The sequence below is a fragment of the Poromitra crassiceps genome, assembly GCF_964638095.1.
Source record: "Poromitra crassiceps genome assembly, chromosome: 3".
Classification (NCBI taxonomy): Eukaryota; Metazoa; Chordata; class Actinopteri; order Beryciformes; family Melamphaidae; genus Poromitra; species Poromitra crassiceps.
In genome coordinates, this window is record NC_139625.1 from 28,075,500 (window position 1) to 28,207,363 (window position 131,864).

General features: G+C 43.6%; 8 protein-coding genes and 1 pseudogene across 12 annotated transcripts in view; 4 read left to right on the forward strand and 5 right to left on the reverse strand.

The window, feature by feature from the left end:
• hspa4l (heat shock protein 4 like) overlaps positions 1-15,532 on the reverse strand; it is a gene marked incomplete at both ends in the record, with an annotated part of 16,316 nt that extends 784 nt beyond the window's left edge. The window contains 18 exons of the mRNA XM_083632407.1: positions 1,160-1,321; positions 1,494-1,613; positions 3,175-3,282; positions 4,623-4,748; positions 5,037-5,180; positions 7,786-7,860; positions 8,913-9,109; positions 11,010-11,143; positions 11,270-11,376; positions 11,942-12,093; positions 12,175-12,251; positions 12,365-12,609; positions 12,686-12,819; positions 13,311-13,410; positions 13,504-13,626; positions 13,881-14,021; positions 14,222-14,279; positions 15,426-15,532. Coding sequence (XP_083488533.1) covers positions 1,160-1,321; positions 1,494-1,613; positions 3,175-3,282; positions 4,623-4,748; positions 5,037-5,180; positions 7,786-7,860; positions 8,913-9,109; positions 11,010-11,143; positions 11,270-11,376; positions 11,942-12,093; positions 12,175-12,251; positions 12,365-12,609; positions 12,686-12,819; positions 13,311-13,410; positions 13,504-13,626; positions 13,881-14,021; positions 14,222-14,279; positions 15,426-15,532 — 2,310 coding nt within the window. The remainder of the gene's footprint in view (positions 1-1,159; positions 1,322-1,493; positions 1,614-3,174; positions 3,283-4,622; positions 4,749-5,036; positions 5,181-7,785; positions 7,861-8,912; positions 9,110-11,009; positions 11,144-11,269; positions 11,377-11,941; positions 12,094-12,174; positions 12,252-12,364; positions 12,610-12,685; positions 12,820-13,310; positions 13,411-13,503; positions 13,627-13,880; positions 14,022-14,221; positions 14,280-15,425) is intronic.
• A 428-nt stretch (positions 15,533-15,960) lies between these two features.
• chmp3 (charged multivesicular body protein 3) lies at positions 15,961-29,050 on the forward strand. 2 transcript variants are annotated; one of them, XM_083632848.1, is made up of 7 exons: positions 15,961-16,025; positions 25,763-25,905; positions 26,567-26,627; positions 26,979-27,158; positions 27,396-27,517; positions 27,775-27,889; positions 28,073-29,050. In XM_083632848.1, the coding sequence occupies exons 3-7, from the start codon at positions 26,600-26,602 to the stop codon at positions 28,210-28,212; spliced, it is 585 nt and encodes a 194-aa protein (XP_083488974.1). In that variant the 5' UTR covers positions 15,961-16,025; positions 25,763-25,905; positions 26,567-26,599; the 3' UTR covers positions 28,213-29,050. The 2 variants fall into 2 exon arrangements, with proteins under 2 accessions (XP_083488974.1, XP_083488973.1); XM_083632847.1 differs by lacking the exon at positions 15,961-16,025 and having other exon boundaries at positions 25,891-26,018.
• A 1,654-nt stretch (positions 29,051-30,704) lies between these two features.
• Positions 30,705-38,382, forward strand: reep1 (receptor accessory protein 1; the record flags this gene model as incomplete). 2 transcript variants are annotated; one of them, XM_083633560.1, is made up of 8 exons in its annotated part: positions 30,705-30,744; positions 32,743-32,815; positions 32,922-32,998; positions 33,136-33,256; positions 33,947-34,060; positions 34,338-34,500; positions 37,246-37,484; positions 38,301-38,372. In XM_083633560.1, the coding sequence occupies exons 1-8, from the start codon at positions 30,713-30,715 to the stop codon at positions 38,370-38,372; spliced, it is 891 nt and encodes a 296-aa protein (XP_083489686.1). In that variant the 5' UTR covers positions 30,705-30,712. The 2 variants fall into 2 exon arrangements, with proteins under 2 accessions (XP_083489686.1, XP_083489687.1); XM_083633561.1 differs by lacking the exon at positions 37,246-37,484 and having other exon boundaries at positions 38,301-38,382.
• Positions 38,383-40,776: 2,394 nt separating this feature from the next.
• On the reverse strand, positions 40,777-43,860 carry mrpl35 (mitochondrial ribosomal protein L35). Its single transcript, XM_083634113.1, has 4 exons — positions 43,823-43,860; positions 43,334-43,490; positions 41,459-41,603; positions 40,777-41,020 (listed from the first exon to the last, which is right to left on the reverse strand). The coding sequence occupies exons 1-4, from the start codon at positions 43,851-43,853 to the stop codon at positions 40,832-40,834; spliced, it is 522 nt and encodes a 173-aa protein (XP_083490239.1). The 5' UTR covers positions 43,854-43,860; the 3' UTR covers positions 40,777-40,831.
• Positions 43,861-44,434: 574 nt separating this feature from the next.
• On the reverse strand, positions 44,435-54,074 carry LOC310773928 (uncharacterized protein). The gene is made up of 9 exons (XM_083633935.1): positions 53,928-54,074; positions 52,915-53,088; positions 52,007-52,145; positions 51,785-51,873; positions 51,098-51,161; positions 48,315-48,403; positions 48,031-48,143; positions 47,198-47,354; positions 44,435-45,161 (listed from the first exon to the last, which is right to left on the reverse strand). The coding sequence occupies exons 1-9, from the start codon at positions 53,974-53,976 to the stop codon at positions 45,004-45,006; spliced, it is 1,032 nt and encodes a 343-aa protein (XP_083490061.1). The 5' UTR covers positions 53,977-54,074; the 3' UTR covers positions 44,435-45,003.
• A 496-nt stretch (positions 54,075-54,570) lies between these two features.
• LOC310773056 (cilia- and flagella-associated protein 99 pseudogene) lies at positions 54,571-56,571 on the reverse strand (annotated as a pseudogene). Its single transcript has one exon. The product of its transcript is annotated as a cilia- and flagella-associated protein 99 pseudogene (transcript).
• Positions 56,572-61,122: 4,551 nt separating this feature from the next.
• cfap99 (cilia and flagella associated protein 99) lies at positions 61,123-66,585 on the reverse strand (the record flags this gene model as incomplete). Its single annotated transcript, XM_083632978.1, has 14 exons — positions 61,123-61,167; positions 61,792-61,981; positions 62,095-62,300; positions 62,381-62,532; positions 62,620-62,761; positions 62,972-63,176; positions 63,495-63,598; positions 64,288-64,377; positions 64,609-64,677; positions 65,206-65,286; positions 65,480-65,657; positions 65,756-65,868; positions 65,992-66,231; positions 66,472-66,585. The coding sequence occupies 14 exons, from the start codon at positions 66,583-66,585 to the stop codon at positions 61,123-61,125; spliced, it is 1,929 nt and encodes a 642-aa protein (XP_083489104.1).
• A 1,019-nt stretch (positions 66,586-67,604) lies between these two features.
• zfyve28 (zinc finger, FYVE domain containing 28) lies at positions 67,605-121,444 on the forward strand. 2 transcript variants are annotated; one of them, XM_083633279.1, is made up of 14 exons: positions 67,605-67,872; positions 102,079-102,219; positions 112,658-112,795; positions 113,061-113,263; positions 113,437-113,526; positions 113,706-113,795; positions 113,912-114,013; positions 114,140-115,681; positions 116,013-116,108; positions 117,017-117,180; positions 117,275-117,391; positions 118,733-118,837; positions 119,053-119,156; positions 119,274-121,444. In XM_083633279.1, exons 1-14 carry the CDS (start codon positions 67,837-67,839, stop codon positions 119,403-119,405), a joined length of 3,060 nt encoding a protein of 1,019 aa, XP_083489405.1. In that variant the 5' UTR covers positions 67,605-67,836; the 3' UTR covers positions 119,406-121,444. The 2 variants fall into 2 exon arrangements, with proteins under 2 accessions (XP_083489405.1, XP_083489406.1); XM_083633280.1 differs by having other exon boundaries at positions 118,736-118,837.
• Positions 121,445-123,117: 1,673 nt separating this feature from the next.
• LOC310772654 (fibroblast growth factor receptor-like 1) overlaps positions 123,118-131,864 on the forward strand; it is a 46,183-nt gene continuing 37,436 nt past the window's right edge. The window contains exons 1-2 of the mRNA XM_083632511.1: positions 123,118-123,345; positions 124,343-124,438. Of these exons, the coding sequence (XP_083488637.1) occupies positions 123,291-123,345; positions 124,343-124,438 (151 nt within the window). The 5' untranslated portion in view covers positions 123,118-123,290. The remainder of the gene's footprint in view (positions 123,346-124,342; positions 124,439-131,864) is intronic.

The following is a 131,864-nucleotide window of genomic DNA, read 5'->3' on the forward strand; positions in this document are numbered from 1 at the left end:
TAGAGTGAGTATTGAGTCTAGTGAGTATGAAGTGTAGAGTGAGTATTGAGTCTAGTGAGTATGAAGTGTGTAGAGTGAGTATTGAGTCTAGTGAGTATGAAGTGTAGAGTGAGTATTGAGTCTAGTGAGTATGAAGTGTGTAGAGTGAGTATTGAGTCTAGTGAGTATGAAGTGTGTAGTGAGTATTGAGTCTAGTGAGTATGAAGTGTGTAGAGTGAGTATTGAATCTAGTGAGTATGAAGTGTAGAGTGAGTATTGAGTCCAGAGAGTATGAAGTGTGTAGAGTGAGTATTGAGTCTAGTGAGTATGAAGTGTAGAGTGAGTATTGAGTCTAGTGAGTATGAAGTGTGTAGAGTGAGAATTGAGTCTAGTGAGTATGAAGTGTAGAGTGAGTATTGAGTCTAGTGAATATGAAGTGTGTAGAGTGAGTATTGAGTCTATTGAGTATGAAGTGTGTAGAGTGAGTATTGAGTCTAGTGAGTATGAAGTGTAGAGTGAGTATTGAGTCTAGTGAGTATGAAGTGTGTAGAGTGAGTATTGAGTCTAGTGAGTATGAAGTGTAGAGTGAGTATTGAGTCTAGTGAGTATGAAGTGTAGAGTGAGTATTGAGTCTAGTGAGTATGAAGTGTGTAGAGTGAGTATTGAGTCTAGTGAGTATGAAGTGTAGAGTGAGTATTGAGTCTAGTGAGTATGAAGTGTGTAGAGTGAGTATTGAGTCTAGTGAGTATGAAGTGTGTAGTGAGTATTGAGTCTAGTGAGTATGAAGTGTGTAGAGTGAGTATTGAGTCTAGTGAGTATGAAGTGTAGAGTGAGTATTGAGTCTATTGAGTATGAAGTGTGTAGAGTGAGTATTGAGTCTAGTGAGTATGAAGTGTGTAGTGAGTATTGAGTCTAGTGAGTATGAAGTGTGTAGAGTGAGTATTGAGTCTAGTGAGTATGAAGTGTGTAGAGTGAGTATTGAGTCTAGTGAGTATGAAGTGTAGAGTGAGTATTGAGTCTAGTGAGTATGAAGTGTGTAGAGTGAGTATTGAGTCTAGTGAGTATGAAGTGTAGAGTGAGTATTGAGTCTAGTGAGTATGAAGTGTAGAGTGAGTAATCTGCAGATCCCATCACTGGTAATGAAAGGAGGAATTGCATCAACAAATGGTCACTTGCGTACCTGTATTTTGGCAATAATGTCTGCTACTTTGACGGTGGGATCCTGAGTAATGGTGAGTTTGCTCTGGGCGTTCATCTTGCTGTTCATCCAGCCCATGCTTTCATGCACCCACTTCTCCACGACGCTCATTTCCTCTGCGTTCAAATGCAGGTATCGCTCATCCTAGCATGGGGTTTGTGACAAAAGAGAATCTTGCAATTTACCAAGTCACTTCTCTGGTTTTACTTGAATTACTTCTCAAACAAATTGTGCCCTAACCATTTATAATGCCAAACTTTGTGACATACTGTCTCCCTTGCTCGTGTGTAAAGATGCTGCTTTCAAGAGGGTTTACCTTCTGTTTATAGGCGTCCACAGCCTTCATGTAGAGTTGTAGTTTCTTGCCCAGCTCTTCAAAGGCCCTCGGCCTGTCCTCCTGCTCTCTGTGCCGCTCCTGAATGGGCTGACCAAACCTCTGGAAAAGGATGGAATATAAACTCGGCACAAAAGGTTTGGAAACTTGTGTTTGGATGATCATATCTCTGCTTGTTACTGTATCCTCAGTATTGTAATCTTATCTTATATGAAAGCCTGTTCAGTTCCCTTCGCTACGCTGTCTCATTTGTAAGGATCCTGCATTTGTGAGATGAGCACCACAGCTGATTATGCAGGTAGTGCCAACGTCAAAAGTGTCAAATTGGCCTGCCAATGTCAAAAACATTGCATCCTCTTGTTAGATGGGACGGACAAGCCCGTCTTTATTAGTCACAGACACATATGCAGAGGCGCTGTGAAATGTATCTTACGTGTTTGACCCATCCAGGCCAGGAGCTGTGGGCAGCTGCAGTGGAGTGTCCGGGGACCAGCTTCTTCCAACCGCTGCTGGTCAGATGATGATCTTCTGCATGTTTTTGGTGGAGGGGTCATCCCTGGTGTCCACAGTGTCCCAGGCAGGAATTGAACCCAGGACCTTTTTGCTGTGAGGCGAGAGCGCTATCACTGCGCCACCGTGCCCCCAAATGGTTGGTATTGATTCTATTGTTTTGAGTTGTTTGGGGGACTGGATGATTGAACTCTCTATCAGTAACAATGAACAAACAAGACATATTGGGAATTCTACACTTTATTCATTGAACACAGTCAGGAACCTGAGCTCAGGGTGGAAGAACAATACACAGACACAACAGCCTGGCCTGGCTGACCTGCGACGAATCCTGGTTGAGGAATGGAATGCCATCCCACAGCAACATGTGACCAGGCTGGTGACCAGCATGAGGAGGAGGTGCCAGGCTGTTGAGGCTGCGTATGGTTCTTCTACCTGCTACTGAGGCTCCTGACTGTGTTCAATGAATTCATTGAATGAATAAAGCGTAAAATTGTCAATATGTCTTGTTTGTTCATTGTTACTGATAGAGTTCAATCATCCAACACCCCCAAACAACTCAAAACAATAGAGTACCACAGGGATGACATATTTGTGTAGGCTTAACCAGAAATAGCTGCCATTTTGGTTCGTCAGTGGAAAAGTCTATGGGGTTTTAGAATGGGGATTTCACTTAAATGCATCAAATAAGGTCTGTGGTTAACACAAGTTTATGGCAGTGCTAATTTGGGTTCAGCAGGATAATCTTCACAAACGTTAATCACTTTTATGCCTTTTGAAGTGTTTTCTAAAAAACACTTTTAATATAAATGCATTTACGTTCCAAAAGTCATACAAGTTATTGACATTTGTGAAGATTATCCTGCTGAACCAAAAGTTGCGCTCCCATAAACTTTTGTTAACCACAGATTTTATTTTATGCATTTAAGTGAAATCCCCATTCTAAAACCCCATTCACTTTTCCCCTGACGAACCCAGAAGTATACTTCCGGAGTCATTCCTGCGGTGCTCTATAGAGTCAATACCAACAGGATACACTGTTTGACATTGGCAGGCCAATTTGACACTTTTGACGTTTGCTCTACTGGCATAATCAGCTGTGCTGCTCATCTCACAAATGCAGGAAACTTTTTGTGCAGCGACAAAAACAAACCTTGAGTGCCTCCAGCTTGTCCACATAGACATGTTTTGGTTGGTCCTCTCCCTCTTCGTACAGCCAGTTCTCTGTGTCCTCCAGCATCAACGTCAGTCGGTTACCATCCTGTTGGTGAGGGCCAGGCATCAAACAGACAGCAGTAACATGCAGTATAGTCACTATATGGCACTATAATATAATGCCTACAGCGACAACACCCAGTATACTAATTGTTCCTGCATTACCATGAATATTATTAGCAAACAGACAGGGTTGGGAGGGTTACTTTAAAAATGTAATCCAATACAATTACTAATTACCTGTTACAAATTGTAATCAGTAACGTAATCCAAGTATCACAATATTAAAGTAACTTAAAGGAGAATTTCGTTTTTTTACACCACGGTCCTCATTTCCAGTTTAGAATATGATGTTTTACTCACCGAAATAGTTTCGCTTCATTTGGAGGCCCACGGAAGATTTTGAGCTCCGAGTAGTCTCCTCAAACAGGCTATAACGAGAGCCTGCGGCGAGTGCGGGGCATGCTGCACACACTCTGTAAATGACACTTTTTCGGTCACATCGCGGTTCATTATGGTTGTAAATATAATTATTTAGCTAATAGCTAGAAGCTAAGCTAACAACAACAAAAGAGTCGGCTCCGATCTGCCCCGGATGCGGTTACAGTGCTCATCTTCTTCTTCTGTGGTTTCTCTGAAGAAGTGTGGTAAGAAGAGAAACCACAGAAGAAGATGAACACTGTAACCCCATCCGGGGCAGATCTACGTTGACTGTTGTGTTGGTGTTAGGTTAGCTTCTAGCTATTAGCTAAATAATTATATTTACAACCATAATGAACCGCGATGTGACCGAAAAAGTGTCATTTACAGAGTGTGTGCAGCATGCCCCGCACTCGCCGCAGGCTCTCGTTATAGCCTGTTTGAGGAGACTACTCGGAGCTCAAAATCTTCCATGGGCATCCAAATGAAGCGAAACTATTTCGGTGAGTAAAACATCATATTCTAAACTGGAAATGAGGACCGTGGTGTAAAAAACCGAAATTCTCCTTTAACTGATTACTTTCTGTTACTTTTGAACAAATGTCCTGCATTTGACTACTGGAGTCCAGGGACATTTAAGAAAAGAAAAAACAACAACAACAACAACAAAACAGCTCTTTCAGACCTTATGCGTTGGTTATAGCAGGTTATAGCTTTCAGCCAATCTATCTAGTGTCGCCTGTTTCTCATTCATAATAACTTGAAATATTGCTTGCTTCACACGCTCATTTAATACAAAGTGAAAAAGAACACAATGTCAGCTGGCTGCAGGCTATTATTTCACAAACTTCCGTGAGACCAGGTTGGAGCAGAGTGGTGTTGTGATTAGGTAATCACATTACATGAATCCATTACTCCCCAAGCCTGCAAACAGAGGTATACAGTATGTAAGTCATCAGACCTCACCTCCTCAGTGATATACTTTTCATACAGCCCACAGAGTTTGTCCCGCAGGTCATATACATACTCCTCCACCGCGTTTTTAGCATCGTTGCGCTCTTTCTCCAGTTTGTCCTGGACAATCATCTGGCCCTGAATGGAGAAGATACAAGCACATGCACACGCACGCGCACACACACACACACACACACACACACACACACACACACACACACACACACACACACACACACACACATTCAGATACTTTTAAAATGTATTTTCATGGCATTTCTGCTTTGAATAGATACACATTAGACCATGGACTTCTATTTGATTTTTTTTTATGCATCTGAGAAGATTTTTGTAGTTGGTTATGATTTTGCTCTGGGCCCAAGACCATGACTCAGCATTTCCAAAGGCCACCTGAAGGGACCTCACCTCATACTCCACAAAGTCATTGAGGATGTCCCTGTCCAGCTGTCGTATGGCGTTGGTCAGGATGGGCAGATCAGTGCTCTTCACCTTCACTTTGGGTTTGCTTCCTCCTGCTGCAGGGTCCTGCTTTCCCCCCGCAGCCCCCTCCTGGATTTATGAACCAGAAATAGTGGGGCTCAAAAAATGCACTTTCAATGTAAAATAGGTCGCTTCCGGAAAGAAGCGCCAAAATTTGCACAAATACTCCTTGTGGATTGTTATTTTGATAAAAGTAACTGGCCACGCAGAAATCTCGATCTTTCCAAGATGGCCGCCATTTCCCGCCCCAAAAACACTATTTTGGGGGCAACTTTGGGTAGAATTGTCCAATACGAATTATCTTGTTATCAAACCATACATTTATGACCACAGAGAAGCCAGATTTGTTCCATGTTAATTTCAAAATGGCTGCCATTTCAAAGATGGCTGCCATTTCAACTATTTTTACCATAGGATTTCACTGTCCAGGGCGATTTTGATGATTCTGGTGTCAAATGACAGGTTTTTAACTATGGAAATTTAAAAATTATACATCAGAAATCATTTGTATATCTCCTTTTGCCATTTACTCTGCATATATTTTCAAAGTAATGTGAAAATATGCATAAACAACAGTATTTTAGCTGGGCTACTTGGAGCGGAGCACCAGCAACATGAGCAACTCAGGGGTCAGCCTGCCTAGCAGCTGTAGTGTCAAGGACTACTCCAGCGCCAGCCTGCACCACCTGCAGGACACTCAGGAGATGACCCCCCCCCCCCTCATTGATTTCCTCTCCCCACCTTGACTCTCATTCTTTCAAAGCTATTTATTGTTTTAGCAAAAATGTATGTAATTACTTTACAGCAAGGTGTCCATTTATAAAAGTGGTAATTATTAGATCAAATGTACTTTATTAATTAACTCATTGAGTGCCAGCCACTTTTGGAAAACGGATGCTCCCAGTGCCAGAGTTTCAGAGCGTTTTCAGTGATTTCTCGAGGCCCACAGAATATTGTGTGATATTATGTAAACACCGAACACGCCCAAAGAACGATGAGACTCTCTTCTATCATCAGCAAAAAAAGGTTTATTGATATCATTTTCCGTTCTTTAGTTATGAGCCGGAGAAGATAGGTTGATTTCAGCAAAAAGAGACGTTTCAAATTAGAAGCTGAGATAATTAGCCTTTTGTGAAATGAAGCATTTCAAGCACATGACTGACTCTGAAGCTAATATTTTCTGATGTAGTCACACCTCAAAAATAATTTCCTTCAATAAAACAGTGAAAACAAAGGAATTTTGTTTGGCAAAATAATATTTTTTTAGCTGCAACCAGCAGCGCTGGCCCCTGCGTGCGCTGCTGGTTGCAGCTTCTTGCTGGTCTTGATTTACTGCTGGTGGGCATCAGATATTCTAGCTTGCGTTTGCCAATCCTGTCCTGCTGTCTGGGTCTGTCTGGGTCAGTGTTGTATGCTGCCCTGCGTGCCCCACCCCGCTCAACTGCAAACCCCACCTCCGTGCGAGTGTCTCTGGTGGCTCTCTGCTGCGTTTGCTCTGTACTGAAAAGTGCGCTACATCCAGCTTTTTTACAGCGTTCCGCGTGTATTTGTCACCGGCTCCCATGCTTCCAGTTGAGAATAATAACAACTCCACAACTAATCATGCGGATGGGCTATCGCAGCGGACACGGAGGGGCTCAATTGTGGCAGCAGATTGGCTGCTGCAGGCACAGCTAACATTATGCTTCATGCATATCGATGCATACGGATGCGATTTCCGTTTCCCCATGACTTCTTCTCTGTTTTTTCCTCGCCTTTCTGTAATCTGGAGAGCACTGTCGCCAACTAATGGGTCCGTAAAATAGCTTTTACACATTCAACATCCACCATACTTTCACAGGAGATGGATCAGGCTTTAATCCACGTCCCACCGTCAAAAAACGCAATTGACGACTTTAGTCGTCATTGGCACTGAACGTTACTATTTGAATTGACGACTATAGTCGTCATTGGCACTCAATGAGTTAATAGATTAATGTATTTATTTATTTATTTATTTATTTGTTTATATCAATTGTAACCAAATAATCACTCCCTGTGAAAATAAAATGTCAATTTCCTATACATTTCTAATAAAAGTTGTGCTAAAATACTGTTGTTTATGCATATTTTCACATTACTTTGAAAAGATATGCAGAGTAAATGGTAAAAGGAGATATACAAATGATTTCTGATGTATAATTTTTAAATTTCCATAGTTAAAAACTTGTCATTTGACACCAGAATCATCAAAATCGCCCTGCACAGTGAAATCCTATGGTAAAAATTGCTGAAATGGCAGCCATATTTAAAATGGCAGCCATTTTGAAATTTTCATGGAATAAATCTGGCTTCTCTGTGGTCATAAATGTATGGTTTGATAACAAGATCATTCATATTGGAAAATTCTACCCAAAGTTGCCCCCAAAATAGTGTTTTCAGGCTGGAAATGGCGGCCATCTTGGAAAAAAATAAAATTTCTGCATGGCCAGTTACTTTTATCAAAATAACAGTCCACAAGGAGTATTTGTGCCAATTTTGGCGCTTCTTTCCGGAAGCGACCTATAGGTGCTGTTTTGAGCCCCACTAAAAACCAAATCAGTCTGGGAGCTGTAGTCCAATTACAACCGGGACACCAACTGATATTCATCAAAAATAGACTCATTTTAGACTACGTAATTCTAGCCCAACTGACCTTACTGCTGGAACTGGCTTCCTCGTTCTGCTGGTCTCCCTGGCTCTGGCCTTCCTGGTCCACCTGCATTTTGGTCTGAGATACAACACACACTCAGCCACTTTATCCAGATTTTCTCACAAATTGTCTTCATATAATATAAGATCAAAACGTATGTGATGGAACTATCTTTTAAAACGTATGTGATGGAACTATCTTTTAAAGGATCCAAACCAGCTCAATTGAAGATGCACTTCCCTCCTATTAACAAGACAGTAGACTATTACAATGTGATCATTATAATGCTGCAGTATGATAAGGATTTGCAAACCAGTCATGTGCTTATGGAGTCAGTTCACTTTCAGTTCTTGGGGTTTTTCCTCGATAAAAGCAGAGGGAGGCAGACTCAAAAGCACAGAATGGATTAAAAAAATAGGCTTTAAAAAAAAGTCCAGACTGTCTTTATCAGGCGCAAAAACATTGATTAGAAGAATAAGTGGGACTCATAGAGATCAGTTGATTGCAGCTGTGACACTTTTACAAAAGGGCCCGAAGCTGACTAGATGAGGAAAGTGTGTGTGTGTGTGTGTGTGTGTGTGTGTGTGTGTGTGTGTGTGTGTGTGTGTGTATGCCCGCGCATACCCTACCACCCTACCATTCTACAGACCTGGCAACAGCGCCCCCGCCAGGCCAGATTTTTTTTTCTTCCCCCTGCTCTCCCCAAAATTTCAATAAACCTTTATGCCATATTATTACAATACAACAATACTGGTGTTGACAGTAATAGAAAACAATAAGCATTTTGCTTTTAGCAGCATTGTGCCAGCGTGTGTCGTTGCCTGGGAAACACACATCCCATAATACAACTCTTCGCATCGCATTCCATAATAGTATGATGACACTTGGGATGCCATTGCCAACATAGATGCGAACAGTGCGGTGGTTCCTTTAATTTTTCAATAGATGCGAACAGGTTAGCTAAAAGTTTAGCATCGCCAGCGAGGGCCCCCACCGTTGCGGTCAGGGTACATTTCGAAATTCCTCCAGGCCTGAAACATTTTCTAGGGGAAACACTGATATATATATATATATATATATATATATATATATATATATATACACTGTATATATATATATACACATCTTACCTGGTCCTCTGGCCTGCCTTCATTCTGCACCATGGGCTCCATGTCCATCTGCATGTCCTCTCCCTCTCCTTTCTGCTTCTCTATCAGAGAGGCGCTGGATACGCTGAAGATGCCGTGGACGTTGACGCGCACTTTGACCTTGACTTTAGAGCTGTCTCCATCTGGCTGGGGAACCACATTCTGTACAGAAAAGCATCCTGGGAAGAAGAGAGAGAGAGAAAGAAAGAAAGAGTGAGTGGGTTATTCAACAGTTTCCATTTGAAAAACACACAGCAGCTCAAACAGATTCCCTTTAGAGAGAAGAGGATGAAGGGACACGTTGCCAACTGAAATCCCACCTGAGACTGCACGCGCACACACATGCACACACACGCGCGCGCGCGCACACACACGCGCACACACACACGGCCATGACGATGCATGGCTGACTCATTAGGACCCATCAGTGTTCTTTGGGACACTACACGCCTTATTCCTAATTACCATCCAGATTGCAGATCCCTGCAGGGACTCAGATACAACTGGGCCACCCAGAAACTCTACCTAGGCCACATTCATCATTCATCTCTCACACTCCAGCCACTTCAGCGGCTGGAAAACGGAACCAAATATCTAGACGGTTTTGCATCTTAAAATGCTGTGGATCGCTCTCTCTCTCTCTCAGAAGTGAGCGAGGGATGATCACTTGTTGGACGTTCAGAGGGCAGCAGCAGAGGCAGAGATTACGGCCCAATTCCAATCCGCCCCCTTACTGCCTCAAGTCCTTAGAGGCGCGTTCACGTGAAGGGAGTGAGGGCTTAGGGATGTCCCACGGTGAAATCGCAAAGTGAACGAGGGCTCGGAGCAGGGGCGGACTGGGATCATAATTCAGGCCGGGCATTAGATACCAAGCAGGCCAGGCTGATACGGGCCGACGCGCGTGCCGGCGTCCGAAGGGCGCCGGCGAAAAATTTGGGGCGTTTGAAGCTCAATTTGGGCCGTTTGAAGCCCAATTTGGGCCGTTTGAAGCCAGATTTGGGTCGTTTAAAGCCAGATTTGGGTCGTTTAAAGCCAGATTTGGGCTGTTTGAAGCCCGATTTGGGCCGTTTGAAGCCCAATTTGGGCCGTTTGAAGCCCAATTTGGGCCAAGTCCAATTTTACAATGAGATGCACCCACTTTAAACCTGAATAAAGTAATAAAACCACTAGTAAACCAGTAGGCGGCGCCTGGCCTGCTGTTCAGTGAGTGAGAGCAAAAAAAAAAAAAAAAAAAAAAAAAAATTTTTGGCAGGCCAGGCCAGGCCAGGCCACCGGGCATTTGCCCGACGTGCCCGATTATGCAGTCCGCCACTGGCTCGGAGTGAGCCCTTTCTGCCCCCTTACCGTAAGGGAGCAGCTATGGCCACTTACGGAAAGGGAATTGCCCACAATGCATAGCGTTGGACGTATAAAACGGGGAAGGCTGCAAATATCTGTCAAAAAAATAAAAGAACACACGCGCGAAATGAACGCGGTGTTTGCGAGTGCGCTGGAATGCCTTAATTGACAATGAAACATTACATTAATAGGGATTTCAGATTAGACAAAAATATTATATCAGAGGAATGCAAGTAGTTATTTTACATAATCCTAGAATAATCATCGATCATTTCTATTACAATTGCAATCCACAACTTTTTTGATGAATGAGAAATAGTTTTACCGAATCTGTATTGTACAGTATTGACATTGTGTATAATGTTAGGTGACATGTCATTATTATGCTTATTTTAATTATAATTACACATGTTGCAGATTGCAGATTTTGCAGTAGGCTACATTTATTTTTAAATGACCTGTTCCACTCGGAACCAAAGAGCCTGGATGAGAACAGACTCATCAGGGAGTCTATTCCTCAAAGCGTCTTGACAATAAACAATATACAATAGCGAGCCCCAAACCAGCCAGAGTCAACATCATCTTGTCATGTGCAAAGGGCTCTGCTGTCCCAATCCTCCTATTTATCCAATGTGGATCCCTTCCACACTTGATGACTCAACCACTTTCAGATGGCGGCCATTAGAGGGACTGAGGGTTCAGGGCTTGAGTGTTTAGGGGGCGGATTGGAATTGGGCCTACCTATCCTGCTGTCCGGGTACGGGAGGTCTTGAGGGCTGCTGTAGAAGGCTTCCAGGTCAAAGGGCTCCTTCTTGTGGAAAGTGATTACTTTGGAAAAGGGCGCGGCGTGATTCTTGCTGAACACCTCACACTCTCTGTGACAAGGAGGCAGTAAAAGCAAAGTCACATATCTTCAAGCTAGATGAGCTAGCTTGATTTACCACACAACTCATTTCACCACTCGTTTCATATAATGAATAAAGTCAACAAAGTGTCCTTGCCCGACTCCGTCGTCTGTAGGTGATTTCCAGCGCAGAGTAATGGGAAAGGGAACCACATCAGTGATGGAGAATTCACGCACCTTAAATGCTGGGGATAAAATTGCACACTACACCCGAACATACACGCACACGCACACGCACACGCACACGCACACGCACACACACACAAACATCACAACATAAACAAAGACATCAGAGAAACATGCAAAATTTGCTGTGTGTGCTTTCTTAAATGCAGCGTTTGTATAAAAAACAGTACAGTATCAAACAATAAGAATATTAACCGATGTATCTTACTATACTATCATAATTTACTACATTATATATTACCGAATGTTATTTGTACAGCAATTTAGATCTATGCAGGTGCAGTGCGAGTGAGATGTTTGTTACTGCACGAGTTAACACATTTCAGGCAATACTGAGGAATCTCATGTACAAATTTATGTGTAGACTGGATGTGTCTGGAAACAGCGTCATTGTGGCTCTCACTAACCCAGGGAAGAGCTGCACTCGCTACATGTCCAGTCTCCGGGCACACTGGCATAAAAGCCTGTATATGAATTTATTTTAATGTTTTTTTATTTGACCAGTTTTTAAAGCGAAATGTATATTTTTTATATGTTATTTGTGTGTATCTATGTAAAATGGCACGTGTCAGAAGGATCCTACCTGAAGTGCGCAGCCTCGAGCTACTGCCTCGTCTGCGTTGAGCGTGGTGCTGACGTCTTTGCCGAAGAACTTGGAGATCCTCTCTTTGATAGCTGGGCTTCTCGTGGCTCCGCCCACCACCTCCACTGCATAGATCTCGTCCCGGCTCAGTTCTGTCACAAAATACACACTCTTGTTTTTCTGCCATTCAAACAATATTCTTGACTGAATTCAACCACACTTGAGAGACCTACTCGATTGGTCAAGGACAGCTTTCAGCGGCAGCTCCACTCTTGACAGATACTGAGCAGACAAATCTTCAAACTGGCCCCTGATATTGACAAGTAGGAGTGAAGAAGAAGCATTAATTTCCATGACATTTGTGCAATTCCGTCATAAAGCAGGTGCAAGATGGAGGAGAGAAAAACATGTACCAGTATGTACCTATTCATCTTGCCAGAAACGTCAATGTCGTTCATGAAGCACTCTATGTTCAGAGGCAGATCGGAGGAGTTGGCGCTCATCAGCTTCTTCAGCTTCTCGCACTCCTGATAGAGGCGCAGCACAGCCCGGGGGTTGTCCCGCACATTCAGTCGGTACCTGCCTTTGAAGTCGTCGCAGAAGTAATCCACCAGAGCCGTGTCGAAGTTACGCCCGCCCAGGTAAGGGTCAAACGCCGTGGCGAGCACCTGAGAGAACACGTTTCCGTTGAGTTTGGGGAGACTGTAGGTGTTGTGTTTATGGAAAATAAACAGAAATGCTAACCTTAAGTTTGCCTTTGTTGAAGGCGGTGATGGAGACTTGGTATGATGAATGTCCGAGGTCCACAAATACCACGTTTCTCGGCTTTTCTTCTGGATTGGGAAGGTCCTGTTTGTAGATCCCATAGGCCAAAGCCACTGCCAATCCAAAAACAAATAACACACAAGTCACACTCTGCAAATATAATTTATTAGGTTTTCCTTGTTTGCATTGAGGGTCTCGGTAGGTTGGGCTATGTAGAATAGAGTGTCTCGTTCTTTTCCAGATGTTTGTCCTATATCATCATCTATATCATCTCTGTGAAGTCCTTTGAGACACGCATGTCATGAAGGGCTATATAAATAAACTTGAAGTTGATATTAACGTGTTCAAATGTTTAGAGCAAAGACATTTTAGTTTTTGTTGTGTTATAAAGTACATTGTTTCACTGTCAATCTCTTGCAGGTTTCAGATACAATTAAGTAAGTCATTATTTTAAAGTAAAAGGTAAAACCCAGAGTGAAAGGCTCTGTATTGCCTTAACATCTTTTGGTGCAATCCACGCAGAGTTGGAAACAGAACAGATGCTGAGACTCGCAGCATCCATTCCAGAAATTTCACCACGAGCGATTTTCACAGGAACACTGACCTGCAGTGGTGTCATTAATCAAGCGCAAACAGTTCAGCCCTGCGATTTGAGACGCGTCAAACACAGATCGTCTTTCAGCATCTGTGAAGAAACTTGGGACCTGTAAAATAGAGCGCAAATCAATACGTATCACTGGGGCGTTTGGTAAATTATTCCGATTGAATGCCCCCCATGTGATGTCTCCATCACTCACAGATATGACACAGTCCACCACCGGCTTCTTCAGCGCGCTCTCGGACGTCTCCTTCAGCTTGGTCAACAGCATTCCTGTGATCTGCTCAATGGTGAACACTTTGTCCTCGTCCAAATACCGCACCTGGAAATGAGACACAAAGAATTTAAACCAAACTCCCAGCAAATTATAAGCGAAAGCAGGAATGGTTGCTAATACAGTAGGTTGTTTTGAGGTGTGAAGTACAGTAAAACAAACAAACAAACATGACAATTGAATTAAAAAGGGCAAAAGTGTATATTGACAACAGAGCAAATACACACTCAGGCTCAGAGAGAAAGGGACACAACAGAAAAGCAGTGAAAAAGAATTAACTGGAAACATGTACAGTGCGTTACCTTAATTCCAGTGTTGCCGTTGGCCAGCTTATGCAAGCTGTAAGGCAGTTTGGGTTTTTCGCCCTGGACAAATGGGTCATCAAACGCTCTGCCGTGGAACTTTTTGAAGCCATGCACTGTGTTTTTGAAGTTTGTTATCATCTGAAATAAAGAGATCCTTATTAGAGACATATTTTACAATGATTACTACCGGTATGTGAATATGAATGATGGAAATGTTATTGTGTGGGTTTGGCTTACACAGAAACAGAAAGACTAACAGCTAATGGTTGTTTAACAATTTTAATGTGTAATCTTCCTTTTATTACAGAAATCAGACAAACTGCCATGGTTGATCTTACTTGACCCTTGGCTGCATTTCCAATGATGCGGTTTTTGGAGGCCAACGACACACAAGCCCTAGAGGGGGCACAAAAACATCAGCAAATTAGGTTCACAATAATAACCCTGCTGATCGATGAGGCAGATTTGGCAGAACTGTCAGGGAGAGATGGTTGAGCGATGGCTCGCAGGTTAGGGAATTGCACAACGGAGTCTGAGGAAGAACTATAAAACTAGGGCAGTGAGACGAACAGTTCACCTTCAAAAGTAAGCTGATCCTCCCCTAAAACATCATCTTCCAAACTCATTTACCACTTCCATACCAACAGCAGTTCATTGTGTGACTGACAGAGACAAATCTTTCTAGTCACATGGGGCTGAGGGATCAATTTCCCTTCAGGTGACAGTGACAGGTCACGCCCCAGTTCCACCTTTCCACATATATGTCCCCAGTCCAGTCAGTTCATTAGGGATTAAAGATGCATGCAATGCCCAGGCTCCCACCCGAGCTCCATTATGTCTATTTTCAGTTTGGATGCTGCAGCAAACGTACACATTTGTCTGCCACTTGTCTCTCCAGAAACAGAGGCGTTCCTTCTTACTGGTTCTTCATTTATTTATTAGAACCCCCTCAAGGACCCCTGGTGGTCCCCGGACCCCACGTTGAGAACCACTGCCTCAGACTCAGAGGATGTAGCCTCTGTCTTCTTGGTACAGGCAGGGTACAGGCCAGAACAGACGCACTATCGCCACATCATGTGAAAACCTTTTTACTTTTCCTCTGCCACATATACTAACATCTTAACAGCCCGTATACTTAACCTACTGTCTTCTTTCAGTTGCCTACCGTTATCTCAACCAACTTTGACGCACACTGCGTAGTAGCAGCACTATAAAAGTGCGTGTCATGGCAATCAGGATGATGAGACAATTCAACGTGTTTGACCGTGGCAGCTGTGAGACACTTTTCGGCCTATAGAGAAGGTCATCGCAGAGTGCAGCCGAGACATGCTACATTTTGACGTATAGGGCCATATTATGCACTTTCCAACCCTCATCATATTAAACTGCGACGACAGTGAATATCAGCCTAATTGCACGTTTCCTAACGTTACCATCACCTCCTCCATGTGCCATCTCTGCTCATGGAGTGTGCCTCCAGATGCAAACATTGCGTAACAAACTCACAGCTAACATGTCACGGTGATGATGTGATATACTTACGGTGTGCACCTGTCACTGTAATCATTGGCAATGGTTTCGATGCCACCGCTCCTGGCCACAGCGATGTAACAGTTTTGAAAACCCACATCAATGCCTACCACTGACATAATGAGCGCTCTCCAATTCACCTCAGTAAGCTAATAATAACGTTGCTCCGTAACGACCGCACTTGACACCTACGAGGGAAGAAAATATATGTATCAGGGCGGTCTATGAAATAGGAATGTAATTAAGAGATGGTCCTTTGTTCTGAAAATAAATGAGACCGTTAGCTCACAGCGTGCTAACTGAATTACTATCTGTTATGTAAGAGAAGCTGTTTATAGCAAACTCATTCAATCTAATCCCAGTGAGCGATGATGTCCAGAGGATTCTCCCACTCCTAGGCGGTCACCGGCGGCTCTAACAAACTTGCGCAATTGTAAAGGATGCGCCAGAGACCCACCCCTGGTCGGCTGTGATTGGTTCTGTCGTGCCTAAGGCCTTACGTGATTGGCCCGACGACCAATCAATAACAGAAGAATCTAGAACCCCCTGGAAAGCGGAGCGAGGTGTACGTCACGAGCATCAGGGACAGGAGTGGTCGGGTGACCGTCCATGGTGAACGACGCATCTATATTTAATGTGTTATATCATTGTGGGAAATTACAGCCCGCTGCTTTATGTTATTGTATGATTTCTCTATCAAAAGGAGGAAAAAAATGTCTTGTGGCAATGTGGCCATCCTGGGAGAGGGGGTTGTATCATTTTTTAGTGGTCTGTACAGACCATTGGTCAGTACCACTAGGGGGTGCTAAAGCGAATGGTCCGGACCAGTTGGTGTGGTCCGTCACTGTACCACGGACCACTGGTGTGTGGTCGGTCAGGTGGTCAGTGTGGTCTGTCACGTGGTCCGTCAGTGTTCCTTCTCATTTTAATGCATGGTCAGTCAGCACAGACGCTCTGACCATGGTCCGGACCACTTAGTGTGTGGTCGGTCAGGTGGTCAGTGTGGTCTGTCACGTGGTCCGTCAGTGTTCCTTCTCATTTTAATGCATGGTCAGTCAGCACAGACGCTCTGACCATGGTCCGGACCACTGGTGTGTGGTCGGTCAGGTGGTCAGTGTGGTCTGTCACGTGGTCCGTCAGTGTTCCTTCTCATTTTAATGCATGGTCAGTCAGCACAGACGCTCTGACCATGGTCCGGACCACTTAGTGTGTGGTCGGTCAGGTGGTCAGTGTGGTCTGTCACGTGGTCCGTCAGTGTTCCTTCTCATTTTAATGCATGGTCAGTCAGCACAGACACTCTGACCATGGTCCGGACCACTGGTGTGTGGTCGGTCAGGTGGTCAGTGTGGTCTGTCACGTGGTCCGTCAGTGTTCCTTCTCATTTTAATGCATGGTCAGTCAGCACAGACACTCTGACCATGGTCCGGACCACTGGTGTGTGGTCGGTCAGGTGGTCAGTGTGGTCTGTCACGTGGTCCGTCAGTGTTCCTTCTCATTTTAATGCATGGTCAGTCAGCACAGACGCTCTGACCATGGTCCGGACCACTTAGTGTGTGGTCGGTCAGGTGGTCAGTGTGGTCTGTCACGTGGTCCGTCAGTGTTCCTTCTCATTTTAATGCATGGTCAGTCAGCACAGACGCTCTGACCATGGTCCGGACCACTGGTGTGTGGTCGGTCAGGTGGTCAGTGTGGTCTGTCACGTGGTCCGTCAGTGTTCCTTCTCATTTTAATGCATGGTCAGTCAGCACAGACGCTCTGACCATGGTCCGGACCATTTAGTGTGTGGTCGGTCAGGTGGTCAGTGTGGTCTGTCACGTGGTCCGTCAGTGTTCCTTCTCCTCTTAATGCATCGCAGTCAGCGTACAGACGCTCTGACCATGGTCCAGACCATCAGTGTGTGGTCAGTCAGCTGGTCAGTGTGGTCTGTCACGTGGTCCGTCAGCGTTCCTTCTCGTCACAATGCATCAGTCAGCGTACAGACGCTCTGACCATGGTCCGGACCACCAGTGTGTGGTCTGTCACGTAGGCTACGTGATCCGTCAGTGTTCCTTCTCCTCTTAATGCATCGCAGTCAGCGTACAGACGCTCTGACCATGGTCCAGACCACCAGTGTGTGGTCTGTCACGTAGGCTACGTGGTCTGTCAGTGTTCCTTCTCCTCTTAATGCATCAGTCAGCGTACAGACGCTCTGACCACGGTCCGGCCGTGGTCGGCCAGCTGGTCTGTGGTCTGTAGCCTACGTGGTCCGTGTTCCTTCTCGTCTTAATGCATGTCAATGACCATCATTGTTGGGCAGTTTACGTTACTAAGTAACGTTACTAAATTAATAATATCAATATAATAATAATAATGTTGTAATACTATATATAATAATTGTCTAAATAAACAGACATAAGTTTGACTGGTATACGACGTGCGTCCATCTTTATTGGAGTAACTGGGCGTCGCACAGTGATACGTCATCAACAATGGCCGATGGCCTCAATGTAAACATACACTGGATATTACAGTAACGGAGCGTTTTGGGTTCTTTATTGTTTATGGCCGCTTGTTGTTGGGAGCGGCTGCCACTCATTTACTTGGTCAGGGGCGACAGAGATATTGAACCAACTGTCCACTTCCTCTTCCGGATTTCACAATAAGAGTCCACAATAACATACAGAACAGTCTGTTACAATAATAATAATAATAATAATAATAATAATAATTAATAAAAATAGTGAATCATCAAATATAATTATATAGATTTGATCGATATAGCCTATAATCCTTCATCAAAACTATTGGAGAATGGGCTCCTCAATATAGGCTGGGTTTCTCATTGGCCCATGCTACACCCTTCCACCAATTTTCATAAAATCAGTAAAACGCGAAACCATATGCTTTACACCGTCGGTAAGAATATTTCAGTGGTAGGCTTCCATCATCTGCCATCATTGTCTATCAGTGTTATAGGATTTCCCCCGACCATGCTGACCCATTGACCATGCGTGGAGACACCGCCTGAATGGCTCTGGCAAAGACAACATGTTGAAAGGCATGTGAATATAATGTTTATCTGCAAGGCAGGATTTAGATTTAGAGATTTGTTTTTAGATTTCAATCAAGCTTCACAACAGGGTATGTGTGACATGGGCAGACCATCATCTGTGACAGCCTGTCGCTGTCCATCGACGGACCGGTGGTGTTGAAATGTTCATCAATCAATGCATATCCTTGCTGTCCTTGGCTGAAACATCTGAAGCATCACTGTCCGCTTTCTTAGACATCGCCTAAGCCTACTGTATCACTTGGCTCAAATTGTTTATGGATATGACATACCTTCCTAGACATGAGGAGTCTTTGTTTTTTTTTGCCGAAGGTGAGTAGAGCGGGCGGGGGCGGTGGGGAGGAGTGGGGTGGGCCTATCAGACAATTCATAAACGCCTCTGCAATCCTCAATTCTTAATGGATTTCTTATGTTTAAAGGGCCCTGTAATCTATGGATTGAGGCAGTAAATTTGGCATGTCAACCATGCTTCTATCACTTAGATCAAAGTCCAGAACTGAAATGCAAGTGTCGGGTCTTACAGTCTATGCCCACTGGTTTACCATAAAGAAAAGTGCCACAGCAAGCTGAGAGAGAAGGTGTAGCCTATACCCGATCGGACTGTTGACTGACTGCAGGTCTAATCTCTGGCTTGTTGCAGATAGGAAACTTCTTAATTTAGATTATCTTCCAAGTTATTTAATTTCACGTTCTTGGATGGAAAGAGACATTTAGGCCCGCCAGTGTCTTTCTTTAGGCTTAATTAAACGGGAATAGTAGCCTATATGACAAACTCAGTTCTCAAAGTTTGTGATGAGTTCATTCACTACAATAAAATACATTTGTTGGATGATTGGATGATAGCTTTTGTTTTTTGTGTTTTATTGATTAATGTTAATGGGTCTGCAAACCCGAACCGAATTAATTAAATAAGGAGCAGTGTGCAGCTCAAGCGCAGACCACAGTGAATACTTAGATAATTATTTTGAAATCTAAAAATGATTTAAAATTAAGATTTCGTTTGCTATAAATTATGCAATAATATGTGATATAGGCCTATTTAAGAAATGATATAGGCTACATCTGTCTTTTTACAATAGGCTACATTTTGACTGGGTAAATATTCTATAAGGCCGGAATTCTGGAATGTTGCCATTGGCCGACCAGAAAAATTCTTCTAGCGGAATGCCTGGCATTTTATTTAAATTTGTCTATTGCATTGAGTTTGAATGAAAGCTTTTATTTTGAAAAAATGTTTGACTGTATAAGAAACAATATGTTAATTGGGATTTATTATAGCCACTAATTTGCATATGTCTGTTGGAACTTATAACCACCGGTACGAATGGTGTGAACGAATAATCATCCTGTGTCAGCGCTTTGAGCCTTGGAAAGGCGCTATATAAATCCAATGATTATTATTATTATTATAACAACACTGATTCAACCTGGAACAAAATTCATGCATCATTCGGAATCCAAATCACTTTTATTGCCACAATATGCAAGATTTGTGTCCGTATGCAGCGTGTAGGTCATGTCAACATTCAGAAGCACAGTAGGAAAGACAAACAACATTGCAAGTGGAGTCCAAGATATACACAAGTGGAGGAGTGTTTATTAGGCATAAATTCTGAGTTAAATGGGCTGGTAATTTTTATGAATTTACAGTGAGTTAAATCAGCATTAAAATAAGTATGAGTTACAGTCTAAGCAGTGCACAATGTAGTTGGCAAGAGCAATCCAGATGATGGAAGCCTACCACTGAAATATTCTTACCGACGGTGTAAAGCATGCTATGGTTTCGCGTTTTACTGATTTTATGAAAATTGGTGGAAGGGTGTAGCATGGGCCAATGAGAAACCCAGCCTATATTGAGGAGCCCATTCTCCAATAGTGTTGATGAAGGATTATAGGCTATATCGATCAAATCTATATAATTATATTTGATGATTCACTATTTTTATTAATTATTATTATTATTATTATTATTATTATTATTGTAACAGACTGTTCTGTATGTTATTGTGGACTCTTATTGTGAAATCCGGAAGAGGAAGTGGACAGTTGGTTCAATATCTCTGTCGCCCCTGACCAAGTAAATGAGTGGCAGCCGCTCCCAACAACAAGCGGCCATAAACAATAAAGAACCCAAAACGCTTGGTTACTGTAATATCCAGTGTATGTTTACATTGAGGCCATCGGCCATTGTTGATGACGTATCACTGTGCGACGCCCAGTTACTCCAATAAAGATGGACGCACGTCGTATACCAGTCAAACTTATGTCTGTTTATTTAGACAATTATTATATATAGTATTACAACATTATTATTATTATATTGATATTATTAATTTAGTAACGTTACTTAGTAACGTAAACTGCCCAACAATGATGGTCATTGACATGCATTAAGACGAGAAGGAACACGGACCACGTAGGCTACAGACCACAGACCAGCTGGCCGACCACGGCCGGACCGTGGTCAGAGCGTCTGTACGCTGACTGATGCATTAAGAGGAGAAGGAACACTGACAGACCACGTAGCCTACGTGACAGACCACACACTGGTGGTCTGGACCATGGTCAGAGCGTCTGTACGCTGACTGCGATGCATTAAGAGGAGAAGGAACACTGACGGACCACGTGACAGACCACACTGACCACCTGACCGACCACACACTAAATGGTCCGGACCATGGTCAGAGCGTCTGTGCTGACTGACCATGCATTAAAATGAGAAGGAACACTGACGGACCACGTGACAGACCACACTGACCACCTGACCGACCACACACCAGTGGTCCGGACCATGGTCAGAGCGTCTGTGCTGACTGACCATGCATTAAAATGAGAAGGAACACTGACGGACCACGTGACAGACCACACTGACCACCTGACCGACCACACACCAGTGGTCCGGACCATGGTCAGAGCGTCTGTGCTGACTGACCATGCATTAAAATGAGAAGGAACACTGACGGAACACATGACAGACCACACTGACCACCTGACCGACCACACACCAGTGGTCCGGACCATGGTCAGAGCGTCTGTGCTGACTGACCATGCATTAAAATGAGAAGGAACACTGACGGACCACGTGACAGACCACACTGACCACCTGACCGACCACACACTAAGTAGTCCGGACCATGGTCAGAGCGTCTGTGCTGACTGACCATGCATTAAAATGAGAAGGAACACTGACGGACCACGTGACAGACCACACTGACCACCTGACAGACCACACTAGTGTAGCCTAGGTAAACCCAGCCACCACGTGACCTGCTCTCTCAGTTCCCAGTCACTATCGTCTAGCGAACGGGCCATTCAGATCGATTTCTGGGGCGATTGAAAGACTCGCGCAGACCCGCAGCCACCCCGCAGCCAATGAGTGACGGCGTGACTGCCAACATCAGTCCTGCCGTGATCGGCCAATCAGAGAGTGCGTCTTTGTCAATGACGTGTAACAGCTGCAGCGGCTTAGCACTACCTAGCCGTTAGCATTTGGCCTCTCTAAAGCATAGCTCCCGAGCTAGCTACTAGCTGGCTAGCTATATGGCTATGCAACTACGTGAGGAAATTCAAGTGAAAACAGCTGTTGAGGTTGAGGTCTGTTGATCAAAATAACACCTAGCGTTATCGAAATCGGATTTTAGCGGACCATACAAGCCAGGGCTTCAGAGCTGATCACCTGGACACATTTTATGGCGAAATTATCTGATAAACTTGTCTGTGCTGCTCTGTGGTGATCAGCTAATGTCTTCATAGCATTGTGATTATGATTTAATGCATTATGGAAGATAAACGCTGGTTTAACATAATTAAAATAATTCCCTACCAAACATGTAAAGTGACGCTTCTGGGCAGTAGACCATTTGGGCATAACATTATGTAATGTGACATGAGATCACCACATTTCAATAAATATAACGTTTTTGCACATTTGAATGCTGCTGGTCGTTTGTTTAATGCTGTATATATTGGATATTTAAAGCTGATACACAACACAATTGTGTTGAGGTAATTCTGCAAAGCTCAGTTAAAAATATAACATGTAACACTTTACACAATCAAATCTAACTTATTCACAGCAATACACAGTCCAGTAGTACAGTGGGCTAATTGTTTGAATTATATCGAAATATATTTGCATGGTGTAGCATGTAATGCAGATAATGTAGCTAGATACTCTGACACAGAAAGGCAGACAAGCTAGCAGCAGGGATCTTGTCACACTGATTCCAGATAAACTCCTCTGTCTAGCCAGCTATACAATATTGATCAAAATAACACCTATATCGAAATCGGATTTTAGCGGACCATACAAGCCGGGGCTTCAGAGCTGATCACCTGGACACATTTTACGGCGAAATTATCTGATAAACTTGTCTGTGCAGCTCTGTGGTGATCAGCTAATGTCTTCGCATTGTGATTATGATTTAATGCATTATGGAAGATAAACGCTGGAAGGCTGGGTAGCATTAGCTGACGTCATCCAGGCTACAGTAACATTAGGCTATTATAGTTATGAAACGCTGATTCAAACGTTACAATAATAAGACACAATATAGGAGCCATACCCTACTGTAGATAGAGAGTAATTTCAGACCACCAGATATCACCATATTTATGTTATTAAATGCTGTAACGTTAACGGTAATTCTCATGTGTATGGTTTATTTATAAGCATTCATTGATTGAAGCAGAGTGCTGGTCGGTTAAGTTTCTCTGTAGTCAATGTCCTCTGCTCCAATCTTCGTTCGTAGTTTCTTCTGTCTCTCGTCCAGCAGCTGCCATCATTATCCACGTTATTGATTATTATTTATAAAAAAAATCTCGTGTAAATATTTTGTGAACGCACCAATAGTTAGAGAAGGAAACCTCTCTTTGCATTTTATTTTTTAATAAAAGTAGGCTACTTGTGATATCTCACGTGGTCGATCATCATTGCAAATTTATGTGAACAGCTAGGTTTAATGACAAATATGGAATATCACCCAAGGAAATACCACGGTTTAATGCCAACAGATAAACCATACAGATTTGTTGTAATTGTGAACACATAAGGGAGCAAAGACATGGTTTTCAAGTATAACACAACTTTTATTCAAAGACAGGATTGAAAAATATAGGTCACTTGTATTCACTTCAGTAATGTCAGGTCTCAGTCGCATTCACGCTAACCTCTTAACGTCTAGCTATAGCTAGGTTACATCTGGATTATGTATAATATACAGAATTGCACAGTACACAGTTGCACAGTTACTGCACAGTAACGTGTACAAATATTGAACGCAAGTCTCGTTCTGGAGCGAACCCCTCAGCTGAATTCACGTTGGAATATGATATCAAGGCTTGATACATTTGATTGTAGCTACTCATACAGCCGTGTGGAGCTTATCTAGCTAGGTTGCATCTGGAATATGATATCAAGCCAGTAATGTAGCTAGCTAGCGTTAAATAGGTTTATCTGTAACCACGCTGAAATGTGAGGGCATTAACGTTAATATTTCAATTAGGTCAAACACACCTTACCGTTATGACTGCGGCCGTTTTGGATTAACATTAGCGTTAAGTCCATGATCAAATCTAGCATTTCGGTATATTCAGTGTGTGTGTGTGAAAAGGATGTTAGCATGCTAGCATTATTAGCACAGAATGTATACAGTCCATGGTACAACGTTAGGCCTTCAAGTCCTGAGGCGAACAGCACCGGAGGATGAAGTCTGCAGACTGGCTAGGCTCTTGCATTCAGTGTCCAACAAGCACGCCTGTTTCCTCATCAGGTTGGCAGCAGCTGACTGAGAAGGGTTTAGAATTAATACCTGAAAGAATAAACAGAGAGGACGTCAGTACAGTAGACACATGTAACAGTATAGATCCCCGTTATGAGGTCTGTTGATCAAAATATCACCTCAAGCTATATCGAAATCGCGTTTTAGTGGACGGGCAGCGATCATCCAAACGGGTTCATAGCTGGTCTGCGGCTAGCTAGTAGCTAGCAACGTAGCCATCGATTAAAACAGCGTTACATTTATGATCTTTTAGTGATGTTGGTAGACACACGTAACAGTATATCCCCGTTATGAGGTCTGTTGATCAAAAGATCACCAAACGCTATATCGAAATCGGGTCTGAGCGGACGGGCAGCGACCATACAAAGGACAGCTTGTACAAGCTGGGGCTTCTCATCACCTGGACACATTTTACGGCGAAATTATCTGATAAACTGGCTGCGCATAACATTACTTATTTGCGGGAGTGCACGGGGGAAGTGGAGATTAATCGTGCAGCACTAGTACATTAGGTTATAAGTACATACCTCAGTCAGACTCTGGCAAATCCGACATGATTTGCAATCCTGTTGGTGTAGTTTCACACCAACCCTCTCCAGGCGTAGAAATACCCCCTTCTCGAGTGGTTTGCAGCTGCCCAACTTGCCTTTAGAACGAAGGTTTATCTTACACAACCTGCAACCTGTGGTTGCTAGCAGTAGCCTAGTGAGTTAGCTAGGTGGAGTTAGCTCGAGCGCTAACAACAAAGGTCGCAGAGTGATGACGCCATCTGCTGCACTGCGCATGTGCTCTGTGCACTAAACTGGTTGGATGATGGTTGCGCAATGGAGTGGTCTATCGGGGGGGGGCCCAACAACCGCAGGAAATCGATTAACAATGGTGGGATTCCAGACCATAGTGACTGAGAACAGGTCTGAGAGCAGGTCACGTGGGGGATGGGTTTACCCAGGCTAACACTAGTGGTCCGTGGTACAGTGACGGACCACACCAACTGGTCCGGACCATTCGCTTTAGCACCCCCTAGTGGTACTGACCAATGGTCTGTACAGACCACTAAAAAATGATACAACCCCTGCTGCATCCTGGCCCAGGATCTCATAATCACCTGCTCTCCTAGGCAGGTGACGATGGAATAGATGCATTCATTAGGGCAATTCTCTCCCCTTTGCTTTGGCTAACTTATGTTATAAATGCTGTAAATAATATAAAATGTTGCCACTATTTTGCTTGTTAATTTTTGTGTTTCCCTTGATACCTATCTTTTTCCCCCTCGTAGGTGTCAAGTGAGACCAATCTAATATGGTTAGAATCTAGCTAATCTAATGAGTCTATCTGCCGCGTTCATAGTGACAGGTGCACCCAGGAAATCTATAAGAAGAAGATCATGCTAAATAGAAGGGAGTATGCTTTATAGAAACATTTTTAATGCCCCTCACTTTGTGCTCGCTAGCTGTGATAACGCACTCAGCTTTGCCTTTTCTACCACTGTTATATGGAATCAATACTGTTTGTGCATCTAGGAGTGGTCAAGCTGTCTTTTGGATGCTTGTCAAAGCAGAAGGAAATGGGGAAGGAGGGACGTGTGTGTGTAGTCATCGATCGGACTGACTGGGCCTGTGCGCCGTGAAACGCTGAAACAGGAAGTGGCATTTGATCAAGCTAGGTGAGTAGCGTTAGCTAGTTACTAGGTAGGCTAGCTAGGAATCTCTAAACGTTAACGCAGAAGTTACAATGGGGCTGTTTGGGAGATCAAGCGAGAAACCGCCGAAAGACCTGGTGAGTGCAGGATGCTAAACACCAGAAATGTCGTTGGGAGTTTAGTATTTTATTTAGAGAAACTGCGTAAGAATGTTGTGGACGGTGCCCTTAGCTAGCCTAGCTAGCAGTCTAACTGTTGCTGTTCCTTTAGCTAGCTTCATAGCTACTCTAGCTTACTTTAGACGAACAATCCTTATAACATTAGCTAGTTAACTTTAACCTGTATTGCCTTTACAGTAAGTGCTTGTCTTTGCTTATTCTCTACTATGTGTCGCTGTGTTTCAACAAACGATCAGCAGTCTAATCTAATTTGATTTTACTACTGTTAGACAGTTAGCTAGTTAGCATACAAGCTAACACAAGTCAGCTGTCAGTCGCACGGATGTAAACAAACCCTGATTTTGTTGGCTTCAGCAGCAGAGATCATGGATCTCTTCAGGCCTAACGTTATACATTTCTTTAGTCTAATGTAACATGCATATTAAGGTTCCCAATTAAAAATCCTACAATGTCAACACATAAGCGATTTGTAAATAAAATAAAACCATAATTCTTTATAATTACAGATCAATGAATGGTCCCTCAAAATCAGGAAGGAAATGAGGATGCTTGACAGACAAATTCGAGGTGAGATGTTTGTTAGTCCTAGAAAACATTTCAAAATGTATTCACATGAAATCCTACTATCAATTTAGTCTTATATTATGAAATCAAGTGACCATCCTATTTGTGTCAAGTGGGATATCTTGAGACAAAACAGAATAAGGCAGATCACTTCACCAATTTTCACCAAAAATAAATTACACTTTGTTTAAGAAGATTCATGAAACAACTGAATTTTCTCATTCATTTACCGTATATATGATACTTTTGTATTTATTTATATTTTAGTGCACAAAATACTCTATGACTTATTATTAGTTGGTTATATTTGGTCTTGTGTAGTAAAATGTAATGACATGCTGTTTTGTTTCTCAGACATTCAGAGGGAAGAAGAAAAAGTCAAACGATCCATTAAAGATGCTGCTAAAAAGGGCCAGAGGGACGTGTGTGTGATTCTTGCAAAGGAGCTAATTCAGTCAAGACAGGCTATCAGCAAACTTTACGCTTCCAAAGCCCACATGAACTCTGTACTACTCAGCATGAAGAATCAGCTTTGTGAGTGTGTGAAGAAGGCCACAACTGGGTCATTCAATCGGGGCACATGGTTTTATTGCATTACAACTGAAATTGATTTATTGTCATTATTAGGCCACTTTGCTCTATTTTGGGCTGAGCTCTGGCATTTGCATGGTGCCCCCTCTCATTTGAGCTTTTTCAGTGTTTAAGCTATAATAATAGATCTCAACTCAATTAGTTTCAATGAGTAAAGGGATGGTGTTTGTGTGTTTGTAGCTGTATTGCGTGTCGCCGGGGCCCTTCAGAAGAGCACAGAGGTCATGAAAGCCATGCAGAGCCTAGTCAAAATACCTGAGATCCAGGCCACCATGAGGGACCTATCAAAGGAGATGATGAAGGTCAGCACTGCCTCCCATAAACTGGCTCGCATTTACACCCAAGCAACTACAATGAATGAAATACTCATTGATGTTCATTGCCCTAGTTCCAGATCACCAGCTACCATTATATTTCTTAAAACAAACGTATATATGGTACTTCATGTCATTGTGCACACTTTTGTGACTTTTTACAACTGTATATTAGAAATTGTGTACACTCAAGATAATTACATATTTAACACATACTTTGTGGGCTGTACCTCTTCGTGTCTCAGGCTGGCATCATTGAGGAAATGCTAGAAGACACGTTTGAAAGCATGGAGGATGGCGAGGATATGGAGGAGGCGGCAGAGGCGGAGGTTGACAAGATCCTCTTCGAGATCACAGCAGGTGAAGAGGCTCTTAAACTCTTTCACAACGACAAGGAATTAATAGTTATATTCAAGTGGTAGTATCCACATGTCTGTTTTGTTTCTAGGTCTTAGAAGCAGCGTGTTGAAATATAATGAATTTCCACTGAATTATTCTACATATTATTTATACCTCCTATTTTCATGGTTGTTTTGCTGTTAGGTGCCCTTGGCAAAGCACCCAGCAAAGTCACAGATGCTCTGCCTGAACCGGAGCCCGTTGGAGCCACGGCAGCTTCAGAGGATGAGTCAGAGGAGGACATTGAAGAGATGCAGTCAAGATTGGCGGCTCTCAGGAGCTAAGGTGGCCTCTTCTCTTCTGTCAAAGCTGCTTCGCTCACCCAATAATGCACAGAGACAATTTTGGCATAGGGTCTACAGTACTGAGCCCTGTCTGCTTCATTACAGTTTTTACACATAATCATTTGGGTTAGCTTTGTGCTAAGACAATTATAGGTTAATTTTTTTTTTTTTTTTAATGTTTGGTCTAGTCGGCCTGAACAAAAAGGTTGTGTTGATTTGTTTTTGTTTATTTTGAGTAAGCCCAGGTAAGTCTTGATATTATCCAAAGTAAAACACAAGATATAAGACAGTTGTATGTTATGTAAGTATGAAAAGCCTGCTGTGCCTACAGTGCTTCATCATATTCTTCTTCTGTCCTAAATTGTGAACCTGTGGTGGAGGTAGTTGGGTATATATTGTTCTAAAGAAGAGATGGAACAGTTGTTGATGGGACCCACCCTGCACATAAATGGTAAATGCAATTCACTCTCCAAATCACTAATCAGAACTAGGGCTAATCTCTTCTACTAAAACATCTGTAGCAACATTAAACAGCAATTATGTTAAAGTCTATGTGATCCAAAACACTAGAGGTAAGGGGTGGAGTTTTCTCTTTTTGTCGTTACTCTTCTGTACAGTCAAAAATGTATCTATATTATACGTGGTCCTATGTGTATACGAGTAGGCTTGTCAGAAAAATGCACGCATACTGCTCTAACCGATTTTTCAGCGCTACATTTCAGCACGATAACTATAGGGGAAAAGAAATGGTCGGTTAGCGCAGAACCTGTGTGTTGTGGAATTATCATGTGTATACTTTTTTATGTGGGTGGGTAAAATATGGAAATAAACTTTTAAGAACAAAGATGACTTGCCAATACAAAAGGATGTATTGTAACTTTCCCTGATGCCATAAGCTTGGGTGGTTGGGTTCTTATGAATATGAATAATTGAATGCGGCTACTGTATGTTATTACAGTCAACCAGGTGAATTAGGCCCACAACACTTCCAGAAGCCTCAACATTAAGTTTCCCCACTCCACTATTGATCACATGCATTTTGGCCCATTTGGACATTTGATCCTTCAGCATCACAATAAACACTAATTGATAGATTTACACCCTCCATCATCAGGAATAAGCTGCTCCGACAGGCAGCCTGCTGATAGGCAACAGCCCACTCAGCAGTTCAGAAACTGTACTGCACCAACAATCTGATGCTGTTGAGAAAAACACCCATGCTGCCAGGTGAAATGGGCGGGTCAGCAGTTCTGAAACCAAACTATTGACAGTAAAGGGTTAAATGTCTGAGACTGCTGCCTTTAACCATTCTGCAGTTCAGAGGCTGTGTTGTACCAGAAATCAGAGAGATGATGGGGGTTAATTTAGTTAGGACCCCATATCTTTTACTTATGAGATGCAGGAAGGGAGGAGCAGAGTTTGAAAGCATTATCTCTCAGTCTGAGGCAGTGCATTTAGGGTCCTCCCTGTTTTGGAGCTTTACCCTTGGTTTTAAATTGGACAAAAGGATTAGATTTCCACCAGCCACAGCCCTCCCTCAGCAGCTTTTGTTGTACTGTTGTAACAAAACCCTGTGTCTGGAGTATGTAGGCTAGAGGCTGGGCTACGGGTACAGGTGCTTTTGGCCTCGAAATCTGGCCAAGCACAATGTTACTCCAGAGCTTTTTTTTTTATCAAGTTTTCAGCAGGCATTCAGTATTTCTGCCTTATAACTAGGGATGTAGTGGAGAGTAACATCAACCTATTTAGGCTGACATGACTGGTGTAAATTCAGTGTATAGAAATCATCGTAGCCTAAATGGTATCAAACTGATGGAAGTTATATGAGGATAGCTTCTTTTAAGGGGTAAAAAAAGAAGAAACTGCCCAAATTGATACTTTTATGATACTGTAATATAATTGAGGTCTGTTTATACTGGCAGTTGTTTGTTATGATCACCGAATGGAGAGCACAGTCACCCCACCTTTTGATTTACCACTACATAACCTACACACTGTCACTCCTTTAAAGCTACACTAGACTAGACCATATTATTTCATTATAATTTTGGTTGTAGGTCTGGCAAAACGTAACCAGCTCGCCAGCTCGAACTTAACTAGCCAATCACACCACACAAACAAGGGTCATTCAGGTTCTGGTTCTACTCTGTTATGTTGCTATGGTTAAGGTTAACATTCCGTTTATGTTTGTTTTTACTTTCTACTGCAGTTTTAACTGTTCGCTCCGGACTATTTCTTCCATTGCCTTCTATTTATGTATAAACCCATAACAAAAAGTAAATCTGATGCAAGCCAGGCCAGGGAGTCACAATTTTAGCCAAACTGCATGTGGCATATGCACGTCTTTGGAAGCGCACTGTTTTCCATGCAAGGCAACTGCTGCCATCTATGGATGAGGCTTTCTCACTGTTTATCCCGCATCACGTTGCTGTCCGACGCGCCTGTCATCTGGAAGAAACTCCTCCCCGCAGACAGCGCGTCCTGTCGCCTTCTCAGCGCAATGGTCTCCTGGATTATCTCTAGAATTGTGGTGTAAGTATTATTATTTTTTAATCTGTGATATACTAGTAAAGGAATGGCAAAATAGCGTTTCCAGGCTATTGCGCGTTTTATGGGCCGCTCACTGACCAGGTGTACGAGCAGGTCGCTATAACATCCCCGATGTAGGTCTTATTTCTCAGCAGAATCAGCCGTGAATTGGGAGAGGGTGAGGGGGGCGAGCTGCTCTGTCATTTGTACTGAAAAGCAGTCCAATTTCAACAGGATGGTGCTTTGCCATTTCAGCAGTAGCTGGCCTACAGTATTTCTAAATGCACTGGCAGGAACCCTGCCAGTGAACCAGTAGGCTGTCAGTACAAATGTGTTTACCAAATGCCTTTTTCATTCTAGACAAAAGCGGTGACGTGATTCGGCCAGATTATGTATATTACTCATAAAGAGGGATGATGTGAGACAGCTAGGCAATGTTAGACATAAACGGCGTCCTTTACTGGCAGAAACCGCAAATCCCACTCCCAGAGCGGCTGTGAGTGTAGCTATTTTGTGTTGATTTCAAAAGGGATGGGTCAGCCTTCTCAGGTTACAATGCAAGTGCTACTCATGAAGATCCTAAGACTTGTGCGTATTGCCAATAGAATTAAGAATTTACCCAAAAATGAAACAATAGGATCCCATGTATGACTGTTGACCATTTTTACCAGCACAAAATATGAGTCAGCGCCGTTACAGTCGGTGTGGAGTAGACCAATAGCAGAGCCAAACCTCAAAATAGTGAGCCAATTAAATTTAGATTGCAAATATCCTGTTACATAGATTGGAATTCGCTGCGACATCCACCTTTACATGCTTGCGCTATCATTTGGGATGTCCAGTCTCGAACAGGGAGATTTGCTTCACCTAGACCTGATATTAACTATGTGTCCTTGTGTCTCTAAACTATAATGTCACAGTTATCTGCAGGCCAGGCCAGCCATGGTGCAACATTATGTAGGTCAGTAATTTGATCAGGTCACACTCAGCTGTTGCCTTGCTGTGGCACTTCAAGAAGGTCTAGTCAGCAGCACAGGTGTCTGCACAGGAATAGAAAATTCTAGAATAGATAAAATAAGTGAATGAAAACATATTACATAATGTGGGATAATTTTAGCTCTGGACAAGTAAAAACTGGTTCAGAATAGAAGACTAGAATAGGCCTACCTTTATTGTCATTGTAACTTGTACAACGAAATTCAGTGTGCCAAATCTGTCATCCAATCAGCCCTGCTGCTGTGTGTAAAAGTTTGACTTTACGCATGCTTTGATTTGATGGTTTTTAGAGGTTGTTGTACATTTTCTGATGCGTCATGTTGTTGGGTTGACCTGTCGGGCTTTCTGACCTGATCTCCATTCCCATCATGTAGACTACATCTCAGAGAACCTACTGTATGTATAGGAACAATTCTATGTATTGACATCTAAAAACCACATGTATTAAAAAGCTTGGATCCTTTAGCCACAAATTATGTCCAATACTGAGTCTGTCTGTCCTGTCTATCTCTCTCTCTGTCTATATGTCGTCAGTATATAAATGGGAGCTAGGGCTCTGTCTGTTTCTCTGTTTCACTGTGATTGTCCCACTGTGATGTCATAAATCCCACTGTGACATCATCAGTGATGTCATAAATCCCTCATGAATCCCACTGATGAAATCCAACTGTGACATCATCAGTGATGTCATAAATCTGACATCATCAGTGATGCTGGTCTCATTGGCCACACAGCAGCTGAGCTGTGGGCAAGGCCGCGCAGTGGTCGAGCTGCGAATGCGAGCATTTGACATGGAATACATTTTAAATGTATCCCAGCATGCTTATCCAAGATAATGCATGCATAGACTATAATAGGCTATATTTACTTACATTTTGAACTAACTTACCAGGGTATATAGGCCTATTATGCCTAAATCTATTAATTTATGTTTTGAAATAGGTTTCAGACTCTGTTGTGCATGCTTTTGTTCATGGGGTTGATACATTTTTCTTTGTCTTCTAGACTTGTGTTTGGCACACTATATCCTGCATACTCATCCTATAAAGCTGTGAAGTCAAAAGACGTGAAAGAATATGTAAGTATTGGTTCATTTACACTGATTAACTGATAAGGACACAACCTTTACTCTATAGTAGATCTGATTGTACAAGGTGTAATAATCGTTCACTGTCCATTTTCAGGTGAAATGGATGATGTACTGGATAATATTTGCCATGTTCACCACAGTGGAAGTATTTACAGATATGCTTCTTTGTTGGTAAGTGACCCCCCCCCCCTCCCCATTATATAATTAGGTTGTACAGTAAGTGATAGTAGTTCCTTGTTGGAAAATGCATGTGATCTGCCATGAAGGTTTTCTTCAGTAATGTCCATCATTGTGTGTCTCCACTACAGGGTTCCTTTCTACTATGAGCTGAAGATAGCCTTTGTGGTGTGGCTGCTGTCTCCTTACACAAAAGGCTCCAGTGTGCTATATAGGAAGTTTGTTCATCCCACGCTTTCCTCAAAAGAGAAGGTGAAAATAGAGCCCTTTCCTCTATCTCATCTTCCTTTTCCTCTGGTGAAAATAGTAACCTAGGCTGTAAGTGTGTTGTGTGAGTTTGAACATCAGTTTTACATGTAATAAATAAGCTGTAAGCTGAAAATAAGTTGTTAGGCCCGGGAGGGATTTTCACGGCCCACCTCCAACCCCATAAAAAATATGGAGGACAAATAAATAATGCATTCTCAGAGCACTTTGTTATTTTCCACAGTCACTAACACAGCATCTGAAACATGTTGCATTTACAGTGTTACAGTTTTCAAGGAGCTGTCCATCAGCAAGGGTTTTTTATATTTGTTTAATGTAAAAAAAAAAAAACAGTCTAATGATTTAGCGGCCAACTTGCAATACCTCCGCGGTTCCCTTTGCGCCAAGTTTCTCCTTGTTAAAGATGTTTAGGCTGGACAGGAGAAAGGAAGGGTCTAGTATTCCCCACGTCTCCTTTCCTTTTTCCTTTATATTTGGGTCAGGAAATGCGTCAGATAGTCCACTGGAGTTCAGCAAACACAGAATCAGTTGAAAGATAAAGCAGTATAGCATATGAATGTCTGGATTTTCAGATGTGAAAGTTATAAACACACTTAAACTAAGAGTATCGAGTTTGCCTCTCCTTGAAGTCCATCAGATATTATATTATTATTTATTTGTTTATTTTTTGTCCAGGACATTGATGAATATCTTTGCCAAGCCAAGGACAAAAGCTATGACACCCTGGTGGATTTGGGAAGGAAAGGGCTCAATGTGGCAGCCACAGCTGCCGTCATGGCTGCAACAAAGGTACTGCTGACTCTGAGTATTTGATTGGTACTGACCTGGAGGGGTTAGGGTGTTTTTTTTGCCATTCACATAGTAAAGAAGGCCTGTTTTTGAATAGAGCTGCTCGTCTCCATGAGCAGGATCCAACACCAGCACATTTATATTTTTCACACAATCAAGCTAAGAATGAATCTATTTCTACCTCCTTCCTGATCTAATCACCATCCATGTCCTACATGTTGCTCTCTCTGACTCTCTGACTGACACTAAAGTGAATAACTGGTGTTTCCCATTCTAGAGCCAAGGCGTGCTATCAGACAGACTGAGGAGTTTCAGCATGCAGGATCTGTCTTCCTACCAGTCTGACCCGTCCAGCCCCAGTTCTGCCAACACGCAGCCTGCAGCAGCACAGCACCGGGGCCGCCCCATGATGCGCAGCAAGTCAGAGAGCTACAGCAAGGGTGAGAAGACTGTACCAGCACTCAGAAAGTAAAATTAAAGTAAAGTAAAGTAAACACCGCTATAGAGATCAGTGTGTAAGTGCATAGTGTCACAAAGCTGTATTAAAGTCCTGAGAAGAATTATGGCACATTTATAAAAAGCGGTAACATACTGATGGTTCACCAAGCTTATACCATGGTCTGGGTTAATACTCAATTCTGATTGGCTGCAGGGTGTCCATTATTTTGTGATAATGTACACCTAGCTAAGTAGTTCCAGGCAAATGGTCTGTTCACCATTCATATCAATGCGCCATGGTCTCGACAGATCCATTTGAGCTCTATACCACCGTTAAGGGTTAATATGGCACTTTTATAAGTTTAGGAAAAAGAATAGTCGGTCAAAGTAACTATTTAGATTACCCCTGTGTGCTCAGTTTATCAAAATAACGGCTATTTAGAAATCTGTTTTCGGAGATCTGATGTTGTCAGCTGACATAAGCCTCAGCTGTCAACTGTCAAACCAGCTCTGTTTACAACTTTGCAGGAAGCCAGCCAGGCACTTTGCAAGAAGGCGCGCTGCCTGTATCACTGATACAAATCAAGTCGAAGAGGAAAAAGATGAGATCAACAAAAAGAAAGCAATGAAATGGGCAGTTAACAGCAACACACTGAGACTTTCTTGTACAAAACATACCTGGACTCCAACATAGAAAGCTTCAGATGGTTTTCAGTCTCCTCCGAGCTGGCACGCGCCACTTATGTCTTATAAGACCCACAGACGTTAACGTAATTCCCTGGAATGCGAGTTTAACGAGCCAGTTACATGGCGTTTAGGGGTGTCACGATACACTCAGTTCACGATACGATACGCGATATTGGGTTCACGATAACGATACGATATTTTCACAATATTTCTTTGCGATCGACTTGTAAGTTGAGGGGGCATCCTCCACGCTAATTTGAGTAATTTCACCATTTTCATCCTCCGTGTCTGTAACGTCCCTCGTCTGTTCAAACAAAGCAATGAAAAGGAGAGCGAGCATGCAATCAGATGCAGATCAGTGCCACCATGTTCAGCTTCTTTTTCTCGCGATATGAGATTTCATCTCAATGATACATATCGTCACGTTTTGATATCGCGATATATCGTGGGACGATATATTGTGACATCCCTAATGGCGTTGCATTCTTAGACCTTGCCGTTTGCTTTATTTTGTATGTTACATACAATTGGCCAAATTATTAGTTACTTTATGGTCTAGATAGAAATTCTGCCAGGTGCATGCACTAAGCGGCCATTTTATCCAATGATAATCTTGAGCAGCCGAGGGGACTATTTTGTCTCGCCGGTCCTCAACTCATATCCAAGGTTATGAAAACTAGATTTTGATTGCAAAATGCATGAAAATATAAATTAATGGTCTTGTTTTGTTTCTTTGGCAAGTGACCATGGTATAAGCGGGTTAATGCACTTTGAGGTGTCCATTATCAGAAATTAATGTACTTTGCGGAAGCAACCGTCCTCGGCTTTGCCTCAGACGGTTCACGCCTCCACGTCATACATTCATTTCTGATCATGGAAATGGACACCTCATCGTGCATTAACCTATTAGCGACAATGCCTGAGCATCAACATCGCAGGTCCACACTGCAGTAACAGCACCCATCCCGTCTGTGTAATGCACATTATCATACACATACACATTATTGTCTTCCTCTCCAAGTTTGTTTAAGCCTGCAGATAATGTCAAGTGCCTTTGCTTTCCTGAGTCGCCCCTAACCTCAGATCAGCCTTCCTGTTTGGAACAGGTCGTGCCCCGCACAACCCTCCTGTCAAAAATACACATGATGTAGCTTGTGTCATTTTCCACGGTTTCATTCCAAGAGGAAATAGTTATCGTTTGTTTTACTGTGTTGTCATGAAATTATTGTTTCAGTTCTGAGATTATGCCTTTGCAGTTCAAATATTAGTCTAGGCACTTAAAGCTAGGAAATCTCACATGCTTTGCATCAAGTTTTGAAAACTGAATCACATCTGCACTAATTGTTGATATGACAGCTATTTTACATTTTATTAAAAAAAAAATCTTTGGTAGAAATATCTGTAAATACTCCACATACTGTTGATTAATGATTTCTCAATTCTCAGTCACTAAAGAATACAGTAATACTAAGGCCATTTTCAAATGTTTTTGTCAAATGTTTTTGGGTTTCTGCTATCATTATTATTATACATGAGATGGAAATAGACTTGAGTAGACACACTGAAAGTACAAAAGAACAGAGGACCAAAGTATAGACATATAGGCTTGTTAGGCTCATTTGTCTGTGGCTGGGATGTTGCCTTGTTTCAGGCTAACCTGAAATCAGTGTTGCCAGATTGGGTGGTTTCCCGCCCAATGTGCTGGTTTGGATTGCATTGTGCAGGGGGGGAAATGGGCTCGGGCGGGTTTACAGTCACTTAGTTCCATAGATCTGCATATGCTTGGGCGGTTTTGTGTGTGTTTTGGCGGTTTTTGAACAGTCTTTGGGCTGGAAACTATCAGCTGTATCTGGCAACACTGCCTGAAATCCCTACTCAGTCTCTGTGCAATGAATAAGCCTTAATGATAAGAACTTTCATAAGCACCACAGACTAATGTCAGTTTTCAAATCGACAATTACAGTAAAATATCTGCTGCTTCCAGTTTAGTAGACCAGAGACAGCATTTCTGTCTGCAAGCCTGTTGTTCACTCCTCCCACCGTCCTTCTCTACGGTGCAGGGCAGGATTTTGACATAACTGAATATGAGGTGTTGGGTTTGGACCTGTTGCTGTCCCAGACTCTCTTGCCTTCTGAGCCCACACCCCTTTCACTGACACCCCAGTCCTCTCCACCCGCCACTCCTTCTCCGCCATCCACTCCTTCTCCACCTCCAGAGCAACTTGAGGAGGTGAGGGGAGCGGTGCTGAGAGCATCGAGCTCGCCGCAGCTCAGGCTGAGTAAGAGGAAGGCTCCTGAGGTACTGCCTTATAGACATGGCTTCTCAGCTGCTGCCTGGTGCTAACTGCCCCTTGAGAGTGGCGATTAACTCACTGATTCACTAATGTTTTTTACTGCTGTGTATCTAAATGAATCATCGTTCATGGAATAAGACCCTTATCGCTGAGGAGAGTTTTCTCACCTGCCTGCTAATAGGATCTCTACACTGATGAGGCTGAATCATGCATTGGTTCTAGTGGAATGGAAATGTAGTGCGAAATGAATGTGCGATTTGGTTTGGGCCCATCGTGTGTGATTGCAGTGGCTCACATGTTTGGAAATGAGGAATGAGAAAAGGCCAAACATACAAAATGACAGCGAGGTGGATAAATAGACACAGATTGCTTTCCATTGTAATTCACGAGTGATCTGACCAGGGTAGGAAATTAGCAGGGCTCGGGGCAAAATGCCCCTAAAAAAATCTAGAATTGCCCTTGGAATTGGGGTGACGGGGGCTGTTAACGGTATTTCACAGGGGCAAAAATAGCCCTCATTTAAAAAAGTAAATTTGCTACCCTGGATGTGACCTTTACTTTTGGGGCCTAATTCAAATTAGGGGACTATTACATCAGAACACAGTCCCTGGGATAACCAGAAATTAATTTCCAGGACTGTGTTCTCTGCCAAGATTTTCATTCATAAATTTCCAAATCTAAACGTACATTTGTTGGGCATGTTGATGGGCGACAGTTTAAACAGTGAGTGTGTGATTTCCTCCACATTAATGATGGCTATTAGCTGACTAAACTCCATCTCCCTTTCCCCTTTTATCTCCCTCCATCGCTCCTCTGTACAGCCTCCTCCTAGAGTCTTAAGGCCTCTCACAAGATCCAGGAGTGCCATCTCTTCACACAATGAAGCCATGTGAAACTGTGTCCTCAAGACTACTTCAGCTGCCTTTCGCTGCAAGGAAAAGAAGATAGATAAAAATACTCTATGGCCAAAAGCTACATGTTTAAATCAGCCTTGCTTTGGAATAAGGTAGAACCAAAGTGACTTATGACCCCTCTATATTTAGTATAGCTTGTGGCTCATGGCAAGAAAAATGAGGTTTATGACACTGAGGTAGGACACAAGAGTGAATGGGTTCCATGCTAACAGACATTTTGAATATGTTTTGTATTTATGTACAGTTTGTGTTTATCATTTTGATTTGATTGTTTTTATATCAGGTTTGGGGAGATAAGTGCATGTATGTCTTCCCAGTCGTTAGTCCCCCAGTTGATTAAACAGAATGTATTGTCACTGAACATTACAGCTGGCATTGTGAGTGACACCATGTGTGACCGTTTGAGAATGTGTTACAAGCCAAGGAGGATCAAAAGGAAAGGCATGGCTGTTTTCTAACCCCTACTCTCTTTGGCTTGTCTGAGCGATGCAATCTGCACTGATGAATTAACACAACAAGGTATTACGAAATCAGTTCCGTAATGACCCCGGAACGTATTCTGATAATGCTTCCTTTTTAGTCATGGATAACCACAGATAGCAGTGGCATAGTCTGTTGTTTACCTCTGCATAAAAGCCTTAACGAAAGAGAGGAGAAACATCAAAATATACGATATCTCCACAGGTGGCCATATTAGTAACTAATAACGAGCTATGTTCTTTTTTCTTTTCTTTTTTACTTTTTGCACTATGTTTAGAATTACAATTACTGCCCTCAATACTCAGAAATGGCCAAAAGTTATAGTTAATCATCACAAAGTTCTAGCTGAATATGATCACCAATGATTTAAGCTCATTATTGTTTATTTCTTCTGTGGTAATGACATAATTACTTGTGTAATGATAGGTAATACCATTTTTATCACACAAAACAAATAAGTTACTATTAATACCACCAAAAGTTTTCTCAGTGGAGCAGACTGTTTTGACAATCTACTGTCCGGTTATATATAGTTTCACAGCACATCTAGTGTCATTTATATGACGTTATGGAAAAGATTTGTGCTGCTTGTGCAATCTAAGGCCAATGTATTTGGAATACATCACTTTCAGTTGAAGCAGCACACAGAAGCAGGCTCATTCATTGAAGTAGATATATAAACACATAATTCTTTTTTCACATTTGAAATCACTGTGTAATCTACTGCTGTTAACTGAGCAACTATAGGTTCTTACCTTCTACTTGCTTCTCCTGTGTGTTTTTTATGAATATGTTAGTAGTAAACATATTGGTTTGCAGGTTTACAATCTTACATCTGGGCTGTTAAGGTTGGGGAAGTGTTTTGTCAGTAACATGAGGGTATGCACTTGTCTTTTCGTCCTGTAGTTTATTCACTGAGCCTGAATCTTGGTTAACATTTTTTACACAATGTATCACTGTGGTTATTGATGGTTGGAATTTGAGCGTCAAAAATGTCACTGACTATGATTGGCTTGAAGTTTGAAACAAAAGCTTCTCAGGTACAATTGTTGTTTACACGTCATTCACCCTGATGTTGTAGATACACTTGTTATGCACATGAAATGTCCTCATGGGTAAATGGTCAAATATGAAACAGAAAATTCTGGCTTGTGATGAAGATCTGAAATCTGTGTTGCAGCATTAGTGGTTTCAGTGTTTGTGATGGAAGTGATTTCCTTCTATTAGAAAAACATACAAACTGAGAAGAATACAACAAATATGTTGTTGCTAACTAGCAGATTTGTATACGTGTATCTAGATTGATAAACTCATCATTGCATGATGTTTTTGAAGTGATTTATGTGAAGCTGTCCTTGGCCTCTTCAGATGCCTTGCTGATAAACACTGAATTCATTTGTCAGTCATTTTCAAGTGCTTTGCTGAAAGAGCAGAAAATGCTATATTGACTCTTTCGGTTGGCCATTCATCTGTATGAGGAAAAAGTCTTATTTACTGATAAACTAACCACTTTGACTTAATTGATGAAGAAATGCCATTTACTAATTTATGCTGACATTTTCTGTTCTGGCAGGCCAGAATCTCCAAATACATAAATCTTCAACTTAATGTGAATTATAAGACTAAAGGAGTGATGTGATTACATGATGGTTTATGGCTATCAATTTATCTTTACATTCAGTTAATTACTTCTGTTGGTGAATTGAAATACAGCCATTAAATATGAAGCAAAACTTTGACATGGCTTGTGTGTTTCAATCTTGTTTAAGAGCAGCTAAAAGCATGACACACGTTAAAAAGAAATTGGTGCACTGAACAGACAAAGCAACAACCTGTGATATCTACATATAAAATTACCAAGAATATAAGCTCAGCATAAGGAGACAGAGCAAAATCATTCCAGAGACAAGACTTTACTTTATTCTAACGACAACAAAATACCATACATTAATGAGTAATTAAAGTTTGAGGTTGACCCGATCATGGTACTTCTGGTACGGATCGTCAAGGTACCAGTTCCTCCTTTTCCAGAAGGAAGTTGTCATTTTATCCAAAAGCTTGCACTGCGTTTTGTTACAAAACACATGCTCCCTCAGCCGCTTCCGTCTGGCAGGCATCTTCTTCCACAGCTTCTTCTTGTATCCAGCCTGTTCACAGACACAAAGATGTTACAGTCAGATCGCTGCTTTGTGGAATAGGCAGTGGTTCTCAAATGGGGGTCCGGGGACCCCTAGGGGTCCTTGAGGGGGTTCCAGGGGGTCTCCAGCCAAAAGGAGGTAATTTATTTTAGCTATAATTCAATTCATAAGTAACACAATGACTATTTTGGTCATGGGTTTTATATACTTTCTGTAATAAAATATCTAAAAGAATCAATCTTATTATCATATTGGGGACCGTGGGACAAAATCCTATCAAATGGGAGTCCATGGTCTAATTTTTGTCAGTTTAGGGGTCCTTCATGTGAAAAAATGTGAGAACCACTGGAATATAGCTTTTCAACAACAACCTCTCAACATGGATATACTGCACTTAATGTGTCATTTTGGCATTCCCAGTTATCTATAACAGTAAAAACCTGGTACCTTGCGTCTGACCCAGAGGCCACAGTGGAGCCTCATGAACCGTTCTGGCACAGATTTCACTGTCTTCCTCTTGCCTTTCTTGATACTGTAGTAGGTCAGATTTCTGCTGGGCTGCTGTATCAGACTGGGAATAAGAGCTGACACCCTGCAACACAACAAATGAGAAAAGTAAATTAAGGCAAAAATATTTGTTATAGTGATAGTGTATTAGTGATGATTACACATAGCACTTTATTCGGATAGTCCACTGTCAATACTGAATACATCAGGGACAAAAAGTAGATGTTGAATAAAGTGACATTCAACTCGACTTTTTGCTGCATCTCTACAGAATATGGTACTCAACCCTGACTTGATCTTAATCCTAATCCCATTCAGGGTCCCCACTCTTTTCTAGAGATCATTTTCCAGGACATTTCCAGTGATGATCTAGCTGGAATGACAGACAGGGATTGCGCCATAGAATATGTTCCTCTCTGTGGAAGTCTGATTTAAAAGACGTGCGTCTATCGCTATAACTTACGGTATCTATGAAATCATCTCTTACATGCTTATAAATTATGACAAATTGATCACAGAATAATGCAAACACACCTGCAGATACATGCAGGTACATGTTAGGTGATGGAATTTATACTTTTAAGATGGGATGTGTTCTTGTGTAAACCTAATAAAAACTATCATGGATTCAAGCCAGTCGTTCCTAATATTTACATTTGAAGGATAATGTCATTTATATTATTCTGAGTTTGTCATCCAACCTGCATATCATGTGATGTTACTTCAGGGTGCATTTTCAGCGTTTCCACAACATAAGAGAGGAGCCTCTTCAAAATACTCTGGTTGATAAACAACCATTTGTATGTAAATATGATCCTGAACATAACTTAGCCATTTCAAAAGCTCCAGTGGACCTGCTCAGTGGCCGGTAGCCCCATAATGTTCCGCTGTTTTCTGTTCCTCTGTGATCCACTCTGAATCAGCGTCACACATCGTCCCATAAGGAAATTGGACTCAAGTGGTTAAAACGCTTTCCTACCCGTCTCCGACGGGAGATCACAGATCTCAAGATATAATAATCTCCTCACGGAAGCCATTAGTATAGCCGAGGGTGTTAAAATGATATTCTTGCGTGAAACAACCGTTCAAAAGCAGTCTTTCCACAGCCTGTTGCCCGAAATTACAGCAGGGTGTGTTTGATCTTACTATCATCGTGCACCGCTTGCACACAGCGAGCGAACAACATTGCAGGCACATGGATACAGCGGCACCGTGATCAAATCCAGCGCACCTGGGAAGCAAAACATGTCATGAAATACTCAAACTCCCAAGGTTCTTGTTGGCACTGGGACGCTTCTCCTCACCTAAATTCGGCTACTATGAGACGATGTGTGACGCTGATTCAGGGTCGCAGTCAGAGGAATGGAGAACAGCGGAACATTATGGGGCTAAGTGGCCAGCAGATCAGACTGTGGTTGTACTGGGTAGCTTCCATGTGCCTGTGCGTATGCGTGAACAGGATACTCCTAACAAAGAGAGCATTGCTCTCTACTCCCCCTGTATAAATAAAGGTTAAAAAAAATTGCAATGTTAGTTGTTTTGAGGAGCTCTGAGCCTAGTAGTTCATTCTGAGCTCAAGGAAAATATGAGAATGTTGAAATCATTTTCCAGGACAAGATTTTCCATGTGTTTTGAACTTTCTATGACTGGAAAATTGGTTAACTGTTTTCCAGGAAGTGTGGGAACCCTGCCATTTTTATCCCTAACCCCAATGAGACCTTTTTCTTACCCTTAACCAAGACACTAGGGTGTCAACATATAACATCTAACATGGGAAACACATTAGGTTCATTCCATTTCCCTCCTGGCCTTTACCGTTGCAGGATGCCGTGTTGTGGTGTGGGTCCAGTGCGCATGTTAGCAGACAGACAGGCCCATCCCGGGGCAGCAGCGGCTCTCTGGAGCGGGAGGCGACTGATGGATAACTGACAGATCTTCGGTGCTCTGGGGAGCAGCAGCGGCCTCAGCAGCCCTGTGACACAGCGACAACACCAGGAAAACAGTTCACCTCGCGTCAAGATACGGCTCTGTGTTAGCAAATGAGTCACAAGGCACAGTTTAAGGCACCTTTAACACATGCTAGCATAATAATGCCGAGTTCGAATCATAGTTGTTAATATCATGGCTGGAGGATTAGCTAACTACGCTAGGTCGCTTTAGCATAGCGAGATAAAGACAGCCACACGCACGGTTCATAATTTGACCACTTTACTATCATTTCACAACTGCCAACATGGATAAAATATTGAACGTCTATGAAGCGAAAAAGAGGGCGAAAATATACAAATATCAAGTTATACACACCGGGCACCTTCCTTGCCAAGGCGGCCGCCATGTCGGTTCGCGTATGACACTGTACTACGGAACGCCGTTAGGACAATAATCAATACACGATCTTCTTCATTTGAGTTTTATGGCGGTTGGCAAACAGTTTATAGTGCATTACCGCCACCTAGCTACTTACCTCACTTGCCTCTGCCAAGAATAATTAAATTTACTTAATCCCTCCTGGTCTTAATTAAGACAAATGCTCATAGAGATAAAAAAAAAAAAAAAAAAAAAAAAGTGCATTCCTAGTTACAAGTGATACAAATACACATTTACAAACTTGACATCCAAGTTAAATTTCCACTATTTTTTTCATCTCCCTATGCATAATTACTGTTGCATTTAGACTGTCTTAGTACTTTGACAAAGAAAATGTAAGCATTGCTATGTCCTGTGTATCAGGTTTACATTTGTAATCTTTGAAATTGAGTTTAAAACCCATTTGAAATTGAATTGTAGTCTGTAGGCTATTGAAATTATATAAAGCAGTTAGAGGTCAGACCCGAGTTGATCATTTTTATTTGTTTTCCTGTATAACATACAAATATAATCTTTTTAAATAAGACAGGTGAAAAACATTAAACAGTTATCAACAAAACTATAGACAATGCTGTACCTTAATCAATCAAATGCATAAAAACCCTAAGGCACCAACGAACCACAGTTCACAACTCTCTATAACAAAGGAACTACTCTACAAAGCTTAATAGAGGCGCGCACCAATCTACCAACATATCAGTGCAAAGTAAATCAACTGCATCAGTAAAAAAAAGTGCTTTTCGCAAGAGAGAGGTGTCCACACATCACTTTTGCAACATCCCAGTGTACCTCTCCTCATCCATAACCTAGTTTACAAAAGGAATGTCATAATGTCGTTTCCTAAAGATAGAACAACTGTAACAGTGTCAGTCAACAACAAAACACAAAAGAGTGAACTTCTGCTTGTGGATAATATATTCAAATGTACCACATAATAGAGATGGTGGATTATCAGTAGTCAGGAGGCACCATGTATTAAAATAGGATTTTAGAGTAAGTCTTTCTCTATCAGTCCTTTTGTCTACAGTGAGGCACATAGAGTCTGCAAAAAATGACTTCAGTGGTTTTGCTCTTCCTGGCACTTATGAAAACTAAGTTGAGGAGGATGATCCTTCGGCTCACCAGCCAGCATACACAGGCTCTGCATCACAGGGAATCCCATAGTATCGACCCTGAGGCCGCTCTTTGCGTAATAATGGGGCTCGAGCGGCAGACAGCTCTCCGTCGGGATCTCTCCGTCGACGCAGTACCAGCAAAATGATGAAGAGCAAGACCACTGGAAGAGAGAGGAAAACACCAGAAAACATTGTGGGAATGATGAGGATGATTCTTGTTTATCTTCATTATGTTTTTTTAATGCATAATGCATCCTTTTTTGTGCATGATGTGGTCAGAGTACAAAGGCACAAACACGATAATCAAATCTTAAAATATTTCCAGTGTGCAACAATGCACCACCCTGCATTACCATGTTTTATAATAAAACAAAATAAGGGGTTCTTACAACACTGTGTATTTGAAATATAAAACTTTACACTACTTTAGGTTATTATTTAAACATCAAATTTGTACTTAAATCTTGTAAAATACAGAATGGGTTTGTGACTAAAAGTATGAAAGGTCTTCCTAGTCGTCTGGGTGGACACAGACTGCTGCTCCCAGTTATGACATTACAAATGTGACCTTGACCGTGTAAAATAAGATTACTGCAGATCCTCATTCATCATTCTGAACCCTTTGGAATGGAGTGTTTCCAAGCGAATTAAACCTTTGATAGATAGATGGAAATGTATTACCGGTAAATTACCTGAACAATTTTTATTTCAAATATGAAATGCAGATACATGCATTATACGGTCACTTTAAGTTTGGAATGAAGAAGGTAATTGCAAATAAACACATCCAATTGAATATATTTCGACATTAGGACTTTTTTTCCGTGTTATGCCTGCTGAATAGACCAGTTTATTCCGTCTATTCAAGTCTGAGGTTTGGATACAACACAATTAATTTGCCTTTATGTATTTATGAATAAACAACTCACTTGTACACACAAACAATATTTTGTATATCATTTTTCACTCACTAATGCTTATTCAGGGTTGAAAAATAAACTTATTTTCTTGAGCGATGAGACAATTTTGGTATTTATCCGTTGTTTTGAAGGCAAGGACGCAGTGTGCTGCGCTGGGGAGCAAAGCCTAGAGGAAGGATGCTAAGCACATCCAAGACAATAAACTGTACAGAAAGTGGGCAGACATATTGTCATCCAAAGGCAGTTTTGAACCATAACTACTGTACATCTAACAGCCACAGTTACTACTTACTTTGAAGAAAATGTTTTTGCATGTGTAACCGAGGTGAATCAGCGCGGATGCCTTGTGAGTCCTGAGTGGTAGTGAGTGGATTGGTTAAACTCACTCCCCAGTATAAAGGCATGTTAATCAGCTCTGCCAAGGGAGCTAGCTCTCTTGGCGTTGCGGTTAACATGTCGGACTCCCAAGCCGAAGGTCGGCGGTTCGTATCCACCCCTGGACAAGCCCTTAACATGGGTTTCTGCCAGTACCACCTACACAACGCCGTTACACATGCATCATAAAAATCTGGATCACTGTAGCTGCAAGCTAGCCATCTTTAATGGGAATCAGTTGGAACAAGCTTAACTGGAAATCCAATGCCTTTAACTTCAATATACAGTACAGTATTAAGTTAATAGGAGCTCTGAACAAGCTCTGAAATAGCTGAAAATGACACTGGCCATGTACTTCAGTAGTTCTCAAACCTTCTAAAGTCCTGTACACCCTCAAACATTCAACCTCCTGCTGTGTACCCCCTCTACCTCCAGAGGGTACTACAGTTTTTTGCTTGTTTTTGCTGTACCCCCAACGTAACTGCCAGTACCCCACTTTGGGAATAAGCGATTCCCAACCTGTGGGCTGTAGCAAGTATCTTTTGACAGGGACAGCTGCCGGCCAAGTGCCAGCGACAGACTGTTGGCAGCATTAAGGTAGGGAGGGCTGTATAGTTTCTGTGATAACAGAATCATGGATGGGATCGTGGAAATGAAATTTTTAAAAAGCTATGACACAGCTTCCATAGGCAAAATTAGGCTCACAAAAAAGATACATACGGTAATACAAATGATACAAAAAATTATACATACAAAAAGTTCCCTGATGCAACACCGGGTTTGCATTACACTGGGGGGAAACTCTGGGGATATCTATCTAATACTTTGATTTTAAAAGAACTTAAGAGTGGAAAACATACCAGATTAAGGATTTGCACACTTCTTTCATCCTTGTTACTTACCCCCTCCTCCAATGACTAACAAGGCAATAGTAACAGGAGCAAGTTCACAAGTGTCCCCTGCTTTGCGGAAGAAGGTCTCCATGCAGTAGCCTGGTGCTGTGCTGCCCTCTGGACAGAAGGCGTCACTGGGACACTGGATGGGGTTCACATCGGGACTCTGAAGGGAGGAAATCCTCTGTTACCAAACTTACAAAGCACATCATTAAAACTGTGATCTGCTGGAAGGGTGGACAGCACTCACAGTAGTGATTCCCAGGACAGACATCACACTCACAAGACAGTAGTGATTCTCAGGACAGACACTCACTCACAGGACAGTAGTGATTCTCAGGACAGACAACACACTCACAGGACAGTAGTGATTCTCAGGACAGACAACACACTCACAGGACAGTAGTGATTCTCAGGACAGACACTCACAGGACAGTAGTGATTCTCAGGACAGACAACACACTCACAGGACAGTAGTGATTCTCAGGACATCACACTCACAGAACAGTAGTGATTCTCAGGACATCACACTCACAGAACAGTAGTGATTCTCAGGACAGACAACACACTCACAGGACAGTAGCTTTCAGGACAGGCATCATACTCACAGGACAGTAGTGATTCTCAGGACAGACACTCACAGAACAGTAGTGATTCTCAGGACATCACACTCACAGAACAGTAGTGATTCTCAGGACAGACAACACACTCACAGGACAGTAGTGATTCTCAGGACAGACACAGGACAGTAGTGATTCTCAGGACAGACACTCACAGGACAGTAGTGATTCTCAGGACAGACAACTCACAGGACAGTAGTGATTCTCAGGACAGATACTCACAGGACAGTAGTGATTCTCAGGACAGACATCACATCTCTCCTGGCCCCAGCGGATCTGGAAGGAGCCACTGCTGCAGATTTGACACATACTCTGGCGGGGAGCCTTGTGCATGCCTGTCCAAAACCAAAAATCATCTGGATGGATGCATCATCCATGCATGCTCTTTTCTATTACCATGGACTGCAGCATTCATGAAAAACAATTACTAAGCTGGAAAAAGCTGCAGCTACTGAATTTGTGAGGATACTTCCTTAAAGTTGTGTAGTTAACCTGATGTCAGTTACCTGGCCGACACGGTGTGCACTCTTTAGCAGCAGCCTGGAGAGACTCTGTGCCTCCGGGACAGATCTGACACTGGGCACAGCTGGAGGAGCTGTCAGAGATACAAACACTTGTGCATGACTGGAAATGGAGAAATTACTATGGATGTCATAACTACCGCCACTTCAGGGCATTTTCTCAGCTGTGGTAAAGGCGGGTTTGGTTTCAAATTGTTGCAGTTTGTTTCACAGTGATAACAAATAGATGAGCAAACATGCTCTAGGTTTGTCGCTTTGGCCTTTGGAATTCTGAACCTCAATCGGCAGCTTTGACAAACAGAATGTCATGATTTTGATTGTCACTTTCCATGTACAATATATACAGTGGCATTGGCAAAAAATGAAAACAAGGGCATCTGGGTAGTGTAGCGGCAGATTCCCTGCCTACCAACACGAGGGTCGCAGGTTCACGCCCCCGTGTTACCTCCGGCTTGGTCGTGCGTCCATACTGGCACGATTGGCTGTGTCTGCGGGTGGGAAGCCGGATTGGGGGTATGTGTCCTGGTCGCTGCACTAGCGCCTCCTCTGGTTGGTCGGGGCGCCTGGGCAGGGCGGAAGGGAACGTGCTACGTCCTGCCGGTGAAACTCAGCGCTGTCAGGTGAAAAGAAGCGGCTGGCAACTGCGCATGTGTTGGAGGAAGCATGGTGCTAGTCTATGGCTCTCCCCAGATCGGCAGAGGGTGGAGAAGCGACCGGGGCAGCAGGGGTAGTAAAATTGGCCAAGTACAATTGGGGAGAAAATGGGGGAGTGGATCTGAAAAAAAAAATACAAACTGTACTTCAAAAATTATCAAAATTATTGAGGCTGTTGCACTATTACATCAATATATCATATTTCCAAAATATGCACGATGAACACAGAACACATTTAAGGACAATAAGGAACATTCTCAGTGAAAAGTAGCCCAACAGGCCACTTAAATGCCGGGATATTGCCTGTATTATATTTTCACTTCAAACAAATCATGCTAGAGTTCACTAGGACATCACTTCTTTCAGGCAGAAACTAGGTCGGAACCTAGCAGCCCAGCGCTAATGCATTATGCCTCAGCACCAGCTCAGCACTAGCATTGTGATGATGACATCACTGATGATGTCACAATGTCTATGACATCATCAGTGATGTCATCAGTGAGATCTATTGACCAAAATCATCTTATGGCAAACCTGACCTGACGAAGAGCCTGTGAGGGTTTGAAACATTGTAATTTTAATGTAAAATAAATCAGAAAAATATTGGGAGCTACCAACAGTGTCATGAGTCTTGCTGAATCTCCAAAATCATCTTCATCACTGATGATGTCATAGGCACTGATGATGTCATAGGGATTATGACATCAGTGACCTCATGATGCTCGAGCAATTGTGGTTTTTGGTTACACTCAACATTACTGATGATGTCATAGACATTGTGACATCATTGTGATGTCATCAGTGAGTGGGCAGAGATGATGTCATAGGCACCGATGATGTCATAGGCATTGTGACATCATCAATGAACCAACATAGGTGACCAAATCGGCATGCAAATCGGACCAGAACTTTGGTGACCAAATCAGCACGCAGATTGGACCGAAACATCCCAAACATTCTTTTTGCCAGACAGCTGGCTACCAGCCTACATCTGGCTATGTCTGAAGGAAGGAAGGAAGCTGACTGACAATCCTCAAAGGTCGGAAGGAAACTGACTAAATGCTCAATGACAATTGCTCGAGTGACATCACTCAGAAGCCTGACCAGGCAGCTGGCTGCTGGCTTGAAGGAAGGAAGAAAGCTGACTGACAATCCTCAAAACTCGGAAGGAAGCTCACTAAACACTCGAGTGACATCACTTAACTCACTGATGACATCACTGAACATCGTAATTGTTCAAGTGACACCAGAAGGCTGACTGATTCACAACCCTGACGACAAATGACGTCATCAGTGGCAGGCAGCCAGCTGCTCGTGTATATTTTTGGCATTATAGCGAATTTGGGCTTTGGGCTTGTTAACAGGAGAAACTCAAATCAACTTTCACTGACATTGCTTGAATAGTATTGGATTTTGCCTGCTTTTGACTTAACCGGTGTCACAGGGAATCATTAGTGACTCCAGGATTTAATCAGGTCTTAAATGTCCAAGAAGCAGGCAGGTCAGACTTCAAGTTGGAGGCACGGTGGGTTATGACTACTACAACCCCTGCGCACCAACAGAGGCCAAGATTTTAATTCACGTGACCCAAGAAAATGTTTTTCCCCCAGCACATTTAGAGTTCTCTAGTTCTGTAATCTGTTGTTCATGGATGCCACTGAAATGTTCATGGATACTCCCTGTAAATAAAAGCAGTGACTGTGCAGCTGGCCCACTATGAGTGTTAGTAGGCAAACAGAAGCATGAGATGCGAGCATGTGATGTTAGATCTTTAGACAAGGGGCTGAGCAAACACAGAGATTGTTATGAAAGTTCCCAGATTTCTGGATCACCGTACAATCGTGGACAGAGGAGGTCGCATACTCCAACCACAATGCAAAAATATGGTATTTATTGTTATAAAACATAGTTTCGACCAAGCGGTCTTCGTCAGGATGTGCATATCCTGATGAAGACCGCATGGTCGAAACGTTAATGTTTTAACAATAAATACCATATTTTTGCATCGTGGCTACGAGTGTGCTACCTCCTCTCTACACAATTTACCCTTTCTCTGGATCCCCGTACAAACATCAACAGAGACAGAGACAGGGTGATGATGAAGGACAACTTACTTGCAGAAAGTTCCTTGTGCACACGGATGACATGAGGTGGAATTCTGCTGCGATGAAAAGAAACCTGAAAACAACATAATGTATCTCAACGCTTCTGGCCTGTTTTCCTCTCATGCACTCCAAAGTGTCTTTTTACCAAAAATAATAATAATCAAATGACCCTAAATGAGCATGACATGTTTTTGTCTCTATCATTTTTGTGAGATATGTGAATGTGGCACCAACTGTCATTATTGTAGTTCATTTGCAAGTTCACACTTTTTTTTTTTACTGGAGAAGGCCTACATGTATGATTAGTGAATAATTGATTTGAGCAGTTTGTTATAAAAGGTTAGATAGGCAGCTAGGGGATATTTGTACCTGAGACACTGCTGGGACAATGCAGAGATAGAATTTAACAATACCTTTGCCAATAGTACAGCATACTCTATGCTAGTCTTTGCTCAGTATGATAGAAAAAAATACACATGGAGGAACTGTCTTTAATATAGTTGAGTAATAATAAATAAATCAAGGCTACATTTTGTTTGTCTATAAGAATACTACAAATGTTTTGTCTACTGCTGCTGTTGTCTGCATGAATACTGATATACTGATATATATATATATATATATATATATATATATATATATATATATATATATATATATATATATATATATATACAGTATATATAATAAACCAACCCGCGGAGCAGCTTTTGCAGTTTTCTGCCGCAGTATCATTGCTGAAGGATCCCAGAGGGCAGGACTGACACACAGGACTTCCAGTGAAACTGTGAAATACATAAGAAACAGACGATCAGTGAACTGGATTAGTAAATTAGTAGAACTAAATTACATTTGAGGCAAAAGAAATCCTTGCACTTCTTGATGTTGGGGGTGCGCTGGTGGAACTGGTGATCTCACTTAGTGTAGAAGCCCTGGCTGCAGGGCCGACACTGCTGCTGGCCGGCCAGCGGCTGGAAGAATCCTCTGGAACACAGCAGACAGGCTCCAGAGAACAGACAGAGTCCCGGCTCGGCACAGCACGAGCACAGCAGTGTGTCTGAGGAGCAGGTTAACACAGTGAACTACATTACAGTCAAAGTCTTATCTATTTGTAAAAGAGTGAATCAAATGAATTTTGGTTTGAAAATGTTGGGCTATTATTTACTGGACAGTAAACAGTGTTTTGGACAGTATACTTTTTTTTAAGAAGAAGAAGAAGAAGAAGAAGAAGAAGAAGAAGAAGAAGAAGAAGAAGAAGAAGAAGAAGAAGAAGAAGAAGAAGAAGATTTATTGTTTGTATTACACACCATCTGTTGCAGACATACACACAAAAATAAGCCTACTTGTTCTGAACTTCTATCATGATACCAAAATACCACCAATACCAAAAGATCTAGAACTGAAACTAACTAAGACTAAACATTTGTAAAACAAACAAAGCTAAATAAAATAAACTACAAAAACTAAAGGAAGACTACCAAACCTTAAAATGAAAAACGATACCAAAATAAACACAAATTAATTAGGCCAAACTATAACAACCCCACTGTGGAAGACCAGAAGAAACATTTTTCAACTTCTATCTTAAATTTTATTGTCCATTCTTACATTTCTGTCACTAAAAGAAGCAACTTCAACTTTTCCCTCATCAGGGACTAGTATCTACACAGTATAGGAGAATGACTATCAACTAGATCCTAAAACCTATCAGGATACAACTGTGTCTGTGATTGAGTCAGAGAGTGATTGTATGCTACACACAGTGGGACAAGATGACAGAGATTCAGGTCATAATGTATCAGTGGCAGCAGGACGTCCAGACTCACCGTTGTCGTAGTGAGATCCAGGCACACAGGGCTCGCAGGTGGAGGTGTTGAGGGCAGAGCAGCCTGGTGACGTGGTGCTTACGATCACAGGGGTCGTGGTCACATCGGTCACATTCTCACTGACTGTGGTGTTCATCACAGCAGGAGCGAGTGTGGTCTGGCTCACCACCATGCCTGGGAGAGAGAGAGTGACATTTAACCATGGGTGGACGAAAAACTGGAAACGCAACCATTTAATTTGCCACACAGGTCTAAATGTATAACCAAATTATTAATTTGACTATATAGCCATCAGCTGATCCACTAAAGAGGTCATGCAAATCTCTCTCTCTTGCATCTGGAGCATGCTATCTAGATCCTTCTGATTAACACAGTAGCTACAGGAAGCCTGACACACATTATTAAATAACACTCCCTCCTATAATACAGGAGGGGCACTTCTTCATTCTGGACATCCTGAATCGTTCACCACAAACTTAAGTATTTCAGTTAACACTCTGAGTGAAAGGGGGGAACATGTGCAGCAACACAGAGCCCATATTGTGGTAGTAATCACATTAGCCATGTGCTTAACTGCTTTGTTGAATAAGAGCCATCCTCTTCAAGAAATGCAGTTATTCTGAAATTGGGTCATATGATTTCCAAGGTCCAGTCTCTGGGTAGGCACATTTCTCCCTCAAACTTTTAGACATAAGCCTTGGTTAAAATGGAAGACTACATTGTATTGTAATTTCCTGTAGCCTATTACATTTGTGAAGGATACAATGATTGTCTAAATTAGGCTGCTGAATCGCTGAAATGCTTAATTGCAGATATCGGGACTTCTACTGTATCTATCTATATGACACTCAGTGGTGAATTTATCTGGTAGGTTATTTCGTGTTACCACATATATCCTTATAACATTCCAATACAACAAGGACTTTTAACTGTTTTAGCTTCTGAAATGCATTAACGTTATAGGATTACTGTAGTTCTTTTTCGTAGAGTAAAACTTAAAGATATGACCTTACCTACGAGACAAGCGACGGCTATCGCAGGCAAAACTCCCCAACAATCCATCCTCCAGATATAAAACTACCTACCACTGAACAAGTTTAGAGCATTTCATCCCTGACAAGTGGTGAAGTTGCCCTGGCCTTGTTTGTCAGTGAATCATAACTTGCTTGTTGTTTCGGGTCAGTCTTCTCCTCAGTGTCATATGACAAAATACACATCATGTGATTTTACTTTGGTGGAAAAAGTGAGCGAAGTGGGCTGAATCTGGGCACTGCAAAATGAATGACATGGAGCAGCCTGTGGGGGGCGCTGATGTTCAGTCATACAATGTGTGGGGAGAAAAAGTTAATGGTAATCACATAATTATTATAAAGACGTTTTAACACACAATTTGGTGTCTTATCATAAGCCACCACCATGCAAATTTTCAGCCCAATCCGACCTGGGGTGTGCATTAAAGAATACACGCAGATGTCAACTTTAGGATGACACTGAGAAGCGAATGTGTGCTTAATTAAAAGGATATGTTGGAATTTAGCTATCAAGAGAGGTGAGATGTGTGAGGATTGAGAAATAAGCAACATGTTATTCTGTTTTTACTCTTGCTACACAAGTAAATCTAAATATAACATATGCTACATGAATAGAAGAATATATTTATGTTTTGAGTGTTTTCCTCTGAGAAGCAGCATAACAAGGTGCTTCATTGTGGACATGACGCTCTATGCTTTGCTCCAAATCTTCCCAACTTTTCTCCTCCAGGGTTTTTCTGTCGACTCTCCCATTTCTAGCAGTGTGCGCCGCTGCCTGTTCAGAGGTTTTGCCCTTGTTCACGCCACTTTTGTTCAGTCTTTTGTTTTCCCGCTTCTCCAGCTTCAACTCCTCCAGCCTTCTCTGCAGGGCCACCATTTCCTCACCCTGAAGTACTGCCTGCTGCAAAGCCAGCCTGGCTTTCTTCTCTCTCTCTTTCTCCTCTTTCCTGCTGGCAGCAGCCTGTGCCAGTGTTCTCCTGTTGAGGTCGATAGCATCCAACTGCTCCAGCAGACGCTGCTGGTCCCTCTGCTTTTCCTCCAGGATGCGCTCCCGTCTCTCCTGCTGCTCGATTCGCTCGGCCTCCTTGATGATGGCCAGTCGCTCCTTCAGCTCGACCAGGGACATCTCTCCCAGCAGCTCATGGCCCGCTGTCTCAGTTTCATCCAAAACCCTCTGTCTGATGTGAGGAACAGATCTCATTGCTTGGATTTCACAGATGATTTCAAATCTCCTACTTAGCTCGGCCTGTGCTTCATCCAGCGCTTGGCGAAGGAGCTCTCGGCTTTGCTCCGAGACTTCTTTCACTATACGCTGCTTGATTTCCTGCACCTTCACTTTAGCTGCCTTTGAGTTCTTGTGCCCCTCTGCCACTTGTTGCACCAAGTCTCTCATTTCTTTTTCCTCTTGCAGCCTTTTCTTGGCATATCTCTCCATCAGCTGAGCTGTCACCTCTTTCTGAAGCTGTGCAGTCTTCTGGTTGCGCTCCATTAAGCGTGTGCGGGCCACGGCCGCCTCCTCATAGCCGATGCGTCCTTCCAGACGCCTGCGCTCAATCTGGGCCAACTCTGCCTGCAGGTCCTGGTTCCGTGTCTCCTTCTGCCACTGTAGGAAAGAGGAGGGCTCACCCGCCCCTTCTACCAGACGTTCCATTCTTTGCAGCTCCTTCTCCACCCGGCGGTTAGAGAGTGCTTCCATTCTCTTCATGGCTGTTTTGTTAAGCTTGATGGACTGGCTGTTAGTCATCTTGTGATTGGCTGGAACTCCAGACGATTGAAATGAATTGAACTTGAGCCTGGAATCAAGGCTTTCCTGAATCTGGAACATCACATGCTTAGTGCGTTCAGACTTCTCTGGATTTACACACTGGAACTGTTTCATACTTGCCTCATACAGAAGTTCCTCAGCCTTTTGACGGTTCTTTCGTTTGATCTCCTTCATGGCATGCACCTCTTTCGGAGCCGTGTAGGTGCTGCTTGGTACTGGCTGGTGTTTCTCCTGCTGTGGAATGGGCTCAGGCAGGGCGAGGGGACGAGGTTTAGGTTTGGTCAGAGAGAACTCCTGGGGCTCAGTGAGTTTGGTGGGAGATTTCTTGACCTGACTCACACTGGACAGTCTGGCAGCAAGCTGGTCCATCAGACTGTCTATCTTAGGGCGCCATCTTAGCAAAGGGGCAATCCAGTTTTTCTCCACATAGGCAGCATCATAGATATGACTCCATTCACCTTGTATCCATGTGGTGAGGTTTGTGACATTGAAGAAAAAACTCAGGAAGTTGTGCATCTTCTTGATGTCCAGAGATCTGACAATGTTGCTGAAACACTTAAGTCCAAGGTCATCAAAGAGGAATGTGGCAAGGTAACAGATAATGACAAACTGGTTGCGATCACCTTTGGATAAACATTTCCCATTCTGGGCATAGAAGACACTGAGGACTATGTCGAATAACTGTTTGTGCTCGATACATCCATAAACAACATCAAGTATGAACTTCTTATCCCGAGTATCCATGTTCTGCAGAGTCTTTGAGCCATCTTCAGTGAAGTCATCCAAACACTGCTTGCCAGAATTGAATTTATCAAGCAGCACAGTTGCCTCCTTGACAAGTAATCCATACCTTGATGCCATTTTACATTGACCAGGGTAAAGTGCACCGGTCCTACTTATATACCCTCTGTAGGGAAGGTCAGTGATGATGTCACCAGTGATGTCACTCGAGCACTTGATGATGATGTCATCAGCAATGTCATCAGGCATGTCACCAGTGATGTCACTTGAGCAATTACAATCTTACTAGGGCAGCATTCTGAGCTTGCTCAGTTGAGTGATCTCACCAGTGATGTGACGAATACAGGAAGAACGCAGCCCCACCTTCAACCACCAACCCTTCCCCCTGTGACTCAATATCAGCCGGGAACTGAAATGGGAGCTGAACATCAGTCTTACCAAGAAGGCACAACAGAGGATCCTGCGGCGGCTCAGGAAGTTCAAGGTGCTAAAGGCAGCATTGGTGCTTTTCTATACCTAACCTCCATCACCGTTTGGTATGCTACTCTACAGACTGCAGTGTGAGGTCTGGCCGTACCAGAACCTCTCATCACAGGGACAGCTTCTTCCCAACTACCATCCATCCGCCTCTTCAACAAGACCTGAAAGACCCCGTAAATGACGACTTTATCACCGTGTAAAACATATTACTGTAGAGCTAATGAGGCCACAGACACTGATGATGTCACTTTACACACATATCTGTGGCCACACTGTTAAGTATGCCGTCGAAGCGTTATAAGACTGCGTCTTGTGATATAATGTGAATGTGGCCGCAACTGTAGTTATTGTAATTCATTTACAAGTTCAAGTCAAGCACTTTTAGCTGTGGCCAGCATAGCTGGGCAGCAGCTCTATGAGGGGCATCATGATTCCTAGGCTCGCCCTCACCCGCCCTGCAGCTCGCCAAGCTGGCCCTGCAACTCGCATACGCAGCTCGGCCGCAGCGTGGCCTCGTCATCAGTGATGTCACAATGCCTCCTATGACATCATCAGTGGGACAGAAATTGAAACGAACAGAGAACATTGCCCTCTTTTATAATATTCTCAGAATTCACTTTTTTCTCAGAATTCTGACATTAAAATCTGAATGCTGAGAAGCTGATTTTTTTCTCAGCATTTTTTTCTCAGCATTCTGTCTTTAATCAGTGAATCTGACTTTAATCTGAGAATTCTGACTTTAATCTCAGAAGTCTTTTGACTTTTTTCTCAGAATTCTGACATTAATAGTACAGCATAATTCTATGCTCTTTGTTTAGAAAACAGAGTAGCCCCGCCACTAATGGACTGTGATTTGTGCTTGGTTGAAGCTCTATGTCCTAGTAGTTCCTCATTGCGCGGCTCGCAAGATGCTGGCGGCTCTCGAAGCTTTAGTTGGCAGCTCTAAGAAATTGCAAAAAAAAATATATATATATTTTTTTTCCCTGCTCTCCCCAAAATTTCAATAAACCTTTATGGCATATTATTACAATACAACAATACTGGTGTTGACAGTAATAGAAGGTGCCAAATCATTCAAAACAATAAGCATTTTGCTTTTAGGAGTATTGTGCCAGCGTGCAGCGCTGTTCCAAAACGTGTCAACGTGTGTTGTTGCCTGGGAAACGCACATCCCATAATACAACTGTTCGCATCGCATCCCATAATAGTATGATGATACTTGGGATGTGAACAGGTTAGCTGAAACTTTAGCGTCGCCAGCGACGGCCCCCACCCACCCTTGCGGTCAGGGTACATTTCGAAATCCCTCCAGGCCTGAAAGATTTTCTAGGGGAAACTGGTGTGTGTGTGTGTGTGTGTGTGTGTGTGTGTGTGTGTGTGTGTGTGTGTGTGTGGAAGCCAATAAAACACAAAAAATGGTAGGCAGATGTGCTTGGTTGGGGTGGCTTTTGGTGTTTTGCGGTAAAAGTGGCTCTCCTATTGACTTTGTCCTGCCAGTACGGCTCTCATCGAAGAAATAGTGAGGATCACTGCTCTATGTTGTTGTTGCCGGTTCAGGCTTTATTGGCTGAGCTGAGCAAGAGTCATCCAATTTTAATAACGTCTAGGGACAGACATTGCAAATTAGGCTTGGGCTGTAAATAAAAAAACTGTAAATTACAGTTTACATATGTTACGGCCACCTTTGAAAAAGGCTCGCTTGGAGACCAATAACATATAAAGAAGTAATCAAAGAACAAGTTTTCAAAAAAAGAGACTTTATTTTTCTTCAACTCAAAATTTGAGCTCTATAACAAAACCAAAATAACAAAGGGGTCAGGTGGGACAGCCAAACAAAGCAAAAGAGCGGGCACACACTGGCCGACACACGGCCGGCGGACCAGGCACCACCCTAAACTACAAAACATAACCAAATAGACTATATAAACAAAGCCACGAAAACGTAACTACCATACCCACCTTTCCCAAAGTAAAGAAAGGATAAATCAAAGAAAGTAAATCAAAGTATCAAAACAAACCAGGCACATGCTGCTGCCACCAGCATGTTGAGGTGTTGAGCTGAGAGAGGGAGAGGGAATGACTGAAGCTGCCACTATTTATCAATGAGCTCTATGATTAGCAGATGAGGATCAGCTGAGTCCAGGCATAAGCAATGCCACTGGAATGGAGAGGAGGATCAGCTGAACCAGGCATGAGCAGCAGAGTGGGATCAGCTTAGCAACCAGGCCTTAGCAACCAGGGCAGAACAACTAAGTGGAGCAGAGAGAACAATGTTAGGAGTGAGACACATACAATAAGGGGGAGCGCATCACAACATACATAAAGTTTACCAAAACATCTCATGTCCTGAGATGTTTTGGTAAACTTTATGTACGTGTAGTGCATCTGTCCTTACACAAATAAATAAATGAAATGTATAACCTCAGCAGGGAAAGATTTATGACATCACTGATGATGTCACAATGTCTATGACATCATCAGTGGGCATGACATCAGTGATTTATGAGATCTCTGATGATCATCATTGATTTATGACGTCATCAGTGATACAGTATATCACTTTAGTGTCCACCAGGCCAAACTGTCTAGAACTGTATGACATCATCGGTGACGTGGGGACATAGAACTGTATGACATCATGGGCCTGGCTTCTTTCTTTCGTGGGGACATATAACTGTATGACATCATCAGCAATCTGGTCACTTTCTTTCAGTGACTTTGCCACTTTCTTTTGGCGACCTGGACACTTTCTTTCTTTCTTGGGGACATGTGGCACGTATGACATCATCGGTGACCTGGCCTTCTGCCCCTATAGTGGCCACATCGACATCATCAGCGACCTGGCCACTTTCTTGTAGGCGACCTGGACACTTTCTTTCTTTCTGGGGGCCATGTGGCCACATTATGACATCATCGGTGATCTGACCACTCAGCCCCTAGTGGCCACTTAGACATCATCGGCGACCTGGCCACTTCAGGCGACCAGGTGTCGTGGCCACTTTCTTTAGGCAACCTGGCCACTTCCTTTAGGACAGGGGTTTTCAAAGTTTGAGACTGTGGGCCTCCCCCCAGACAAAGCTTGGAATAAGGAGCCCCCCTCGCTCAATTCCTGGATGCCTATAATGGATCATGATTATGTTATTTGATCCCATAGACACTCAACAATTGAGCCAAGATATTGCTGTTTGACATAATCAGAGCCAACAAATACATAAATAAATGTCTGTCTGATGGCGCTTATTAGTTTCTGACTCTGGGAAAGTGGGAAAAACTGTCAAATTCCCCCAAACGATCTCTTTAACCAAATCACACACATTTAGGCTTCCTTTTGATAACAAATAGCAATGTAATATTTTTTTCACTCAATTCACTGAGCCTCCCCTGAAACTGCTTGGAGCCTTCCTGGGGAGGCCTGACTCCCAGTTTGAAAACCCTCTGCTTTAGGCGACCTGGCCACTTTCTTTTGGCGACCTGGCCACTGGCTACAGACATCATCTGCGACCTGGCTACTCTGCTCCTAGTGGCCCCTATAACATCATTAGCAACCTGGCCACTCGGCCCCTAGTGTATGTAGTTACTATGTAGTAACTACATAGTTACTACTATGTAGTAACTCTCTAGTTACTACATAGTGGAATAGTGAATGCAAAATAAATCCTTGCACTTTTGTATGTTGGGGGTGCGCTAGTGGAACAGACAGGGTCCCGGCTCGGCACAGCAGCGTGTCTGAACTACAATACAGCAAAGTCGTATCTACTTGTAAAACTTGATCAAATGAAAAATGTGCATGATTGGTTTTTAGATTTACTGGTGTGTGCAGGGAGAATGAATTTTGTGTGGAAAATGTTCGGCTATTGTTACTGAACAGTAACTGACAAATTCATGTAGCCTAAACACATCTTTAGCTGTCGCCAGCATATGGCCATGCTGGCTCTATAAGTTTCTCTCTTGGTCGGTTGGTCGGTCGGTTGGTCCACAAAAGGTTCACCATCCTTTAGTGGGCACAGTTTTCACCCTAGGAGGCTGACATTTGGCAGGGAGGTCAAGTGTGTGTGTTCGTTTTCATGCCAATTGGCTAAAAGGGGGGCGGTGGGGAGGGTGGGGAGGAGGGGGGGGGACATTTCACACAAATTTGCATATCTGGTCACAGCTATTGTGAATTCACGCTTAAGATGCAGAGTGAAATTTATGTCACCTAATGTCATCAGCTGGCGGGTGGGACTGGGAGTCACTTCCCTGGGAAAGCAAAAAGGGTCTCTGATATTTACAAAGCATAACAAACCTCATGGCAACAGTGAACAGGAGCCTGACAGCCAGACTATACAAAGTGCAACATTGTCATACAGCAGACTCAAGATCACAGTTGAAGGGATTTTTTTTTGGATGGCCTCACTGACTGTGCAGGGAAACTGATGAAACAGTAATGGCATGAATAAATAAAAGCATATGCACAAATCACAATGTTAGACAATTTTACTTATTTATTACATGTTTTACAATAATTGTAATAATGTAATAATGCGAAGTATGTCAAATTCCAAATATACTGTAACAAAAATGCAAAGTCAATAAACATCAATAGGCCAATGGAGAATATTCCACAATCACATATTTATTTCTCGCGTGTTTTTCTCTGAGAAGCAGCATAAGATGCTTCCTTCTGGACTTGACGCTCTAAGCTTTGCTCCAAATCTGCCCAACTTTTCTTCTCCAGGGGTTTCTGCCAAAAATCGGGACAGACAGCCGAGTGATGAATTCCTGCTAATGGCATGAAAAACCCAACAGCAGCAAAACAGACAAAGCTTTGAGCCCACTTACTGAGAGAACCCAGTTTCACTTTATTATGAATTCCATACTCACTTGGTTGAGCTTCCCACTTCTAGCAGTGTGCGCCGCTGCCTGTTCAGCGGTTCTGCCCTTGTTCACTCCACTTTTCTTCAGCCTCTGGCGCTCCTGCTGTTTCTCCTGAAGCCTCCTCTGCAGGGCCAGCACTCCCTCATCCTGAAGCACTGCCTGCTGCAACCCCAGCCTGGCTTTCTTCTCCTCTTTCCTGCCACACAGCAAGAATCATCATGAACGTTTGTGTGTGTATATAATACGTGCGTCCGCCGTCTAATGCCAGAACAAAGTCTGGCAGAAGTCAGAGTGTAATGTGTCCCTGACCTGCTGGCAGCGGCCTGTGCCAGTGTTCTCCTGTGGAGGTCGATAAGGTCCAGCTGCTCCAGCAGAAGCTGCGCCTTGCTTTGCTTCTCCTCCAGGAGGCGCTCCCGTCTCTCCTGCTGCTCAATCTGCTCGGCCTCCTGCAGGACGGCCAGCCGCTCCTTCAGCTCGGCCAGGGACATCTCTCCCAGCAGCTCATGGCCCGCTGTCTGAGACACAGGGAGCCACGTGCTCGTGGGTATGTGCATTAAGTAAGGTGAGAAAATATCTTTGTCTTTCCTGCACTTACCTCAGTTTCATCGAAAAACCTCTGACTGATGTGAGGAACAGATCTGATTGCTTGGATTTCACGGATTATTTCAAATTTCCTATTTAGCTCGGCTTGTGCTTCGTCCAGCGCTTGGCGAAGGAGCTCTCGGCTTTGCTCTGAGACTTCTTTCACTGTGACAAACAAGAACAATTGTCAGTTAGAAAACGAATGCAAGAGCATCACATCTGATGCCACTCATGCCAGGCGAGGTGACGTACCTATAGACTGCTTGATTTCCTGCAACTTCACTTTAGCTGCCTTTGAGTTCTTGTGCCCCTCTGCCACTTGTTGCACCAAGTCTCTCATTTCTTTTTCCTCTTGCAGCCTTTTCTCGGCATATCTCTGCATCAGCTCAGCTGTCTACAAGAAACACCAAACCAACCATGAAAAAACATTCTTCATAAATAACCATCAATCTATCTTAAGACTTTTTTCTACAGACATGCTGTTATGAAATTGCCTTTCTCTCCACACTTCTCTTTAAACACTCTTGAGGTACTGTATAAACCTTTTGTAAATGGCCTTTTCTTCTCATGTGTTCTGTTTGCTGGGTGAGTGACTGTAGCCCACCTCCTCTTTCTGAAGCTGTGCAGCCTTCTGGTTGTGCTCCACTAAGCGTGTGCGGGCCATGGCCGCCTCCTCATAGCTGATGCGTCCTTCCAGACGCCTGCACTCAATCTGGGCCAACTCCTCCTGCAGATCCCGCTCCCGCATCTCCTTCTGCCATTGTAGGAAAGAGGAGGGCTCACGCGCCCCTTCAACCAGACGCTCCATTCTTTCTCAACACACACACACACACACACACACACACACACACACACACACACACACACACACACACACACACACACACACACACACACACACACACACACACACACACACACACACACACACTTCAATACTAGAGTGCAATAATAATAATCCATTATTTTTCTTGCATGTAATATTACCTTGACCTGTGCAACCAGCTGATGTCAAGATGTATTTCTGATGTGTTTTTGACCAATTTGGCTTTCCATATATATACACACAGCTTTCCCTTGAAACTGGTAGATTTGAGGAATTTGACAGGTAGCGTGCTGTAGTCTACCTTTGCAGCTCCTCCTCCACCTGGCGGTTGTAGAGCGCTCCCTGTCTCAGGATGGCTGTGTTGTTGAGCCTGATGGAGCAGCTGTGTACGGAGCCCCTAAAGTTCTGAAAGGTGATATTTATTTTGAGGATACTAATTTGTGCGCACGTTTTTGTTAATTGTGCACACAATATATTAAATAGCTGCCACTGACTAGCCACTAGCTGCCACTGACTAGTCACACTAGCTGCCAGTAACTAGCCACTAGCTGCCACTAACTAGTCACTAGCTGCCACTGACTAGTCACACTAGCTGCCACTAACTTCCACTAACTAACCACTAGCTGCCTCTGACTAGTCACACTAGCTTCCACTGACTAGCCACTAACTAGCCAGTAGCTGCCACTGACTAGCCACTAGCTGCCACTACCTATCCACTAGCTGCCACTGACAGCCATTAGCTCCCACTGACTAGCCACTAGCTGCCTAGCCACTAGCTGCAACTAACTATCCACTAGCTGCCACTGACTAGTCACACTATAGCTGCCACTGACTAGTCACACTATAGCTGCCACTAACTAGCCACTAGCTGCCCCTGACTAGCCACTAACTGTCACTAACTAGCCACTAGCTGCCACTAGCTGCCACCGACTAGTGGCCACTAGCTCCCACTGAAATTCCACAGGCAGCCACTGACTAGCCACTAGCTGCCAGTGAAATTCCACAGGCTGCCACTGAATAGCAACTGACTATCCACTACCTGCCAGTGCCACTGATCCTGGTGTCTCTCGTCTCTGGAAATAATTGTATCTCACCATCTTGTGATTGGCTGGAACTGCAGACGATTGAAAGGAATTGAACTTGAGCCTGGAATCAAGGCTTTCCTGAATCTGGGACATCACTTTCTGCAATACCAGGTGATGGTTTAGCATAAAGTAATACATATTTAAATGATGACACTGAGAACAAGTGAATATGTACTTAAATAAAAGGACATGTTGGAATTTAGCTATCAAGAGAGGTGAGATGTAGTGTGGCGATTGAGAAGTAAGCAACCTGTCATGTTTTTACTCTTTCTACACAAGTTAACTTTAACATAACATAACACATTGGACATAGGGATTTATAGTCCATACCTTAGTGCGTTCAGACTTCTGTGGATTTACACACTGGAACTGTTTCATATTTGCCTCATACAGAAGTTCCTTTGGTGAAAAACACATGAACTATTATTACATTGATGGAATAATGATGATGATGATGATAAGAACTCTACCACTTTTATAAAGGATGGATGCATGGATGGATGAATGGATGAATGGATGGATGTCATGCACTTTAGTTGCCCAACCCACAAGACAGATCCTTACATCACGCTGCAGCTGCAATAAGTGTGGATAACAAATGTATTCCTAAACAAAGTCAAGTATCACACAACTAAAGTATGTTGTAGGTTTACCAGTCTTTACAGTTTGCAACATATATTTACCTTTTCCAAAGCATAACTCAAGTCTGTGTTGTAATCATTCTAACCAAAAGAAATCAGCAGAAATAGAATAATAATCCTTTTGCTATGTGAGGCATACTCCTCGGCTCATTATACAAGGACAACAGAACATAAATTAATTCAGAAAATGAATGACATTGTCTCAGCTCATATCACAGACCACTGCTGCCCTCCTCTGGATGTTATGTTTCTATGATAACTAATGGAAAAAGCTGACATCGTATACCTCAGCCTTTTGACGGTTCTTTTGTTTGATCTCCTCCATGGCCTGCACCTCTTTTGGAGCCGTATAGGTGCTGCTTGGTACCTGAAAAACAAAAGCCTCATGACTGGAGCAGCCATGACAGTTGAGCCACCACACAATATGACAGGCTTGGTCTATGAAGTATAGCCTATCTCTGTTGGCTATTACACAGGAATAGAAAACAAAACAATAGACAATGCATACACTGTGCAGCAAAAGTTCAAAGATACAATTTATGTGAATTTAAAAGACTGACTGGCTGGTGTTTTTCCTGCTGTAGAATGGGCTCAGGCAGGGGGAGTGGACGAGGTTTGGGTTTGGTCAGAGAGAACTCTTGGGGCTCAGTGGGTTTGCTGGGAGCTTTCTTGACCTGACTCCCACTGGACAGTCTGGCAGCAAGCTGGTCCATCAGACTGTCTATCTCAGGGCCCCATCTAATGGACAAAAACAATAGACCTATGGCTCAGTCCTCACTGTTGGAGAAAATGAATGTCATTCCCTGAAAATTACTTTCCTGTTCTCTACTTTTCACCTTAGCAAAGGGGCAATCCAGTTTTTCTCCACGTAGGCAGCATCATAGATATGACTCCATTCCCCCTGTATCCATGTGGTGAGGTTTGTGACATTGAAGAAAAAACTCAGGAACTGCAACCAAAGAAGTATAGTTAAACGCCTTTTACACTGACTGCTGCATGTAAATACAGTAGTTACTGAGCATTGGTTTATTGCAATGTATAACACAGATGTGTTCCAAACTGAGTTGCTCACGTTGTGCATCTTCTTGATGTCCAGAGATCTGACAATGTTGCTGAAACACTGAAGTCCAATGTCATCGAGGAGGAATGTGGCGAGGTAACAGATAATGACAAACTTGTTGCGATCACCTCTGGATAAGTATTTCCCATTCTGGGCATAGAAGACACTGATGACTATGTCCAATAACTGTTTGTGCTCGATACATCCAGAAACGACATCAAGTATGAACTTCTTATGCTGAGTATCCATGTTCTGCAACAAATTACAAGTGAATTATTCACCAGACAGGCGTCACCCCCAGCACGCACACACACACACACACACACACACACACACACACACACACGCACACACGCACGCACGCACGCACGCACGCACACACACACACACACACACACACACACACACACACACACACACACACACACACACACACACACACACACACACACACACACCACACAACACAAAACACAGGCTTATCTAGCCTACCTGCAGAGCCTTTGAGGCATCCTCAGTGAAGTCATCCAAACACTGCTTGCCAGAACTGAATTTATCAAGCAGCACAGTAGCCTCCTTGACAAGTAATCCATACCTTGATGCCATTTTACAGCGACCAGCGTAAACCTGGTGATTGTGAATTGTGATTAAACACTTTTTGCCCGTAGAAAAGACTATTTAAAAGCGAGTTTAGAGACAGTCTAACACAATTTTGAAATTCTACCTGGTAGCGACCTAGTTGTTACTCAAGAATAGATTAATTTCTTCTTCGAGGAGGTAACTTTTCCCGACAGAGCTGAGCTGCAGCTTGAACCGTTGCCATGTTAATTCGTTGCTTAGCAACACAAGCGTAAACAAAAATGTGTGTATAACGTTCAAGTACTGATGTTTTCCAAATCGTGAAAGTATTAACTTTTATTGTATTGATGATGGGGGCTATTTATATACAGTTTGATTAATCCATGCAATATTTTAATCCATGGGATGTGCATGTCCTGCTGATCCTGATCCTTGCTGCTTGTCATAATGTGACGTGTGCAGGCCTTGAGCTGCCTTCAACTGCTGTCGGAAATATTGTCATTAAGATTTGTGTTTATGACCAAACAAAGTGGTAGACTGAAAGGGGAAAATAATTTATTTGTATGTGTGGTATTGCTTAAATGTGATATTTAGGGAGTGGAAAAGCATGGACGTTTTAGCAAGTACTGTTTGACATGCTGTGTAGGTTTTTATTTTCAGTCGTTGTTTAATATTTAGCTGTCACACATTTTAAATATTTGAATAAAATAAATCGAAACACAAAAGCATCACATGCCTGATGCGCATTTTCGCCTCTAAAAACCCTGCCACTGCAGCATAATGTAGCTCTGTGCCACAAATAAACGTGCAAATAAAACAGCAAACACCCAGAAGGTAGGCTACTTTTGTCCCATCGACAAAACAAAACAAAAATGTATTTACTCCTAAGTTTAGCAGGAGCACCGAAGGCAGCATTTTCCTGGGAAAGTGGGAGGTGATGTGAATGTTGTCAACGTGACTGTCATCAAGTAGAGGGGCAGACTACAGCAGCAGTCGCTGCTCTGCTTGTCTGTATCGTCGGGACTTGGAAAGTAGTCGGGCGGGGGAGACAGCCAACCTTAGGATTCAGGAAAGATGGAAGTAAAACGCTCCTTTAAATAATTAATTCGGACGTTTGAAAGCCGTGTTTAAGCATTTGGGATACCGCGCTTTGTGTTTTGTACATTTTCGGTTATATCCCCCCGTTGCTAGCTAGCTTAGCAGCCTAACGTTACCGCTGTATCAGACACACAGGTAGGAGAGGAGGGGTTGGTGACAAAGGAAGGTGGCGAGGTAACGATGAATCGCTTTCGAAAGTGGCTTTATAAGCCAAAGGTAAGTGATATTGATTTCACCCGCTATTTCAGCTTTTCAGTTATTTTCTGCATAACGGACGAACAAATCAGCTTTCGAGATAGCTAGCAAAACAGCGATTAATGTAGCTTTCTAGCCGAAGACTTCATACACTGCCACACATCTGCTAACGTTAGCCTTGGTTCGTCCTGATGTACACTGTAACCAACCAGCTCCTTTGTTGTTGCTGCTGTTTTAATCAAGCCCTAGTCTTGGCTAACAGCGCTGCAACATGGATGGCATACTGTGGATTACTCACTGCTGAGTCTTGGCCTGACATAGTCATTAATTATTTTAAATATTGTTGAAGTTATTGAATTAATATAACTACCCGTCCTCATGGAAGAGCATGCATGCCATGATATACTGACAATAGTAGGTAGTGCTGTCCTAGGGGCAGCAAAAACAATTTTGGTTCTTTTCCCCCCTCTTTTTTTAATGGCAACATTACTTTGTGAACATGATCTTTTTTTGTGATAATTTCTAATGGAAAAGTAGATATATAATAGTCATCAATTTTGATAAGAAATGTATTTGCCTTTGTTTATGATAGACATCACCATAAATTGCATGGATGGAACATTGTTTAACTACTGAATCAGCTGCATCCATATCTCAGGCCCAGATCACACCACAGTTTGTATATTTGCTTTATGGTGGAAGGTGGATTTGTAAGCAGCATCAGTTTTAGAGCGAGCAAGTAATGGATGGCCTCTGACTCTTTAAATCAAGTGCAGAGTGTGGAAACATGTCTGACACAGCAGAGAAAATATTGAAGGCTTGGTTGCCTTTTAAATGAACAGTTTTACATATGCCAAGAGCAGCACTTTTTAGGGTGAGTGAATGTGAAGATTCCTTCATGTATTGGAGAGAGAAGTATCCTAGTTGAAGGAGAAAAGTTGTGGGCGTAGTCTACTTTCTTCAACAGCTTGCAGTTACACATCACTCCATAATGGCAGGTTTTCGATTATGTAATTTATTGTGTTGAGAGCACTTGTACTCATCCTTTTCCCTACTCAAGAGCCACATTGACCAAAAAAAATCTTTGCAAGCGCCACAATCCAAAAGAGTCCCTTTCCTCCCTTTATTAATTCTTAGATTTTAATTCATTTATTTATTTGAAGTAGGACTTAAAAGAGCCACAACTACCCATAAAGGAGCCGCAGGTTGAGTTATTTAGTATCACTGGTTTAGATTGTTCAGTATCCACCTTATTTCTAGCTGCCATGATGTGACGTGGGTGCTTCTTCCGGTGCCCGCCCCCCGTTAAGTTGCTGACAGCCTGACACATAGCAAGTGCCCATCTGTAAACGACAGCTGCAGGCAAACGGAGCAAATCACGTCCAGCTTGGCAAAAATCTTGTCGATAAATATCCCGAGTTGTTGAAAGAGCAACAGAAATAGCGGATGTGATGGATAAAATGATTACATTCCCTCAAATAAGTCGTCAAACGAGTGACAAGCAACTTTTTCTCCCCCAGCGTCGGAGTTTTGATGGGTAAATGGCAATCTGCGACAATCAGTCACGTTCAGACCGGACCTTGCACCCATAATTATTTTACCGCAGGGCATTAAAAAATAAGGTGGATACATTCAAAGATTCACATTCCATAGTTTTTGTTATATGCCCAAGTTAGATTGATAAATTTATTCTACCTGGCCTACTACTACTAGAGACTAATTCTGAACCTTGGCTATTGTAATTTTTAGGTTAGGTTAGGTTTACAACTTATTCACCCATCATTACCATGTCCCCATTACTCATACTAACTAGTGCAGTGCCCGTTCCCCCCATTCACCACCCCGTGGGTGCTCCCCCATGCACACTGCACTCCTTTAGGTCCCCCTAAAAGCACTCCCCAATTTTGAAGTCCATCCGACAAACGGTTCCCAAGATACACGAAGGACAGTCCTGGAGATACGTGAAAGCTGTGATCTTATTGATTGAATTGCACAAAGTTTAACACTGCAATTTCTCAGGTTCCCAGCAATGCACCCGCCAAGTTTGAAGTCGATCAGATGAATGGTTCTCGAGATAAACCGCTTTTTGTGTTGCCAGTAGGTGGCACTATGACTATGCATAAGTCCAAATTGCATGAAATGTGGCACCGCACTCCATCGGGGCAGTCCTGGAGATACGTGAAAGCTGTGATCTTATTGGTTGAATTGCACAAAGTTTAACACTGCAATTTCTCGGGTTCCCAGCAGCGCACTTTCCAAGTTTGAAGTAAATTGGACGAATGTTTCTCGAGATAAAAGGCTTTTTGTGTTGCTAGTAGGTGGCGCTATGTCAAATTGCATGAAATTCGGTACTGCATTACGTCGAGTTCCCAGCAGCACACTCCCCAAGTTTGAAGTCAATCAGATGAACGGTTCTCAAGATAAACGGCTTTTTGTGTTGCTAGTAGGTGGCGCTGTGCCGAATTGCACAAAATTTGGCACTGCTCTGTCGGGTTCCCAGCAGCGCACTCCCAAGTTTGAAGTCGATCGGACGAATGACTATCGAGATAAACCACTTTTTGTGTTGCCAGTAGGTGGTGCTATCCCAAATTGCACGGAATTCAGCTCTCGGCACTCCGTTGGATCACCGTCCCCCTAAGCACACTCCCTGAGTTTGAAGTCTAGTTCCCATCAGCGCACTCTCCAAATTTGAAGTCGATTGTACTAGGGGGCAATAAAACGATAGCAATATATATCGCGATAGACACGTGATCAATACAATAAAAAAATGGCTCGATAGACTGCATGAAAAAAACAAGAGCGCTTCTCCTCCGTGGCTCATAAACAGCCTATCATGTCCTTTGTTAATACAGCGTGCTACGAGTGACATGGAAACAGCCAATCATATACAGACAAACCCCGAGCATGCACCCGCCCCAGCTCATAAACAGCCAATCATATCCCTTGACAATGAGCAGTGCTAGTGACGCGAACAGCATGTTTGGTCTCACCCCGGCACCAAACCACCACACACACGTGAAACAACAACACAGAAGAAGGAGAGAATTAGTGCGGAGAGAGAAGATGTTGAGGAAATTGTCAATAAAAGGGCCGCAGAAAGCAGAACCCCATTGTCTGTAAACGTTACAAAGAATTCAATGTGAGTGAGTTTCAATTCATGTTAACGTAAATTGACAGCGTGTTAAGCCCGCAGTCTTGTGCGACCGGGACATTAACCGACGTTACTGTAGACTAACGTTACTGTTACACCAATTTCACAAATGCGGACATCTCCAACATTACTTTGTGGAATGTGGGGCAGATCATTCACTGAATCGCCTAACAACCCTGAAACACACATTACCAAATGTTTTTTGTTTGAGAATGCTGGCAACGCTAGGCTATGTCATCAAAATAAAACACCATGCAGTGTTTCCCATACATAAAGGAATTTGTGGCGGGCCGCCACAAAAGGATTTGGACCGCCACAAAAAGATGTTGACCAAAAAAATTTTTTTTTTTCTTACACTGCACCTGAACGCAACATGCAAGATATCCGCTGAATTAGTGCTGCACGATTTGGGGAAAAGGTGCGATTAGCGATTAGGGTGGACAATATTGCGATTGCGATTGTGATTGCGATATAATAAACAAGAGGTATCTAGGGATGTGCCGGCATGAGTTTTTGACTGTATGATAACCTTGGACAAAAATACCACGGTTTCACATATCACAGACTAAAATACATGAAATATGTTACAATTTAAAATATATTAAAACTAAAAAAATAAAACAATTTGAAATTAAATTATCTTTACAAAAAAATAAAACATTTTGAGACATTTGCCTGTCCCAAACACGTAAAAAAGAAGCACCAGTCAAATAGAAACTGCACTGTGTTACAGCACATAGAAGATGGCTCAGCAAAGTTGCAAAGTTAGTTACATGTCTGTCCAGCAATACTAATGAATGATACACCCCGTTTATTTATTTTGTAGCGACAGATGGCCTTAAACGCCACACTCACGTGACGCTTCTTGAGAGAGAGAGATGAGAACGTGCATCTGCAGACTTTTAACGAGGGACCATGAAGGCATCATGTGACAGGCTAGCTAGCCTGGAGGTGATGCTGCAGCTGCGACAGTGTTTTGCTATCAACCTTGTTAATCTCGTTATATTCTTCATCACAGCGGGTCATCCCCACTGTGTACTTAATCGCGCACTAGTTCTGCATAAGCACCTGCAGCTCTCTCCTTATTTTACTGACGTTCTCACTGATCACACGGCTGTTTACATGCGTTTCTGAACGAACGGCTAGCTAGTTATTAGCATAGCTTGCTGTTAGCGATCATGGATGTTCTCTCTCGCCCTCTCGGTAGATAATATGTAACCTGCACATAACATTACTTATTTGCGGGAGTGCATGGGAGAAGTCTCCCGCTAGTATTGATGCCCAGTGTGATGGCAGAGAAACGTGTGTTTGCTGCGTCGCGTGTAACGTTAGTTTAGAGGAGGCTCTCTCACACACACACACACACACACACTCAAAAAGATGTGAAAAAAATTAAATAATCGCACACTTTTGCGGTTATGTAATCGCACGTGCTGACATCGCGATTGCGATTGCGATTTGATTAATCGTGCAGCACTACGCTGAATGTCCAATAAATGTTCATGTCATTCTGGCCAATACTTCTGTTATAGCATTTCAGTCTGGAATATGGAATATCTTTCAATAATCTATGATTTAGCTGCTAAATTGTCAAATACCACCATCTGCTCGCTACCCAGGCACTTACAGTATGTATGTACTTAACCTAACTAACTTAACCTAACTAACTATCCGGTGTGCACAACACTGTCAGCCTAAACTCCGGCTGACACCCCAAAAACCTACAATCCGCTACAGAAAAATGTATATTGTTTGTTTATTAACTGGCCCCTTGCCTATCATTTCACGAAAGTGGCAAAGCAAGTTGAGTATCCCTGACCTATAGGGAGAAATTTATTTTGTCATTGTAATGTAATGTTCTTCATAGATCTAGCCTTTTAATTTTGCTCTTAAGCTTTCTCAAAGTACACCAAATTCATGCATTTTACTTTAAAATGTTTAAAAAAATCTTGCAGGGGGGCATGTCCCCGCACCCCCCTAGGGGGGCTGCGGTCCCCCACCACAAATACTCAAAATCCTGTGGGAAACACTGCCATGTCTATAAATTATTGCTTGCACTCAGTCAGTATGTATGACAGTGTTGGCATTACAATTATTACCTGGCTGTGTGCCTTGAAAATAATGTGGTTCAAAATAAAGTGGTTAAATACAAACCACCTTTTCTTCTGATGTTTTTTAATGAATAAAAACGGGTAATTAAAAATGATCAATAATTATCGATATCGACTGATATGAAATATTTTATATATCAAAATACTTTTTAGCTATATCGCCCAGCCCTAGATTGTACGAACGGTTCGTGAGATAAACCAAATTTTTTGTTGCAACTTGCCAGTAGGTGTGGCCCTATGCCGAATTGCACGAAAACAGGGCACTGCACTCCGTCAGGTCCCCCTTAGCTAGGGCTGGCACGGATCACGGATAATCCGTGACCCGTACGGATCAGCCCCCACGGTTAGGAACGCGGTTCGGAACGTCAATGGTCCGCGGACCCCCCCCCCTTTCGTTTCATCTAACGTTTAACGTTAGTGTATGAGAACGCCTGCAGCACAGCCAAACACAGACGGGCATCATCATGGCAAGCACAAGTGAGCTTCCTCAACCCTTGTGGCTGCCGTAAAGTCTCTCTGAAGGCTGTGGCTAGTGGCTACTAAAGACAACAAACTTATTTCAACACCTCTGAAAAAGCACAGGAATGCGAGCAGCGTGTTGCGGGCTGCACAAGATAACGAGAGCCACAACACACACACACACGCGCGCACACGTTTCACGAACACATTATCACCGGACGGTGAAATGTTGCCTTGGACACATAACAACAAAACAACACGTGGGGCCACCGAGTAGCATAACGTAGCATCAACGTTATGTTTCCAGACTCACCCGGTCTGGTCTGTACCCGTGTCAAGTGACTACGTTAGCAAGCATCAGCCAGGAAGTTGGGGGCAGTGCCACCTACAACAGGAAGTTGGGTTGTTCTGCCTTCAGAGTAAAAGCATAAATTGTGTCATTTGAGCTGTGTAGGGCAACAAATGGTTAGAGAAGTATAATAGTATTACAAATTCAAATCGAAAATCAAATTTTGAGAGAAAAAATCTGATATAGCCTATATATTTTTTGCTGATCCGAAAAATCTGTGATCCGTGGCTCAAAATCCGTCACGCGATCCGATCCGGGGGTTTTCTGATCCGTGCCAGCCCTACCCTTAGCGCACTCCCCAGTTTGAAGTCGATCGGACCAATGGTTCTCGAGATACGCGAAGGACAGACAGACAGACGCTGCTGGCATTATTATAGTTTAGATTAGCCTGGATGGAAAAATCTCGCTCCGAGTCTTCCGGCTATGGGCGGAAGACCCGGAACCAAAGTGCTGTGCTCCAGGAAAAATATTCCACTCAATTCTTGCGTTCCGTTTAGGAAACATGGGCGACGCGAGTAACTAGCGTCAGCTAAAAACAAACGCCTCATTTGGTATGTCCATGCTTCTTATTTTTTCTCTAAGGCTACATCTTCACTAAGCCGTTTTCAAAGACCCCGTAGTTGAAGCCTTCCCAGTCTACACTAGAGCAGGACTCCGAGCAGTCTCCGTCCATATTAGCTCATGCGAGACGCCCGCAATACGATGGTTCACATACACTGTGCATGCGCACGCCTCTATGTTTAATACTGGAGTCCACAACGAGAGGGCAGCAACATATCATCTATGGCTGGCACTGCGAGACTATATGGGAGGCACGCTGTATGATGACGCGGTGTACTTCCGCCGGGGCTACGCCGGGGGAATCTGCCTGGGCGCCGCCTTCCGTATGAGACATTCGATTCAGACCCTCCATCGCTGGAAGCTTGATGACGTCGATGCCGGTGGAGACTACGTGAGACTAGGTGACGCGAGGATATGTGTATTATACTGTAGATACTAGATAGAAGATAGATGCTATTGTGGAAAGTTGGGTATTTGATTAAGATTGTTAAATCCCATTGAAAAAAGGATGCTAGATTCCACAGACCATTTGCAATAGTCTACACTTAGTTACTCCACACTTACAATATTCTGATGTGATGTCAGATAATAGCGGTGTGTTATATTCTGATGTGGCCTGTCAGAGAATAGGGCTGTGTTGTTCTTTTGACTGCATAACGGTTGTTATCATGGACTGTTGGATATTTGCATCTTGACTCTTGATAAAGAAGGGCAATAGACCCTTCTCACGGGGGCCATTTTGTGTCGAGAAGCCAGGGTAAACACAGGTGCAAGCAAAACACTAATGAGGGTTTCCAACTTCCATGATTGGGATTTGGAAACCCTCATTAGTGTTTTGCTTGCACCTGTGTTTACCCTGGCTTCTCGACACAAAATGGCCCCCGTGAGAAGGGTCTATTACATGGCTAGTGGCTACAGTGGCTCATAGGGATGGGCATTTTAAGCAATTTAAATACTCGAGTACTCGCCTTCTATTATGAATGAGTAACCGGGTACTCGCGGTCTGTGCTTGCAGTGCAAAGGGAGCAAGGCGAGCCTCACCGCTCGATTTCTAAATACCCCGGTATACCTTAATACCGCCTTAAGCCTAAACCAAGGACCAAATGATAACCACACCATGCACCATTATGAAAGCTGCACAATAATTAAGAACAGCTGCACAACAACAAAAGGAAAAATCACACCAGCTTTTAGCAACCTATTTAAAAAGGACAGTTTCAATCCCACCAGCATCTTCAAGTCAAAATCAATAAAGTTGCATATCAGAGTCATATTCAGTCGTAGCAAATCATGTTTGTAGTGCCTAAAAATAAATTTGGTTGAATTGAATTGAATTGAATTGTTAATTTGCTTATGCTTGTCAGTAATTGAAGACACTAGTTGGGGGACAATGGCAGCAATCCTGAGTTTTTTGCAGCAGTAATGTCAGAAAGGGCTAAAATGAAATGCCTCTGATTAGGGATGTCAACGGTTAACCGTTAATCGATTAACCGTCGCTAACGTCGTTGTTCGGTTATTGCTGTCGGTCTATCAGTTAATATTAAATTTTTTTTTTTTTTTTTTTTTTTTTTTTTTTTTTTTGTGTGTCTATTTACTCAATGAGCTCATGCCCAAACAAGGCGTGTCTATTTAGATGCTGAAATGTTAATGCTTTTTGTGTTAGAAATTCTAACCCAAAAAGAATTTGTGTTGAAATGTTGATGCTTTTTGTTAATGCTTGTTAATGCTTTTTGTGTTAGAAATTCTAACACAAAAAGCATTAACATTTCAGCATCTAAATAGACACGCCTTGTTTGGGCATGAGCTCATTGAGTAAATAGACCAAAAAAAAAAAAGTTTTTTTTTTTTTTTTTTTTTTTTTTATATTAAAAAATTATGAATTAACCGATAGGTTAATCGATTATTAGCGTCGGTTAATCGAAAGTGAAATTAACCGAAAATTGACATCCCTACCTCTGATTATAGATAATCCCCTCACTCTGCGCGTGCCGTGCGCACACACACACACACACACCTGCGTCATTCCTCTTTTCACTCTTAAGCATGTTTGCTGTCACAGCATTTTTCTGTTCCATTGTGTTGGGATTCACCGGGGTATGGTCACGTTCATCATGAATGACTACTGCCTCTGAAGCACTGAGCTCTTAGTACAGTGCTGATCAATTTGGGGCCCGCGGGCCAAGCAAGTGAATTTTCTGCCTTTTCTATCGTTGTGACGAGAGCACAGATATAGCCGATTCTGCACAGTTGTCTGTGTTTTTGCATGGCGTCATTGAGGATTTTGAAGTCTCACAGGAGTTGGCTGGACTTGATACACTTTCAGGTACCACAAAAGGAACTGATATTTTTTTGGCAGTGGAGCGAACCAAACAGATAAAAAGTAGATTATTATATTGAAATGTTATTTTAGATTTAGAATTGTTAATTTTCTATAAAACACAATACATTTTAATGTAATTCCACAATGTTTATTTTTGGCCCTCGGCCCTCCACCCAGATTGAGTTTTGGCCCTTCATGGGAAAGAATTTGAGCACCCCTGTCTTAGTACTTCTTCTTCTGCCAAATCACTGCCTTGGTAAGAAAGAGCAGTATTACATAATGTGCTTATAAACAACTGATTCTGCCAAAAAGGACTAAAGAGAAAAGTACTAAAAGCCTTAGTAATTATGCCAGTCAGCATGAGAAGAGTAGTGAAAGGAAGCTTTAGGTCACTTTAGACTCCTGCAATAGAAGAGCAGCTAAGTTAGCAAGTGCTAATCTGTGGCCAGCCCACAGAGTGTTGTGACATTTATTGTTGAACACTGCATAGCATTGTCATTTTGTATCAACACTAAGCCGTTAATTATTATTGAACTATGTTCTCCTGGAGATAGAAAAGCGTTGAATCAGCATGTTCCCTTGACTGAAGCAAAGCTATTGATATTTCCAGAGCTGCTCTTTACCTCCACAGATAAGTCCCACTGAGGAGGATTTTCTTTTGCCCCTGCTACACAATCCCTTCCTGGTGCTCTGGAGAGCACTGTGCAACACCCAGGGACATAATGTACCTACCTGTCTATTCTGTCTGACTCTGTTATCATCGTGCCAATGTGGAAGAAAAAGACTATGTCATTCAATATGACAGGGCTGTCCTGGACTGGACTGCTAGATGGTGGTGACACCTAGGGCAAATGTTGGAATAATTAACCGTCCCAAATTTAGGTGTGTACCGAGTTGAGATTTCAAACATTCCTTCTAGCCCTTTAAACTGGCCTAGCTTGTTTTTTGTGTGAATACGTAACCTATCCTTCTGAAAACTGCAACAAAGGAGTAGGCTACTCCTACTCGTTGAATGTTGCTGTTATTTTGACTGCTCATTAGCTGCTCATTGACCGTGCAGGCTCAAAGTTTCTGGTATGGAAAGAAAGCAGATAAGATTCAGCGTGCGGGCTGGGAGAGGGTGAGAAGTGTTACTGAAAATCTGCTTGATTGCACATGAATGCCGATACAGATACAGACACAGACGACACCTGGCTCACGTTTCCAAGCAGCCAAAAGCAGCCAAAATGGCCACTATCTCCTCGCCTCTCATTCATCAGAGGGACTTGCAGAGTGAGTGATGGAGAGAGATGTCAGGAGGCTAAACCTGTACATTTCCCCTGTAGCTTTTGCTCCTTTCTTGGTGTTATTCCATCAGGCGGTCACAGGAACTGACCTTCAGCTTCTCACCACCTCATCTGTCAGCGTGACGGGCCCACAGCTAGCACCAGGCTGGCTGCGCTCGCCTCCCATCTGCTGGATCCTACTCATTTGCCTTCCATTCCCCCCTCTCCCCACCAGACAAGCATATGTTTTTATGTTGTGTAAAGCGCCTTTGAGATCTTGAAAAGCGCTATTATTATTATTATTATTGTTGTTGTTATTACTAGGCATCTTGTGCGCGGCCTCGCCCGTAGTTCAGCCTCGCCAGCCCTATTGGCGCATGCAGGTGTGTGTGTGTGTGTGTGTGTGTGTTGCTCACTAAATGTTATTGCATCAGTGATGTCACAATTCCTCCTTGTGTGTGTGTGCCTCATTATGATATCACTGATGACATCATCAATGTGTGTGCCCCCCTATGACATCACTGATCAGTCTTGTCACAATGCCTCCTTGTGTGTGTGTGTGTGTGTGTGACATCATCACTGATCAGTTTTGTCACAATGCCTCCGTGTGTGTGTGTGTGTGTGTGTGTGTGTGTGTGTGTGTGTGTGTGTGTGTGCCCTTATGACATCACTTTTGACATCATCACTGATGACATCACATCATTAGCTAATTAGCCTAATTAGAAAATCCGTCTCCGTCAAGTCACCCGCAGGGGTGCCCTTTACACACTAGGGGTGTCAAAAATAATCGATTATAAGATGCATCGCGTGCACGATTCAAATGTCAAAAATCGATTCTTATTATTCTTATTATTCTTATTTTTTTATTTTTTTTTTTAAATAATCGAATAAAATATAATGGAAGTACATCCAGTTGTTTATTTGGATCATAATACAATGCAATTCCAAATGCACTTTTATTTTAAAAGTAGCCACACAGTGAGAAAAAAGAGAGTGAGAAAAAATAAATCATGTATTGGGAAAAAAAATGATGCATCGATTGAAGATGCATCGATAATCGTAATCGAATCGAATCGTAGCCCTCTGAATCGTAATCGAATCGTGAGGCCAGTGAAGATTCACAGCCCTATTACACACCCTGAAGGTTTCAGCCCAATCGCACGTAAAATGGCATAGCTGTGGCCGAACACAGAACTTGAAACATACAAAGTCCACAGACTCAATTGTATATATAGATATTGGTACGTACTTTGGTGGAGCCGCCTTCACTCTGCCAAGCTTCCACACAATCTCCTTGTTTAGTGTTAGGGAAGCTGCTACATTCTGGGCTCCCTCACATCTAAATGTCAAACGGGTATCAATGATAACGGATCATTACTTGTTTTCTATCAGCGCCGTCAGACACAAGAAACAAATAAAACATGTTATTTTTAGTTATTTTGGGGAACATTTTAGAGCCTCCGATTAGGGCGTTTATCATTTTTCAGTGGAATCATATTGTGATGATATGAAGATATTTGTATATCGTGTCACACATTTCTGCTGTGTACATTGATATTGACAAGCAAATTCTACTTAAAAACTCTGATAAAATGAGTTTTTGTTTGACATCACACCTAACATTACTATACAGTTCAATGACCTGAAGATTAATTTGATTATTTAGATTTTGCATACATGAACCATATTGTGTGTATGTATGTGTGTGTGTGTGTATATATATATATATATATATATATATATATATATATATATATATATATATATATATATATAATGATATTGATTCAACCATATTGTCCAGCCTTACCTCAGAATCATACTTTATGCCCATCAGCTTCATCATCATGACCTGTGTTCATTTAGGAGTTAGTTTCCCCTCTGTTTCTAGCTGTCTGGACCCTGCTTTAAATGCAGAATTTGAACAAAAATCTTTGTTGTGCTGTCCAGTTGTCACTGAATATTGCTAACATGCAAGTGGAAGAACAGACCAAAGCAATTAGGGACTTGTCTTCCCAGAGTGCGTTCTGCACAGTTGGCATAGAGTTGAGGGAAGAGGGAGCAGCAAAGTGCTGAGCAGTGGCCAGCATGGCAGCATATTTAGCCTGGTTTTCTGGAGCTCTTTATGGATGTCTCCATTCTGCTTACCCAACAGCCATGCGGTAATTGATTTGGTGTCAGCTGCCTGGATTTAGAGAGCTGACCCCTGGTGCAGATCGAGGCAGGCCAGGCGATTGAACGCCTTTTTAAATTCATTGCAGGATTGGGATTGGGGGCCCACTGTCCTCGGTGTGGGGAGGCGATGATTGAAGGAAAGTAGCAGTGGATTTAAAGGTACCACGACCACAGAGAATCAGCTAGTCCTGATAATGACAGAGAAGTGGCATTGATTCATGATAATGCTTGGTCCATATTTCATAATCACACGCTTTATATATTGCTCTGTTCATAGTCAGGGTGATGAGCACAGAGCGTGCACTCAAGGTGTCCTTTGTCTGGAGTAATGGGTCTTTGACTGCACTGGAAAAGGCGATATGAAGCACACAGCTCCACCCCTTCTCTCTCTCTAGCGGGGGAGAGAGGGAGGGGAACGAGGAGAGGAGAACAGTAGGCATGTATTTTTGGGATGAGTTTTTGGCCCTGGTTACAGTTGGCAGAAGATGAGATGAAAGGATGCCTGTCTGTAGCAGCTTTTGTGTTTCTTCTCACTGGATTCATAGTGAAAGGACACACAGCACTGTTGGTTAGCTCCTTAACACTTTCAGTGCCACGGCCCTTGGGCAAAAGGTTGCTTGCTGTGCCACATAGGCCGCAATGCATTGTAATATAGCCATATCATTTTTTGTGTTCCTCTTATATGGACAACCAATAGCCTCAATGAAACTTTGAACCCTTCTGTTTCATTTAAAAAAAAAAGTTTGTTTATAAACCATTTCCATTTTGGAAATACACCCCTCTGAAAAAGAGTGTTTTCGACCGAAAAAAGCAGGGTGAAATTAGTTTCTGAGATAATCACATCTTTATGTTAGAAAGGGCGACAGAATGAATTCTGCTTTGAGTTGAACAAAATGCTATAGCTAAAATGAAAGGTTAGAATGTCTAGTTCACCTGCGGGAAAAAGTATGTCAAAAGAATGTGTTGTTTTTTTTCTACAAATTTTAGTTTACAGCTTGGTCTAACATCAAAATGTTCACTTTCATGGGGTCATGCTGGATAATGAAGTCCATATTTCCACAAAGAAAGAAGATATCAACTTTTATTTTTTATTTTTATGAAACTACACATTGAAAGCTTTCATTTGATGTGTAACATAATAACAATATTCAAAACACAACATGTCCTGCACTGTTTTATCTTCTTCACATGGACCTTCAAAATATTTGGAAATCAAGACAACTTTATGTAAACATAGGCCAAATAATGAATTCTCCTTTGAGTTGAACAAAATGCTATAGCTGGAATGAAAGGTTAGAATGTCTAGTTTACCGGCGGGAAAAAGTATGTGAAAAGAATGTTTTGTTTATTTTCTACAAATATCTGTATACATCTTGGTCTAACATCAAAATGCTCACTTTCATGAGGTCATGCTGGATATTGAAGTCTCTATTTACATAGGGAAACAATATATCACCTTTATTTTTTATTTTTATGAAACTACACATTGAAAGCTTTCATTTGATGTGTAACATAATAACAATATTCAAAACACAACATGTCCTGCACTGTTTTATCTTCTTCACATGGACCTTCAAAATATTTGGAAATCAAGACAACTTTATGTAAACATAGGCCAAATAATGAATTCTCCTTTGAGTTGAACAAAATGCTATAGCTGGAATGAAAGGTTAGAATGTCTAGTTTACCGGCGGGAAAAAGTATGTGAAAAGAATGTTTTGTTTATTTTCTACAAATATCTGTATACATCTTGGTCTAACATCAAAATGCTCACTTTCATGAGGTCATGCTGGATATTGAAGTCTCTATTTACATAGGGAAACAATATATCACATTTATTTTTTATTTTTATGAAACTACACATTGAAAGCTTTCATTTGATGTGTAACATAATAACAATATTCAAAACACAACATGTCCTGCACTGTTTTATCTTCTTCACATGGACCTTCAAAATATTTGGAAATCAAGACAACTTTATGTAAACATAGGCCAAATAATGAATTCTCCTTTGAGTTGAACAAAATGCTATAGCTGGAATGAAAGGTTAGAATGTCTAGTTTACCTGCGGGAAAAAGTGTGTGAAAAGACGACAGCCCACCGGACTATAAACAATAGACCTCATCTACTTTTTTTTTTTTTTTTTTTTTTTTTTGGGGTTGGGGGGGTGAGGTGGGGGAGGGAGTGGGGAGAGGATGAAACTGTCACTGGGAATGATACTCGAAGTAGCAGGGGTACAGGCAGAGAGGGAGGTAGTCACATTTGGGGCAAACGTATTTAGTCTCTTTTCTGACTCCTTTCTCTGCGCAGTGCACACATCGCCTGTAGGCCTTGTCCTTCGTGGGTGGCACCTCGATTGGCTGTGGGACATGTCCCTCGAAGTCCACAGTCGCGGAAGCGGACCGTTTCCGCGGGTGGATGGGCGTGGCTTGGCGAGGAGGAGGTTGGTCACCTGCCGCCGGAGGAGGAGGGGGGGGGGGGACAGATGCCTCCGTCCAGGACTTGATCACCGACAGGGTGAAGTCTTTGAGCGTTTTGCAGCTGGCCGTTGGGTTGCGGTTTCTGTAAAGGATGAAGGCATTGCTGATCGCAATCTCAATCAGGTACGCCACGAATTTGGAGCTCCATTTCGCCGTCTTCCTGATGAATGGGTAATAGCTGATCTTCTGATCTAGCCGATCTACACCATTCATGTACTGGTTGTAGGCCACGACGCATGCTGGTTTTTGTTGGGGGACTCTCTCACTTTGGCCTTTCTGTCTCACCTCTACGGTCTTCATGTCATCCGTGTGGAAGGTGGTGATCATCCTCACGATCCGCTTGTCTCGCCACGCCAGGACCATCACTGCGTCATTGTGGAGAGCGCGTCGTTCACCGACTGCCAGATCCGACATGCTGACCTGCCGGATTGACGGTGGTTCTCCCCTGTTCACACGGAGTGTGCCGGCTGAGTCTATGTGGAGGCTGAGGAGAAGTCGACACATGGACTCACTGTTGTAGAAGTTGTCCATGTAGAGGCGGTGGCCAAAACCCTCAAGGCCGTCGACCAGGAAGCGCACGGTGTCCTGCAGTGTGTTGCTTGTTCCACAGTAGGGCTTCATGGAGTAGCAATAGCCGTTTTCAGAATCGCAGAGTATGTAGCTCTTGATCCCGTACTTGACTGGTTTTGCCGGGTTGTACACCTTGAACCGCAGTCTCCCGCGCCAGAGAAGCATGCCTTCGTCCACACTGATGTTCTGTGAGGGCCGGTACATCTCCCTGAATTTGCAGAGCAGCAGGTCCAGGACGAGACGCACTTTGTGCAGCGGGTCGCTGCCATCGACCTCCCGGTTGTCACTGAAATGAATAAAGCGCCAGATTATCTGGTACCTGTTCCGTGGCATTGTTCTTCTGAAGTAGGGCGTTTCAAGTGCATGTTCAAGAGACCAGTATTCCGCGATGCTGGGTTTCTTTATGAGGCCGGTGAGGAAGAGCAAACCCAAAAACCGCTTCAGCTCTACCACCGTCAGCGGAACCCAGGCATTTGCCCTGGAGAAGGGGAGACGCAGCTGATGGAGGACAGCAATGCACTGTTGTGCATAAGTGTTTGTCTGCTCAACAATGAGCTGCAGCAGCTCCTCGCAGAGGTAGAGCTCCACGAAGTCGACAGGCTGGTCGGACTGGATGGATGCTGCCGCGTTGCTAGGACCTGCCACTCCCGTGAACGGCAAGCTCTTGGGGCTCCAGTCACCCGTTTCCCGCCAGCTTGGCGGGTCCTCCTGATGGCGAGTCTTGCCAGCTGAATAAAAATAAAATAAAATAAAAATAATATGAAATAAAAGGTTTTTCTTCAGACAATTGTGATATGTAAACAAGCTGTCTTTTTGACAAAATCCAATAATTAGAAGCCTTGTGTTGACAAAAATAAACTGAATAAAAAAGGTTCCCACCTCTTTTGCGCCCAACTGCACTTGAAGAAGGTGGTGGTGGTGGTGGTGGTGGTGGATCCTCCGACTCTTCTGTCGTAAAAGTGAATTTATAAAAATATGAAATTGAAATTTCTTGAAGGAAAAAAGTTTATGTTTTCATTCACTATCAGATTGAATTGGAATTCTAAAATGGCATTGATCTCACCTTCATCACTGGACTGCAAACGTGCAACACGTGGGAAGCTGGAGGAAGCCCCTTGGTTTTCGTCATCCTCACTGTCCTCCAACTCTGAAATTGTATATTTTACATGGTATTAGAATAGGCTAAATAATTCAGGATTGTTATTCTTACCAAGCTTTTATTTACGAAAATAAATGGCTGAATAATAAAAGGTGTGTGTGCGTGTGTGTGTTTATTTTTTTTACATTTGTACCTCTACTTTTCAAGAAGCCAGTCTGCCAAGATCTACCAGTCCAGTTTCAACATTGCAAATGCACACACGTATACTACACAGACACAGTTTCCAGCCTGCATAGTAAAGTCGCCACAACACACTCCCTCTTTGTTTGTTTGTCTGTCTGTCTCTCTCTCTCTCTCTCTCCCGATCTACTGGTTGGGCATCACTGCTATATACTGTAAGTCACTTTTAGTAGGCTACTTTTTGCTCTCCTATGAAGATGATGATGATACATTGTTCTGTTTGTCCTGAAATGTAGATTTAGCTGTATACCTGACACATGAATTTCCTGCAAAGGATCAATAATAACGTATATATATCTAGGTTCTTACCTCTAGAAGACGACGCCACGGGCAACTCAGGAGTCTCCTCCTCCTCCTCATCTGTATCCAAAGTGAGAGTTTATAAAAATATGATATATATGATTGAAGGAAAAAAGTGTTTTCAATATCAGATGATCGTAAATCGATCTCACCATCGCTGGAGTCCAAAAAGGCACCACTCGGTGCAGGCGGTTGCCAGTCTGAATCCCTAGCATCGTCATGTTCAGAGGAAGAGACCGGCTCGTCGGAGTCCGTCTCCGGGAGACCTCTCGACTCAACAGCGCGGTCCAGGGCCTGCTGTAATGTGAGCTGCCCGAAGGCAGGCTGGGGACGCTTGCGCCTGGGCATCCCTACAGCTAAGCTAGCTCTAGACTAGCCAACTAGCCAACTAAACACACACACACACACACACACACACACACACACACACACACACACACAACACACAACACACAGAGACAGACACAGACAGACAGAGACGCACAAACACGTATTTTTTTGTTTTTTTTGTTTTTTTTTTACACACACTACACTAACTAATAACTATACGCTAACGCTACTACTGCTGCCTGCTAAACTAATCGACCTAACGCTATCACAAACACTCACACACACACACACGCGGCCCTCACACACACACCTCAAACACCCAAGCACTCACCTGAAATACACCAAACGCTCAACACTCACCACAATCTCACAAACTAATCTATCTGATGCTATCAATCTATCTATCTACCTATCTGATCTAAATATACCGCTAATAACTATCTAATGCTCAATGCTATTTCTCAATGCTAATTCTCAATGCTATCTATCGTATGCTACCATCTGCTATCACCAAGGGACTGAAGCGATTTCCCAAACTCAGTCAAGACAAAGGAGTCGGGGGGGGGGGCGGCGCGCTCTGATCGCGTCCATTTTTTAAGGTGGCGCCGTGAGATCCATTGAAGGAAATTATGTTGACAGGCTGCGTACGACCTTAAGCTGCACAAATATGGAAAAATATGATTTTGGATTTCTTGACGCCATATGGCGTCGCTGGCACTGTACGGTAAATTTCTCTTGACGCCATATGGCGTCGCTGGCACTGAATGTGTTAAGGTGGCTTTGCCAAATGGTGATATATTGGCTTAATTTAGCAAAGCAGATATGATTATGCTGTGCTAAATTTGTTATTACGCTAGTGAAAATACATGATTGCATACCAAATAGAATCTTCATACCAAGTACTATTCGTATTAAGCTATGTTATAAGTAGGGCTGGGTTAAAAAAATCGATTCTCCGATTTTTAATCGATTTCCATTTTAATCCTCGATTATCGATTCATATGTCCAGAGATCGATTTTTTTTTTTAATTAAAAAAAAAAAAAAAAACTTTTTTTTTTTTTTACTAAACAGGCTAAAATATTGTGCTGTGTGTGGTAGTTGAAACATAGTTTCAAGTTGACGTTTAATTATGTTTGTAGTTGAAACAAAAACATAAATACTGTAGGCTACATGAATGGAAATGTTTGATCATTATTAATATCTACTTTTAGAAATTATATAGGCTGAAATCAAATCACTGTGCATAATTGTGAAAGTGTCTTTATTGACAGATGAAAAGGCTGTTATTTACCCTTTGTCACCACGTGGTGAGTAAATATATGTGTAACTAAAACCATTAAAATTGACAACAGGTCTGCAACTTTTTTTCCCCATGTACTGTATCTACTTGGCTGGTTGGAAACCCCTGTGTTACATAACTGGACAGTCATGTAATTCAGGGTACAGCTCAAAAACCACATTTTGGTATCACTAACCAAATCAATATTGAAAATTGATCGAATCGGAATCGAATCGAATCGAATCGAATCGAATCGAAATTAATCGATTCGCAACCTTGTGAATCGGAATCGAATCGATTCTTGAAATTTGAACCAATACCCAGCTCTAGTTATAAGTTATGGAAACATGCTGATGAAGTTAATGATTTGGCTTCTTTGCATCAGATTGAAATTTAAACAATTTTGTGCTCTGTAAAATTGCCCACAGTTGCACAGGAATGCTTTGGCAGGCTTTGTGTTTAAATAGCGTCTCCACAGACAGTGGACACCATGGCAGAGAGCAACAAAGTCTGCTCTCCTGGACTGTGTGATTTGGGACGCCTGAGCGATGCCATGCCTGCCCTCAGGCCTCAGCCCCAGTCAATGTCCATAATGATCACCTCACCTGTATGTGGACAGAAGAATCAGGCTGACTTTACTGTTGTGAATGTGCATTACTCACAGCTCACAGAGGGGCTGTGGTGCAAAACCTCAGGGAGGGACCTTTAAAGTACTCTGGTCTCTTTGTTTAATTTTCATAATTGGTTTAATACAATTCTTAAATGTAGACTCTCTTTTCTATGGCAGTATTATTGTATAAAGACAGGTCATGCATCTCCATCTCCATCTCCATCTCCAGCCGTCTTGTTATCAGGGCTCTTTTACTTCATGGCATAAATGTCAAGTTGTTGTTGTTTTTGCAAATCTAAAATTCCCTCTCATCTGTGGCCACCATGGAACCAGCACAGTGTCTGTATTGAACCAGCACAGTGTCTGTATGGAACCAGCACAGTGTCTGTATTGAACCAGCACAGTGTCTGTATTGAACCAGCACAGTGTCTGTATTGAACCAGCACAGTGTCTGTATTGAACCAGCACAGTGTCTGTATGGAACCAGCACAGTGTCTGTATTGAACCAGCACAGTGTCTGTATTGAACCAGCACAGTGTCTGTATGGAACCAGCACAGTGTCTGTATTGAACCAGCACAGTGTCTGTATTGAACCAGCACAGTGTCTGTATTGAACCAGCACAGTGTCTGTATTGAACCAGCACAGTGTCTGTATTGAACCAGCACAGTGTCTGTATTGAACCAGCACAGTGTCTGTATTGAACCAGCAGTGTCTGTATGGAACCAGCACAGTGTCTGTATTGAACCAGCACAGTGTCTGTATTGAACCAGCACAGTGTCTGTATTGAACCAGCACAGTGTCTGTATTGAACCAGCACAGTGTCTGTATTGAACCAGCACAGTGTCTGTATTGAACCAGCACAGTGTCTGTATTGAACCAGCACAGTGTCTGTATTGAACCAGCACAGTGTCTGTATTGAACCAGCACAGTGTCTGTATTGAACCAGCACAGTGTCTGTATTGAACCAGCACAGTGTCTGTATTGAACCAGCACATTGTCTGTATGGAACCAGCACAGTGTCTGTATTGAACCAGCACAGTGTCTGTATTGAACCAGCACAGTGTCTGTATTGAACCAGCAGTGTCTGTATTGAACCAGCACAGTGTCTGTATTGAACCAGCACAGTGTCTGTATTGAACCAGCACAGTGTCTGTATGGAACCAGCACAGTGTCTGTATGGAACCAACACAGTGTCTGTATTGAACCAGCACAGTGTCTGTATTGAACCAGCACAGTGTCTGTATTGAACCAGCACAGTGTCTGTATTGAACCAGCACAGTGTCTGTATGGAACCAGCACAGTGTCTGTATTGAACCAGCACAGTGTCTGTATGGAACCAGCACAGTGTCTGTATTGAACCAGCACAGTGTCTGTATTGAACCAGCACAGTGTCTATATTGAACCAGCACAGTGTCTGTATGGAACCAGCACAGTGTCTGTATGCGCAGTGTCTGTATTGAACCAGCACAGTGTCTGTATTGAACCAGCACAGTGTCTGTATTGAACCAGCACAGTGTCTGTACCAGCACAGTGTCTGTATTGAACCAGCACAGTGTCTGTATTGAACCAGCACAGTGTCTGTACCAGCACAGTGTCTGTATTGAACCAGCACAGTGTCTGTACCAGCACAGTGTCTGTATGGAACCAGCACAGTGTCTGTATTGAACCAGCACAGTGTCTGTATTGAACCAGCACAGTGTCTGTATTGTATTAAGAGGATTATTTCTTGCATAATAACTTCCCAGCAGTCACAGGTGGTCAAGGGGAGAGGGGGGTGTCCCCGCCTGCCACACTCTCCTCAGGGCATCCTGGACATGCTCACAGCCACCTCACTCCTCTTTGCCCCTGTGTTGCCTCGGCCCGGCCGGTCCTGTTGGAGTCTGGGCTATGGGCCACATTGTGCCATCACACACACGCTTCAAACGCCACATTAATAAGGCCGTCTTCAAACAAGAGACAAACACGTCACACGCAGTCAGAGTATGTCATTCCATCCAGATGGACAGATCACTCTGAATACAGTCAGTCAATGAATTGAGTAAAGTCGACCATCTACTTGTATGGATCCAACTCAATGAGGAGCTAGCTAATACGAATGAGATTTGCATCTGGACTGTAGCAATATTTGTGAGGAGTCTGTGTCTGTGATACATTCCACACATGAACTGTTTCCATTATACACTCACTGACTCCATAGAAAAGAGTTTCCCAGAATGTGACCAAAATGAATTTGGAGAGGATTGGAGTATCATGCTTGAAAGATAACTGGGTAACTAAGCACAGGAAAAACTCGTACAATACAGAGCTAAGAAAAGGCTAATTGTAGATGATAATCCTTTTAACATTATTTATTATTATTCCTAACGCAGGCTGAACATGAAACGAGCAACTCGGCACAACTGAAACGACTTCAGCATAACACAGCATGTTTAGAAAGGGTTTGCTTTTTTCTCTCCTGCTAAATGTGATATGCTCAACCAAGGAGGAGGCCTAGGGCTATCTATCTTCTGAGTAATGGTTGAGTAAGTTTCCATGTTTGTTACCAAAACGCATGGCTCATTGTCACCAGGTGGTTTTTGCTGAGTCCTGAATAACAAATAAGGCAATGAACTGTATTGTATACAGCTGCTCGTTTTGCCAGTAACTGACTGGCTGAAGCGGAGTGAACTGGTTTCCCCCGCCACGATATTTGCCTCTGCTCTCTGAGTCTTGGTGGCAGACAGAAGCCTGGAGTAGAGTATGGAGGGCAGCGGTAAGGTTTCTCATAAGTCCCTTAAGTGGGCTCAGTGCGCACGGCACGCACCAACACTGGCAGTTCATGGAGTGCCCGTCGTCATCCCCATCCCCTGAATCGAAATGAAGCCCAGAATCAGTAGCTCAAGGAGAATGCTGGCTGAGATTGAGATGGATAAGTTGATCACACAGAGGCAGGCAAGCATGATGGCACTGCCTGTGTTATTCATGCATTGTCAAAATAAAAGATGAAGCTGTTTGACCGAGTCATTTTCAAATGATTGGGATTGAGAGGGTTTAAGAGTAATTGTCACTCTGGGTGAAGTTATGGGAGCTTAATGGTTTGAAATGATGATAGGCTTCTGACCACAACGGATAAGGATTTTTGAGTCGTCTCAAAGAGAGGGCATCAGGGACACCTGACAGTGTGTGGCAGGCCACGGGACAGCAGCTGAATCTGCTGAATCATCTTCTCACTTATGCAAGGTAGGGGTTGTCATTGGTCATGATGACGCAAATTGGAAGTTCAAGTGTCAACTCATCCCCGATGCTGCTAACACATAAGCTTTCCTAAAACAATGTTGCTGCCTTGATGAATCTTTGCTAAAAGGTATTGTTTTCAGCTTCTTGCTTTGACCATTCAAGAGTAAGAATCAAGAAAGATTTTTTTTTGCGTGGCTTGCATTCACCTTTTTACTTGGTCTCACTTAAGAGAGGTTTAAAGTTTGAGATTTTTTGAGAGATTTTGTGTACAGTCAGAGACCAAATCTTTCAAACCAGGGGTTGAACACTCTATATTTCCAGTGCATTGTCTTCATGACCTCCTACCCTGTGCCTACCATGTTATGTAAGGAGAAGAAACATCACTTTGTTTTAGCAGTGACAGGTTGCCTTTTTTCTTTTCAGAGCCCAGTCCTTATTTGACTGTTATCGCTTTCAAAGATGTAGCCTATAAGCCTAATATCTAGAGATGTTCTGAAGACGACACCATTTTTAGCTGCTTCAACTAGCAGGTCTATAAGTCACTCGGTTGGTTGGTCTGTTGGTTGGTCCAAAAAAAGTGTATTTCGGAGATTCTGGTCACAGCTATTCGCGCTTGTTTCCTTCCTGATAGCGATTCCGATACCTGAACGTATTATAATTTTTTAAATGGCTGTAAACTACTAACCCTGTGTGGATGTGATATGATTGCTTGCTATCATTGTTGTATGGCCTGGCTCAGGTTAAAGCGTTGGGAAAACATCCTTTCATCCGGGTGAAACTACTTTTTTCAGGGCTAATAAATTACGTGGTAATCAGTACATATACTTAGGCAGTATCGGAGGATACTGGTATCGGAACAACTCTACTAATATCATCACTTACTCATAGTCCACACACATAACAAGGCATATTAGCATTAGTGGCCTAAGCCCTGCTTCACACCATAGGCATCTCTGAAGCAGCGCTTCACGGAAGCTTCAAGCAGCAGCCTTGCCATTCACACCAGAAGCACTCTTTTCCTCAGCGCCTCGCTCAGCGCTGCCCCTCCCCCTGCTCACAACTTGCATTGACTTCATTCATTAGTCAATTTTTTTTTTTTTTTTTTTTTGCAGGCCATGCCAGGCCACCGGGCTACTATAAACTTTCGTTACAAGGCCAGCAGTAAACAAACGGTAGCATCTTTTCATTTTGTTTTAACAGTAACAGTTTTGTCATAACAGTAATTTACAAATTCCCCAGTTACTGAATGGGCTGCACAAGATGTTTTGTGCAAGTGAAGTGAAGTTGCATTGTTCAAAAACTACCCAAGTACAGTAGTCCACACACACATCCAGTTAAGGTGGACTAAGTAGACTGTAACAAACAGTTCAGTTTGTCAGGTGCATGCAACTATGACATGACTTGACATGACTACTTGACTACTTGACAATGTTGCTGCAATAAAATGGTTGAAGTCAGATGTACAGACTGGAAAATTGTTGTTATATAAACCAGATGTTGACAAAGTTTTCCTTTGGGGACATAATTTGCAGTTGAAAAAGTAAGAAATCGCAATATATTGAAATATCGAAATATTCAATATATCGCAATATTCAATATATCGCAATATCGGCGATATCGCAATACTATCGTATCGTGACTCAAGTATCATTTTAGTATCGTATCGTGGGCATCTGGTGATTCCCACAACTAGTAGTCAGTACACTGCACAAAATAAGAAAATAAAGTACACTGCAAAAAAAAAAACATTTTTTGTTTTTAGACCCCGTTTCGACCAATCGATTGGTCGGAGCTGTGGTCGATTTCTGGTCGACCAGGATAATCTTTGGTCGAGGGCAGCCCTAGACTTCATGCCTGGCCGCTCGAGTGCAGCGCGCTGCACGCTTGAAAAATAGAACAGAAGCTGAAAATATGCTGCAGCGTCGCTTCAGCGTAGCGTGCGGCTGGTGTGATCGGTCTCACCTGTTAACAAAGACGCCGAAATGAAACTGCCTCCACGCTGCGTTGTTTCAGTGTGGCTTTGGCGTATGGCGTGTTCGTTCGGGCTGTTAGATTTCCATCTCAGACACAGCTGCTCTAATTGTAGCCCAGTTGAAAAAAAACAAAAAAAAACACCACTGGCAGTCTGCCAGTGTTTTCTTTTTAAACCATTCCCCCCCCCCCGTTTTTTTATCCCATCTTTATCCCCTATTAGTGTTCATTTTAATTTGGTTATCCTGGTTGCTGCTCCACCCTCTGCCGATCTGGGGAGAGCCGAAACTGGCTCCATGCTTCCTCCGAGACATGTTTTTGGTGAGGGGTTCCTATATGAAGGAAGCCCCCAGGGGGCGCGGGGAGAACATGCAAACTCCACACAGAAAGGCCCTTTTGACGACCCCACCCGGGCGGTGGGCACTCGAGGACATGCGGACGGGCACGCACTCCTTCAGCGCTCAGAGCCTCCCAGGTGGGAATCGAACCCAGGACCTTCTAGCTGTGAGGTGACAGTGCTACCACTGTGCCACCGTGCCCCGCTACCAGTGGTGTTTTAAGTAAAACATCTAAAGCTCATTATATTACACATTGGTGGTGTTTTTTTCCCGTCCGATTAATTTGCACGTGAAGAATATTTTTTGAACCTATATCCAGTCAATGCAACTGTGCATATATTATCAACGGCGAAGTTTAGCTGAGCGATATTGTGGCTTTTATTTTTTTCTGACCAAAGTTGACCTTTCAGAAATTTGCTTCTGGCATGTACACATCTGTGTAACACACGTGTGTAACAGTCTTAACTCCTGACCTCCTCAGACTTGTACTGAGACAACAGTTGTCAAGCTGGTGTCAGGAATGGCAGGGATCCTTCAGTAAGAGCAAGAGCTTGTTCTTATGAAATTTCCATATGGGGGTGGGGGGGGGCGGTTGATGTTTACCTTTTGAAATGTTCAGGCATCCGTTTGCCTTGTCAGGACTCACTTCATCCTTTCATATTGCATCTCTTGATTTTGATACCAAGACATCTCATGCCTGTAGACCAAGCAACGAGGCCAGACTGTTGCTTTCATGTAAAGGTGGTTAGATGGAAACAATAATTTATTTACATGTGCACAATGATTATCGAAATGTGAGAAGTCTTTTGGCAGCTAGACTACATCATGATATGACGGTAGTGAAGCAGAGAGTAGAATAGGATATCCCCCTACAGGGTCTAGACCTGGCGGTGGTGAGGATGAGAGGACTCTGAGATCTTGACGGATGAGAAGAGGAGTGGGCTTCTGGGAGTCTCACACCAGGGTGTCAAATTGATGGACTGGAGGTGAATGGGGGGTGGAGGAGGGTTGCAACAATGCACTGAAATGACAGCAGGCAGCACAAAAGAGGAGCACAGCTTTTAAAGTTGACAGCTACGGTGTGATTGGCTGAATAGGATGACGTGGCTAGCTCTGATTGGTTTAGCAAAGTGTTAGCACCTGTAAACAGCTGATGCAAAATCAGCTGATGCAAAATCAGCTAATGCTAATCGGCTGATATGAGCAAGGAAGCAGGGAAGAGAGAGAGATATGAATGAATGAGTAGTGTAGAAATAACCTTGCGAGGCAGCTGGATTCGCGATCACACAAACTCATCTTGCCACGCTCCAATGTATTGACCTTTTTCACCAGCATCCATTTTGTGTCTAAAAGGCAGTAAGTAACACGGGTACAAGCAAAACATTGAGTGTTTCCAGCTTCCAATCCATGTAGGTATCCCAGTGCCGGGATCCTCGTTAATGTTTTGGTTGCATCTGTGTTACTTCATGCCTTTTAGACACAAAATGGCTGAGGTGAAGAAGGCCAATTGGTTTGAATCTGAACCACCCATGGTTCACACCAATCAGCGTCCAGAGGCAGCTACGGGCGGGATTTAGGTGCGACGACAATGAGAAGTGAGGCTGTGATAGACAGATGGTTCATCCAATCACCTGCCAGGTATTCCTCGAAAGTGCGGAGAGCGACCAGCGAGCGTCTGGTTCTCAGATGGTTTTGTGAAAACAAACCATCCGGCAGCATCAGGTTAGAGTAGAAAGTCTTCCTGCTTGAACTTGTGCATAAGCTTCATATCGGCATGTCCAGAACATCGCCTACTATTGACTTCTTCCCCATGATGCAATGCTGCAGGAATGTTCCCTCTCGTGTGTGGAATGCAGCAGAAGGAGGCTATAGGGTGCGTCTGTCTCAATGGCTTCTTTTCTTCCTCACTCAGACTTGGCCTATATGCTACAGAAAGCTCCAAAGGAATGCCACCACTCTGTGGACTGTTGTGCCCCTGCTGGAAAAGGCTGCGGCCCACTCTAGTTTCCTGTTTGCTCATGACATTTGTAGCATAGATGCACTCATAATTGATTCGAGTGGAATGGGCATGTCACCTTTTGAAGTATGTTCTTCAATTTAGAATTGAAGATGTTTGAATGGCCCATCTCTTGTGGTTTCAAATTCAAACAAGTGACATTAGCCTACCGCTCACATTCAGTTTGTGTTTCATTGGAAAGAAGCAGTTTGATTATAGCAACATTATACCGGTAGTAACGTTAGCATTTGCAGGCATCAGCTATCTTAGCTAATGTTAGCTAACCAAGCATCTCAATCAGCCAATACAGTGTTGTGTAAGCTGTGGAGCTCTATAATTAGACTCACCTGAATCACCTGTGTGTGATTGCACACACTGAAGAAGGGCTGCATGCCCCAAACGTGTGTGACTGTGTGGCAATAAAAGTGTTCAACTTGGAGTGCTGTCCTTCTCCTCTTTTGATAATTCACCTTCATAGGATCCAGCACCCAGTTGGTATATTATATCTGAGAGTTGAGTGTGTTTTTTTTTATTTTCTAGGAGGGAGAAAGTACAATCTCTCGTCTTGCCAACAAGATGACTGCCAAAAACACATACGTCATTACCGTCAGTGACTGTGAATTCAGTCTGAGCGCAACACAAAAACATACCGTAATGGGGGAAAAGTACCCGCAGTCTATTTTTGGACCGGCATTTATTTACCAAAACATGTAGTCAGACCCGGCGTCTATAAGGGACCGGTTTTTATTTGAAGTGTTACGGTATTAACTGCAAATTCGAGTCCTGTAATCTTTATCAGCAAATTTTGAGTACTTTGGAATTCCCACACATCAACATCACCACTCACATCAATATTTTAATTAGGATTTAGTCTGGTAGTTTGACATATTTCAATATTTCAGTCTTCCAAACAACCTGAGGTTCAGAAGAAACTAAACCAAGCACAGTTGGATTCAAAGTAATTTCCCCCTACATATACAGTAATAACAGTCGCGCTGTCTCCTCACAGCTAGAAGGTCCTGAGTTCGATTCTCGCCTGGGACGCTGTGGGCGCTGGAGTTGTGACCCCCCCCCCCCCCATATCTTCAGTGCCTACTGCCCAGGTGGGCTATCTCGTCGAAAGGGCCTTTCTGTGTGGAGTTTGCATGTTCTCCCCGTACCCCCCAGGGGGTTCCTCCGTACATAACCCCCACTAAAAACATGCAGAAGATCGTCATCCGACCAGTGACGACAACATCTGAAGTTGGTCCCCGGGCCCTGGAAAGAAAAAGCGACCACTGCTCCTGGCCTGCCCCCTGGAGGAAAGGACAAGCCTGGATGGGTCAAATGCAGAGGACATATTTCACCGGGCGGCCACCGTCAGCATGAGTGTGTGTTGTGGCCGCATGCATGTGTTGTAGTGTTCGTGTGACAATAAAGACGGGCTTCCGTCTGAAATCGTGTTTAATCGTGTTTAATAACTAATAATACAATAGGTGCGACATGTATTCCGACTGTAGGTTAGGTCTCTGTTTTCCTCCATGCTGTTTGTTTCATTATTGATGAGCGAGAGAGAGAGGGAACAGCACCGTATATATATCATATTCAGAGAGAGCCCATGGGGAGAGCACTGCAAACTTCAGGAAAAATGTCTTATTATGAGAGGTTTCCTTTGCTCAGTAAATGGCACTATTCAGTGTGACTTCATGAAACACTGACCAGGTGACGTATGGCAAAGAAAGGATGTTTACCACTGTGGTTCTTCTCCTCAGTCTGCATAGTCATGCTGAGCTCCTGCACTGTCATTGGGTCCTTGTGGTCCGTGATGATGCACGTCCACGTCGGCATGTGCGGTTGCCGTTTTCAAAACGGTTAACCTTTCAATCCACTTAATCCCCCTCTGTGTGTTTTTTATTTAACCAGATGAAAAGCATTGAGATAGTCATCTCTTTTACAATGCTGACCTGGCCAGGCAAGAAGGCAGAAAAAGAAATCACACATCAGGGCATGACAAAGACAATACTTACAACAACATGGAAAACAATAGAGAGGCAAAGTGAAAGGTCACTTCCTGCTTTCTGCTGTACCAGCGCTGTGAAAAATATGAATGGCGGTGGACGGAGAATAAGGTTACTTTTTTGATCTCGTTTGAATTGTGCCACGGGGTGCCAACGCTAATTTTGGCAATTTAAAACGTAACTTTGCATGTCAAGATAGTCACACTTTGTCGTCAAACTGAAACATAGGGGTTAGTTTCGTATAAAAACTACATAGCTTGCTTGTGGAAGCTCGTGGCATATATTGCCGTATCGATTATATTGCCCAGCCCTAATGCAAAGTTACGTTTTAAATTGACAAAATTAGCGTTGGCACCCCGTGGCACAATTCAAACGAGATCAAAAAAGTAACCTTATTCTCCGTCCACCGCCATTCATATTTTTTGCAGCGCTGGTACAGGGAGAAAGCAGGAAGTGACGTTTCACTTTGCCTCTCTAGTAAAATAGAATAAAAAAAACATGCACAGGAAAGGCAGGGGCCCGAGCAGTATGGCCGTGATGAATTTTTGTTACATTTGTTACATTTTATTTTTAGCAGTCGGGGCAATTCTCCAGCTGCATGAATGTAGATGAGCCCCGCCCCCTAGTCTGCCCACACTCCCACTCGTTTGCCTGTGCCTCGGTAGCTCCCCTCCCCAATCCCCTGTGTTTGGGGCTGTACATGTGTGCGCCACTCAGCAGCAGTGGAGTGATCTGCTGCGCTCTGCTCTGCCCTGGCTGCTGCCCCACAGTTTGAGGAGCATGGTGTGAGATCATGACATAAATCCTTTCCCAGGGCCAGCCTCTCTAATTATACCTGCTGCTCTTCACACACTATGAACCCATATGTTAACTCCCATTGTCAGGATCAGCTTCTCATTCATCGTTTGTCTTCCCCTGTCTCTGACTTGAGCATTCGTGCATGTAGGAATCTGTATACACTGTCATGTTTTGTGTGTTCGCTTATAAAGCAGCAGAAGACCTTGGGAAAAAGGAGAGCAATCTGTTGTTGAGCTGGCCTATACAATGCCCTACTTGCCTGGTTTTATTTTCTAAGATTGTCCCTGCACATCTCTCTCTGTCTCTCTCTCTCTCTCTTTCTCATCAGTGCTTTATTGGCATGGCATGAGGATCTCATACCTTGCCAAAGCAGAAGGTGACAAAATGAGTTATGCACTAAGGCGCTCAGGGCAGGATATGCATGAATGGAGTGAGGGGAACGATGTCGCTGACTTTAAATACTCCACCTGTTAACAGTTAGAAAAAAATGACTGAGCTACGAGCTACCTCCTGCATCGATGACCTCCTGGTATGTAAATGACAGGCTGCAGCAAAGACCCTGGCCAAAAGCCTTCTTCTACCATACAGCTTGGTGTATGGGTGGCACACTGTATTTCCTTTATGCAGGGTCTCAGGGCAGTGCACCACATAATACTGTCATGAACGGTCCAACACACACCCACACAGCTCTTATCGTAGGACCTAGTAGAGTACCACAGGAATGAGTCTGAGGTAGCAAATCGCTGGCATGCTGGTTCGTAAGGGGAAAACGCTATGGGATTTTAGAATGGGTATTTCGGTTAAATGCAGGAATTAAGGTCTTAGGTCTGTGGTGTAAAATAAATGTGTTTTTTTAAATGCGATTTTCAGAAAACGCTTCAAAAGTCATAAAAGGGGTCCTCGTTTGTGAAGATTATCCTGCTGAACACAAATTTCCACTCCCATAAACTTTTGTTAACCACAGACCTTATTTCATGCATTTAAGTGAAATCCCCATTCTAAAATCACATAGCCTTTTCCCCTTATGAACCAGCATGGCAGCGATTTCTGGCAAGCCTTCAAAATACATCATCCCTGTGGTACTCTATATAACAGAGGTTGTGTTAGACTTTCTCGTTGTCTGTCATTTTGACAGACGGGGTCGAAAAATAAAATTCCATCATTTCTATTACCTGTGTTAGAATGATGGACAGCCTTCAGATTTCTCTGTCATTGTAAAAAAAAAAATCTGTAAATGGTTAACGCGACCACTGGCTAATAATGACTAAATAAGAGCAGACTTGACATTTACAGTGTTATCCTTCAGTTGGTAACTTGGTAACCTTTCCAGGGCTTTCATATCTCACAGGGTCATAAGCACCTTTCCAGGGCTTTCATATCTCACAGGGTCGTAACCTTTCCAGGGCTTTCATATCTCACAGGGTCGTAACCTTTCCAGGGCTTTCATATCTCACAGGGTCGTAACCTTTCCAGGGCTTTCATATCTCACAGGGTCGTAACCTTTCCAGGGCTTTCATATCTCACAGGGTCGTAAGCACCTTTCCAGGGCTTTCATATCTCACAGGGTCGTAAGCACCTTTCCAGGGCTTTCATATCTCACAGGGTCGTAACCTTTCCAGAGCTTTCATATCTCACAGGGTCGTAACCTTTCCAGGGCTTTCATATCTCACAGGGTCGTAACCTTTCCAGGGCTTTCATATCTCACAGGGTCGTAACCTTTCTAGGGCTTTCATATCTCACAGGGTCGTAACCTTTCCAGGGCTTTCATATCTCACAGGGTCGTAACCTTTCCAGGGCTTTCATATCTCACAGGGTCATAACCTTTCCAGGGCTTTCATATCTCACAGGGTCATAACCTTTCCAGGGCTTTCATATCTCACAGGGTCATAACCTTTCCAGGGCTTTCATATCTCACAGGGTCATAACCTTTCCAGGGCTTTCATATCTCACAGGGTCGTAACCTTTCCAGGGCTTTCATATCTCACAGGGTCATAACCTTTCTAGGGCTTTCATATCTCACAGGGTCGTAACCTTTCCAGGGCTTTCATATCTCACAGGGTCGTAACCTTTCCAGGGCTTTCATATCTCACAGGGTCATAACCTTTCCAGGGCTTTCATATCTCACAGGGTCATAACCTTTCCAGGGCTTTCATATCTCACAGGGTCATAACCTTTCCAGGGCTTTCATATCTCACAGGGTCGTAACCTTTCCAGGGCTTTCATATCTCACAGGGTCATAACCTTTCCAGGGCTTTCATATCTCACAGGGTCGTAACCTTTCCAGGGCTTTCATATCTCACAGGGTCGTAACCTTTCCAGGGCTTTCATATCTCACAGGGTCGTAAGCACACGGTGGGGTCAGGGTTTGACCAGGTGGATTGAGGACTGTTTGGAAGCTTAAACTTCTTGTGGCCAGAGTTTAAGAAGCAGCTATTAGAGGAGAGACTCATATCTGTGCTCTTCTCTTGGGATCGCGGGGCTTTGTGATGATAGGAGTGAGGGGTAGTGGATCGGAGAATTTTGATGGCTTGCTTTTGAATTTTGAAAATGAGTGGATATTGGCAGAGTACTGCCCTGCATGATTTATTGGCACTGTTCCTTTGGATGTTTGTTATATTTTTGTAACTCCAAACTTCACTTTAATGCAATTGAATGAATGTGAGCATAACATTTTGAGCCAGGAACAAATCAGAATACCAACTGGACTTTTTCTTTTGGCTGTAAAAACCATGCCTTTTAATTAACAGCCTTGCCAAAATGTCTTGCAGAGTTACTAATCAAATCTAAACCCGTGTGAGGTTTGATGTGCTCATATACTGTACTTCCTAGAGTGAATTTTTGTTGTTGAGAATTGGATCATCAGCAAAGATCATATTTGAGCTTTGTTTATTAATTGGGGAACAAATGCCGCAAACATCCCTTATCCGGCTACTTTTCCTATCTGGCTGGCTACTCAGAAGTTTGGGGAACTCCCTGATCAGACCTCCCTCTCTTGCTGTCGCTCGCCCACTCTCTCTCTCTCAATGTTTCTCTCTCCCTCCCTCTCTCTCTCTCTCTCTCTCTGTCTCTCTCTCTCTCTCTCTCTCTGGTTCAGTTACCTTATTGGATTGTCTGTTTGTCATAAACTGCCAAAGCAGTGTACAAAGTGACACCAGTTCAGTCTAGGTACTAGCATTGCCCTTGAGCACAGAATGAGTTATAGTTACCTTGGCCTAACAATTATGGCATCAAGAAGCAGCATGGCAGTGAATCCATTATAAGGAAGGAGCCGTCTCGAGCTTGTATGCAGTAAAACAAAGATTCCACAATATTAGAATCCCAACCAAAATACTGTCCAAAATCTTTGATGACATAATACAGCTATGGGTGTGGAGCCCACTCAGTCATGCATGCAGTACGTCTACAACTCTTCGTAGCTTTGGAGAGGGGGTGGAGCAACAACCAGGACAGCCTAGAAGTGAAATTGGCCAAGTATAATTGGGGAGAAACACGGGGGAAGAAATCAGGGGAAAAAAACCTAACTTCTAGTTGTGGGAAATAAAGCGTGTCAATAAGTGACCAAGGCATACATACAGTACACACCCACTCGTATACAAAACAAACAGACACGCGCGTGCACACGTGTCGCACACACACACACACACACACACACACACACACACAGAAGATCATAAAAGTTGTACACTTAACCCAGGTCATTAACGGCCATTAAAGGATTTTGTATCTTCAGGGCACACATGGCACTACTCATGCAAACAATGTACAGTGTTTGCTACAATGTCTGATGTGTTTTTATTGATTTGTATTAGGGCTGGGCGATATAGCTAAAAAGTATATTGATTTAAAAAATATTTCATATCAGTCGATATCGATAATTATTGATCATTTCTAATGACCCGTTTTTATTAATAAAAAAACATGAGAAGAAAAGGTTTGCATTTAACCACTTTGGCACCAAGACACACAGGTAATAATTGTAATGCTAGCACTGTCACACATACACGCTCTGAGTGCAAGCAGTAATTTACAGACATGGTGACGTTTTATTTTGATGACAGCCTAGTGTTGCCAGGCTTCTCAAACAAAAAACATTTGGTAACGTGTATTTCAGGGTTGTTTAACGTTATGAGCCATGGACCATGGCCACGGAGGAGAAGCGCTCTTGTTTTTTTCATGCAGTCTATCGAACGGCTCTATAGAGATTTTTTTTTATTGTATTGATCACGTGTCTATCGCAATATATATTGCTATCGTTTTATCGCCCAGATGACCTGGCCAAGCCAAATGCCGCTGCACTCGCCTGCGCCAACCACTGGAAAGACTTGATATAGAGGACGGCCGGACACGAGGAAGAAAATCGCCCAGCCCTAATTCGTATACATGTTCTCAATTTCGCAACTGTTTTCCGGAATTATGGATATTGTTGATTGTTGATTATGTACTGTTGACTATTTTCAAGCCCAATAATTCACAATTTCTCAATATGCTTTGAATGTATAATCTGTTGTTTGTGACTTTTGCAAATTTACATTTTGCACACTGTTGTTTTTGATAAACTGCCATGCCTACAGACGTAACCGAATTGTGTATTTCTCTGTGTTTCTGTGCAGAGGACGGACCCCCAGCTCCTGGCCCAGTTTTACTACGCTGATGAGGAGCTGAACCAGGTGGCCACAGAGCTGGACAGCCTCGACGGCAGGAAGGACCCTCAGAGATGCACCCTGCTGGTCAACCAGTTCCGCTCCTGTCAGGTCAGTAAGGCGAAAACCAAAGCAACATTTCACATGTTTATTTGCCAAGTAAACAAGAGAAATGTTAGTATTTTGTCCTCCTTGACTTGGAAATTTGAGATGTGCTACCTTTTCATATTTGTTGGAACTAGGGATGTCACCGTGTACACGACTACACGGGTACACGGATATTAAATCATATCCGTTTAGAAAAATCAATAACCGTTTACACATCTTTTTGTGTGTGTCCTTTTATATAAAGTTTTGACAATGATTTTACTGTCTTCTGGACTCGCAATCATTCATTTCTCATCAAAAATAAACTGTGCATGTGTCCGCTAAGCGTATTCCCTGTCAGTACGCTGGGGTGCGGTGATCCCAGCGAGGAACGAGATTGAAAATAAACTCAGCAGTGGCTTCAGAAAGGCGCTGGTGCGGGCTCTCGTTTTCAAGCAACTGGAGAATTGAGACAGGCTCAATTGTGGGAGCAGATTGGCTAGTTATCTGTTAGCTATCAAGCTAGCTACCACTGTTAACGTTATCTGCGTCCTGGTGGTGAGAATGTCAGTCGCATTGTCCTCGTCGCCAATGTTATGTCTGAAGAACGGGCGGACCATGACGTGCTGTTTAACGTTTTATGAACAACGGCTGTGAGTCGTACAGGCTAAACTCTCATGCTGCTACGTCTCTTAGCAGGCTCAACTCTGATAACAACAGTCAAACGTTCAGGCTAACACCCCCACTATCACTGTTGTAACACTCTTAAGGGGCCAGTCCCACTGACGTGGCGCATACACAACAATCTGCTGCCTGTAAGTAAGCTACAGATGATAACTTTATCAGGTAAAAAAAAACATCGTTAACTGGTGACACGCTGCCAGAAGGTCCCGTGTACACGTTTAGAAAATGTTGTAACCGTTGACATCCCTAGTTGGAACATGCTCTGGAGTTTGGCTTGAGCTCCACTGAGACTCCACTGAGACTCCAGAATGTCATTGCAGCCTCCTTTTCCAATTCAGGAAGTCATATGTTTGTTGTGTTTGTCATTGGCTGTGGCATGCGTAGTAGGGGTGGGAATCACCAGATGCCCATGATACGATACTAAAACGATACTTGAGTCACGATACGATAGTATTGCGATATCGCCAATATTGCGATATATTGAATATTGCGATATTGCGATATATTTGGATTTCTTACTTTTTCAACTGCAAATGATGTCACCAAAGGAATACTTTGTCAACATCTGGTTTATATAAGAAAAAAAATTCAATCTGTACGTCTGACTTCAACCATTTTATTGCAGCAACATTGTCAAGTAGACAGACCAACAACTTTCATAAAGTCATGTCATAGTTGCATGCACCTGACAAACTGAACTGTTTGTTACAGTCTACTTACAGTCCACCTTAACTGGATGTATGTGTGGACTACTGTACTTACCGTAATTTCCGCACTATAAGCCGCACCGGAGTATAAGCCGCAGCAGCAAAATTGCCTGTTTGTTACATATATAAGCCGCACCGGACTATAAGCCGCAGGTGTTTTAATGTTTTTTTTTTTTTTTTTTTTTTTTTTTTAATTGTGTTTTAATGTTTAATTACCATATGTAAGGGTTCGTGCACAGAGGGGATTGTCGGGAAAGAGATGGCTGTTTGAGGAAGCTCCCATTTATTAACATTTCAACAAAACAACATAACACAACACCACCTGTGTTTTTTTTTACAGTGCACACAGTGTCCGCGGTGTGGTGAAAAGAGGGCAAGAGAGGAAATTAAAACAGAAGTGGATTTATAGTTAGAAAGAGTGCTAAAGAAGAGAGAATTCTGTTTTTTTTTTGTTTTTTTGCTGAAAAAATCCATAGATAAGCCGCACCGTTATATAAGCCGCAGGGGCCAAAAAACGGGGGAAAAGCCGCGGCTTATAGTCCGAAATTTACGGTAAGTAGTTTTTGAACAATGCAACTTCACTTACACAAAACATCTTGTGCAGCCCATTCAGTAACTGGGGAATTTGTAAATTACTGTTATGACAAAACTGTTACTGTTAAAAGTTTATAGTAGCCCGGTGGCCTGGCATGGCCTGCAATTTTTTTTTTTTTTTTTTTTTTTGCAATATCGATACTTGGCGTCCAAATATCGATACAATATCGTCAGGCAAAATATCGTGATACTATGGTGTATCGATTTTTTCCCCCACCCCTAATGCATAGTTACCTGGACGGACCTGGGTTTGACCTGGAAGCAGAAAATAGCCACTAGCCATTTCACCATGCCGATGTCCAGGGCGGCGTCTTATGGCTAGTGGCAGTTCCACTGATAAAACCAGATAAGGAGGCTTTGTTTGGGAGCCGCCACTGGGCACAGTCATCTTGCTTTGATAACACCACACTGTGTGTTATGTAGGTTAGTAGTAAATGGTTACAAGAATAACTTATTTAGGAAGAGGCCTCACTCCACTCCAGAACTACTGCTTTGATTCAGCTAATTGGGTTGAGATCAAACTGTGTTTTTTTTTCTTTACAAATGTGACTGTCTGTTTTAGTCCTCTGAACATTAATCAACTGGAACTGGATTGGGTAATACCCAACTCTGAACTGAATGACTGTCATAAATATTTAAAGTTTGATGCCTCAGATTTGAACGTGTTTTTTATGGTATAGAGCAGGGGTTCCCAAACGTAAGGATGCCGCAGCCCACTTTGAAATCTGAAAATCTTCCGGGGCCCACCCAATCCTTACACCCAACTCTGATCAACACACAAGACTAAAGGTCCTTGCACATCAAGAGCGATGCGAATATACGGCACGAAATTGCGATGCGAGTTTTGACCCACCTGTCAATCACAGCCACAGATGTGTACACGTCGGAAGCGATTTTCTGAAAAATCGACCGTGGTTCGAAAAAATAAACACCGCAATAACGCTCCGTGAAACTTCGCCGTTGGTATGCACGGTTGCATTGACTGATATAGGTTTGGAAAATATTATTGACGTGCGAATTAATCGCACGAAAAAAACGTGCTCGGTGTGTAAGGACCTTAAGATGATGAATTTCCCTACATGTTTTTTATATAATATTTTTTTTATTTCCTTAACAGAGCATGTGAACTGGGACATAAGGGAAATTAATAATCCATCCACATACCAAAACATTTCAGCAAAATACCCAAAAGCAGATTGCCAACATTTTCTCCCCCCTTACTCATCAGAAGTTTTTGCATGCATAACACATTTGTTGAGACAAAATGTGATGAGCAACAACAAAATCAATCCACAAGCTATTAATGCTAGGCTTTAAAAAATGCTACTGTACCTTATCTGTAAAGGAGAGACTCGTGGGTACATTCAGATAAATTGAGCTGAGAGGGCAAGGGAAATAGTTTTCCCTCGCCAAAATGTACCCTATGTTTGGAGCATTATTTAGCCCCCTTCCCGACAGCTAGCATATTATGCTTGGTACCAATGGATGCCTTAAGTCTTCTAATTTCTTCTGATAACAGGATCTCTACCGTAGCTTTAAAAATGACCCTGCTACAGCCATTTGATTGCCCGCAAAAATCAGGAGTGTTAGCAGACCACGCGCGGCCCAGCTGCAGTACCTCCACGGCCCACTAGTGGGCCAATCAATCACTGGTATAGATAACTCTTTGTAGGGGTTTTGGTGGTCATGGCTGTGAGGAGCTGGAGGGAGGATGCGGTGCCTGAGTGATGGCTGCCATGCTGTGTCATGCTGAGTGAGCTCAGGGTGGTGGAGGTGGAGGGAGCCACCCCCCCCCCCCCCCCACCTCCTGGGCACACAGGGCAGAGTCACTTAATAAGGTCATCACTTTATCCCCGACTGTTTTCCACCTCTTTCTCTCTTTCCCATCCTCCTCTCTTCCAAGCTGCCACTCGTGTTTCTTCCTCATGTCTTTCTCTAGTCTCTTCCCCAACCTCCTCTCTCTTTTGCTCTCTGGCTCTTTTGTTTTATTTCACTGCCCTCCTCGTTTTCTCTCTGCTGAGTTTTCTTATTCGCTTTATTATCATCCCAAACTGACCGGGCCGTGAAGTGTTGGATATTACGTTATGCAAACTCCAAGCCTCGAGCTGAGTAGTGCTTTTTCAGCAGTTGTGAATGAACAATCCTGGCGAGACTGTGTCCATATCTCAAACCCTGCCTTTCGCTGAAGCCACCGTGAAATGTTTAAGGGCAAACTGCAGGCTGTTTCCCTACTTATATGGTCAGAGAGGAGCCTTTTCCATGGCTTGGCTTGACCTCCTGAAGGACTCGGAGCACAATTTAAGCAGCAATGCATGTTACCCCCACAACCCCCGAGGGCCCCAGGAATAGAAGGGAAGTGCTCCCATGCCAAAGTGTTGCACTTGAACCTGCTGCTATCAGCTCTTATTGGTGGGCCTCTGTGGGGGGGTACTGGCAAGCTGCTCCTTATGTTGGCAGGGCTGTTCTCACAGTGCGGCCTGGCCTGCTGGAGCAGGCCACTGAGTATGTGTGTGTTAGAGATGGAACAAGCACACATCCTGTACTACAGGCCCGCAGTGCCTGTCGCAATCAGTTGAATACATGCAAGGCAATGTTTGTTAGTGTCTGTTCATTGTGATGGTGAGTGCCGAGTGCACCCACAGTGGTGCATGAGAGGAGCAAATCAAATATGTTATGAAAAATATCAGTGTTAAGGAATGGTGGTGAGGGTGGATGCAGCCCAGGTATAAGGCCTGGTTCCAGGTAGGGCCCAACACAATGGCCTGTCGGCCAGGACAGAAGACAGCAGAGGCTTGGATTCCAACACCAGTCTTTTATTTATACACCCTATGTTGTTGCTGGTTTGCTGGTGATAAAGAAAGAGAAGAACATATTGTAAATCCATAGTGATTCAACATAAGTAACAATTATAGCTGCTGCGCAGCAATGGGTCGTGGCCGGGCAAGTCTCAAGTCTTTTAGCTATAGTCCAAGTCACGTCTCAAGTCTTCAGTCACAAATCCAAGTCAAGTCTCAAGTCTCTTATGGGTGAGCTTTCTATCATCTGCTGCATGCAATCCAGCTTTTTCTGATTTCCTTGCAGCATGGAGCTTCTTGATCATCTGATGGCGTTTTTTGTTGCGAGGCATCTCAACTGGGACCTTACATGGAAAGATATACTGTTCCCACTTATATAGTGTCAACCAGAAAGGATTTGTGACATCACTTATGACATGACATCACAATAGCTCGAGTGACATCAGTGATGGTTTCACAATTGCTTGACTGACTGATGACATCATAAATACAACCCAATTGCCGTACTGTGGAAGTCAAAGGAGTGACATCACACCACATGTGATGTCACTTATGACATGACATCACAATAGCTCCCCAGGGACTCTTAGTGGCTGGCCCAACACGAGCTCGGCCGAAGAGGACTGCAGATCCTCCTTAGGGGCCGAGCGCAGGCTGTAAAGAGGGCTATTATAACGCCACCATCTGCTCAATTTGTGTATTTCTTTCGTGTATAGTATAAGGCCCCTCTGTGCACCTCCCTACCAAGTTTCGTAGCTGTAGCTGTTACGGTTTCTGAATTACAGCTAATTTACTGCAAAATTTTTCGAAACCCCATGCAAGTCAATGGGGGAAAAAAATATTATGACATCACAATTGCTCGAGTGACATCAGTGATGGCATCACAATTGCTTGACTGACTGATGACATCACAAATACAACCTAATTGCCAAATGTAACAAGATTTTTCGAAACCCCATGCAAGTCAATGGGGAAAAAAAATATTATGACATCACAATTGCTCGAGTGACATTAGTGATGGCATCACAATTGCTTGACTGACTGATGACATCACAAATACAACCTAATTGCCAAATGTAACAAGATTTTTCGAACCCCATGCGAGTCAATGGGGAAAAAAAATATTATGACATCACAATTGCTCGAGTGACATTAGTGATGGCATCACAATTGCTTGACTGACTGATGACATCACAAATACAACCTAATTGCCAAAGGTAATTAAGGTAATTAGGCTATACACGGGGCCAGAATTCAACGTTTTGATGCACTGTGGGCTCAATTTTTGACCGATCGAAAATCTGGTTTGATACTTTTGTGTAGAACAGTCTAACGATGCAGATACTGAAGTTTGGTGTCGTTTGAAGAAAAAATGTGGGAGGAGTAGGGTTTAATCGTTTTCCCGGGAGGATGAAGAATACAGGCAAATACAAGAAGTGGCCTGGCGCTTCGCTGGCCCGGCCACTAATTAAATCCAAACAATTACTAATTATATAATATCAAAATAAAGAAATAACTCTATTAAAGGAACTTAAGCAGTGCAACCAATAATCATAAATTACCAAAGCAAAGTCAAATAAAAGGAAAACTTACTAATCATTTACACAGCAAACAGTGAAGGTGAGGAATCCAGTGGAGGCCAGCCAGCTTGTGCTCCCATAGTTTGCAGCAGAGGATTTGCCACAGGTGATGTGACTGGCCTTATTAGCTCTCGGGCTCCGCCCATCCAGAGAGCAGTAAAGGGAAGCAGTGAGGCAGTTGGAGGAATATGAAATGAGGGGATTTTCTACATGTTATAAAGATAATGTCCAGGAAGAAAACACACACGAGGCTGCCAAGTGTGTGAGGTGAGGTAACAAGCAGTAGGACAGAATGAAGGTAGTGGTAGAAGTGGCCTTCAACCAGCTAGCTGCCTCCTCCCTCCCACCCCACCCCAGCCTTCAACCTGACCCTACCTCCAAGCCACTCATTTTCATCCGACAGCTAAATCAGCGAAACCGACCTCTATAGTCACCAGCATCATCATGAAGCCCTCAGCCTGTGCCCTCGACCCTATCCCCATCTTTCTAGTCAAGGCCTGCCTCCCCTCACTCTCCCAGCTCATCATCACCAACATAATCAACTCCTCCTTGTCCACTGGCTTCATCCCCGCCTCCCTCAAGCTTGCTGCTGTCTCCCCCCTTCTGAAGAAAACCCTGGTCTTGACCCTGACAACTATTCTCAACTCAAATCCCATCTTGATTCCGATAACCTCTACGAACCCTTCCAATGCGGCTTCCGCTTCAAACACAGGACAGAAACTGCCCTAATAAAGATCAGTGACACTTAGTCAAAGCCGCCCTCTAGAGGCCATCTTGCGAAGCACATTACCTCAGTGTCTTCAGTAAGTGTTCTGAAGTGACTGACTGACTGACTCACCCAAAATTGGCTCCTGATGCCCACGGGCCCATGCCCACGGACGCCATGGGGAAAAGCTTAAAGGAACACTTCGCCGATTTTCAACCAGCTTTGTAGCATTATCAGTAATATATCAGAAAACTAAGCAGTTTTGCAGTCATTCATTTAGTTTGACAGTTCTTGAGAGTTGATTTGAGTTCAGTAAGTTGGTTTGACAAGTGATGTCATTTGTGCATGAATGACATCACTGGTCCACACCTTAACTCAAATCAACTCTCAATAACCGTCAAACTAAATAAATGACGGCAAAGCTGTTTACAGTTTTCTGATATATTACTGATGTAATAATGCTACAAAGCTGGTTGAAAATCAGCGGAGCGTTCCTTTAAGCTAGATGGCATACGCAACAGACAGAGCAAGAGAATGAGAGTGAAACGTAGACGGACACAGCCAGGCATAAAGACACACACGCACCACACACAGCCAGGCATAAAGACACACACGCACCACACACAGCCAGGCATAAAGACACACACGCACCGCACACAGCCAGGCATAAAGACACACACGCACCGCACACAGCCAGGCATAAAGACACACACACACCGCACACAGCCAGGCATAAAGACACACACGCACCGCACACAGCCAGGCATAAAGACACACACGCACCACACACAGCCAGGCATAAAGACACACACGCACCACACACAGCCAGGCATAAAGACGCACACGCACCGCACACAGCCAGGCATAAAGACACACACGCACCACACACAGCCAGGCATAAAGACACACACGCACCGCACACAGCCAGGCATAAAGACACACACACACCGCACACAGCCAGGCATAAAGACACACACGCACCGCACACAGCCAGGCATAAAGACACACACGCACCGCACACAGCCAGGCATAAAAACACACACGCACCGCACACAGCCAGGCATAAAGACACACACGCACCGCACACAGCCAGGCATAAAGGAGTCAGTGGTTAAGCTCTCTCTCTTAAAGCTTTTTAATCTTTCTCCTCTGGGCGAGCAGAGAAAGACGCAGTGCTGCGCCCGACAAGATTACAGCGCGCGGTGCAGCCGCCGCTGAGTGAAAGGCTCATTGTAAGTCATTGTTGTGGCTGTCTACATGCCAGCAGCACGTAAGCTCTTGATTAGCTCTTGCTGTGCGTGACACTGCGTTTGCACCGCTGGAATTATGGGCTTTAGTCTCGTGTTTTCATTGCGAGAGAATGGAGCTGCGAGGGCTATAACGCTCCCGTGTAGTGCGTGTACTGGCTTCATTGTTTCAGTCATTTCCTAATTAATGCTCTTCAAGACGCTGCGATTACAATGGCCGTCTTGGAAGAGGTGACAGGCTTTTCAGCATGGACTATTAAGCAACATTAGTGGATCAAAGTAAACACTGGGAAAATGGCTTTTCGGGAACAGGCTTGTTCATCCATCAGCGCGCTCTCTCACTAGGATGCACCTCAGCTTTATCCTTCCAACTAGTTTGTTCAATTGTGTTTGCTGTCACTCTCCTCTCTATCTGCAGGACAATGTGTTGATGCTGTCACTCTCCTCTATCTGCAGGACAATGTGTTGATGCTGTCACTCTCCTCTCTATCTGCAGGACAATGTGTTGATGCTGTCACTCTCTCTATCTGCAGGACAATGTGTTGATGCTGTCACTCTCTCTATCTGCAGGACAATGTGTTGATGCTGTCACTCTCCTCTCTATCTGCAGGACAATGTGTTGATGCTGTCACTCTCCTCTATCTGCAGGACAATGTGTTGATGCTGTCACTCTCTCTATCTGCAGGACAATGTGTTGATGCTGTCACTCTCTCTATCTGCAGGACAATGTGTTGATGCTGTCACTCTCCTCCTTATCTGCAGGACAATGTGTTGATGCTGTCACTCTCCTCTATCTGCAGGACAATGTGTTGATGCTGTCACTCTCCTCTCTATCTGCAGGACAATGTGTTGATGCTGTCACTCTCTCTATCTGCAGGACAATGTGTTGATGCTGTCACTCTCCTCCCTATCTGCAGGACAATGTGTTGATGCTGTCACTCTCCTCTCTATCTGCAGGACAATGTGTTGATGCTGTCACTCTCTCTATCTGCAGGACAATGTGTTGATGCTGTCACTCTCTCTCTCTATCTGCAGGACAATGTGTTGATGCTGTCACTCTCTCTATCTGCAGGACAATGTGTTGATGCTGTCACTCTCTCTATCTGCAGGACAATGTGTTGATGCTGTCACTCTCCTCCCTATCTGCAGGACAATGTGTTGATGATGTCACTCTCTCTATCTGCAGGACAATGTGTTGATGCTGTCACTCTCCTCTCTATCTGCAGGACAATGTGTTGATGCTGTCACTCTCCTCTATCTGCAGGACAATGTGTTGATGCTGTCACTCTCTCTCTCTATCTGCAGGACAATGTGTTGATGCTGTCTCTCTATCTGCAGGACAATGTGTTGATGCTGTCACTCTCCTCCCTGTCTGCAGGACAATGTGTTGATGCTGTCACTCTCCTCTCTATCTGCAGGACAATGTGTTGATGCTGTCACTCTCCTCTCTATCTGCAGGACAATGTGTTGATGCTGTCACTCTCCTCTCTATCTGCAGGACAATGTGTTGATGCTGTCACTCTCCTCTCTATCTGCAGGACAATGTGTTGATGCTGTCACTCTCTCTATCTGCAGGACAATGTGTTGATGCTGTCACTCTCCTCTCTATCTGCAGGACAATGTGTTGATGATGTCACTCTCTCTATCTGCAGGACAATGTGTTGATGCTGTCACTCTCTCTATCTGCAGGACAATGTGTTGATGCTGTCACTCTCCTCTCTATCTGCAGGACAATGTGTTGATGATGTCACTCTCTCTATCTGCAGGACAATGTGTTGATGCTGTCACTCTCCTCTCTGCAGGACAATGTGTTGATGCTGTCACTCTCTCTATCTGCAGGACAATGTGTTGATGCTGTCACTCTCCTCTCTGTCTGCAGGACAATGTGTTGATGCTGTCACTCTCTTTATCTGCAGGACAATGTGTTGATGCTGTCACTCTCCTCTCTATCTGCAGGACAATGTGTTGATGATGTCACTCTCCTCTATCTGCAGGACAATGTGTTGATGCTGTCACTCTCCTCTCTGTCTGCAGGACAATGTGTTGATGCTGTCACTCTCCTCAATCTGCAGGACAATGTGTTGATGCTGTCACTCTCTCTATCTGCAGGACAATGTGTTGATGCTGTCACTCTCCTCCCTGTCTGCAGGACAATGTGTTGAATATTATCAATCAGATCATGGATGAATGTATCCCAGACGAGCGGGCTAACAGAGACTTCTGTGTCAAGTTCCCCGAGGAGATTCGTCATGACAACTTGGCAGGGCAGCTGTGGTTTGGGGCTGAGGTAGTGTATTCCCTCCAGCATCAATCTGTAGACAACAACCTTACACAAGTCCTACACACGTGCAGTTGCACACTTGTATGCACACATACGCACGCACACACGCACACAGACACGCATGCACGCAGGCAGGTACAGTAAAGATATAATTCATTTTTACAATCACAACTTCTTGACCAATTTCCAATTTTAAACATCATTTTGCCAATTATGATCACCTAATCTCCTACACAGCAAGGTAATTTGTGATGTGCCTGCTCCTGTGCAGTGTTTGGCTGCTGGCTCCATCATCATGAACAGGGAGATAGAGAGCATGGCCATGAGGCCTCTGGCCAAGGACCTGACACGCAGCCTGGAGGAGGTTCGCAACATCACCAGAGACCAGGCCCTGAGAGACCTCAACTTGTACACAGACCGCATGAAGGATGCACTGCGCCACTTTGACAGCCTTTTTGCTGAGTTTGAGCTCAGGTAAGTTGGGACTAGACATGTTGGCAGTTTCAGCATCATTAAATTTGATTTTAGCCTATCTTAATCCTCCTGTATAGTATCTCTGTAGGCTTTTTGATATAGGTTTTCCCAAAACTTTTGATATTACTGTCAGTGTTGTTACATTCCACTTCCTTCCTGTCTTCCATTGCCAGTTATGTGTCAGCCATGGTGCCTGTGAAGTCTCCCAAAGAATACTATGTACAGCAGGAGGTGATTGTGCTCTTCTGTGAGACTGTGGAGAGGTGAGTGACCGTAGAGGAACAAACAATCTTGAAAGACAACAGAAGGGATAAGCCCATGGAGGGCTTCTGATTTGATTAGATCGAAGGAGGGAATCTTCCAGGACCTAAATCTAAGTAATGCTTCGAGGAAATGCAGTGAATTTTTTTATAGTGTATTTTCTGCTATGCTTTTGTCCCAGGGCCCTGAAGATGGGCTATCTCACACAAGACATGATCGATGACTATGAACCCGCACTGATGTTTACAATTCCCAGACTAGCCATTGTGTGGTAAGTGTTGCTTCTCCTCTCCATTCTTCTCCCCACATCTCTTCCCTGCACACCTCTCTTCCCCGCCCTCTTACACCAACAGAATTTCAAACATGTTTCTGTTTTTTTGTTTTTAGCGGTTTGATTGTGTACTCAGAAGGTCCTCTCAACCTCGATCGAAAATCAGAGGACATGTCTGAGCTCTTCCGGCCTTTCCGCACTTTATTGAAGAAAATCAGGTATAGTCCATGTCAAGAGTGTGCAGTGTCGCAACATCGCATAACCTGAATCAATCCTCATATTGTGGCAATATGTAAAATATCACATGTGTCGCTATGTTACAACAGTGCTATAATGCTTTTCAGAGACCTGCTACAGACTCTGAGTAAGGAGGAGCTGTTGACGCTGGAGAGGAACCTCTGCATCTCTCAGGACGGGGAGTTGTCCACGGGCCACGAGCAAGCCACCAGCACTGTATCAGCACCAGTCCCAGAGCAATGCTCATCCTGCAGCCCCACTAATGACGCTCCCAAGGGGGAGAGTGAGGGGGAGAGTAAGGGGGAGAGTGAGGGGGAGCCAGAGCATCTGGCACTGTTTGTCTCTCGCAGCCAGGATGAGGAGATGGGGGAAGTGGAAAAGGGCTGGGAGGAGGTAGAAACTGAGAGAGGGGAGGAGGAACAGGAACAAGGCCTGCTATGTGAGGAGGCAGAGGAGGCAGAGCTGGCCTGCTCCATGCAGTACGACGAGGAGGAACTGGAGCAGCTCAACATGATGGTCTACCGCGTGGGGGACGAGATGTCTACTCTGCTGTCACCCCCCAGCCAGGGTCAGTCACCGGCCCATGCCCCCCGCAGAGGAGAGGCAGGAGGCTCCAGTGGCGCCTCCAGCACTGAGGCCTCACCGCGCAGGCTGCTGGTGTGTCGGGGGAGGACAGGCCTCTACGTAGAAGAGGAGGACAAGGTGTTCTTCATGGAGGACCTGGATGCAGCAGCAGACGGCATCACCAGCATCTCAAAAGAGGCCTGTAGTCGTACGGTCTCGCCCTCCAAAGCATCAGAGCCTCCTGGGCAGCGCCGGCTGGGACCCCTGTCAGACTCCGCAAGGAATGGCTGCCACTCTGAGGCCCAATCAGAGGAGCCTCGCTCGCAACTCTCGAACCCCCGCTGTCCCAGTGCAAAGCGACCCCCTTGCACCTCCGCCCCCGGCTCCGATCCCCTGCCTTACACCAATGGCTGGGAGGTGGGGTTGGAGGGGACCACCTCCGAGACTGCCGAGGTCATCGCCCACCGCATGGGTGGGATGAAGCTGTCCGCCACCGTCATCTTCAACCCTCGCTCCCCCAGTCTGACGGAGCTGGCTGTAGACAAGCTGCTGCTGCCTCGGCCCCCTTCCTCTGACGTCGAGCCCTGCGGCCCTCTGGTGGCCACTCACTGCCTGCTCAACTCCTGCGTCTGCTGCGGAAGCTGTGAGGATGGTCACGAGGACGCCATCACCATGGAGAGCACCGGGCTCGGGCTGGGCCTCTGCCTGAGATTGGACAAACACTGCAAGACCCCCAATGCCGTCATCCAATCCTCTGCTTGCCGCCTGCCCCCCCCGGGCCACGAGCTTCACAGTAAGGGCGACCCCTCCCAGCTGACGCCTCCCTCCTCTCGCTGCTCCGCTGAAGCCCTGGTTGAGGAAGGAAGCCCCCAGCTCTGTGAGAAGTGCCTGGTGGTGGCCCCGGGGCCCAGGCACCAACCGCAGGACTGTAGCTCCAGCGGAGGGGGCGGGTTGTCTCCCTGCCACCACCAGCTGAGGATTGGGAAGAGGCAGCAGGTCAGCGGAGGCGGGGAGAGGGACAGGGACAAGGCAGGAAATAAAGACTCAGAGAGGGTCACCAAAGAGGACAGCAGAAAGAGCTCCAGGTGGGCTGTCATCTCTAAGAATCATTTTACTGGCTGTTTGATTTATGTTTGGATGATCTGTCATCAGGTTTTCTTTGGGGGACATTTGGCCCTCAACGCCCTTGTATCACAGTCTTGCATCAACCTAAACTTCTGTTTTATTTCAACATTTACGTTTTATTTCACCATATTTCATCATTCACTTTTAATTATTCTGTTGCTTTCATCAACTGCCCCCCCCCCCCATTTTGTTTCCTTGATAACAAAATCTGTGCTTTTTATTTTGCCTTTGCTTATTTGTTTTCATTTTGTTCTGTAATTCTTTTGTTTCTTCTTTTTTGGTTGTTTCTAGTTTTCAGAACTCTCCCGTCAGCTCTGTGTCAGGTAGCGACTGTGAGAGTGTGTCAGTCACCACATGTAGTCTGTCAAGCAGTGCGTATACTCCCAGGTAACCAATCACTCATGGAAATGTGTATCAGTGGTGTGTGAGATCTTTTCCTGTCCAGACTCAGATAATGACAATCATTTGATTACGTTATTAACATGCATAGATAAAAATATGACTCTATACCAGTTTTTATCTCGTCTTGACATTCAACGATTATTGATTGATCACCGTTTCCCGCTACAGGTGACATCAGTCATTTCCATCCTGTCACAGAGATTTAATTAGACAGATTAAAAGAGTATCGGCGTGTATGCACATGTAGTCTGTGATAACAGCCGATTCCTGCCTAATTTGTGAGGCGCATACAAATGTTTACTCACTGTCCTGTCTGACCGCATTAGGCTAGAGTCATCCATGCTCATACCACAGATCGACATCATCAGAATAACAGTGAAGAAGAAAATCAGTTAGCAAGTGAACTCCAATAGCTAGTGCACTGCAGCTAGTTGAGGCCTGTTTTTCATGTGCTATTTTGTTGGACAGATTCACACTGCGGTTACAACAAGCATTTCTTTCACTGAATGCTTTTTAATGCTAGCAAAGCGGCTAACTGGTTTACTGATCCCTCTGCACATTATGCTAAAAAAATGTCTAGGGTGATGTGAGATCCCCGCTACAAAACTGAACATCATTTGGTTGTGACTGAGAGTGAAGGAGATAATCCCGCTGCCTGAGCGGAACCATAGTCAGAGATTTGGCATATTCAGAAATTGTGGAGAAATGGCTTGGGAGTGGCTTGCAGAGTCGTTACCTTTTCAAAGTCCACTTTATATTCCGTAGTCATCACTCTTCACTTAAAGATTGAAATCTACCATGGTTGGAATTTAAATGTTACGCATAAATAATATATATGTCGTTCAGAACGATGCACACGACAATCTTCCTCTGTCTCTCCCATCTCGCTGCAGTCCAGTCAGCAGTCTGACCACCAGCTCGGGGACGTCAGAAGACCTGGACCATCAGGAGATCCAGCTGGCCCTGCAAGCTGCCAAGATGGCCGCCAGGAACAAGATCCGATCACGCTTCCACAGCAGTAGTGACCTCATCCACCGTCTCTTCGTTTGTATATCGGGTAAGAGCCCCTGCTCTTTCTCTTGGTCACTCTCCCTCCATCCTCCCTGTCTCTTCTGGCTCTCATGTCCATTATGCATTCCTGTGAAATGCAGGTGTTGCTGACCAGCTGCAGACGAACTATGCTAGTGACCTCCGCAGCATCCTCAAGACACTTTTTGAAGTCATGGCAACCAAGTGTGAGCAGGGGGACAACGATAAGCAAAAGAAAGGTAGGTGATGTCATATAAGTTGCTCATATTTTGAACTAAAACAAATCCCTTCTAGGTTGTTCCTTGATTATTATCGAGGAAATTAAGCTTATTCTAGTGTTGCGTTCATTCTGGACAGGAATGTCGGCTCAAAGCTTAAAAGTAAATTCTGTGATTTTGGGTATATGGCAGGGATGTTGCTAGAAATTCTGCCATGTTCACACCAGGGATTCCCCTATTTTTTTTCTAGATGGCCAATGCAGCCGGCAACATTCCAGAATTCCAGCTATATAGAATATTTACCGGCCCAGTGAAAATGTATTGAAAAAAGATAGATGAAATAATTTCTTAAATAGGCTACATAACATATTATATATTTTTAGCAAATTAAATCTTAATTTTAAATCATTTTTGTTGGCGTTTATTTCAAAAATAATTATCTAAATATTCACTGCGGTCTGCGCTTGCGAGTGCAAAGGGAGCGAGCTGCACATTGCTCCTTAATTAATTAATTCGGTTTGGGTTTGAATTTACAGGCCTGTTAAGATTAAACAGCAATAAAACACAAAAAACAAACACTATGATATTTTATTATAGTGAATGAACTCTTCACAAACTTTGTGAACTGAACAGTTTGTCCTATTCCTGTTTATTTTCGGCTACTTTGAAGCGCTATGCTGCTGCTTTGAAGCCATAAATGTACCCTATTTTTATAGGCCTAGCCTATGCTCTTAGATTTTGTGAACTGAGCAAGCTTTTACAACAATAAATTAAAACAAATAGCAGCATTGTTATTGTTAATTAGGCCTAAGTAAAGAAAGACACTGGTGGGCGTACATTAAATGTCTCTTTGCATCCAAGAACGTGAAATTAAATAACGTGAAAAATAATCTAAATGAAGAATCAGTTGTAAAAAATAATTGTATAGGCTATATAAAAAAAATAACAGCTGGCTGGTCGGTTCTGTTCATTTCGCCACAGCCATATCATGTTTATTTGCGTCGGGAAGGTATATACAGTAGAAGCGCTCCGCTCATGCAGCGGAGTCCGCGGCTTTTGAATGCGGCTTTTGAATGGTGCGCTACAGTTAAAGAGCGTCTGCTATATTTTCCCCCTTTTCACCAAACACTCAACATAACAGCGGGGCGAAAATATTATCACTTAGGCTATAGGTCACACAATATTAGCATATTTAATAAAAAAGTTATTTATTTATTTGGCATATTTGCAACCTGCCATTTGAGCTTGCGACCTTTTAATTTGCCGGGCCCACGGCAACAAATGCCGGCTAAAAGCCGGCAATTGCCTATGTGAATCCCTGGTTCACACTGCATTGTTTCTTTCTTCTTCTGTGGTATCCAGCAGGTCCTGGTCTACGTAGTGCAGTGCTGGAGGACTGCGCTCTCTGTCAGGAAACCATTTCCTCCTCAGAATTAGCAGCCAAGGCCCGGGAGGGCCAGTTCGAAGGTCAGCAAGTCCAATGCTTAAACACGCACACGCGCACGCACACACACACACACACACACACACACACACACACACACACACACACACACACACACACACACACAGGGTTCAGTAGAAATGTCAGCAGTTTTCTCCTCCCCCTTTGCTCAGCAGCAGACATCCTGATGGTGACAGGCTTGCTTAGCATTAACGGTCTCTTATTGGCTCCATTGCAGACCCTCCTGACTGGGTCCCTGACGAAGCCTGTAACTCTTGCATCGCCTGCAAGGCTCCCTTCACCGTCATCCGCAGGAAGCATCACTGTAGGAGCTGTGGAAAGGTACAGTCGTGTCAGAATTCCCTCGTCACTCAGTGGAATGTGTATCAGTTGATGATCAAATAGACGTCTGTAAGATTATAGATGGTCATCATATAGTGATTGATTGTGTCATTTCAGATCTTCTGCTCTCGCTGTTCCTCCCACTCTGCTCCTCTGCCGCGCTACGGCCAAGTGAAGCCAGTCAGGGTGTGCACACACTGCTACATGTTCCATGTCACGCCCTTCTACAGTGACAAGACCGGCATCTGACCCCCGAGAAACACTGAAAGCACTCAATCCGCCTCAACGTGAGCATATGCAAAGGATAAATCAAAGGCTGTGTACAAAGCGAAGGTGAAAGTGCTCTGGTAAACCCTTATGGTCGTCCTCATTGTCCCTGCTAAGCAAGGCTTAGGAATAAGGCCATCATGGATGAGAGAGCAGAGAGACGGGACATGCAGACGATGATTAAGACCCTTTTTTGCTTTGGAGATGCTGCTGCCTAACTGGGAACCCAAGGGTCCAATGTCTGTGTCCCCTCACAAATGATTCACAAATGCCCGTCTGGCCACAGAGGGGGGAAAAGGGAGAGGGAACAAACAGGCAATAACAGATTTTGACCTGGCATATTGCAACAGTCTTCTGTAGCAGTTTGCAGCACAAAATAAGAAGAGCAGGCCACCTAGTTTGTTTTGTTGCTTTTGGTGTGTATATGAAAGGCCTTGTGACATATTTTCCTGTGCTTTAGCGGGCTTCCCACATTTGTGCCAGAGCTCCCACGGGACTCGGATTACTCAAAAGAATGTAAGTCATGATAACCATGTAAATAAGGATCATTCTGCAGTGGCGATAATAACCACACTACACTGTCATCAATTAATGGATGCTACTGTATATGTATGGGAAGTGGAAAGCAGTCGTCACCAGGCTACCAGTCTCAGCGAAGCAAAAACAACAAACCATAGAGCTTTTATATTGAGATTCTTTCATGCTTTTAATGGCAATGAATGTGTGATTCTGTATCACTTTGTGAAATGGGATCTTGATTCTACCAAGATTGACAGATAGCCTTTTAGCAATGATTATGGGCTGTGCCCATTGCTTTTACAGTTGCACCATGGCATGTTTTAAACGTTTTCTGTAAGGACTCCACTGCACACGATGAATAAAAGGGATTCCTGAGTCACCACTTTCAGGTCTCGAAGGCCCTCTAGTGGAGAGTAGAGCTCTCTTCGCTCAGTCCGCTCATTAGCAGTAGCACCATGATGTATGTTTTGAACCAGAGGCCTTCTCAGGTGCTGGCCTACAGACTACAGGCCAATTATTGCCCATTGGTTTTCTCTTCCTCCCAATACTACTCGTGCAATATTGTGACTACTAATTGCCATGGTCCCGCACATTTTAGTAGACGAACCTGTGCTATTTAAATTGTAGTTATAGGCCAACTATTTCTGAAGAGCAAACCTGTGCTGATTTGTGTTTACACTGACCTTTTTTTCCATCCGTGTTTGGTTCTGGTGGTACTGTCAGACTGGAACAGAACGTTTGTTCCCATACTGAATTCATTTGCACTTGACTTCCTTTGTGCCGTTGACTCTGCTTCCATCGCAATGAACACGTTCAAAGCATCTTCCGTGCTCATAGTTTATTCCAGTGGTTCTCAAACTTTTTCCATGTCACGGACCCCTAACCTGACACAAATTAGACCATGGACCCCCAGTTAATAAGATTTTGTCCCAGTGTCCCCCATCTGATACGATTTTTGCTTTTAGATGTTTAATTACAGAAAGTGTGTGACACTCGTGACCAAAACGGTCATATACGTTCTATCATTTTTTATGGATGGTATTATAGTGAAAATAAATTATTCGCCTTTTTGCTGGGGACCCCCTGGAACCCTCTCAATGTCCTCTGACCCTGCTTTGTGAACCACTGCTCTATTCTGTTCGTAACATCTATCTGAGCTGAAATGGCCAATCTACAAATATGGGCCTCCAAGCATTAGGACATTATAATATTACAGTGTGTCCATTCTGCTCGTACTTAAAAGTAATTTCTCAGGCATTACATTGTCTAAATCCCTCACTACTGTTGGAACACTTTTATTTTAAGCAAAGAACATAATACTGTATACTCACTTTGAAAAGGTATGTTTTTTCTTTTATAAAGAACAAAAAATAATGTATGAAGCTATAACTACTTTTCTGTTAATTCTTTTTTTTCTTTTTTTTAATCATGCAGTAATTAAAGGGCGGGATATCCTATTATTTCAGAGCTTGGTCTTATTTTGTAAAAAAGCCAGTACATTTCCATGGTAAGAGCTGTGTAAAATATTTAAAAAACAAATGTTATATAGTTTTAAATGCTATATATTAAAATAAATTACTTTTTTCTGTTTAAAAAATGTTGACTGATGTTTTTTTTGTATCCCATTATGAAATATAAACATTTGAGTAATGCTAAGCTACGTTCGGTCTCTAAAAAGTCTGTTTCCCAGGTATTATCAATGGAACAGCTCCAGACTGCAAGTAGAAATGACAAGACAAAACGTCTTGGTCCTCTGGTTCACTGCCGTAGGGATACTAATACTTTTTTAAATTCTCCTTTAAGAGATGTGTAAAGAGCACTGAGCTGGTTGAAATGTAATGCTTAGGATTTCAATATCGACTGTGTTCAGCAGGGATGTTGATCCACAGCCTGGGGGTATTTTATTGACTATATTTCTCTGCCATTGATGAGGCAGGATGGGCGACCCCACCTAGAGCAACAGTTTGTGTCTCAGTAGAGCGTTTTCATGGCACATGATCTAAATACAGCTCCAGATTTTCCACTCGGCTAAGAAAAAACACCAGAAGGAACCACTGATATCTACACTAGGCTATAGTACAGCAGAGGTTCTGAAACCTCATGTCTCATGTCAAGGACCCCAGAATAGATACACGAGACTACCAACCCCCTCATTTAATAAGACTGTCACTATTCCCCATCTAAGATATTTGGTGTTAGATATTGTAGCTGTCTGTGGAGGTGGGGTGATAACAACAATGAGAATCATTATACATTCCCACTGTGTTAACATCTTTCTAGTGAGTGAAATAACAGTGACATCAAACTATTCCTCATTTAGCTGCACTCCACTTTGGGAGACCATCTCTTTCAATGATGAAATAAGGCCACATAGTGGCCACTAGGTGGCAGCAATTGTCCATGATTAACAAATTATGCTATTCGGTCATCAGAAGGTAACGGGGAGGGACACTAGCCTATACTGTAATTAATTGTTCGGACATGATTGCAATTTACCTCTAAATGCCCTAAATTATAGTTGAGCCCCGTTGAAATGTCAGTGTGTAGCACGTGGTGGTTTCAGCAGCCATGTTGACCACTTGAAGGCAAGATTATGCAACGAAAATATTCCTGTAAGGAGATTTATATATCTAGCCACTCAATATATTCCTGCAGTATCTCCCTGTATACATATTCCTATATTGGATTCTAGTGTTCCTACTATATATATATATGTATGTATGTATGTATGTATGTACTTATTTCATAGAGGTGAGAAATTACTTTAAAAACATATATATATATATATATGTGTGTGTGTGTGTGTGTGTGTGTGTGTGTATATTTTTTTTTTCTTTTTCTTCTTCTTCTTCTTCTTCTTCTTCTTCTTCTTCTTCTTCTTCTTCTTCTTCTTCTTCTTCTTCTTCTTCTTCTTCTTCTTCTTTTCTCTAAAATGTCTTATACAGTTCTTATAGCAAGGTTTTATTGGTAACAACGTTACACATGGACCTGGCAGTGTGAGATCGGTCTTGTGACGAGGAGGTCTGAGAGAGAAAGAGTTAACTGCTGATAAATGTGTCCAGCCATAGAGTCTGTGATTGGCCCGAAGTTGGAGAGCTGGGACGGACCACAAGCCTCTGCAGTGCGCATTGGAAAAGTCACTTGGTGCACGGACTGGAGTGAGGCTGCTCTGTGTTAAAACAAATTAGCATATGATACTTTTAATGTGATTGATGGACGCGAGTAGTTTTATTTTCCACTTGAATTCGTTGGTTATTCCAAAGGCAGGCGCCTGCTCGTGTGGAAGAGGTCGGTGAAAACTCGGCCACTGTCACTTTGATTCATGGACTCTCCACGGACTTCATCTACATGCGTTTCTGTCAAGAGGTTGATACAAGGTTGACTTCATTCATTGAATATTCAGGTATGTATATTAGATTACATATTAATAGAAGGCCTTTTCAGCTTTAAGTATATTTTATTGATTTATTTTCATGCACAGTCAAGCTACGACACTAACGACAGTACGAGTGAGCAGCAGTGATTTTATTTACTGCGAGTTAAGCACAGCCAAGATAACCACCGGGCTACCAACATAAACGTTTTCATGTCAACTTTGCTATCCCCGGCCTAGACTAGCCTATTGGACAGTTAGCCGACATAAGTCATTTTACTATGAGATCAACCTGGACTTCCTAAACTTTTTCTTATTTTGTTTATGGCAACGACCTCGAGTAGAACATCACTTCAGACCCCAGGGTTGCTATTGAAATTAAATTATTCCTCATTTTGCTGGGGGTCCATTAGAACCCTCTTAAAGAGGTCATTGGACCCCAGTTTGGGAACCATTGAGGTCAACTAAAGATTATATCCTCCTGCCATAGGAACTAACCTTATTTTGTGTGTGTGTGTAGGACATAGAATCTCACCTCTTTGAAATAAATACATACATGCATACATACATACATACATACATACATACATACATACATACATACATACATACATACAGTACATACGCTGCTACATACATATATACATACATACATTCATTCATACATACATACATACATACATACATACATACATACATACATACATACAGTGCTATATATCTATGTATGTATGTATGTATGTATGTATGTATGTAGGCTATGTATGTATGTATGTATATGTATGTATGTATGTATGTATGTATGTATGTATGTAGGCTATGTATGTATGTATGTATGTATGTATGTATGTATGTATGCATGCATGCATGTATGTATGTATGTATGTATGTATGTATGTATGTATGTATGTGTATGTATGTACTTATTTCATAGAGGTGAGAAATTACTTTTTCAAAAATCGACCCTGTATTTATATTGGGTCCTGCTATGTGAGTTTACAGTGTGCCATTGCCATGTGTCTTTTAGATTTGTGGAATATGAAGTTGTCTTTGGTCAGGATGGGAGTCCTGCAGATTGTACTGCTCATCTTTGAGGCTGTTTTAATGACTGACTGCGCAAGAGGTGAGGAACAAATCTTTACAACCAATTTTCTTTCTTTCTTTCTTGAATTCTTTCTTGAATTCTTTCTTGAATTTTTGAATTCTTTCTCTCTTTGCTGTGATAAAGTAGCATGTTTCATTATGTGCATGTAGTACCGGGTTCATTGCTTCCTAAAGTGAAGTCGGGCTGTGGTTTGTTGCGAGCATGAAGAAAATCTCAGTTGGCTCTAACATCTTCACACTGAGAAGTAAGAGAAGGAAAAACTAAAAAAAAAAAAAAAAAAAAAAAATCTCTAAACACAACCCAAAATCAACAGAGGGGAATGAGAGAGGGCAAGCCAACCCTTACCCAGTCATGGCCATGTGTGTGTGTGTGTGTGTGTGTGTGTGTGTGTGTGTGTGTGTGTGTGTGTGTGTGTGTGTGTGTGTGTGTGTGTGTGCGCGCACGCGCACACGCGCGTGTGTGTGTGTGTGTGTGTGTGTGTGTGAGAGAGAGAGAGAGAGAGAGAGAGAGAGAGAGAGAGAGAGAGAGAGAGAGAGAGAGAGAGAGAGAGACTGTGTGTGCATTCACTGCAGCTAAGCCAAATAAACATATCCATCAGCTTCCCAGGGTGAAAGAACACAAGTCAGTGCTAGAGTCCAGCTCTCCTGGGGCTGGCCCAGGGACTGTCTCACATCAGTGTGTGTGTGTGTGTGTGTGTGTGTGTGTGTGTGTGTGTGTGTGTGTGTGTGTGTGTGTGTGTGTGTGTGTGTGTGTGTGTGTGTGTGTGTGTGTGTGTGTGTGTGTGTGTGTGTGTGTGTGTGTGTGTGTGTGTGTGTGTGTGTGTGTGTGTGTGTGTGTGTGTGTGTGTGTGTGTGTGTGTGTGTGTGTGTGTTGCGCTCGTGCGTGCGCGTGTTCATGAGTGATCGAAAGCGTGAGGGTAGAGGGGGAACCTCAGTTTGACCACAATTCACAGCAGTGTTTATTGTGCCAATATCAATACTTTGTATTACAAAGACAACTTGCAATGAGCTTGTCAACACCTCATGAATAACTGTCTGCACAATTTCTATGATTTCATCCGCCATCACTGACTGCCGAAACCTGTGTGATGCAGTCCAGCGCCTTGAGTGAAAGGCCAAGGCAATATCTGAAAACAAATTTCAGCTTTAATGAGAGGAATCTGAAAGCCAGACAGATTTACCTGGAAGAGCTCTCAGTGGGAAAACAAGCAGGGCTATATAGGTAGCTCTCTCTGTATTATCTTCCTCAGCATGGTAGTGAAGAGGCGTCTGATAGGTACAATACCTGCATGTGGCTATCAGGGCTTGTGGTGGGGGAGCAGGCTGGCGGGGAGCAGGCTGGTGGGGGGCAGGCTGGCGGGGGGCAGGCGGGCGGGCGGCGGCTTAGAGGGGGAGATTAGATCTGTGGTTCTGCAGACAATGCCTCATTCACAGCGTGGCAGCCATGCCTTCACAGCACGGAGAAACCAAAAGTAAACAAGACGTGAAGGCTAAATAAGATTAGACAGGCAATTATCTATGTTTACAGATTAACAGATGTCAGAGGAGAGAGACCTGAACAGGGGAATCCGACGGTAAATAGTCCGTCTCATCGGATGGATGGTCAATGTCTCTACTGTGCAGCTCTAGACTGATTTAATCGCAGAAAACAAGAGGGATATATATGTGGCCTGTTTTTCATCGTTTCCCCCTGAAAGAAGTTGCAGATGCACAGACAGACACATCAACAGACACATCAACAGACACATCAACAGACACATCAACAGACACATCAACAGATATGTCGCTGCCAGACGCTCCAAATAAGATGCTTCTGAATGATGTTTTGATTTGACACTGCATGAAGTGCAAATATTCAAGAGTTTGCCCAGAAGAAGTGATGACACAGTGAGGTCCATGTTATCATCCAAATACAACAGCTTGACTCTGACATCCTGTCAAATACACTCAGTGCTTTTGACTAGAGACTTGTGCTTTTATGGAGAAGCTGAGGCCAACAAGGCCGTAAAACTGTCCCTATAAAATTTAACAATGTATGATGACATCTTTGACAAATGCAAATTAAATTATAAAGCACGGGCCCCCTTTGACTTATGTGTGAAATTGTAAAATCGCGCTGGAAGTGTTATTTTACTGCCGTTATCTAAGCTTTTCAACAAATGCACCTGAGAGGACAGTAAGTTAGGGTGAACAATTTCAAGGCTGTTGCTGTCAGTCATCACATCACATAACCAACCATCACATAGCCAGCTCAGTGGCCTTGTGGTTTGAGTGTCCGCCCTGAGACTGGGAGGTTGTGAGTTCGATCCCCGGCCGAGTCATACCAAAGACTATAAAAATGGGACCCATTGCCTCCCTGCTTGGCACTCAGCATCAAAGGGTTGGAATTGGGGGGTTAGATCACCAAATGATTCCCGAGCGCGGCACTGCTGCTGCTCACCGCTCCCCCAGGGGAGGGGTCAAATGCGGAGAACAAATTTCACACACTCAGGTATGGGACTTTCCTTTACTTTACATCTGACCCTAATGTGTCCTCCTGCCGCACGCACGCACACACACACACACACACGCACACACACACACATGCACGCACACACACACACGCACACGCACACACACACGCACAGACACACACACGCACGAAGACACTGCAGCTATATAGCTCAGTGCACTGGAGCCTTCTCTATACTGTAAAGCCTCTTACATCCATAGAGTGTAAAAAGAGATGGACGGAGTGCGTGTGATGTCGCCTATTGGTTTGTGGACTCCCGTTTTGAAGCCTACAGTTTGGCGTTTTGGCGGCAGCCATCTTGGCACCTGAGCAGCTTGGCTGCGGGACCAGGGCTTTCCCACAGAACTGCAAGGCCGCCTGCAATTTGTCTGTGATGGGCGTGCTGCGTGATCGCTGGACAGGCCATCTGTCCATCATGCCCAAAACGACAGAACATACATAAAACTTAAAAAAAATTCAATTTCAATTGAATTATCGTCTATTTGACTCTGAACAGGTGATTTATATAAAAATTCACCCCTCATACAGTAGTTGTCATGAAGGGTGAAATTAGCTATAGAGACCCACAAACTGTTTTTTTAACCACGCTGTAACCATGTTTATTTCTGCTGTAAAGTCGGGCATTTTAACATGGGGGTGAATGGTGATTGACCTCAAGTGGCCATTCGAGGAACTGCAGTCTTTAGTATTTCCGCATTGGCTTCATCTGCCCAAGCCTAAACTCCCCCCTCGCTTACAATTGACACCCCCCCCCCCCCCCCCCCCCCAGCAGCTGGAGGAGGTGCTCGGTGATGTCCCCCCCCCCCCCCCCCCCCCCCCAGCAGCTGGAGGAGGTGCTCGGCGATGTCCCGTCCTCCCCCCAGCAGCTGGAGGAGGTGCTCGGTGATGTCCCGCCCCCCCCGCCCCCAGCAGCTGGAGGAGGTGCTCGGTGATGTCCCCCCCCCCAGCAGCTGGAGGTGCTCGGTGATGTCCCCCCCCCCCCCCCAGCAGCTGGAGGAGGTGCTCGGTGATGCCCCCCCCCCCCCCCCCAGCAGCTGGAGGAGGTGCTCGGTGATGTCCCCCCCCCCCCCCCCTCCCCCCAGCAGCTGGAGGAGGTGCTAGGTGATGTCCCCCCCCCCCCCAGCAGCTGGAGGAGGTGCTCGGTGATGTGTCCCAGCAGAGCCGCTAATGTGGTGACAGGCCAGGGGACCACTGGGCTCCACTGATGGAGGAATGCAGGCCGGACGTACGGACCTGCTACGAGCTCCGCAGAACGGCAACAGACGCACAAGGTGTCTCTGTTATGTAGCAGGACTAACAATGAACCAGACGTGCTAAGAACAAACACACACACGCGCTCATGCACGCCGCGCACGCATGCACACACACACACACACACACACACACACACACACACACACACACACACACTGGACGGCACTGTTTTGATGCATTTTAATTACAAACAGGCAGGTATTACATCAGGCTCAGTTGAATCTTTTTTTGGTCTCAGGACAAAAGCCGGTGTTTTTGGGGCATGCATGTGAATACGTTTAATACGTTCTTAGCGCCAGGCACATGTTTACTTTTCTACACCTCTGGAGCCATCTGGAGAAATGTAGAGCATACAAACTGCTCTGTAACCCTTTTGGAAAATATACATTTTATAGCAGAATTACATCATGGTTTCATAACAAGAAGGTACTATGAGATACATTGTATGCCAAGGGCCTTTAAAATCACAAGGCCATTTGGCTTCCAGACAGTTTTCCATTTCCTTTCAACGTAATGAGGCTAGTTTCTCAGTAACCAAATGCCCCAAAGTCCTCTTATTTTTTAAATAGGCCCTGAATAGTAAGAAGGTATAACGCAGCGGTGTTCTGGCACACGGGCCAATCCGGTGAGACTGGGGGAGAGGGCACGAGGAGAGAGAAAAACAGAGAGAGAGCTGTTTAGAGAAAATCACGCAGCAGCACTGCTGTTAAAACAGACTTTTCTTAAGTCATCCTCACTCAAGCCACACTTTAATCGCTCGATTTAGATATTAGAAATAAAAAATTGGTTTCATGTTACTTTTTGCCAAATAGTAATTTCTCTGCGGGAACAGTCTTCAACTCCTGCTCCTTACAGCACACTCTGATCCCTGTCTGTCACACACGTCCCCCTCACACACACGTCCCCCTCACACACGTCCCCCTCACACACACGTCCCTCTCACACACACGTCCCCCTCACACACACGTCCCCCTCACACACGTCCCCCTCACAGACACGTCCCCCTCACACCACACACACGTCCCCCTCACACACACACACGTCCCCCTCACACACACGTCCCCCTTTTCTTTTCCCTGCGTCTCTCTCTGCATTTCCTCCCATTTATTACCAGTGTAAAGTTGAAGGAAGTGAATTAAGTTAATGTGCTGTCGTTAAAACAAGGCATGAGCCGACCTTTACTCCCACCCAGCCTTTCTCAGCTCTCTGTAGCCCCCTCTTTACCAAGTCTGGCTCCATTTGCAGAGAACAATGGGCGGATTATCATGTGCAGTGGTCCCCCAGGTTGGACATGGCCACAGTAATTAATTTTAAACACAGGCCATCCCTGTAGACTGGGCTCATTTGCCATGTATTAGAGTACACTGCAAGCGGCTGGCTTTACAGAGGCGCTAACGTTTGGAGGTGCGTGAGAAGAAGTTACGAGAGTGAACGAGCAGCGTTTCTCAATGTATGTGTGTTTTATTAAGCGGCCTGAAATTGCCCTGGGAAAAGTGCGTGGTAATGAGACACAAGGCAATTTGCAAACCTCAGAGGTACAACAGCAACCATTCCCTCTCCAACTCCATCTCCACTACAGCCAGGTGGAAACCATTCTCCCTGCCATGATCCTTCTTCTTCTTCTTCTGCCCCGGTAATACCGCTGCAACAATGCACGTTCCCCATCTCTCAGCGCACACCGCTGACCCCATCAGGTCTGGATCTCTCAGCGCACACCGCTGACCCCATCAGGTCTGGGGACGCTGGAGGAAACATTCGGGGAGAGGAATGTGTCAGACTTCACCCCTCGCAGCGCAAAGAAAGGAAAGGCTTGTCGTGAGGAGGGAAGCTGTGTGATAAGTAGTCATAATGGAGGTCAGTTGCTGTTTACTTTAGCAGGGTCATATAATCCCTGTGAGCAACACTCCCTCATTGACCCACTTTAATGGCCACTTCACTTAGCATTCATGTGCAATTTCAACAAGCCATTGTCTGTTTTCACTTTTTGCCACTTTCAGCTGTGTGCTAATGCTGGGACGCCTAGAGTAGGGTTTTCTGGAAAATCTGAGTGAATAATATGAAGGTCTGTCTACTCTGTATACAATACTCATTAGTTTGTTTGGGCAGTTGGCCCTGGATGCGGTTTCAGACCACACACACTCTTCCTGCTGGCTGAATGGCTTTGGGTTCAGTCAAATAGAATTCCTTTTGCCCCTGTTAACCTTGGAAAAACCCGTAGGACCCCTCACAAAGTGCCACAGAGCGGTCAGTCCCTCACAAAGTGCCACAGAGCTGTCAGTCCCTCACAAAGTGCCACAGAGCTGTCAGTCCGTCACCATTCAGATGATAATCAACTTGATGCGCTGCTCCCTCGCTTTGACTTGCACCGTTGACCCGACTTAGGAATAACACATATTGGTTATTCGACAGCTGTTGGACATTAAATTAGAATGTGATGATACCGGACACCTATCAGACTCGAGGTCGTCATGCGACTGGGACCGGCAATGTGACTGTGGAAGCCGAGGTAGGGCTGCCGTCTTACACCCTTGGCCAGAGAAGGGCCCTAGCTGTTGGAAGTGAGCCTGTGTAGAAGGTGGGGGTGAGGGGCCGCCTCGCTGGAACCTTACAAGTGACCTTACAATAACATTTCAGCTCCACAGTGGAACCTTACAAGTGACCTTACAATAACATTTCAGCTCCACAGTGGGGAAGTGTTTGTCTTGCGCAACCCTTCATTCTAAAGCCGCCTTCGTCTCTCCACTGCCGCTCTGCCCTGCTCTGTTTTTTCTTTTTCTTTTCAGGAGCACCCCCGACCACCCCCCCCCCTCCCCCCGACCCCCCCCCCCCCCCTCCGTTTTGTGTTCTGCAGCTGTTCACTCGCTAAGTGAAATGATGAGAATCCAATTGCACCCCTCTCTCACCCCCTCTCTCACCCCCTCTCTCACCTCCTCTCTCACCCCCTCTCTCACCCCCTCTCTCACCTCCTCTCTCACCCCCTCTCTCACCTCCTCTCTCACCTCCTCTCTCACCCCCTCTCTCACCCCCTCTCTCACCCCCTCTCTCACCTCCTCTCTCACCCCCTCTCTCACCCCCTCTCTCACCTCCTCTCTCACCCCCTCTCTCACCCCCTCTCTCACCCCCTCTCTCACCTCCTCTCTCACCCCCTCTCTCACCTCCTCTCTCACCCCCTCTCTCACCCCCTCTCTCACCTCCTCTCTCACCCCCTCTCTCACCTCCTCTCTCACCCCCTCTCTCACCCCCTCTCTCACCCCCTCTCTCACCCCCTCAACAGGAGAAGCTCGTCTTGTTTTCCTGTAGATTTGACCATGTGGATTTATAGTTGGGACCCGGGGTCGACTCGGCACACAGCTGCAGACGGGGCAGAAGTCAAAAGTCCCATCCTCTCCTTCTCTCTCACTCTGCCCTTCCCTTCATTCTTCTTCTCGGCTCTGTCTCTCTATCTCTCTCTCTCTCTCTCTCTCTCTCTCTCTCTCTCTCTCTCTCTGTCATTTCAATTCAATTCAAAGAGGCTTTATTGGCATGACCATAATAGTACAGTAGTGCCAAAACACATTGTACAAGGTAGTACAAACAGGGAAGAAATACTGTAACATACAAACAATAAAACATTATGTTACTGTAACGTTATACAGGTAGTTCAAACAACAACAACCACGTCAACAATATTTTGTAATTA

Coding starts and splice junctions, on each gene's coding strand:
- chmp3 (XM_083632847.1), top strand. CDS start 25,974: ATGGGGCTGTTTGGGAGATCAAGCGAGAAACCGCCGAAAGACCTG. Junction 26,019..26,566: donor AGAAACCGCCGAAAGACCTG/GTGAGTGCAGGA, acceptor TTATAATTACAG/ATCAATGAATGGTCCCTCAA. Junction 27,159..27,395: donor CAGCATGAAGAATCAGCTTT/GTGAGTGTGTGA, acceptor GTGTGTTTGTAG/CTGTATTGCGTGTCGCCGGG.
- mrpl35 (XM_083634113.1), bottom strand. CDS start 43,853: ATGGCGGCCGCCTTGGCAAGGAAGGTGCCCG. Junction 41,604..43,333: donor CAACACGGCATCCTGCAACG/GTAAAGGCCAGG, acceptor GTTGTGTTGCAG/GGTGTCAGCTCTTATTCCCA. Junction 41,021..41,458: donor GCCTCTGGGTCAGACGCAAG/GTACCAGGTTTT, acceptor GTCTGTGAACAG/GCTGGATACAAGAAGAAGCT.
- LOC310773928 (XM_083633935.1), bottom strand. CDS start 53,976: ATGGATTGTTGGGGAGTTTTGCCTGCGATAGCCGTCGCTTGTCTCGTA. Junction 53,089..53,927: donor AGCCGTCGCTTGTCTCGTAG/GTAAGGTCATAT, acceptor TCTCTCTCCCAG/GCATGGTGGTGAGCCAGACC. Junction 51,162..51,784: donor CTGCAAAAGCTGCTCCGCGG/GTTGGTTTATTA, acceptor TGTTGTTTTCAG/GTTTCTTTTCATCGCAGCAG.
- zfyve28 (XM_083633279.1), top strand. CDS start 67,837: ATGAATCGCTTTCGAAAGTGGCTTTATAAGCCAAAG. Junction 116,109..117,016: donor AGCAGTGCGTATACTCCCAG/GTAACCAATCAC, acceptor ATCTCGCTGCAG/TCCAGTCAGCAGTCTGACCA. Junction 119,157..119,273: donor ACTGTAGGAGCTGTGGAAAG/GTACAGTCGTGT, acceptor GTGTCATTTCAG/ATCTTCTGCTCTCGCTGTTC.